Below are 144179 nucleotides of genomic sequence, written 5' to 3'. Positions count from 1 at the left end.
TATTTTGGGTTAGTTATGTATTTGTCATTTTCAGCTAATATAAAACATGTATTGCAGTTCATTGTTATAAGAACTTGCCTTTACTTTAAAATCATATCTTAATGTGTTTAGATGTACATGATATTGTTAATTTGCTCTAACAGTTTATATTATTATTAGTTTGCCTGTTGCCTTTGGCTTGCTCAGTTGGGGATATTTTGGGGATATTTAATTTAATTTTATCAATCAATAAATTCCTCTTGAAACAAACTTTGTTGTATTATTTTAATTTAATACTGTGAAGCTGCTTTGATACAATCTGTATTGTGAAAAGCGCTATACAAATATACTTGACTAGATTATTAATTAGATTATTAAATAATCCTGTTTTTTTTATTAAACATAAAAAAACATTACAACTCAAAATTATTTATTTCAAATAAAAAGGTTACAGTTTTCACCACTTTTTTCCCCAAAACTTTTCAAGTTTACTTTATAATCAATTTAAAGGTTTTACATATTTAAAAAAAAAAATTCTCTAGAATTGATAGAAGTGAACAATTATGCATATTTAATCCACAATCCATCTCTGAATGGTGGAGCTCTCCATAAATTGGCACTAGATACAGAAATGAATTGCTGTGAAATGTCTGTGAAAGTTATATTTGGTCCAGGGTTCGAAATGACTTAGGACTCTTGGGGGATCCCCTAAAATGTAATTATTAAATTATTAAAAATTCTGAAGACTACCTTGCTTCACTATATACTGTAGGCAAAATTATATGGACCAATGTTGAAGGTGGGATAATGGTCTTGGGATGTTTTTCATGGTTTGGGCTAGGCCCAGTATTGTAGTGGTGTCTGGAGAAGTGGCTATAATCTAACAGTTAACCCTCTAACTCTGGAGCAACAAAGTTACAGCACCTTATATAAATCTAATCCCTGACATGACAAAGTGAATAACAGGTCATTCTGTCCTTGAGCAAGGAAGTTAACTCTAAATCCACCAGGTGTACTCATTATGGCAGCACCATGCACCTTCAAGGGGTTTGATCAAATACAAATGGCATTTATCATCCCTTATGTTACATTACATGGAATTTGTAAAACAACTGGCCGCTGGATTGAATAATAATGATGTCTGAAAAGACCGTACCTACATTAGATGGTTTACTTTGTTTCAAAGTAGTCAATCCATAACCTGAACTAAAATCTTTAGGGACACGTTTAGTAACCAAAAGTCCAAATCATAGTCTCTGCTGCACCAATTCAACTGATATAAATACTAGTGTAGAACATTGCATAGAAACCGTGTCTATTCCTCGTTTAGTGAGATCAAATAATAAATCTACTGCAGGATCTAGGAAAAATCTAATTGTTATTAAAACAGAAAATGTTGCTCTTAGTAAACAAAAACTATTTCTAAAGCTAGGTCTTCTAAACATTAGATCACTCACACCTAAGGCAGTTATTGTAAATGAAATAGTCATAGATAATAGCTTCGATGTACTTTGCCTTACTGAAACCTGGCTTAAACCAAATGATTATTTCGGTATTAATGAGTCTACTCCTCCTGGATACTGTTATAAGCATGAGCCCCGTCTGATTGGTCGTGGCGGAGGTGTTGCAACCATTTATAAAGATTTTCTAAATGTTACTCAGAAAACGGGTTATAAGTTTATTTCATTTGAAGTACTTGTACTAAATGTTACGCTCTTAGATGTTAGAAAAACATCCCTATTATCTCTAGCCTTGGCTACCGTATATAGACCGCCAGGGCCTTACGCTGATTTCCTAAAAGAGTTTTCAGATTTTCTCTCAGACCTATTAGTCAATGTCGATAAAGCATTAATTGTTGGAGATTTTAACATACACGTAGATAATCCAAATGATGCGTTAGGAGCTGCGTTTACAGATTTATTAAATTCATTTGGGGTCAAGCAAAACATCACCGGACCAACACATCGTCTTAATCATACACTCGATTTAATTATATCACATGGAACCGATCCAACCGATATAGATATCATTCCACAAAGTGATGATGTCACTGATCACTACATGGTAACTTGCATATTACGTACTGCTGTAATATGTCATGCGGCGTCGCGTTATCAACCAGGCAGAACAATCCTCCCATCCACCATAGATAATTTCTCAAATTGCTTATCTAATCTGTCTCAGCTGCTGCCTGAACCCAAACAAACAGATGAACTAGAAGAACTAACTAGCACTATGAGCACCATTCTCTCTAGAACATTGGATGTGGTTGCACCTATTAAATTAAAAAAGGTCAGAGAGAAAAATAAAGCACCATGGTATAACAATACTACGCATGCTTTAAAGAGAGAAACCCGTATTTTAGAGCGTAAATGGAAACAAACAAATTTAGAGGTCTTTCGAATCGCTTGGAAAGACAGTATGTCACGTTATAAAAAGGCCCTAAAAGTGGCCAGGGCTGAGCACCTCCGCAAACTAATAGAAAACAACCAAAACAATCCAAGGTTTTTATTTAACACCGTGGCTAGATTAACAAATAAACAGACGTCACCCGAACAAAATATCCCGTTACAGTTCAGTAGTAATGATTTCATGAACTTCTTCACTGAGAAAATAGAAAGCATCAGAACCACAATTGTAAACGTTCAATCTTCAATCGCGCATTATAATTCAGCTTCAATTATCACCCCGCAAGAACAATTACAGTGCTTTACAACTATAGAACAAAAAGAGTTAAATAAACTTATCACTTCATCTAAAACAACAACATGTTTATTAGATCCTATACCAACTAAACTACTGAAAGAAGTGTTACCTGTAGTGGAAGAGCCTCTCCTCAATATTATTAACTCGTCTTTATCTTTAGGTCATGTTCCAAGAACATTTAAACTGGCAGTTATAAAACCTCTCATTAAGAAACCACAATTAGATCATAATAATCTAGCAAATTATAGACCCATTTCAAATCTTCCATTTATGTCTAAAATATTAGAAAAAGTGGTGTCCGCTCAACTGGGCTCTTTCTTGCAACAAAATTATATCTATGAAAAGTTTCAGTCTGGATTCAGACCGCATCATAGCACTGAAACTGCGCTCGTTAAAATCACAAATGATTTACTTTTAGCTTCTGACCAAGGCTGTATCTCAATACTAGTTTTACTTGATCTTAGTGCTGCGTTCGATACTATAGATCACACAATACTCTTAGATCGACTACAAAATTATACTGGTGTTCAAGGACAAGCACTAAGCTGGTTCAAATCATACCTATCTGACCGCTACTATTTTGTCTATTTAAATGGAGAAAAATCGATCATAACTCCAGTAAACTATGGAGTGCCGCAGGGATCTGTGTTAGGCCCTCTGTTATTTTCAATATATATGATGCCACTTGGAAATATTATAAGGAAACATGGAATTAGTTTCCATTGTTATGCTGATGACACTCAAATATATATTTCATCACGGCCGGATGAAAACGCTAAATTTTCCAAATTGACAGAGTGTGTTAAAGATATAAAAGATTGGATGACGCGTAATTTTTTTTTATTAAATCCAGACAAGACAGAGGTAATACTTATCGGTTCAAAAAACCGCCCACAAAACATCGCACAATACAACTTTAACATCATAGGATGTCCTGTTACTTTATCCTCTACAGTAAAAGACCTGGGTGTTATACTCGATTGCAACCTGTCTTTTGAAAATCATATTTCATATGTTACAAAAACAGCCTTTTTCCACCTTAGAAACATTGCTAAGCTACGTAATATGCTATCAGTTTCTGATGCAGAAAAGTTAGTTCATGCATTCATGACTGGATTACTGTAATGCTTTATTAGCTGGTTGTCCTGCATCCTCAATAAACAAGCTACAGTTAGTCCAAAATGCCGCCGCTAGAGTTCTTACGAGATCAAGAAAATATGATCATATAACACCGATTTTATCATCACTGCATTGGTTACCTTTAAAGCTCCGTATTAATTATAAGATATTGCTACTAACTTACAAAGCCCTAAACGGCTTAGCTCCAGTCTATTTAACGGATCTTCTATCACCCTATAATCCATCGCGCTCTTTAAGATCACTAAATTCAAGGCTTTTGGTCATACCTAGGATATCCAGAACCACCAAAGGAGGGAGAGCATTTTCACATTTGGCTCCAAAACTCTGGAATAGTCTTCCTGATACTGTTCGTTGCTCAGACTCGCTCTCCCAGTTTAAAACTAGATTAAAGTCGCATGTCTTCAGCCAGGCATTCATATAATCCTACAGTTCAAACTACAATCCGGCCTCTAGCTCATGAATGCCAGAGGAGAACTGGCCCCCGACTGAGCCTGGGTTCTCTCAAGGTTTTTTTTCTCCATTAGGTCACCTGATGGAGTTTTAGGACACCATTAGGTCACTTGATGGAGTTTTTCGGTTCCTTGCCACTGTTGCCTTTGGCTTGCTCAGTTGGGGATATTTTGGGGATATTTAATTTAATTTTATCAATCAATAAATTCCTCTTGAAAAAACTTTGTTGTATTATTTTAATTTAATACTGTGAAGCTGCTTTGATACAATATGTATTGTGAAAAGCGCTATACAAATAAACTTGACTTGACTTGACGTTTAAAAAAACGTAAGATATTCTAACATGACTAAAAGCCATTAAAATGACAATAATCCAATAGTAACCACATTATTCAAAATCAACATGTCCAGGCACATATTTTATTTATTTGCCATAACTAGTTCTCAAAATGAAAATGAATTTTTTTTTACTTAGGAATACAATTTATCATTATAGTATGAGTGTTAAAAACACCCCTTCAAGTTATCATCTTCAACACCAAACATGTTGTTTAAATCCTTTTGCAGCGTTTATACGCCCACGTATAAATCTAATTAATTATTATTCATAACGAATTATGATCAATAATTAATCATTTAATTATTTTTAATTATCTTCAGAATTTACTGTAGCAGAATCAATAGTATGATCATTTTATCAGTTCATCCAATGAACAGAAAGCATAAACAAGTATTAACTCTAGGAAATATAATATCTTCCTGGCCAAGAAAGAATTAATCCCCAGCTAACAATAAATTAAGAAATAATCACGGGTAAAAGCATATATAGGTAACTTAAATCGAAGTTCAAGACAATAAAATGTATAAGCAGATTAACACAAGTAATCTCTTTGTTCAAATGCAAACAATACTTTATTGATTATATACTAACACATACAACTAATATCTAACACAAACACACACACAAACATTCATACGAGTTGCAGAAGGAAAAAGAGTAAGGAAAGATTCAGTTTTAAGAGTGAGTTTAAGAGTGAGATGATGAAATCTCAAGTTTATGCACTTATAAGACATGACCTGGAACGAACCCTCAATCATTAATTTAACCCTTCTATCGTTTCTTAGACAGGTTATTCAATTTATATCCATACACCAGTTCAGCTCTTAGTCTGGAGATACTTGCTTGTCTTTGCTTTGGGGGATTCCCTTTTGTTGCGTGAAAGGGGTTTTCCCGGTCCGTTCGTTGGCTGGTGTCCTTGTGCCTGGGTCTGGGGCGGCCAGTCACGTGGTGTGCTGGCGGAATGAAAGTCTTTGTTTGAAGCTGGCTTTGCAGAAGAAACGTGGCTCGAAATCTTGTCGCAAAACTTAACTTAGAACCGAGACTCACAACGGAAAATAAAGGAAAACTTTAGAAAAGAAAAGACAACTTAGACGAGAGTAGTAAGATGGCTTGAATAAAGCTGTTGAACCCGTTCTTCTGATCTTAATTTGGGTTCTTTGTCTCTGCGTTTACATGGTTACTCGTCTGATTGAGATCTTCATCCTTTTTCTGCCCATCTCTCTTGAGAGTGGTAGCAGAGCGTTTCTTGGGGGTGAACCCAGAGAGCTAGAGTTAGAGAGCAGATCGAAGAGAGCCGAGAGAGCGCCTAGAGAGAGAGCTTTGTTTTGGGTCTAAGATTTTAAACTCAAAGTTGTCCAACCTCCAGGATGAGTTCTGGCCAATTAGACACTGGCTAAATTTAGGAGGTGGCATTCTTCTCAGTTCTGATCGTAAATTATCTTATCTGGGGGGGGGGGGGGGGGTTTCTTGCTAACAGAGAGAACAGATGCCACAGTTTAGACATGATCAGTATTATAAGAATACGAAACATTTTAAACAGATTTCAATCAAGCCATCTTTTGAATCAAGAGCATAGGATCATACTGATATGAAACACAACACACTTTCATTCAAACATCTAACAGTTATAACATTACATGAGTTATATGGTATCTAAGCATATTAAACACACATATAAGTTGCAGACACAAAATAGAGTTATGTAGTTGCATGATGTTTGATTGTAAGTCCATTGAAAATTGTTCTTGAATGAGTTTTATGTATACTGTAGAAAATATCTCAGTTTTCTGGTTTAGAGAGAAACGGACTCTGTTTGTTCGTTCAGAGGTCTTAAGGGGGAAGGGGTCAGGAATGTTGTGGGGGAAAACAACATCTGCTGGTATCGATCCGTCTTGCAAACTATCGAAGTTGACCAGTTCTGCCTTCAGTTAACCAATAAAAGTCTTTGGTTACAGACTCTCTGGAGCCTGGGTGAGTTATGGCTCTGGGATGTGAAGACACTTGTGTGATGCCTTGGTCTCTGTCTTTCTCTTAACCAATCAGTAATTTGGCAACAAAGCTAGTCATTGACCAGTTATGTGTTAGTGCTGGGGGCTCTTTTAAATAGCCCGACTGGTTGGCGCCTGGATCCTGTGACAAGATGGATGAGGATGGAGAAGTCCTGACCAAATCTTCCTCTTTGTTCGGCAGGAAGTGGAAAGTTTGAATTAATCTTCTGGAAGAAGATTAGTCTGCGTTTGGTTCATACCCATTGTCGCTACACTTTCTTGCACTCTTTTCAGTTCAGAACAGTATCTCTACAGTTTAATCAACACAACAGGCTAAAGTATGTACTAAAGTCCAGGTACTGTAGACCAGGTGTGCTCACTCCTGCTCCTGGAGAGCTCCATCCTATAGGTTTTCATTCCAACCCTAATGCACACCTGATTCTATTAATTAGTTGGATGAACAGCTTGATCAGGTTAGTGTCAACTGGGGTTTGAGAGAAGACCTACAGGACAGTAGCTCTCCAGGAGTAGGACTGGACACCCCTGCTCTAGACCTTTTCACACTCTCGTTCACACTCTGCTGAAGTTGCTAGATATGTTTGGCTTGCAACTATCAATCTTCTTAAGGTCTTCCCACTTTGATCCTCTTGCAGTTTCCAGGAACGGAAATCTTCAACAGCCTCTCTTGGTTGGTTCACCCAGATCCTTTGCAAGTTCATGTATCTCCTTCTCCCCATACAAGATCAGTTCATCCCTTGTTTTGGGCCAGTTGTGAGGGTCTAATGGTTTTAATGACTTTGTGAGTTCAGAATCTGGAAGACGACTTGACAGGTTGTCGATCACTGCCTGAAAGAACTGAAGCTGATTGACCTTCTCTGTGCTTTCCTTCAGAGCTAATCCCTTAAAGGTTCCCTCCATCAAAGATTCTTTTGCTTCTCTCATTGACATTTCCCCCATGTGTCTTCATGGCATCCAAAACCTCCATTGTCAGTTAGGGAGGTACTCCTCTTCTGAAATGTATATTAAAGGAGATTGTTAGATTTGTGTGACATGAAGTATCTATCTAACCATAAATGCACGCTACAATCTATAGCTTTGTTAAACCACCATAGAACCCATGTTATACTGTACACAATATGACTAGGTACTCACTTGCAGTTTCAGTGAAAGGCTTTGAAGTTCCTGAAGCACATCTCTCATGGTGGCTAGGTCCGAAACAAAGCCTGTGCTGGTTAGTCTGTTCAGCATCCCAGTGTACTTCTTTCGCTCAGCGTCAGTGTACGTGTGATCTTCGGATGATGCTCTCATCTGCTGTGCAAGAGCTGGGAAATCCTTCCAGACTGCCTGCAATGTGCTGTAACTGCTGGCAACCGAACCGATGGTAAATATATTCCCAAATTTTAGCAGGCTGATATGGACCGCAGAGGCAGCTTCAGACAGGAGCTGTGCATTCTTGGTAGATTGGTGATAGATTGTGTACAACTTTGATATAAAATGTTCAAAGTGGTTACATCCTGTCACACATGTTAGGGAATCGTGAACTGCCAGCTCTAGTTTATATGCAAGGCAATGCACACTCTTAAGTGAAGGGAAATCTTTCTTTAACCTTACAATGAGGCCACTGTCTTTTCCTGTCATTACTGCTGCCCCATCTGTGGCAATTCTGATGAGATGATTCTTTAAATAATCATCATCCAGTTTTGCCATCATCAGACTGTTCTTAAGTGCCTTATATACATTTTCTGCTGTTGTTCCCTCATCAAGTGCAACAAGGTCAAGGGATATGTTCTCCACATCCCCTCTACCTGTGACATCTGCTCTAATATAAACGACCAGATAACTAATGCCATATGTGCTGCTTTCATCTACTGTAATACCGAGGAGAGACCCGTTGTTCTTTATTTTAGATATCACCGTTTTTTTCATGTTAATGCATGCATGATCTGACCTGAGCAATTGGCCCATTTTTGCACCATTTGTTTCCGGCAAAGAAACCAAGCAGCTAAATTTTGTAAATGCCAGCCTCTCCTTCGCCACAAAATATGCAGTTCTTAAAGCATTGGCAGTTTCTTCAAATAGAGAAGCAGTAACTGTTGCAGCCATGTTCGGAAGGACTTCTTTCTCTCTCTGTTTCTCTATACCTAAAGCCTTTTGATGGGCTAAACTGTCTCTATGTTTAGAGATCTTCTTGCGCATAGCCCGAATATTAGATCCTCCCACACCACAACTAATCCATTCCTCTGCCACCTGAACACCCTTCTGTGTTGTAAATAGCCGATTTGCCTCCTTGCAGGATGTGCATCCTAATTTGTTATCTTTCACGAATAACCAAGGATACCAAGGATACTGATCCGTCCATTGTTTAAACTGGGCTGTGTTGGGCTGGGCTGTGCTTGACTTGGCTGGGCGATGCTGGGCTTTGTATTTTATACCATGTATTCTCCGTGTAAATTTATGTACCGAACCGTGACGGCCGTACCGTTTCAGTTCAATACGAATACATGTACCGTTCTACTTCATACACATACAGCTAGCAAGAAACGTTGACAAACGTACTCTTCTAATCATTACACTGGGTATCTAGTTAATGCAACTCGAACTCCTAATATTTTACTATAAGCAATTATAGAGATATAAACATAATCAAAGCACTTACGAGACACGCCTCTTCGTGTCTCGTCTGTGACGCTGTATAGGAACTCACTCGGCTAATAGCTGCCCTGATTGCTGCCTCGCGCTAGGAAATAAATTAATTACTGTTATAAATATAAAACGTCACTAAAGACCTATAATTTTCACAATCATTTTTAATGTTAAAATATATTTGTCTGGGACCCCCCAAAATCCAAAAATATAATTCTTACTAACAGATATGAAAACAATCGATCAATTTATCATATGTTGTGGACAACTGCAAATTTAGGAGTTCCCGCACTAAAAGTGTCTAAAAAGTAATTACAGTACCAACAAATGAACCTGTACCATTTCACTTAAAAATATCTTTACAAAGGTTTTTTAAATTAATAAAAAGTTACACTTACATTTGTAAAAGTTGCCGCCTCCAGTGTTGCCGTCCGCAATATTAATTTTTCCTTCGCGCTCTATCGCCTTACCGCGCTGGATCTTGTACATTGGATGTACACTCAAAATCAGAAAGGATTGTGGGTAAAAGTAGTGAACGAATGTAGGTGATGACCTCTACAAAATGGCCGACAAGGACTGATGGGACGTTGTCCTGCTCCTCTTCACAGACGATGAGTGGAAGGTGAATTTTAGAATGACACAACAGTCATTTATGCCACTTCATTCACCAATAACAGCTCGTTCCACACGTCATAGGCCTACGTCATTATGCCGTTTCTACATCATTTCACATTTCTAGTTTCGATGTTCAATCTCAAATGTTTGTATGCCCTCTCGATTGGATTAGAAAAGGTTAAATCACCCCTTACAATCCGGATTCAATTTTAATCGGATTTGGCCAATTTAATCTTACTGACGTGGTTACATGTGACTTTTTTTATTCCAACTGTGCAACTAGTCCGATTACAATTTGATTATTGGAGTCCATGTAAATGTCACCGGGTGACGAAGGCGGAACCAATCAAACAGTGTGTGTTTCCCTTGGGGAGCACTTCCGGGCAAACACCAGGCCGGTTCCGGTTCGCCCGTCATGGCCGACCGGGAAAGTAAACAAGGGAAATTAGCGGCAGCTGCATCGAATCAGAGTGGATGATGGTGGCGATGAGGACGGTAATTTTAGAGGGGATAAAAACAGAGATTTGAGGATCTGAAAGGAAGTGCGGGGGAGAGATAGGACGCGAAGGACAAGGCAGAAGAAAGAGCGCGAGTGAGTGCGAACCTCTGAGCTGGCTGGGAAGAAGATTTTCATTGTGAGTGTGAAGACCATTATCTGGGAAGAAGATAAGTACATGGTTTCTAATTGGTACAGAAGTACCGCGTCTGTGTTCATGGAGGCATTGGGATGTACTGGAGGGCTTGTATCTGTTTTTCTGCTTCTCTCTTTTGTGTATCTGAAGTTGGTGATCTGAAGGCACGTTCATTTTCCTGGATGAATTTCATGCAGTCAGAATAACGTCGCAAATTCCCCCTCGTCCTGTTTGAATACAAGCTGCTGACGGAGTGACCCAGGCTGAATGGAGTGAAGGCTTAAATCCACTGTGAGGTATTTGTGGAATTGCAGTGCTTACGAAGTGAAGTGTTCACGTGTGGAATTGTGGAGTGATTAATGTATGCACAAGTGTGAGGAAGTTTGATATACCCTGCCGCTCCAAATCCTTCCTGGGGACGTCCAGCCCACTGGGCTTGGGAAACGTTCTAAAATTTGACTGTGTATAGATGTGTGCAGGTGCCCATTCACCCCCACCCTGGAGAAGCAGAGAAAACCAGTCTCCCACGCCGCCTCGAGTTATTTGACCTAAACGACCGCTACCTCCTGAGCTCTACTGCTGTCCTGAGGGAATAAAGGAAGCCAGTCGTCCACGCTGTTCTGGGTTACTCACCTGAAGAGTCCTTGTATCCTGAGTATTCTGAGCTCCACGGCCGTCCTGAGGAAACAGATAAAGCCAGTCACTCATGCTGCTCTGAGTTATCGACTTGAAGACCCTCTTAGTTTGAGTATCCTGAGCTCTACTGCTGTCCTGAGGTAATAAAGGAAGCCAGTCGTCCATGCTGTTCTGGGTAATCACCTGAAGACCCTCCTAGTCCGAGTGTCCTGAGCTCTACTGCTGTCCTGAGGTAATAAAGGAAGCCAGTCGTCCACGCTGTTCAGAGTATTCTGTGTCTTACCGCTGTTCTGCAGAAACAGAGCAAGCCAGCTCCTCCCGCCTTTCTGGGTACTCACCTGAAGAGTCCTTGTATCCTGAGTATTCTGAGCTCCACTACCGTCCTGAGGAAACGGATAAAGCCAGTCACTCACGCTGCTCTGAGTTATCGACTTGAAGACCCTCTGAGCATCCTGAGCTCTACTGCTGTCCTGAGGGAATAAAGGAAGCCAGTCGTCCACGCTGTTCTGGGTACTCACCTGAAGACCCTCCTAGTCCGGGTGTCCTGAGCTCTACTGCTGTCCTGAGGTAATAAAGGAAGCCAGTCGTCCACGCTGTTCAGAGTATTCTGTGTCTTACCGCTGTTCTGCAGAAACAGAGCAAGCCAGCTCCTCCCGCCTTTCTGGGTACTCACCTGAAGAGTCCTTGTATCCTGCAGTATTCTGAGCTCCACTGCCATCCTGAGGAAACAGATAAAGCCAGTCACTCACGCTGCTCTGGGTTATCGACTTGAAGATCTTCATGTTCAGAGTATTCTGTGTCTTACCGCTGTTCTGAAGAAACAGAGCAAGCCAGCTCCTCTCGCTGTTCTGGGTACTCACCGGAAGACCCTCCTAGTCTGAGTATCCTGAGCTCTACTGTTGTCCTGAGGGAATAGAGAAAGCCAGTTGTCCACGCTGTTCTGGGTTACTCACCTGTAGAGTCCTTGGGTCCCGAGTGTTCTGAGTTCTACTGCTGTCCTGAGGGAACAGAGAAAGCCAGTCCCTCACGCTGCTTTGAGTTATCGACTTGAAGATCCTCATGTTCAGAGTACTCTGTGTCTTATCGCTGTTCTGAAGAAATAGAGCAAGCCTGCTCCTCCTGCTGTTCGGGGTTGCTCGTCTGAGGACCCTTGGGCGCCGAGTATCCTGAGTCCCCTGGTCGCTCTGAAGAAAAGAGAGTTTTAGTTCTCCATTCAGTTTTTCATGCTGATGCCATTTTAAGTATGTTTTAATATCCAATAAAGTCACTTGAGTTATCTCATCGATTGTCCTGTCTCGTGGTGTCCCCGTGGTGTAGCTCCTCAGAGTGGTAGTGGTGCGGGTGGTGGACCACCGGGCTCTGTCCCCACCCCGGCTTGTGACATAAACTTACTGTCAATCGGTGTAACAAGATGATAAATACGCACTAGGGACTTTTTAGTGACTACAATATAACTGACCCTATACGTTTTATATAGATTTTTTTACTTAACTGGCCCTATACTTCTGTAAAACATCAGAGAGAGAGAGACAGACAGAGAGAGAGAGAGAGAGAGAGAGAGACACAGAGAGAGACAGAGAGAGAGAGACAGAGAGAGACAGAGAGAGAGAGAGAGCGAGACAGACAGAGAGAGAGAGAGAGAGAGACAGAGAGAGAGACAGAGAGAGAGAGAGAGAGAGCGCGCTCTGGCGACGCTCGGAAAATACGATGAGTTTCACAATATGTTTGATCATTTCTTTTGCTACACACACAGGTGAGAGTAAATACGATAAGTGGGAGTGGTGTGTGTGTGTAACTGGCAGAGCAGCGAGACTGTCAGATCAGCACACACACACACACTCCTCACTGCAGCTTTACCGCCGAGGTGAGTGGCTTTACATTACTCTCATCACACCTGACGTTTACTAAGGCTTTAAAATGACTGCAGTGTTTTATTTTAGCCCGCAATGATCCAGCCTTTGAAAATGAATATGAAACTCTAATGGTCATAATAACAGCACTTACTGCAACTACGCAACTTACTATTACACTATTACTACAATTTGCAACAACAACTATGGTATAGAGTGATTAACTAGAGTGTGTGAAACAGTTTGAGCATCTCATAACAGCGCAGATAAAGGAAAACATGGCGAATATTTCCCTCTCCTGCACTTTTTAACTGTTTTCATGCCTCTGCGCGTTCACATATAGGAGTTTTTTTTTTTTTTAGTACAGCAAAATAAAATAAAAACTACTTGGTATGTCCTACTAACAACCAGTGCAACAAAAGGATCCAGTCAAATGATGTGTATATGTTTCTGCTGTTGCCCGGATATGGCATTACAGTGGACACACTGCCTCGTGTTATTGTTCTCATCAAATCACTGTCGTTAAGGAATGTCTGTTTCGTTTATGCTTTCTATGGGGTATACACTATAGATGAAACTTATTATATGCAATATGTCTATAGGGATACTGACTATAGTCCTGTAAATAGGTCTTCTAATGTGCTTCATGTGGTAACATCTAACATCTTTTATTTAAAATAGGATTGACTATGACTGAATCGATCTGAGTAAAAATTTGAATAAAATCAAAAATCAACGAGACACTACACAAGCTTTATGCAATTAATAATTGGACATATTAGCCACATTTTAAATCCATATTTACAACCCAGTTGTTGTATTAGTTTCCATTATATGAGCAAGAGTGTAAATGTTCTCCATGCTGTTGACATGAGTGACGAGAGAGCGAGGGAACGTGTTCCTGTGGTGTTTTGTGCCATACGACAAGGAACAATAAGTCACTGATAATTTAATATGGTCACACAAAAGCCTGATTTAACTAATATATCTAACATGACTGACAGATCTCATTCTCACGACAGCCCAGTTTCAGTACTTGACATTTATTTAATGAGATTCACTTGGAACGCAAGTGTGTCTCATTCATGTTTATCTTATTTCAAGTGATGAAAATGCTATCAATAATATCTGATTACAGTCCCAAAAATAAATAATGAAATGCACGTCACGACATCCGTTCGCGGAGACACGAATTCCTGTGGTGTAATTTGATAGGCTCTTTAAAGACACACACTAGCATTATCACGCATGATTTGATCTGTTGTTGTGCGCCTCACCCTGTTGTCTTCCCCCCTCAGCTCATAGCGAGGCTGTGTGGCCCTTCACATGGAAATGAAGAAGATGAGAGAGAATTTGGGCTGGTTGTACTACCAGTACCTGCTCATCACAGGCATCTATGTGCTGGAGCCGTGGGAACAGTCCGTCTTCAACACAGTCCTCTTTACGACGGTGGCCATGGTCATCTACACCTCTTATGTGTTTGTGCCCGTTCACGTGCGTCTGGCGCTGGAGTTCTTCTCTGAGCTGGTCCGAGAACAACCGGGGAGCACAGTGGCCCTCATGAACTAAAGATGAAGGAAAGACCCTTTTATTGATCTGCGGGCCACTCTTGTTTATTATTCTCCTCAGGAACAAACAAGCCCGATTCAGCCATGTTCAAGTCTTCCGTGTTCCCTGGATAGCTTGTATGCAAAAGTTTTGGATTGATCTCTGCGTGATTGCCAATCCTGAGGATTTGCATGACATCATCACAGACACTTTGGCCTATTGCTACTGAGCGATTAACGTCCTCTTCATCACTGGTTGATAATAAGGAAATCATTATTTTGACTCTATATTAGGAGTCCCTGATCGGACTGAGATATGATGATTATTTGCTCCAGTGCAAATTAAAACATTTAATTATTACAACATCCAAAAAAACATTTATTATTGCATATTTTATATTCTGTAAGTTTTGTAATCACCTTTGCAATGTGACTGGTCTAAATGAAGGTATGTGCAGGGTTATTTTTAAATGCACTTGATCACAAATCAGTGGCGGCCATTTTTACACTCTTGTGTTGATCGGACAGATGGTGGTGGGATCGTCTTCCATCGCTCCTGCAGTCTCTGCTGCGGATGCAAAAATGCATGATATGCACATAAATGTCTGGAATTATTGGCATCCACACATTTATAGGCACTTGAACATTCGTTTACTAAATTATTTTGGTTAATGGGTTACAGTTTATATTAGGTGTCACTGACTACTATGTACTGTTAGGAAGAATGTGCTTTTTGTGTTGATGTTGCATTGCAAAACCCTTGTGTTGCTGTTGAGGTGTGAGACAGGCACTGTAAGGTTAGGACAGGTTTGGTGGTAAGGGTAGGTTTAAGGGTGGGGTTTAGATGTAAGGGAAGAGCAATTAGTGCATTGTATCAAATAAAATCATTTAAATTTTAGTACATAGTAGTGAAAGACACTTAATATAAAGTGGGCCCGGGTAATGTTTTCAGTAACATAAGAATTCTCTCAGCTGTGTTGAAGACATGTTTACCATGTTTAAATTCATACCCTCAAATCTAGCACAGAAGAATCCTCTTTTGGCTAATCACGTCACTGAAATTCATTTTTACTTAATTTGTGTCTTGTTATTTTGATACTAACTACCTTTAAGTCACATTTCTGTATTTTTAACCGTATGTGTTAATGTCATGTCATAACATGTCTCTTGGAATAATGACTCAAATAAGTGTTGAGTGACACTTTTTATATCAGAATGTATTTTTCAGAAATAAACTAATTTGACAAAATATTTGTCCCATTTCCTGTAACACTTTTAGGATGTAAAACTTGCATGCCCTCAAAGGATATTTTGAAAATGATGTAAGACTTGAAAGCTGATTTCAACTAGGAAACGTTTTATTTTTAAAAATGTTTTGTCAGTGACGCGCTGACGCAAAAAAATAAGGCATATTTGTTTCCATTAAAAAATATATAAGCATCCTAAAATATATGTTTACATTATGGGCAAAATTGCATACATTTGATTTGTTTAAAGTAATTAAATACAATTAAATACTAATACACTACTATTTGGCCAGTGGAAAAGACTGAGAATAACTCTTCCCTGAAATGTTATAAAATTTGTATTTATTCTAAAACAAGGCAAGAATACTGAATGATTTTTTAGCAATGTAATGTGAGGGAAAATAATCCTTATCTCATATTTTCCTAATGTCTTGTGTTAAACGTGGTATCAAGTGGATGGGAATATGCATGGAAATTATATATTTCAGGATGGAGATGCATGATCGCATCTTTTGCACAGGCTCTGGCGTATACATGGTTTTATAAATCTGAAAACTTTTGTGCGTACGCAAAATCTAGCTTTTGTGTATACGCACACTTTTAGGATAAAAACTATTGAAAGTTTTATACATCAGGCCCCAGGTCTGGATGGGCTGTGAGTATGTAAGTGCCTGTTCATAACCTGTGGTGTGGGGTTGTTTGATGCGCTTTGGTCTTTTCTTGTGTTTCGCAGGAATGGGCTCATATCAGGTGCACTTGGACTTGAACACCTCTACCATCATGAGATCCACGTTTGTTTCGTCTACCTCGTGGCCATGGTTGGACTAGTTGGCGTTTGAATGTGTTCTTTATTTTTTCATTTCATTATGTTTTCCCCTAGAGCCTTGTAATAAATATATATTTTGTAATCCTATCTATTTTGCGATCGCCCTAATAAAAATTAAAAATAAAAATGGCCACAGAGTTAGAGAGTTTTTAAAACATCCTATGGTGGAGGAGTTGGACAAAATGTCCAAAGATCAGTTATTAGAGGTAGCAGCACACTTTGACATTGGGATCACAGCTAAAGAAAAACATCTAAAAAAGAGTATAGGACTTATTGTAAAATAAGCCTTGGCAGATTTAGGTGTGTTTACAACTAGGCCTGAGAGATCTGCTGTGTCTGAAGTTCAAGACCCTAAAAAGCAAGTTAATCCTCAAAAGAGTTTTCCTTGCTTAACTTATGAGCAACAGAGATACTTGATGCTCTTAGAAAGGGAAAATAGAAAAAGAATGGGTAACTCATCTTTGCAGGGTTTGGATGTTGCAAGAAGTCTTAATCTTATGCCCAAGTTTAATGAAGATGAGTTGAACACTTTCTTTAGTTTATTTGAGCATTTAGCAAATTTGATGGGATGGAAAGATAGTGAACTAACAATATTGTTGCAGTGTGTGTTCCAAGGTAAAGCGCAGAAAGGCCTATTCTACACTTAGGGCCCACATCATACACTCGGCGCAACGCGGCGCCAGGCGTGACACAAGTGTGTTTTGCCAGTTTCAGCCCGACGCAGTTCTCATTTTCACATCCTGCGCCACGTTGTTTAAATAGCAAATGCATTTGGGCCCGTCTGTGCGCTCATGGGCGTGCAGGTCTGAAAATGAGGTGTGTTCAGGCACATTGTTGGCGCGCTGCTATTTTGAGACAACTAAAATAGACTGAGCCATTGACTTTAGACCAGGTTTCAGTTGGTCAATTGTGTAGTCTATTATAGTATAGAATAGACTGCGCAATATTTTTTTTGTTATTTAAAGATAATAATAATGTTAGTAATGTGCGCCTATAGGCGGGTCCACAACTCGTGTACACTTTGCTTAACACACACACAGGGACGCGCAGCAGCACACAAGCATTTTTAAATATGAAAAAATAAAGGATTAAAATGTAAAAGATTATTATTGTGTACATAAATCTAAAAATGTTTACATGTCATAATGGATAGTCATTGCATGTATCAGAATTAGCCTACCTATTTGTTGTAATGGCGAATTAAATTGCCTAATTATTTGACCAATCATGCCAATACACACATGATTTTAAACTGACTCGTTAGGTTGAGGGTGTCAACAACCAGTAACAACCAGTCAGCCAAATCAAAGCCTGGATCCAACGCGGACGACTGACTGAATACTGGACATGTAATTTGAGTAAAACTTCACTCATTGAACTCCTCCTTTAATGTCCGTGTATTTGATCAGAATGTATGTATTTTTGAATTGTTCAGCCAAATGGAGAACCTGATGGGCCAAAGAATTGGGAGACAAAGAGGGTCCACCGGCCAAGGTACACATATCTGTTTCTGTCTGAGGTGGAGTGTCGCCAGAGGCTATGCCTATCCCGCAAGGCAGTAACAGACCTCTGTCATCTCCTGGCAGACCTAGAGACAAATGCATACTGCCCATATGCACTCCCCATTGCTGTTAAAGTGACTGCTGCACTCGATTTTTTTGCGATTGGGTCATTCCAACATCCACTGAGTTTAATTAGAGGCATATCCCAACCTGCTGTAAGTTCGCTATGCATACAGTAACATCAAGCCTAGTCCGACATGCGCACAAATTCATTAAATTCCCAATGACGGAGGCAAAGAAACAATGTATCAAAGACGAGTTGTACCAGAAGCTTGTCCAAGCAGGTATTCTGCAGCAGATTCTAAAGTGGGCGGGGAATCTTCGTCAGAAGAATCAATTTCTGTTCCTTGTAAAGGAGGCGATTCGAGTTCTGATCCTTTGAGTGTGCTTCGTCTAAAAGCAAGGCCTCCAGAAGGTTACAACCTTAAGCAGGTGCATGCTGTCAAACGTAGTCGGCAGGATTCGAACTCCAATGGATTTCTAGTCCATCGCCTTAACCACTCCAAGAAGGAGGAAAGAAGGGGAAGAAGGGGGAAGGAGAAGAGAAAAAAAGAGAGGAAAAATGAGAAAATCGCCGGTTCGAATCCCGATTGGAACATGCATCAATTAATTCAAACTCTTACAAAGTGCTATGAATCTATCAAATATAGCTTAAAAACTGATACAAATAGAATTGGTAATTGTTGCAATAACAATAATAAAAATAAGAATATGATACTACTACTACTGCTTATAATAATAATAATAATAATAAACCTTTATATCAAAGAAATGTTTCTGACAATCACTTATCACATCCTGTGGACCTGTCTGCTATACAATTCTGTCCATTTCTTGTAATTTTAATGCTTTGTTGCAATACAAATAATTAAAATAAGAATATGATACTACTACTGCTTATAATAAATAATAATAAACCTTTATATCAAAGAAATGTTTCTGACAATCACTTCTCACACACTGTGGATTTGTCTGCAATACCATTCTGTCCCTTTCTTGTAATTTTAATGCTTTGTTGCAATAAGAATAATAAAAATAAGAATGTGATACTACTACTACTACTGCTTATAATAATAATAAACCTTTATATCAAAGAAATGTTTCTGACAATCACTTCTCCAGCTTACTTCTCACACCCTGTGGATCTGTCTGGAATACCATTATGTCCCTTTCTTGTAATTTTAATATCTGTGTGAGTTTGTAAAAAGTTTTCCAGATAGGTTTGATAGAAAAAAAGCCAAAGGATACTGTTGTAGAAATAAAGTTCTTTTTATTTTTTATTTACAAACACCTTCTCCTTCTCTCTCACATGAACACACCCTCACAAGCATACTCACACGCACGCACGCACGCACACACACACACACACACACACACACACACAGTATATAACAGGTTGTGGACTATTTACAAACAAAAAAGCTTTAAGCTTACATAGTCTCATATGGGGTAAATGAACAAATTTAAAAAGCAAATGAACAAATTAGCTTCATGGAGGGTGAACAAATGACCCTAACGGAGGCATACATGCACACACACACACATAATTTTTTTTTTTTATATATGCCCTCTTCTTCTTCATCTCCTCCATCCACTGGTCAAGTGGCATAACAGCAGTCTGGGGACAGTAAATGTGGCCATAATACTGGCTGTGGCCAGTATCTTTGTTGCGGGGCTGGTGGCACAGACTGCACTTGTTTTTGTCCACAGTGCGGACGTAGGGCCTCTGAGCAGGTGGTGGGCAGGGAATGGGGCCAGCAGGAGCAATCTGCCGGACGGCAGGAACTGGAGCTGGACATAAAAACACAAACGGGCCAAAGGCAGGACTGGGGTTGGGGATGACAGGTGAAGGAGCAGAAACAGGTGTTTGGACAATGGGGGCAAATGCAGGACTGGGGTTGGGGACAACAGGTAAAGGGGCAGAATCAGCAGGGAACAACTGCCTTGGCCGGAAAACTTTTGGAGGAGGGGGGTGTGGAGCTGGAACTGCAGACTTTCGTTTGTCCACTGCCTTTCCCACTGTGCTTTCAGGCAAGTGGTAGCGGTGTTGGGGACCAGGCTGTAGGGGTGCTGCAGTGGGGCGAATCTGTCCAGGGGGGAGAGGCCTAGCAGCAATAGGAATGGGGGCTGGCAAGTTCACACCCTGAAGCAGGATGGCACATTCTTGCCTCTTCAGCCGCTTGTTGTGCCACTGAATTAAGGTTGTTTGATTCACCTCAAACAATTGCAGGGTGGTATTCTCCATCACAGTCCCATTGCCCAGGACCAACTGCCGGATCTTGCTGTAGTCCCTCAGAATTAGAATCCATCTTGTTACGGCATGATTTCCCAATTTTTTGGGGCTCCTGTGAATATCACACAGTTTAACAAAGATAGACTCTACCAGGCGGCAACAGTCTGGCCACTGGGCAGGGGATCCTGTTGACCCAAGGACGCAACGGGTCATGCTGTCCACACCAGGCGTGAATTCAGGCTTGGTTTTTGAGCACCTGAAGCGTCCTGTTGTAAGACGCACCTGGTGCCGGGCAGCGTACGCCACTCTCTGCTGGTCATATGGAAGCAGGCTTTGCCATAGGGCAATGATGGTACTGGCCTGCTGGTGGCTCAGAGTTTGCCCAGTTTCCACCCTAAGCCCCACCAAGTAGCCTGCCAGGTTGTCCACTCTCTCTATCCCTGGTACACTGCGCTCATCCACAGCCTGGTAAAATATAAGAGTAAATCAATGTTAAAAAGATACAATATCACAGGCAGAAGAACAACACAACCATCACAATGTACTTGTCACAAAAAGTCTTACCAGCGGTTGCTCAGGCATTGGTTGCACTGCTGGAGGAGCAGTAGCTGCAGTGACAGAGACAGTGAGAGTGGTCGGGAGAGTAAGGATGGAGGCGTAGGTGGTTGTGGCGGATGGACCAGAGGCAGCGTGGGTGGTCATGGCAGATGGACCAGAGGCGGCGTAGGTGGTCGTGGAGGATGGACCAGTCATGGCAGATGGACCAGAGGCGGCGTAGGTGGTCATTGCAGAGGATGGACCAGAGGCGGCGTGGGTGGTCATGGTGGATGGACCAGAGGCGGCGTAGGTGGTTGTGGCAGAGGATGGACCAGAGGCGGCGTGGGTGGTCATGGTGGATGGACCAGAGGCGGCGTAGGTGGTTGTGGCAGAGGATGGACCAGAGGCGGCGTGGGTGGTCATGGTGGATGGACCAGAGGGCACCCTGGTCATCCAATTGAAAGACTGAAAAAAAGGGGGGAAAAAAATGTTCTTTTTTACTTAGCTGGTTCCAGCATAATGGCTAAGGGTGGTGGTAGCGCAATGGATAAGACACATGCCTTTGGTGTGAGAGACCCGGGTTCGAATCCACTGTGAGACACCAATGTGTCCCTGAGCAAGACACTTAACCCCTAGTTGCTCCAGAGGCGTGCGACCTCTGACATATATAGCAATTGTAAGTCGCTTTGTATAAAAGCGTCAGCTAAATGAATAAATGTAAAAATGTAAATGTAAATGTAAAAGCAGACTCTCCTTGCTTTGAGTGAACCCTTGGTATTTCTAGCTGATGTGATCCTAATGATCTGTTAGGTTTATATCAGTAAGCATATCTGAAATGTATCGAGGCCCTAGGCCATGGAGTGATTTATATACCATTAATGATACTTTAAAATCAATCCAAAATGTAACTGGGAGCCAGTGTAAAGACCTGAGGACTGGTGTGATGTGTTCTGGGTCTGCTCAGAAGCATTGGCTCAGAGGGAGCATATGCAGGTTGAATAGGAGTGGCACAGGAATGCTGGTGCAGGGTTCTTTTTCTCTGTTTTTTCTCTTACTGCACGCACTGCAACAGACTTTTAAAAATGGTGGTTGAAATAAAATGCTGCGTGGAGTCAACCAATCAAAATGCTGTGTGAACTCAACCAATCAGCATGTTCAGCGCCCAAGTCCCACTCCTGACAGTTCCTGAACTTTGAAAAAGTACTACCTCACGAGCAGGGATTTTCTGAGGGGAAAATTTTTACCCGGAACTTCATTTAAACCCTGGTTCCTGCGGTGGAAACACCGGTACACAGAGTACCAGATTACCTCTGGTATGTTTCAGGACGTGTTAAGACAGCTTGGGGTGAGGCATAATCGACCTACTGCCTACCATGCACAGAGTCAATAGGTTCTGGAACGCTTCCACCAGACCTTAAAATCTCTGCTGTGGGCTTACTGTGTGGAGGTAAATCATGATTAGGAGGAGGGTTTGCCGTAACCAGATCCGATGAAGGACCTGCGCCTTGGACATGATGACAACGCAGTCCTGAAGTGTCAACCAGTCTCTCCCTGTTTACTGGTCTTTGGATCATCATATCAGATGATGTCTGCCTTCTTTGATTTGAATGACCATCTCAAGCATTTCCACACTGATGAGCAGGTCTTGACCATCGAGCATTCTTAAGTATTTTAACCTTGATATCATGCATCATAATGCAAACAGGCTAGGAAAATAACCAGGGCTTGGGGCAAAAATGGCACCAAAAATAACAGAAATGCCCCTCAAATTTCAGATTAGGGGAAAAAATGCCCCTGCACAATCAAACATGGTAAGTTTTAATATGCAGAGGTGCAAACGAGATTGCCAATATATCCTATTTTGCCCGTATACATAAATCAAAATATGCTAATAACAAATCGTCATCAAATGTAATACTATTCTATCACCCAGCTCCAAACTGCTCAATGTTTGGCGTTGAGATATTATATACATTAACAATATACATTTCTGTAAAGCTGCTTTGAAACAGTGGGTGTTGTGAAAAGTGTGCAAATAAATGTACCTGAACTTACTTAGCTCTATCAGTCAAATCCTAAATGCACTCAAACAAGACTGAAAGACTATTTTAGAGAACTGTTAACTGAAGACTTCAGCCCGCAACAGAAGACCAGCAACCAGAACATTGCATGTGTTGCTAATGACTCTGACTGGATCTATACAGTTATGCTGGCTGGCATTTTTTCAGGCAATTTATACAGTGGCTGATGAATCAGATGGAGTCTGTGGGCGCTGCCATATCTCTCAGCAGTGAAATATTAACAGCCGTTATCCTGTATTGTTATCCATGATAATAGTGTTTGTTCTGGGCTTCACATAAACTTGTTAAATGACTAACGAAATAATAAAACAGAGAATAGTCTGAATAAAATTATTTCTCACTGAAGCTGTGCTTGGACAAACAGTGCATTCAGACCGCTTTTAATTAAAATAATTTCCATACTTTGTTATGTTGTAGCCATATGCTAAAATCTACACTTTAAAACCCAAAATGACAAAAGCAAAACAAGATTTGTGATAACTTGCAAATGTATTTTTTTTTTGTGCCTCCCATTTCTCTGGATCATTTCTGAGACGTTACTATCCTTTGAGTCCACCTGTGGCAAATTCAAGTGATTAGACCAATCTGCGATCCCCTGGCTAGACAGAACCCTCTCCTCAGTGCATGACACACAAAAGCTTGCTAGGACTTGCACCTAAATGACTCTCAGTGCCCTATTTTAACGATCTGAAACGCAAGTATCAAGCGTGAAACGCAAGTAACTTTGTGGGCGGATCTCGGGCGCTGTTGCTATTATACCGGCGGGATAAATGCCTCTTGCACCCGACGCAAATCTAAAATGTGTTCATATTCATAGGTGTGGTTTGGGTGTAACGTGAAATAAACCAATCAGAGCGACATCTCACATTCCCTTTAAGAGCAGGCGCGCTTGTTCCATGGCGGCTTGCTATTATAACGGCGGATTTGCCAGACGCACGCCAGGAGCGCTTCACAGCCGAGGAGACCCACGTTCTCGTCAGGGCCGTAAAACACAGAGAAGTGACATTGGGGATGGAGAAACACACCCAAATTAGCTTCGGTTAAACAGGCGTATAATAATGTGGGTAAATGTGTAAGATAGATTTATGCCTATTTTTCCACATCTCCATGGACACAACAATGATTTCCCTCATGTGGAATATTTTTCCTTGTAATAATGTATGGTTTTCTAAAAATCAGAACTGCTGCATCTGTGTAGATGAGAGAAGCAAAGTGTATGCGCGTTGTGCACACGCTACATTGATTATGGCCAAGTATGCGCCCTTAAAATAGCATCTGAATAATGCTCCACTGACTTTAGACTAGGTTTCTCCTGGTCAGTGGCGGAATTGTTTTCTGAAACTGCAAAATAGCACCAGGGAACGTTTGCGCCGGAACACGCCTCCTCTTTTCGATGAACCGCCCCCGGGAGCGCAAGTTCATTTCCTAACTTAACGACGTGCGTCTGTGGAGGGAAAAGTCCGCTTTGCGCGGGTGCAAAATAGGAATGATACATGCGTCGCTGTACAAAGTCAATTGCGCTGGGTGCATGATAGGGCGCTCAGACTGAGAAAAGCAAGTTTTGCATCAGCTGCACCTTCTTTAAGCGGGGTTCACACTGTACAATTTTGTCCGTCTGAGACAAATTTAGCAAATCCTAAAATATTCCTAGGCTAAAATCTGAAATCTTTAGTTATATTCACCATCAGTCGATTAATGACTGTTGTGATCAGATTTGACCTCAGCTGAAATTCTGGCGGTGCCAGAAGATTTGACTCACAGTCCTGCAGTGTGACTTCTCCTACGACGACCGTCCCTTTCTTCCATGTCCCTTCCACCCACTCCTCTCCCGGGTTTACTACTGAACTTCATGCTTTAAAAACCACTGGACATTGTACAAAACCGGCGTACTCAGCCGACACCAACTGCCAACTCCAAGAAGAGGGCTTATAGGAGCCCATGCATTGGACCATTCCCTTGAGATCCTGGATCACATGCTGTGTCTGGCCGTTGGTCCTGATGGCAGACTAGCGGTGGCACCTACTGACCTTTAATGCTCCAGTTCAACCATACGAATAAGCAAACACATTTGTGTTTATCTGTTGTTGTTTTTTTTGTTTTTTTATTGCTGAAGTAAAAATGTTGAACCTTTTTTCTGCTGTGTCCTATTCTTCTGCAATCCAGAATGGCAGCACAGCTGAAAGGTTTGTTTGAGCGGCGCCCTCTACTGTACAGGAGGGAATTCACATTTCCTTCAGCCTGAGGCTTATTCATTTCACTTTTGCTCTTTTCTTTTTTTGTTATTTAAAAACAAACCCAGCTCAGGTGAGAAAAAGTAACACGAAAGTAACATAATGCATTTCCTTCCATAAAATGTAACTAATTGACGCAATTAGTTACTTTTTAAGAGAGTAACACAATATTGTAACATGTTACTTTTAATGGTAACTTTCTCCAACTCTGTTCATGACACTGTCTGTCTACCTCAAATTTTAATTACAGTACTTTCCAGATGTCAAAACTGCCTTATCACTACACATTTCCAACAAACCAGAAGTCATTCATTTCCAACGGAGAGTTGGGAGTTCCAATCATATGTGTATGCAGGACTTTCTGATCCGATCTGAGCTTCACATGCAATGTTTTAGTGCAATATTTTTGCTGTAAAACAATAATCTTTACTCTTTATTTCTGTAAAATGGGCAGATATAAATAATTATGGCACAGGTAAGTTCTTGGCCCATGTCGGTTCTCCAACACCCAGAGGAAAGGTGGTTTAGAGCTGGAAAAATCAGTTCCACTCCGACCCTTAAAGCTTGCTGGAACCAGGAAACATTGCAGAGAAATGTTGATGACAATCTCATTATAATAACATTGCATTTCATTACTATTTATCATGAGAGAGTTAATCTGTTTCAGTCTCTCTCCAGAAACTGCTGGTAGTTTATGGACATTCAGCTTAAATCTCTCTCGGGCAATGAAGGGAGTACTGGCAGTTTATGCAGGTTCAGTTTCAACAAAGAACAGGCTACGCCATTTTCATCTGAACAATTATAAACAAATATAAGCCCTACTTGGTCAAACACACCCAAACACTCATGTTGTAATATTCTGTTCTTTCCTGTTGTTAATGAAATTACAATGAGCTGAATTCAGACGTGGCCTGAGCTCCGTCTATTCATCTGACCGTCTGCAGGGAATAAAAACACAGCATTCCCACCCTCTCTTTGTTCCTTTTTCAGTGTTGACTCAAGGCAAACCTTTGAAGGAATGTTTTTAATGAGTAAAACACTGAAGGGTATGGAGCAGACCAGAATAACAAAAAGGTGCTTTAAGGCCATCAGGAAGATTTATCTGTATATAACTGAATTTAATTTTCCAATTGATTAATGAAGTTTTGGACTCATCATTCTACTTTCATTCATACATTAATCTATGCAGATGTTAAAATAATGAAAATAAACTTAATGACTGAAACATTTATATACAGTACAGGCCAAAAGTTTGGACACATTACTATTTTTAATGTTTTTGAAAGAAGTTTCTTCTGCTCGTCAAGCCTGCATTTATTTGATCAAAAATACAGAAAAAAATGTAATATTGTGATATATTATTACAATTAAAAAAACATTAAAAATAGTAATGTGTCCAAACTTTTGACCTGTATTGTACAAACCTTCAGACTGAAGTGGCCAGGTGAATTGGTAATAGCTCTCAATTACATGTTCTAAATGTAATTAATAATGTTGTAGTAAAAGCCATTAAACAAAGCAATTCAATTCTAAAATGTAGGGAGTGAAAAATAAATATACTAAAATGTATTTGAAATACATTTGCTAAGAATACTTCAAATACATTTACATATTCATGTACTTAACATAAATACCCTGCTATTGACCTGTTAATAGCATAATAAATAAATTAGTATACTTAAAATCTGCTAAATTGGAACAACTAATTTTGTGCTTAATGCACTTTAGTCATCTAGAAATAGTGCTGAGGTCCAACTAAAGATATAATTAAGTATATTTGATTGTGCTGAAGTGGACTATTGCAAGTATACTTTAGGTACACTTTAAACATCTTCCATTTAAAGACTGATAGTATACAGAAATATTTATATCCTTACTAATAGTGATATAAAACACTTGATATTACTTTATATTAAGAAATGTGCATTGTGCAATAAAGAGGTACTCCAAATAAATGTTCATTATAATATTTATATCAGTAAGTCTCAAGCGATATTTCAGGAAATATGTTAATTTACTTGTAGTATACTTGGTATGAAATACATGTATTTTAAATGCCTTATGGTATAGTTTTTTTTTTTTTCACATGCATCATTGAAAAAAATCAACTAGCGAGTCACGACTGTTTCCCGAAATTGAATTGTCGTAAATTTGTCATTGTTGGAGTAATATTTCCAGATTCAATCATAGGCTCGTTCTAGTACAAGATCTGGTGTACCAGAGCACGTACATGCACACTCTTCAAAAACAATGCTTTAAATCTCTTGACTAACTAAAAGATGGAAATGACATTTGTTTATATTTTAAATAAAATACATAGATTGTGCTGAATGTCAGCTTGCTTATTTTGCACATGATAAGGATTTATTAAGTCCACATGTCATACAAACAAGAAACTCTGCTTCTAACCACAGCTCGAGAGCTGTCGTTCCACACACACAACTTTGTGATGCCGTTTGTGAGTGTTTGTTGGAACCTAAATGGTTTCTGGAAACATCGACTCGTTGAACTATCCTGACAACGACAGAACTTGCGACCATAGTTGGCTAACAGTGCTTTTGGGAAACACATTCATGGTTAATAAAAATCCATATATGACATGAGAACAAGCCTCACTGCCAGCTAGTTGCATGTCAATGTTTTCAGCAAACAGACGTCACAGAAGTCACATAAAACACTGTCACACACATCCCAGTACAAAGACGTGTAATCTGTTCCCTGAATTACCAAAAACAAAGGTCATCAATTATTCCTATCCTGGAAATGGAAAATAACTTAAGTACTATCAGTATTAGAGGCTCGGACTGTCTAAATGACTTTGTCTGTAAGCAGTGAGCACAGATTAAAATGCAGGTGAATGTACACAAAAGTTTGTTTAACATCAACAGAACGCTCAATAGCTAATCTACATACGTACACACATACATTCGTTGATATTTACACAAAGGAAATACAAAATGAAAGTGGATGAATGAAACTGGAAAAGAAGCAGAGGGAAGAAGCTATGGCATTATGGAAGTAGGTTAACCACCTGAGCAGAACCGTCAGTTTCTTAAATTACAGCACCTTGGTAACATGGGGTCAGTAAAGTGCCCCTATTGCACTATTTTAAAGGTTTCTTTTTTTTTTTTGTGGAGGCCTCATCATCGGCTAATTTCTCACAGTGTCCAGCCTCTGGTCCTGGTCCCACCCATACACAAAAGAAATATATTTGAAATATATTTTCAGAATATATTTTGAAATATATATTTGGAATATATGCAAATATTCGAAATTGGCCCAATAAATATATTTTAGTTAAATATATGTAAATATATATATATATTTTTGAAAATATATTTTAGTTAAATATGTGAATATATTTATATGTCAATATATTTACTAACAACATATATGTTCATATATGTTTTAACTTTTGCAAATTGTTTCATTTGAAATAGTATATTTTGAATATACATAAAAAGTTAACATTTTCACAAACAAACAACACATTTTCAATTTATTTTTTACATTTTTATTTATTTCATTTTAATTAGCATATTTTCAATATTTAAATGACTTCAGGAAAGATGTCAATAAAACACAACAATAAATCTAATAATTGCACTTAGTGTTAGGTACGTGCCACCTAATATGGCCTAATAGTCCTAGGAAAGCAACTATCTGTCATTTTACATTGCAGTCATTTAAATGTAAGTACAGTATTTATTATAGCTGTGTGTCATAATACAGTAGTGAAATATGGTAGCCTACTGTTGTGTATAGGGGAAAAGGTAAAGGAATTACTATGATCAAAATACATTTTCGACCCTTCTTTAGCAAGCTAAACATTTTATGACCATATATTTTGTCATATATTTTAAATTACATGTTATAAATGTAAATATATTTCACACGTAACATCATATATTTTTGTTATATTTCAGAATATATTTCAAAATGATAAATATAAGTGAACAACAATGCAAATATATTTCAATGTATTTTGGAATATATGCCACATATATTTTTGACACTTTCAAATATATTTCAATATTTTTTTTTTCTGTATGGGCAGGCACACCGGTCCCTGTCTGTGATATTGAAAAAAGTAAGTTGCATCTTAAATATAGTATTTAATATAGTATCTCACGCTCCTGCATCCAGTGGTTCACAGCTGGAACTTCCAAAGGCTCACCTGGGGTGGTTGGTAACTGGGTATGCACTGGACCGGTGCTTCATATGAAATAGTTGATCATGTACTGAAGAGAGTGTTAGCAGGGGCATCTGGTGCTGATGGCATGGTCGAATCTGTGACAGTTCTGAACCAAGGTAACTTATTGTTATTAATGTAATTTATCCCTTACATCATTTTCGCAGGCATCAATGCAATTTGGTCTGGTAAAAATGTTTGTGTTCTGATGGCCAAAATTGGGCCATACACATTTTTTTCCATGGACATATCAAACCTTGCACCTGGCAGGGAAGTGGAGAGCGAGGTACAGTATTCAGCATTTTCAGTCTAAAGAATACTCATCATGTGCTATTGGTGTTTTAGGGTTTAGATGTATTAAAAATGTAAATTATATATATATATATATATATATATATTATATATATATATACTGTATATATATATAGCCTGTAAATTCAAAACATGTTAAAATTCAAGACTATGTTACCAATGTAACACCAATATGTTTGTTTCTCTGAAGGTTATTAATGCACACATTTTTATGTTGGTGAGGAAGTATAACCAGGATAACGAGGACCAGGCATATATGATAGACTCCTACGCAATGACCAAAATATGGGAAGGGTCATATCTCACCTTAAGCAGGGTAACTTTATCTAGGACTGATACTAATAAATATTTTACAAAACAATGTCCTTATCTAATTTAACAATCTTTTCTAATGATTAATAATTTTCTTTATTGGTTCTATTCTGTATTGCTTTATTAATTTGATTCAGTAATCTGTTTTTATTATTATTGTTATTTTAATAGTGTGATCCGCGCCAGTATAAAGTTCTTCTGGGTGTGATAAATGAGCATAATCACTGGACTATTGCTGTGAGTATCCATGAATACACCTCAAAATTAAGTCCATGGAAAGTTGCAATTAAATCTGATTAAACCTGTATCAAATGTAAGTCTTGCAAATATGTGTAACGTTTAATGCCAATGATGATGAAGGTAAACAAGGTACTAAACAACAAAGCAGTTTAGTCAATAAAGCAAAACAGATAATCCAACGGTAGCAAACAGAGACTATTTTGTCAATCATTTATGAAATAAAAGCAACAGTTTTGAAAGTTATTTTCAATATGTAGCAACTAATATACAGGTTGTGATTTGTTACATTTTTAGGCCATTTATCCATCGCAAAAGAGAACCCCTTTTTTTTGGATCCCATGGGAGAATCATCACGCAAACTACATAAGTGCCTGGAAACCACTAGGTAACAAATTCAAAAGAATATTTAGTATCTTTGTTATGGGTACAATGGGACTGTTACATGAATATTTATTCATTCTCTTTGTAGGGCCTTTATGAGGAGTAAAGGCTGCAAAGTGTCAAGGTGGACGTGTGACACAGTTCTATTTCATTTCTTTTCACGCCACAGTATGGGTCAGCCTCGCTAAGGATGAGCTGTCAGGAGACGGTATATCAAATTAACCACGCCCCGCTTGCAATCACCTCCTATAAATACAGGTGTTAATCAGCCGGCCCTTTCTCTTTTTTTGCCTCCTGGCTAACGATTGAGTTGGTAATGACGGTAAGATTTGCTTCCTTTATTACTTAAAGTAGCTGGCTGACGGGAGCCTCTTTGCCTGTGAGGGTGAAAGTTACTGCGTTGCCGCGTGATGTTTGTGAAGCAGCCTCTTTAATCCCGAGAGGATTAAAGCTACCGTGTTAATTCTGTTTGAAAAGGTGAGTATTTAACACAGATTGTTTGGCAAGGGGGCCTCTTCACCTGTAAAGTTGAAAGCTACCAAGTTGAAGTAAGCTGTTTAAAAACACAGCGGGGAGAGATTTTCATTTGTCATTTCAGCCAAAGAAACCTCTTTGTCTGTGAAGACAAAAGCTAGCTGAGCTATTTTTCACTTCCCTATTAAGATGTAAGAGGAAGACAACATTGGTTTTCCAGCAGAGATCCCTGAAGGACAAGTACATCGGCCTGAGCAGGATCTTCAAGAAGAAGGTGTCAGGCGTAAGCAATCTCGCAAACGCAAACATGTAGAAGGGGACGTGGATCATCTTCAGAGGCAAATGCAAGGAATGCAAGAGACTCTGAATAATTTGTTACAGGCACAACAGTGGCCGGTGGGGCCTCCAGGCCCTGGGGAGCTGGTGCAAAAACAGCCATGCCGCCCGCCACCCAGATGAGATATCTGTGATAGCATTTGGAGTGTTTGGAAGGGAAGGCAATTCTATGCCATCAGATCAAGAGGACATCTCTGATTCAGAAATGGAGGATTATTCTTCTCAGGCCTCGGATCCTGTTCCTTTAGATCCATCAGATAAGGCAGTGATTGCTAGAGCAGCAGAGCGGGCGAACCTGACTTCACAACCTGCCTCAACGTCAACTTCAGTGTTTGATAGAGGCTCTCAGCGCCCTAACAAGCATTGTAGGTTAGTTGACAGTCAGCTAAAAAGAACCTATCATGCCTCTGCCTTGTCTGCAAGACTGGCATGCACCAATTCCCTCCTGTTGGTTTATTTAGAGGGTATACTGCAGGATTTGTCCTCTACCTTGACGAGTGAAGACATTCCAGAAGCATTGCGGGTGGTTGACATGCTGATCCGAGGAACAAGTGCACATGCCCAAGCTCTGGAACAATCGATGGCCAGTGTGGTTCAAGCGCGTTGTCAAGTATGGCTGTCCCAGGCCAATCTTTTGGACCAAGACTGCATGGCAGTCGTAGCAGCTCCATTGATCCCTGGCGAGGTCTTTGGGCCCCCTTCAGAGGCAGCATTGGAGCAGTCCCGTAAGACAAGGGAGTTGACACGCTCTGTGCGTCGGGCACCAGTTATTCGTGGGCCTCGGACATCAGCAGGGAGCAGTAGCTGGACTATATAAACCATCAAGGCGGGTTACGTTCAACGTCCCTTTACAGGAGAGCTCGGGACCTTCTGTAATGGGCACATGCTCAGGGGGTGTCCCTGAGGGCCTTACACCTCCCGGGAGAGGACAATGTAGCAGCCGACCTTTTGTCCAGGGGAGGCCCCAGACCAGGGGAATGGCGACTACATCCGGCAGTGGTGCAGGAGATCTGGTCTCGGTTCGGGGTGGCTCAGGTAGATCTCTTTGCCTCACTGGAAACCATACATTGTCCCCTGTGGTATTCAGTAGTGGCCCCCAAGGGGTCACTAGGGGTGGATGCTCTGGCGAACAAATGGCCTCCAATGCTCCTGTATGCATTTCCTCCATTCCCTCTTCTGCCAGTGGTCCTAGCCAAAGTAAGGATCTTGAAGGCCAAAGTCCTGCTGGTGGCTCCAGATTGGCCCCAGCAGGCATGGATGCCAGATTTGGTAGCATTACAGAGGGGATCGCCATGGCGTCTCCCAGTCAGGAAGAATATGCTGTCTCAGGCCCAGGGGAAGCTCTGGCACCCGAATCCAGGGAGGTACAGTCTGCATGTCTGGCCACTAGATGGGAGTCTTTCAGAGCTCTGGGAGAGGCGGTTCTAACAACATTGCATGCAGCAAAAGCCCCATCTACAAGGAGACTGTATGCTGCTCGATGGGAAAGGTTCTCTCGATGGTGTCAGTCCAAGGGAATGGACCCAGTTTCATGCGGGGTGGAGTTAGTTTTGTCATTCCTCCAGTCCCTGTTGGAGACGGGTCTGACGGAGTCAACCTTGAGGGGATATGTAGCGGCTATATCAGATCACCATATGGACTACGGAGGCAGCACAATTGGTGTCCATCCTCTTGTGAAATGTTTTCTGAAAGGAGCTCGTAGATTAGGCCCATTTCAAGCTCGGTTGGTTCCCTCATGGGACTTGGGCATTGTCCTGAAAGCTCTGACAGGACATCCCTTTGAGCCATTAGAAAAATTGGAGTTAGAACTTCTTACGTTGAAGACAGCCTTTCTCTTGTCTATTGCTTCAATTAGGAGGGTAAGCGAATTGCATGCCTTATCGGTACACCCTGCATGCTTGAGACTGGGGGAAGAAGATTCATCCATTTCTCTCCTTCCGAACCCATCATTCCTGCCAAAAGTTTTGCCTCGTTCTTATGTCTCCAGACCTTTGGTACTAGAACCCTTTTATCCCGCTCCTCATGATTCAGCAGAAGCAGCCAGATTACATCTAATCTGCCCAGTCAGAGCACTGAAGAGATACATTGCTTGCACTCAACAGATCAGACAGACTAATCAGCTGTTTGTCTGTTTCGGGGACACAGTGCGAGGCCAGGCGGTGTCCAAGCAGCGGCTCGCAAGATGGGTGGTCAGGCTGATAGAACTATCCTACCACAGCATAGGAAGGCCTCCTCCCAAGGGGGTGGTGGCCCACTCTACCAGAGGAGTGGGGGCCTCTTGGGCATTATTTAAAGGGGCCTCTCTGGAAGAAGTGTGCGTAGCAGCAGGTTGGTCGTCCTCTTTGACATTTGCCAAGTTCTATCGTCTGGATCTTGCAAAGACAGTTTCATCTTCTATTCTGCAAACAGCGGAACAGGTATAAACTGCTTTATGTTAAGTTATGTCAAGGTATTATTACCTGGTGGTTTTGTTGTAAGTTATATGAAGAACTAATAAAGGTTCTGTTGCATTAATCATGTCCTGGTTATTGCCCAGCTAATTTCCCCTCATGACCTTATCTGGTACACAGTTGACCCATACTGTGGCGTGTTGACTGAAATGAAATAGAACGAAGGGTTACACAGGTAACCTAGGTTCTGTGAATGAAGCCAACACGCCACGAAGCGTGGTCACTCGGGGACTGCTTCGAGCCAGTCGGAAAAAGAGAAAGGGCCGGCTGATTAACACCTGTATTTATAGGAGGTGATTGCAAGCGGGGCGTGGTTAATTTGATATACCGTCTCCTGACAGCTCATCCTTAGCGAGGCTGACCCATTCTGTGGCGTGTTGACTTCATTCACAGAACCTAGGTTACCTGTGTAACCCTTCGTTCATCACCCTGTGCAACGTGACGACACATCTTGTGCGGTTTTTGTATGTAAGGTAAGCATAAAATAGATTGTTAGATTGTAATAAGTGTGTTTAGTTATGTTTATTTGAAATACTACTTTTTAGTTTGCAGAAAAAATCCTGACAGGCCAGCCAATTTCCTTCACAGAAAAGGCAGTAAACCTGTGAAGAAAAAATTTGGCAGTGAACCTTATGCAGGAATCAGGTAAATGACATTGTAAATGAGAAAGTGTTCTCAATGTGCTCACCTGGTTAAATAAAGGTTAAATGAAAAAAAATTTAAATTACATTAACAAAATGCAAAAAGGTTCAGTTTATTTAAGTTAAGGTTCAGAGTATTTAAACAGTGCATTACATATTGACAAGTACAAATATTCTTGTTCTTTATGTTTAAGCACATTTTGTTTTTAGTATTATTATGATTTAATTAAAGAGGGCATGGGCAACTAATGCACTATATATTTAAATGAGCAGAAATTGGTGAACAAAAGCGTATTTGATGTGGCAGTAGTCTATTTTACAGTAAAAACGTTATAATCCGTCCAAAACTAGTCAACGAAATGTTTTCTTTTATATTTCGTCTGTAACATATCATTTTTGTGATATATTAGGGCATATAAATGTTAATTTGCAGTTTAATACGTTGCTTATACAAAGACATTTTATTTCAACATATTTCAGTCGATTTTTACTCATCTCAGTATAGCAATATAGTTTGGTAAAAGCTGTTCATTCATTTACACACAGACACGCGAGTCTTTTTGCGGTTTACAGACACTATTCCATATTGTGATTAGAACAAAGCACTTAAGAATAAATAACTTACTATTCACAATCCTCAGCTGGATCCGTTGCTCCTCGAAGTGAAACTAAACCAGCACTTCTGAGGTACATTTTCCAAGAGTATTATTCCTCACAGCATCCCAACGTAAAGTAGGCTACATTAATCTGATCAAATTATGTGTTTTATCGAGCTGATGTGGACGTTGATAGGTTTGCATGGATCGCCTCAGATCATTTGCCTTTGAATAGCACTATTTTAAGTCTATTTTGCTGCTATGTGAAAAAATCGAGCCGACCCCAGAGGGTTAATGCTATTATAATGAATAAGTATACTTTTGAAAATAATGTTAGCATTGTGATCCTTACTTCACAATGGAAACTCATTCTTTTCTGCTTCCAACACATCAACATAGAGAACTGACTGTTCACCTGCTTACTTGTATATACTTGCCTGTGATGGATGTGACAGGTGGTACTGCCAGTCATGTGTTGGCAACCCACCAGCAGAGGCAGATTATTATTGCCCAGTTTGTACTACATAGACCAAGGTGAATTATAGACCAAGATTTTTCCTTATCTTGTTTAGGCTCTCTATCCTGCACATGCTCTCTGGCACAGCTGTAAACTATTGCAATCAGTGTTCATGCTCTGCACTTGCACTTATGAAAATTACACATGTTGCTCCTTTGCTATGATCTCTCTGCTATTTAAAGGGTTAGTTCACCCAAAAATGATTAAATCTGAGAGCTGGCTCACTTCTCCATAGGCTTCTAAGGCATTATAACTTGCTGGCCCAGAAAAGTTATTAAAGAGATCGTTAAAATAGTCCAAGTGACTACAGTGGCTCAATCTTAAGTTTATAAAGTGACGAGAATACTTTTTGTGCGCAAAACCCCCCAAAAATAACTACTTTATTCCACTATTCATTTCCTTCTCTCTGGGCCTCGAGTTTTTTCACGTAGTATAACTGCGCAGCGCATCTGTGTTATACGTCACACGTAGGCTCACTATTGGCCGACGCTGGTCATGTGTGTGATGCGTGTGACGTACAACACAAAAGATTTAATACATTTTCTGGGCCAGTAAGTTATAATGCCTTAGAAGCCTATGGAGGAGTGATCCAGCTCTCAGATTTAATCAAAAATATCTTAATTTGTGTTCCGAAGATGAACGAAGGTCTTACGGGGTTGGAACAACATGAGGGTGAGTAATTACTGACAGAATTTTCTTTTTTGGGTCAACTAACCCTTTAAGTGTCTGTTTTTTTTACCTCTTTGTCAGTTTATTGTTTTATTGCATGCTAGTTACAGACGCTCTACTTTGTGATTTAGAGCTCCACTTTTTCTGGGCCTCCTGGTAAAACGGTTCCCCCTGTGTTCTCAGAGGAAGAGACTGATCTGTGGATGATAAAAGATGAGACTTAAATACATCATCAGCATCGCTGCAGTGTGTTATAAATCCTCAAAAGGTAATATACAGGGGTCATTATACATTATACATATACATTTCTGGGATATAGATGTGCAACATTTTGATGATGATGGCTGGTACCTCAATTTCAGGATGCCAAAAACAGCATTTAATTAACTTTGCAATGACCTCGCCCCTGCCATTCACCCCCAAATAACTACGATGAAAAATCCTGTACCCCTGGAAAAGAGAGTTGCCATCACTCTCTATAAATTGGCAAGCAATATGGAGGTCCATAATGTGGCCAATTTATTTGGAGTTGGTATCAGCACAGCATGTGACATATTTTGGTAGGTGTGCAAGGCACTTCGCTAAATTATGGAGAAGTATGTGACAAGGCCAAAAAATTAGGCAGACATGCAAGCTATCATTGGTGTCTTTGAAAGCAAGACTGGATTCCCAATGACGGCACACACATCCCCATCAGTGCACCTTCAGCATACCACAACCGTAAAGGTTGGTACAGTGTGCTCATTCAAGGCCTTGTAGGACTGCAAGTACAAGTTCCTTGACTTCGATGTTGGCTGGCCGGGGAAATGCCACGATGCTTTCGTGTTTGAATGTTCTCTCCTCTTCCAAAAGCTTGAGAATGGATAATTCTTTCCGAAAATAACGAGGAAAATTAACAGGGTTGATATACCTGTTTTGATTGTGGCCGACTCTGCACACAGTCTAAGCAAGAATGTTATGAAGCCTTTCCCTGAAGGCAGAGCAACTGCTTCGCAGCACAGCTTCAATGAGCACCCAAGTCGGGCACGCATCCATGTGTGTATGCATATGTGGACGCCTGAAGGGCAGATGGCGGACTCTGATGAAAAGGAATGACTCGAGGACAAGCAACATAAAATACATAGTCACAGCATGCATTGTGCTGCACAACTTCTGTGAGAACTTCAATCTGCAACCTTTTGTGAGCTCATTTTTTGCCAGTGCAACAGTTTGTTAGCGCTCCCAAATGCCAGAGGGGCCGGACCATTTTATATATATATATATATATATATATATAGTTTTTACAGGCCGGCAGCATATAGGACGGGTTTTTATCGCTTGCACGATTTCACTATGGCTATAAAAATACTAATATTCGGCAATGGCTGACCTGGTCCCGAGATGGGCCGACCTGATCTACTCAAATTGGATGTTCAGTTAAAATCAAATACATCATCAAAGCGAGTGCAACACAAGCTAATTATCAGTAAAAGCTAGATAATGGAGCGTTACAAAAAGGAGGCTGAGGAGCGGCGTGCGAGAGAGATCAGAGAATTGATTATGCACTTTTTTCAGTGCTTTAGGGCGACGGCCTTCCCTCCCACCACACCATTCAGTTATGGCCAGTACCCTAGCTATCTTGCTCCTTCTGAGGTTCAATTTGGCCCCGCTGCTCCAAGTGCCACACCTGTGTCTTTATAAAATATTTGCACAAAACAAACTTTGTTTGAGTTTTTACCTGAAAGATCATGGAAGTGTAATTACAGCTGCCCAGTAACATAACTTTTGTCTTAAGAAGTTCACAATATACTCATTTCATTGTGTATTATTATTTGTAGTACATCTTGTACAAAAAAGTCTATTTAACAAAGGTACAATGTAAGTTATTTTTTTTCTTTTCCTGGAAGAACTTGATAGAACTGCTCTGTTTTTAATATGACTGAGTAGCAAAAGTGTAGCAGAAGTTTTGGAGAATGTTGTCAGGAGGTATTCATGAATCTTTGTTCATTTTGGCATTTTGTTGTGCTGGATTTCTTGTCAGTGTTTTTATGACAACTGAGTAATAAAGATTTCTAAAGCCTTGCGGATGTGTTCTCCCTCGTTGACTTCACGGAGTTGAGTGTGAATGGCATCATCATTGATCTGTTCCTGTGGCTGCTCAAGTATAACAATCTAAACATTACTTTCACCTTGTTTTAGTTTGAGCCAGAAACTTAGCAATGCTGATCAATTTTGGCTGGTAGCAACTGCCAAATAACTTGCCAATGCAAACTAACATTATTACTTCGATGGTGGGAAAATGCTAGTCTAAAAACAAAATTTAATTTGATCATTATCAGCCGTAGTAGCAGACTGCTGTTAATTACTAGGAGAACGTAAAAACCCATTGGTCTTACCCTGTAACTTGTGAGCCTGTTGGCAGAGGGGTTTACTGTTTTTCTTTTTCTTTTTTTGGCGGACTCGACAGGGCACACAGTGATGACAACATAAACGTTGATTGGCTGAGTCATCATAAAAGATATTGGTCTCAGGACAGCTCCCACTTGGCAAAATCAGGACGTTCATCCTCCTGCCTACACTTTCTGCTTTATCGCCAGTCGTTCCATTGTCAGAGCTTTGACACATTTTTGGATCTGTGTTTGAGATTCCTAAGGTAATTCAGAGTGACCAAGAATCTAATTTCACATCTCATAGGTCCTGTTTCAGCTTGGTGACAACCATTATATTGCTTATCAGCTTTGGATCGCTTCCTCCAGACGTTACAGTCTTTCCTGCAGGCTTACTGTGTGGAGTTAAAACATGATTGATAGGAGAGTTTACCCTGGTTACTGTTAGCGGCTCCTGAGGTGATACAGGACAATTAAGGTTTAATAATAATGAGTTGGGCTGGATTTTCTGAAACCTTCTTAACGCCACGTCGTTCTTAAGTTATACCTTAAGCTGTACCTTATCGTTAATATGTGTTTCCCGAAACGTTCCTAGTTAAGTACACCTTCTGTAAGTCATACGCTCGGAGGGTTGGTCTGGACCACTCTTACCTTTACCTCATCCCTGTTGACAGTTTACTCCGCTAGTGGCCACTACTGCAAAAAGCTTCTTTACATTTCAGTCCATACGAATATAATTCTGACGTAGTAATACACCCAGTGTTCAATTAGGCTAATTCAAGTGTTTTCATACAAAGAATACAATTTTCATTAAACTGATTGCTTTTTAATTATATGATCAAAAGGTGCATCAGCTGGCAAACCATTAGGCAGTAAAGGCTTAGAAAGGGAATGATTGTGGTGGCGAGTTTGCTCAAACTATGTTTAGATATGTATAGTTGTGCAGAAGAAGAGTTTTTACTATTGTATGATGTAAATAAGTCTAAAAACCTAGATTTACAGTGTAAGCAATACTTACCTTTTAACCTTGATTACATGGAGGAAGACGAATGCTTAAATGAATTTCGTGTCAGAAAATGTGACCTACCAATTCTGGGAGATGTTCTCGTGATTCTCGATGAGTTTGTGATCAGAGAAGTGTTGTGGAGGAGTCGAGGCGCTGTGTGTACGCTCCGTAAGAGGCTGGCATACCCTTACCGGTACAGTGATATGATGCAAAGGTTTGGTCAGTGACAAGTCCCAGTCCTGTGCATGACCAAAACTCTGTGCTGGACTATATAATCTGCACATCATCACAGGATAACTCAGTGGAATTAAACATCCTGAACCCTGTAGCATGGAGAACATATGCTGACTGCATCCGGCTAATGGGAGTCCCTCTGGATAATTGCTTTGGGTTCATTGATGGCACTGTATGACCCATTGCCAGACCAGGAGTAACACAGAGGATCCTATATAATGGTCACAAACGCATCCACAGTCTAAAATACCAGGCAGTGACCATTCCTAATGGTTTGATTGCCCATCTGTACGACCCTGTGTCTGAATAATTTACCATCTATGGAAACATTGCCAACCGTTCAGGTCGGTCAAAGCCATATTTTTTATTATGGTTCTGTCATTTAAGTATCCTGAAATCCTGTCGATCCTGAAATATCGATACTGGTGTTGTATCTATTCTAAAGGATCTATCCACTCATAAAAAATGTCGATCCTAAGGTGTTTTTTTTAAACCAGTAATTTTATTTATTTAGCATGAATTTATTTTATTCATAAAGTATGCATTAAATTGATTGAACGTGACAGTAAAAGCTTTTACATTGTTACAAAAATATATATATTTCATGTAACGTTAAATGCTGTTCTAATCATTATGATGCTGAAAGCTTTGATCACAGGAATAAATTACATTTTAACATATTCAAATAGAAATCAGATCGCCTGTTTTAAATTGCAATAATATTTCACAATATTAGTTTTTTCAAAGATTTACTGTATTTTTGATCAAATAAGTGCAGCCTTGGCAGATTAGACTTCTTAACGACCCCCAACTTTTGAAAAGTAGCGCACATGTAACATTTACTATAATTATGCTAGCTTGTGCAATTACATTTATTTTGATTGATCGTTAAAGCTCAAATGGATTGTGTTAATAAATCTGTCAGAAGAAAATGTGCAAAAGGTTTACCTATTGGGGTACAGTACAACAACACTGGCAGCCCTTTAAAAAAAAAATTAACAATGGTTTTACTACGGTAACCATACACACGGCTAATTACAGGCGCACTGAGAGCACAAATTATTTTAGAGGTCATGAAAATGTATTCAGATTTAGCATATAAGTGATGCATTCACCTCATATATCACGACACACTGCTTTCCCCTAAAGGAAAGTACATTTAAAAAGTAAATTAAAAAGTAAAAAGTATCGGTATCGGTGTTATTGAACCCTGTATTTACTTGGTATTGGATCAATACCAATTTGTGCAGTATCCAGTGTACTTTCTGTTCTGTTCTGTGGTGTGGTGTGGTGTGGTATGCAATCTCCACTATCGTTAATAACATTGTCACATTGTCTTCCTCTCTTCCAGAAGCCTGGTGTCTTCAAGTAAGTATTGCTTTTTTAAATTTAAATCTCATCCTGTTTTGTTTGTGTGAAAGAAGTACTTCTCAAAATCTTTTTGTGTCTCTGTCACTCTCTCCCGCTTACTCTATCTATGATAGAAATGCCAGGCCAAGGGTCAACAAGGCGAAATTGTATGGTTTGCCATACAGAAATGAATGTGGCCTGCAAAACTTGCAACACATGCAAGGAAGAACAGCCACATAAGCTGAGGCAAAAAAAAAAAAAAAAAACTTTGATCAGAAGAGGGAGAGCTGGGTGTATATTAGGGCTGAAACGATTCCTCGAATAACTCGAGTAACTCGATTACGAAAAATTTTCGAGGCAAATTCCTCTGCCTCGAAGCCTCTTTTAAATCATTTTAAAGTTCACGTCACGTTATTTCTCAATTATTATTTTTAGTGTGACAACGCGCTTACGTCACCCACAAATCGGAAGGAGACGCAAGGAGTTAGCTGTGACAAAAAAAAAAGAAAAAAAAAAGTTAGCTGTGTTTTGATTTGAAGGCGCGGGCGCATGCGAGCTGCAAAATGGAAGAAGGGAGCGGTAACAATGGCAATGAGCAAAGAGAAGTAACAAACAAGAGACAACGACAGAAAATGTCCAAGGTTTGGGATCATTTCAAATTGAAAAGTAAAGAGAACGCCGTGGTGTGTGTCCATTGCAAGATCGAGCTAGCATACCACAACAGCACGTCGTCCATGCTGCAGCATCTGTTCTGCTTGGGGCAGTCATGGCCTAGTGGTTAGGGAGTTGAACTGGTAACCCAAAGGTTGCTGGTTCGATTCCAGAACCGGTGGGAAATGACTGAGGTGCCCTTGAGCAAGGCACCTAACCCCTAATTGCTCCCCGGGCGCCACACAAAGGCTGCCCGCTGCTCTGGGTGTGTGTATCCACGTTTGCAGTGTATGTGTGTGTTAACTACTCACTACTCTGCTCCTAATGTGTGTGCATTAACTTGGATGGGTTAAATGCAGAGGTCAAATTCCAAGTATGGGTTACCATACTTGGCCGTCACGTGTCACTGTCATCTCAACAGAAAACATCCACTCTACTCAGAGACTGGAGGACCGTCACCCGAAACAAGGTAAATTCAGTGTAGCGTTAAATCAATGTGATTGCTAGTCGAGAGGAAGGCTGTTAAATAATGTACGTTCATTTTGAAAGTGATAAACCACGACGGCCAGTACATTTCAATGAAAATATACAGCACGACGTGTGACGCGGTCCCGATGCGCAGCGGAGGTGCGGTACATTTTTCATAGAATTGCACTGGTCCGTCGTGGTTTATCCCTTACATAATTAATGTAACTTACATTATTTTACAGCTTATAAAACGTCTACTTACTAAAGGAATTAATTTACTGTCAAAAATAGTTGTGAATGGCTTTTACGATGAAACTAGATACTTACTTTATACCATGGCTTGGATGAATACGGTTGATACATTCGTTTGAATACTGAATGTTGAATAACTTACATTATTGCAATCATATCCCTATGTTGGAGCCTTATGTGCTCCAACAAAGCAGGTGTGTTAATTTTAGTTTGATTGCAATGAATAGGATTTATAAATGCACAGCCATGAACTTAATGTATGTTAATGATATTTTGCCTTAGTAATATCATCAATAATTTTTTTTTACCTCTTAGTAAATCATCACAACTTCGTATGGACAGATATGTGCGGACAGCTACATCATGTTCCACTGAGCAAGCAGCTGAGTTTTCAGACAGCATTTTAAACATGATTGTCACAGACATGCGCCCACTGTCCATGGTGGAGGATGAAGGCTTTAAAGCGATGATTTCCACTTTCAATCCCAAGTACGAGCTTCCTTCAAGACCCTTCTTCATGAAAAAGATGGAGAAAAAGTATGAAGGCATCAAAGGCAAGTTGAAGAAAGCCCTGCAGGAGACTGACAGCATTGCACTCACAACTGATATTTGGACGAGTGTTGCAACAGAGGCTTATCTAGGGGTGACGTGTCACTATCTTGGGGAGGATTGGGAAATGTTGTCCCACTGCCTGACAACGATGCCCCTTGAAGAGAGACACACCGCTGCAAATATTGCAGAGTGGATTGAGGATGTTATTGTCAAATTTGACATTCCACCAGAGAAAATAAATGCTGTTGTTCATGACAACGGTGCTAATGTCGTAGCAGCAGCAAAGATTTTGCGAGAAAGGCATGGATGGGCATCAGTGCGATGTGCAGGGCACACCCTCAACTTGGTTGTACAAAGTTCTCTAAAAATCCACCAAGCTATCTCCAAGTGTGTGGCTGCTGTGAGATGCCTTGTTGAACATTTTAAGAAGAGTGAACTGGCATGCACCAAGTTGAAGGAGAAGCAGAAGCAAATGGGCACCGAGACAAACATGTTGGTGCAAGATGTATGTACACGCTGGAACAGCACCTATCAGATGTTGTCCAGGCTGCTAGAACAAAGATGGCCGGTGACTGCTACACTCTCTGACCCAGCAGTGACACAGAGAGGGAAACACTACCTTGATCTCAAGCCTGAACAGTGGATTCTGATTGAGGAGCTGAGCCAGGTCCTTGAGCCCTTTGAAGCAGCTACAGTGTTTCTGAGTGGACAGCAATATGTTACACTCTCTGCACTTCCACAGCTAGTGCAAAAACTTAAGAACAACATACAGAGTCCAGATCTTGAGACTGCACCAGGGAGGTCATTCCAGGCTCATGCGACAGAACAGATCACAGCAAGATGGCAAGGACTGACGGAGTTTACACCTGAATCTACAAACATCACCCTGCTTGCTGCTGCTCTGGATCCCAGGTTTCGAAAACTGAAGTTCTTGCCTGCTGACCAAGTATTCAAGGTCCAAAGCACAGTACAAACCATGGCACTTGCTGTTGCTGCCAAAAAGCAAGCGAGGCAGCCCACTGCAAGTGAAGATAGAGCATCCAGCACAGCACACAACTCCCCAAAAGCGCATGTCAAGAGGGTCACATCGTTCCTTGACATACTGGGATCAGACTCCAGCACCAGTGAAGAAGAAGATGAGGAGCAGCAGCTAAACCAAGCTGTGCAGAGGGAGGTAGGCATTTTTTTTTTTTTTGTCCTTTTAAAAAATTTCCACTATAACGCTTTACACATAATAGAAAAAAATGTAATACAGAAACAGAAAATGACTGGCAAAAGAAAAAAAACAAAAAAAAAAAGCATTTTTAATTATTTCGTTGTCACAACTATTCCACAGATCTTGATGTATTTCGGAGAACATCCCCTGTCCAAGAAGGAGAATCCACTGTCATGGTGGAAAATGAATGCAGCACGCTATCCAACACTGGCAAAGCTGGCAAAGACCTTGCTGTGTATTCCGGCCACATCCACGCCATCAGAGCGTCTGTTTTCAGCAGCAGGAAACATTGCTTCAAAGCGCAGGGCAAGCCTCAGTTCTGAGCATGTTGATATGCTTACCTTTCTTCATTGCAATCACGTGCTCCTTTAAAGACTTTCACAAACAATCATAGAGAGAGAGATTTAAAGAGGTTTAGCCTATTCTCATGAATGTATTGGCTTAAAGCACTCAGAAAAAAAAATAGTGAAAAGTGTGAAACTATGCATGCATGGACTCTTGTTCCTGTCCATGTGTTTTTGCCTTCTGAATGCCACAAAGCATCCCAAGAAGAAGACCGTAAAGGCTTATGTTATGCCTGAGCTGTACATTTTGAAACTTTTTGTTCTGAAAGTTAAGTTGCACGATTTAAAGGCAGTGTTTTTGTATTATTATTATTTATTGTAATGTATGCTTTAGTTTTGATACAAAAAAAAAAAAAGAGTAATTTGAAAGTAATTTCTTTTTATTTGTTTTTGCATCTCAGAAAATGCTTTCTTTAAAACCCAGAATGTATGGCACCTAAATGCATTCAATTAAACTCAACTTTGTCATTGTTCACAGTACAAGTACAGACAGAGAAACAATGGGTAATAACTCAAATATTGTTGTATGCATACACATACTATGCATTTAAAAAATAAAACTTGATTTTTCTATAAAAGGATACCTATTAGTTGTTCATTTTTTATTTATTTACTATTGCTCATTAATTAAGCAAAATGACATTTTATCCGATTACTCGATTACTAAAATATTCGATTGCTACAGCCCTAGTGTATATGCAGAAACAACATCGCACCACCCCTCATATCCAGGGTGAAGCTGTGTTGTTGGTATGCGATTGCTTTCATTGTTTGTATGCAGGTTATTTTCCAAATGTTGCTATATATATTTAAAATAATATTATGTTACTTTGTATGTGTGTGTCCTTGTATTTTTAGCTTGAAAAATGGCAGGCACTGGGATTAAGGGGGTTTTACTTTTGTCCAAGCCTGGAAAACAGCCGAATGCTCGGGTGTCTGTCAGCTGAATGAGACATCACATACATGCCTCCAAAGAATTAAGGGCCTGTATGATATTGTTATTCAAGGTAAGAATATTCTGTTATTTATTTGTTTAAATGTCCTGTATTTGATGCTGTCACAGGCTGTGTTTGCCTTCTCTTGACATTGATGGTTTTCACTTACAGCTAAAACTGGTCCTAGCAGAGTAACTTCACGATAGATAGCCTATATTTTATTATTTGTTTGTTCATAGCGAACTATGACATTGAATTGGAAGACAAGGTAATTAGCCATGCTATTATTTTAATTATAAAATTCCAGTAGAAAAAAAATGGCACAATTGGTCAACCACCAGACTAACTCAAACATCCATCACATGTCTTGAGAACATTCACCTGTTAAATCAATACTGCTTGGTAGAAGTAGTTTGGTAGAACAGCACTTGTTAGGTCTATACACATCTCTTTTTGCTACTACGGCTGCAACCAACGATTATTTCTACTGTCGGTTTTTTTTCTTTTCTTAAATTAATCGATTAGATGTTTGTTCTATAAAATGACGTAAATTTGTGAAAAAGGTCGATCAATGTTTTCTAAATAATTCTGTACTTCTACAATGTAGGCTGGACCCCATAAGTTGCTGCAGAACAACTTAATGAACCTTCATCAGCCCCAGTTGAACCCCCAACAGGACCACCAATGGTCACACCAGATCAACAGGAAACAGTGGCCCTGCTTAATCCCCCAACAGCTCCAACGGGACCCCCAGCAGCACTTACTGGACCACCGAAGTCCCCAATTGGACAGTCAGTGTCCCTTTTAGCACCCTCAGTACAACCACAGCATCTATCCCAGAACCTGGGGGAAAGACCCCACTCCCCAGAAGACCTTCAGCAGCCTCCCCAGTTCCTCTTGAAGAAGGTAAGCATAAAAGGAGCTATATGAAGAGTATTGAAAACAAGTTGTAAGCCCCACAAAACCATACTCTTACTTTGTGCAATGTGAAACTCTAAACAAATTCAGAGTCCAGAAACATTTATTATTATTATAATCCTAAAAAAAATTACACAACTGTTTTCAACATTGATAATAATAATAAATTACACAGTGTGTCCGTGAGCAAGGCAGTGAAGGCACTTTACTCCAGGGGGATCGTCCCTGTTAGGGCACTGTGAGTAGCTTCGGATAAAAGCTTCTGCCAAATGCATATATAAATGTTTCTTGATCATCAAATCATCATATTAGAGTGATTTGCGAAGGATCATGTGACACTGAAGACTGGAATAATGATGCTGAAAATTCAGCTTTGATCACAGAAATAAATTACATTTAAAAATATAATAAAGTAGAAAACACAATATTACTGTTTTTGCTGTATTTTGGATCAAATAAAGCATTGGAGCCTTGGAGACCGGAAGTCTTCTTTTAAAACATAAAAAAATCGAACTGTTCTACTGATTTTGGCCATCACTGTATATACATTTTAAAACGATTATATGATTAGAAGAACCTCTCATCAAATTCCATGAACTGCTGCTGTTTCATTACTTCATTACTTCAATAATGCCTGTGTTTGCCCATATCTAGGACATGGTTTGGGTGTTTCGGTGTCTTTCTATTCGTTCACACTGGTACTGGCAGAATGTGTATTCCATGAAGCTTCATGTATTTTCCCAGCCTGTACATTCGATTAGTAATGAGTAAAATGAAATATAGCTACACTAATATTCTCTCATCTCTACTTTGATCTACACTGATCTTACCCTTCCAGAGAGACAGGTCCTCCTCTCCAACATCCACAGAAAACCTTGTCTCGATAAACCTGGTGAAGACATCTACGTGTGTCAGCATTCACAGATGCTGGACAATACACACTGCTTATTAGCTCATGTCAGGTGTCCAATGTGCCAGACATAACCTGCACCGCAAGTCTGGCAAGTGCAAATCATACCGACCTCAAATCAAAAAGTAGAACATAGTTACACACAAACGGACAAGAATAAATTAAAATATAAACCATAATTCATACCATTTATGCAAACTAAAATGATTGCTCTGCCAGCGGATTCTGTGACGTTTGAAGGGTCGCACGTGCATAACTGGACAGGTCTCACTGTAGGCGATAAACACACTGAAAAGAGTATCACGCTTTAGCGTTAGCGTTAGCTTTAGACCCCCTGTCTATGGTGATACTGGGTTGGTTAATCAGACATCGCAGTTTTTAAACTTAGATCCTCCACACATTCGTGACTATTTTTCATGAGGTAACGCATACATGCACAACTACACTGTGCTATGTAGGCCTATGTATAAATAAATAAATAAATAAATATAAATATAACATAGTATACAAACACACAATATAAAAACTAAATTGTATTTAAAAAGAACGAAACATTTTATAATAACAACAATATACATAAAGTATAGGCTAACAAAATGTTATTAGAAATATGCTATTTAATGTTGACAGATTTATATTTCAATATTAATAGAAGGATTTATACATTGAAATGTTTTATGAATGAAATCACAAAGAAATGTTTTTAATGTGCAAAATAATCAAATAATAATTTCTTTGAAAAACTTTCAATGAGGCTCAGTAACGCTTGCCCTGTTGCTGAAGTAGCAGAGTCTGCATCATGTCACTCGTCTGCTTTTGAGTCTGTTGTGCTGCCTTTTCTTGCTCTTCCTTTTCCCAGAACCCTCTCAGTCTGGCTTCTCTCCCTCAAAAACTCAGCGGTGTCATTCCCACTCCTCCTCCTCCCAGTGCTCTCCCTCTTCACTGAGCCGCCCCATATGAAAAAAACCTGCATGGTTCATATATGGCAACCATATATCTTCCTTACTTAAATCAGCCAGAATTACCTTCTGTGTTTCATATAAGGCCAATATATGTCATATACAAAATCAGACCGATTATGGCCCATTTCATACTAAATAGCACACATAAAACTTATAGGGGATTTTTGCGTCATATATGAATACTGTTAAAAGACTTATAGGAGTTTTACATGAAAAAAGTATGCAAATGTGTATGGTATTAGTAGAAATATATAAAATTCATATATAAATCATTTAAAGTTCTTATATTGAATCATATGCTATTCAAATTAAAGTCATATAGAATTTATACACATTTTGTGTCATTTGCTTATGTGTTTCATACAGATTTCATGTTTTGATGACCAACATCTGATTCACTTATATGCAGTTGGCACATTTTTAAAGGGATACTCCACTTTAAAATGAAAATTCTGTCATCATATACTCACCCTCATGTTGTTTCAATCCTGTATGAATTTCTTTCTTCTGCTGAACAGAAAGGAAGATATTTAGAAGAATATCAGTAACCAGACAGTTTCTGGTCTCATTGACTTCCATACAGAAACTGTCTGGTTACTGACATTCTTCTAAATATCTTCCTTTCTGTTCAGCAGAAGAAAGAAATTCATACAGGTTTGAAACAACATGAGGGTGAATATATGATGACAAACCTTTATGAAGACTGTTCATTTTCCTACAGGATTTGAAAGAGCAGTTATAAAGCAATGACATTGTAAGACCGTATTTACATTATTTGTGAACTGTCTGGGCCTGTTGTTTGTGAACAAATCATAACATATTATTGCAAATGAACAAAGTTGAGTCAAATATGTTTCTAGAACAGTGATTAAAATGTTGAAAATTGGCTGGAATATGTTTTTGTATATGTGACATGAACTCTGGTGGTGATGCACTCTAAAAACTTTTAATATGATTTACTCAATTTTTTGGTTAAACATTTTAACACTTAGAATTGATTAGATTTGTAAGCAGTGAAATCAATTACATACACTGTATTAACTGAGTAAATGTAAGTGAAACAAATTAAATAGATCTGAGTAACTGCATTTGGTACATTAACAAATAAAATTGAATAGAAATAATTGGGGGGGGAAACATTTAAAAACATATTTATGAGTAATATTAACTGTGTTTATATGCCAGTAATATTAACTTTTTTTATTTCCTCTAAACCTTTGTAAAAATATTCCATACAACCACCGGTATAACTACATGACAAAGGCCTTTATTGTCGATGAGTACGTTAGCCTACAGCAATACAGCATATGTTATACTATTTTTAACACATATACAATATTGCCTACATTTAAACTCATGTAAGAAACATTTTCTAAGTAAAAATTAAACATTTAGGCCTAAACATTTAAGTGTAATCAACCGGTCTGTTATCCAGTATCCACCGGATCAGCGCTGGTTCCTATGCCGGAGATGGGCTCGCCTCTGCGGGGTATCCTCTAACTTTACACCGCCGTCCTGCGTCACTCACGGCCGAGAGATGCTGCGACGCGACTGACTCAATCACCTGCCAATAAACACACAGTGCACAGTTCTGAGGACATTTTATCATCCAAATTAGTTATATTCATTATCTTTAGGAATGTAGTCGTGTGTTTTTTATGCAAGGCGTTACAATCATGCGAAAAGGCAGACGCGAGTCGACACTCGTTTAACTCGTGAGTAACATTGTGTCTCTGTATGTTCTTTCGCATTAAATAAAATGATTTGAAGCACATTAATGATTATACAGATAAAATAAAACATACACACACCTGAATTTCACAGAGGAAATGCACCAATTCTGCGCCGCTGAGAAGAGGACTCGGAGAACTGTGCTGGACTGGAGAGAGTTCATACAGCGCGCGCTCACGAGTCACTCAACCGTTGAGCTGTCGTCGTCACGTCAGAGGGTGGGGGAGGGGTCCATTGTTTTAATTGAGTAAACTTAATCAATTTCTTATGCGTGTTAAATATTAATAATATTGATTTTATTTAAGTAATATTTGTGGTTCTTGAAACAGATCAGTTTAATTATCCATTCTCAAATATGGTGATGGAAATTTCACAAATATATTAGCTCAGTGTATTTTAAATAAATAATTGGTTAGTCAAATACTAAATTATTTTAGTGAAAAACTTCTTTTTATTAACTGTAAATTTCAGACAAAATTAATTGTTGGAGTTTTAGTCAATTATTTCGGTATGTTCAACTCAAACTATCAAGTAAATGATATTCAGAGATTTTATTAAGTGAATAAAGTTAATTATTTCTGTGATATTTACTAAGCCACTGAATTATTTTTTTTAGACTTTTTAGAATTTATTTTTTATTTTACCCATAAGAATCACTTCGACATTTAGGAAAGTTTTATGTTTGTAGGTTAAGAATATGCATATTGCCCATATGGTAGATCCGGGCCAGCTAGTGGTACAATCATACACTGATGCAATTACAATGTCATATGCCATAAAACATTACCTAACCTCTCACGTTGTAGCGACTACGGCAAATCAGCTGTTCTCCCGTAGTAGGCGGTTACAGGAGAACGTCCTGAAGTAGCAGTTAAAGTCGCGCATGTGCGATAGAGCGCCAGAATGCCGTTGCTGCCCTAGTCCCTAATGGCCAGTGAAAGCATATACTGCCAGTTAGAGTCGCGGGTAGACACATGATACATGTGGGCATCAGGTTGGGCGTTTGCGCACTCATTCCGAAATTGTATAAAATACCCAGGGTTGGATTTAGTTTGCAATTTGGATTATTTTTTATAAGATCTCATTAATCCTAATAAATGCAATTTCCACTATTTCTGAAGTGCTTCTTTTATAAAGAACACCGCTTTCTCACATAAGGCAGTGAAGCAGCCCCTGCATGAGTGAATGATTCTCGAGCCGTCGAGATCAGCAGATTCAGCATCGGGTAACGTCGGACGTAAGAAGGTATTTAAGCAACCTCCTAAGGTATAGTTTGGGGAACATGCCTAGACATGCTATACCTTTAGTTAAGTTATACCTTTAGAGTTTTCGCAGCGCGCCAAGAGACAACGTTATCGGGAAACCCAGCCTTGGTCTTTGGCCACAACCATAGTTCGAATTACAGGGGGTACTGGGGGGTACCCCCCAAAGGGACAGAAATATCAGTTTTGGAGGGGGTCAGCTAATTTTTCTGATATTGTGAAAAAATATAATTACAGTTACAATACAAGTCAACAACTATTTTCACTGTAGGAACATTTTAATGTAAAGCGATTTCAGACACCCCTATTGTGGACCGTACCATTTTTAACCACCGCGTCTAGAGGAGATAGAGAACGACTTCAACTTCTCAAGCAAGTGTCAACGTTGAATGACAAAACGCTAGTTTCATAAATGATCATTCTTTTCAACATTCCTTATTTGTATATTCAAAAATATTTAAAATAATCTAATTTAATACAGTTATAATTTTTCAATGTAAATTATTTAATTTTATTGGTAACAGCCTAGTGTCTTATTATTTTAATTGAATATATTTATCAAATTTAAGAATTTGAAATGAAAGATGGAACATACATTTAATAAAATTAGGGGAAAATGCCCTTTATAAAGGTACAAAAAAATATTGTGTTTTCAAACAGTGATGTAATGAAACATTGGCAATTTAAGCTTGAAGGGAGTAAAGCCTCTGTTTAGGCTATTAAGGAAATGTAATTTTGCCAAAAGAAGAACTTTTATTTTAAATAAAATAAGAATTTGAATAATTGTAATGTGATGATCAGATGCAGATATCTAAATATAGGCGGTTTGCGGGTGGATTATTTATTTTTAATAGTGGATTCGGGTGACTCAAAGTGCACCAGATTAATGCATTTATCTTTAAAATGTACAAACTTTTCTTCCGGGGGACACCCCCCCGGACACCCCTAGAGATACCGAGCTCCACCAACAAATAAATGTGGGAAACACATTAGGCTATATGATGATCTACAAAAATATACACATTTAATTATCTTATTATTAAAATACATTATTATGATTTTACCACCTCCGCCTCATTTTGAGCCAAGAAAACCCTGAAATAGGCAATAGGCTTCTTGTAAAGGTACTTTTACTAGTAATTAGAATGGTATTTCAGTGCACTTAACTTCTAACTTTTGGGAGTTGATCAAAACAGTTCTCTTTTGGATATATAATGAGATATTCTGTAGCCTACTGATGATCAGTCTGTCACATGTTTAGACCTTGTATGTGTAACACATGTTGCTCTTGGCGATCACGGTGGGGATTGATATGGTAGTGGACCATGATGGTCATAGAAGAAGTGAAGGAGCAGTACCCCCCAATTATGGTGGGGTAATTTGCACTCTGGCCACAACGTATGTGGACCACTATCTGTTCTCCATGATGGTCTCCATGATGAGGCTGATTCACCTCAGAGTTTATGTTAATAGTTCAGATGTCTATTCTTAGCTGTTCAAATGGTTAAAGAAAATATCTGAACAAAGGAAAATGTTTGATTGAAACAGGTTCTTCATTTTTGCCCAGGTGATCAGATTTGGCTCTGTTGACTCTTCTCACTTCTCCTTTCTGTGCAAAATCTCCAGGTCCATATACTGTAGTACGCCAGTTTTCTGACCACAATGACCTGATTTCAACTCGTGAGCGGAAAACACTCACCCAGCATGTGAATGCTTTATAGAGTCCAAATATAACTGCACACTTAATTCATCATGAAATGTGCCGTTTATTATGCCTCTAAAATACACACTGAGCAATATTACGCTATCTGGCCGTTTCACAGCGTGATTTATTGACTACCACAAATGCTGCTCTAACAAAATAAGGATTTGTGCACTTTTTACTGTACCTGTTTTTTTTAAATTTAGCTTTAATTGTGTGGTTAAAAAAACACGTTACCTTGCCAAAGCATTGACCGAGCTCTGTGATCTAATGGTGTTGTTGAGCGCTCCAAATGCAAACTTCACATGTAACAGTCAGACAGTAATTGACAGTTCTCTGATCCAATGGCGCATAGGAATCGTCAGATTGACAGGACTCTAGCCCAATAGTGCTGGGAGAACCAGTGGGGGGTCGCAATCATATTTCAGGGTGGCTGTGACACCCTTTACACACACCCCTGCTAAAGTGCCAGACATTGGTGCCCTTCCAGCTGATGGCGCCCTAGTTTGCCTATGCTTAAAAACGGCCCTGGCTGTGGCTTCTTCTGTGCTGAAGATGTTAAAGCACTCGCTACTGCATTTTGCAGCCCTGTTTTAGGTCTGAAACACACACACATATTTGGAAAACTCTGTACGGCCTAACCCTTACTCAAGTTGAACAGCTATATTTAATTTCATTCAACCTATTGTAAGTCGATGTACCATCACAAGGGTCTTGGAAATATATTATGAAGGTTGAAAAACTACATAGTGTTGCTTTAATGTTAATTTCAACATTTACTAATACTTTATTAATCTTGTTAACATTAGTTAATGCACTGTGAATAACACGAACAGCTTTATTTTGATTTTAACAAATACAGTAACACATGTATTGTGCATGTTATTTAATACATTAACTAATGTTCACTAATGAACCAAATTAACATTATTGTAAAGTGTTACCAGTTTTGAATGACTATCATTTTTGGGTCAACTATCCCTCTTATTTGTCAAGCACTGGTCATAGACACAGACACTGGGTTAAGATATTTTATTAACTGTGGAACTTCATGACTGCGCCGGTTTATTAGGAAATGCAATTCTCTCTAAGACACTGAGAACTGCTCCTTCACAGCCGTCTGACGTGTGGTGTTCATGCTAGCTCATGAGTTCATGAATCTGTCATCATGTCGGCGCCTTCTCCACCAGTGGCGTCACTCAGGCTCAGCTCCTCCAACATCTCGGCCAGAGAGATCCTGGGAGCGCCGTCATCCTCCGTGTCGCTTTCCACAGGGATCTTTGAAGCATCTGTACAGGGAACATGACTGATATGAGTACAGTGAGAACATGACTTCAGGAGATGTACGGTCAGGGCTGACGGGGTTCATCACCTCTGAAGATGTTGACGTTCTTCCTCAGAATCTCGTCCTCCTCCAGGTCCTCCAGGAATTCATTGTATTGTCTATGAGAAACAATCATCATCATCAGACGGGCAACAAAAGATGATTTGGAAAGAATAATGATTGATTTCCATGTTTTTGTTATAGCTCAGATGTATTTCTATACACTTGATAATTTCAACACCACAGGAAAAACTAATTTGCTACTGAACAAACTCCTTTATTCTACTGAATTATATCAAAGGTTTAATTAAAATATTACTAAAGAATATTATTCAATACTTTAAAGGGGTGGTGGATTATGATTTGACTTTTCTAACTTTAGTAAGTGTGTAATGTTGCTGTTTGATCATAAACAACATCTGCAAAGTTACGACGCTCAAAGTTCACAGCAAAGGGAGATATTTGCTTTTACAGAAATACATTTTTTAAGAACTACAACAAACGACTGGTAGAGACTACACCACATTCCTCCCGGGTTAGTGACATCACCAACACTAGAATTTACGTAAACCCCGCCCCCTGAACACGATTTATAGATTATCAGTAGAGAATATGCTAATCAATGACTAGAAGATAACTACACATCAGCTACATAAATTCATCAACTAACCATTCAGAAATGTTGTCTACATGTCACTTCTTGAGTCTCTCCATCTTTGTTTGAACATAATAGGCTAAAAGTTCTTGAAATTTTCAGTGTGTGTCTGCGTGAGGCAATCGAAGCTGCTAAGAATGAGCTCTTGAAGCTCCGCCCCCTGTGCCGGGAGCAGCAGCTCATTTGCATTTAAAGGAACAGACACAAAAACTGTGTGTTTTTGCTCACCCTTAAAAAGTGACAACTTTAACATGCTATATAAAAATATCTGTGTGGTATTTTGAGCTAAAACTTCACATACACACTCTGGGGACATCAGAGACTTATTTTACATCTTGTGAAAAGGGCATTATACCACCCCTTTAAGGCTACATGCCAGTAAATAATTAAGTAAACTAAATGAATTAAATGAAAAACAAAGCAACAGAAGAAAGAGCGCTTCCCGTTTGTCAGTATCTTTAGGCAATTTTTAGGCAGTAAGGTGTCATTTGGTAATATAAGTTAATGCATCATCTATCATGAACTAACAGTGAGCGCTCTTAGCCTGATTGTGCGTGTGTTCCTGTAAATGTGTTAACCCGTGTGCCTGTGTCTGACCTCTCGTCGTCAGTGTCTGCGGCGTCTCTCTCGCGCTCCAGCTCCCTCAGCTTCCACACTCGGTTCCTCGCTCTCCTCATGCGGTCGTAGCTCTTCTTTATCAGCACCTGAACACCGGCAGCACATGTTCAACAGCTCAGCAAACACACGAGTTCATGTAGAGCTTCAATGCAACACAACTCACTTTGGGTAAAAGCATGATGAAGTGACTGAAATCATACATGTTCAGATTTCAAGTGTGAGTTTTTTTTTAATATTTTACGGCACATAGTGGAGGTTTCGCTTCTGCTCACCAAAGCTGCATTCATTTGATCAAAAATACAGTAAATCAGCTGTTGAATATATAGTAAAGTGTAATTTATTCCTGTGATCAAAGCTGAATTTCCAGCATCATTACTCCAGTCTTCAGTGTCACATGATCCTTCAGAAATCACTCTATGATGATTTGATGCTCAAGAAACATTTATGATTATTAGGGCTGGGTAAAAAATATCGATTCTCATTTTTACTAACCGATATCGATTGTTAAATCCCAAGAATCGATTAGTCATCCTGTTTTCAGTTGATGAATGAATGTAACACTGTAGCGCATCCCATCCTATAAATCACAATAATCTTTGTGCTTTGTTACTATTGATATGAAACAAAGTCTCAGATTTCAAATTACGTCCGTTTTCTTACGAAATTCAAAAACATAAATACAGTTTTGTGGCTGTGGCGTGAGATCACACTGTGGTGTGAGATCGCTCTGGCTCAGCTCGAGAGAAGCACATGATCTTCTCTTACGCCTTAATAACACCAGTTACAGCGCGAAATAAACATGAATGAGCTTCTGAAAGTGTGTTAAAGGTCCCATTCCATGGATTATTTTAGAATGTTTCCTGGGGTGCCCTTATAATTTTAGTATGTTTTTTAGATCAAAAGTTGTTACAATTTATAAATAAAAAGCATTTTTCCGAGCCTGATTTAAGCCTCTGATATGAATGCTCTGTTTGAAGGGGCGTGTTTGTGTGAGACTTCAGTGTAAACGCCCACTGCTGTGATTGGCTGCTGTGAGACTTCAGTGTAAACGCCCACTGCTGTGATTGGCTGACATGCTTGCATATGAAATAGCTAGCATTACATGTGGAACTCTCTCGAATACTTTTACTATTACAACTATTATCCGTTTTTACTATTACAGCTATCGGGATTAACGAATCGTGAGAAGTTTAAGTATTTAGATCTATTCCCATCACATAAAAGGTTGCAGTGATGAGCATTGAGCAGATGACAGTCTGTTGATCGCGTGAATGAAGATCTTATCATTGCAAGTTTCTGCACTCTCACTAATGATTTCACCAATGCAAACATGAGGCAAGTACAGTAAGAGCTTCGTTGTGCAGTGTAACAGCGTCATTGATAATGGGAGTTTTGGCAAGTGTTCAGATAAACTCGCGCTGTGTGATTGACAGCTTGGGCGATTGGAAAGGGATTGTTCTTTGATCGCTTTCTGTATATATATTTATCACCGTTTAAATAAGATTATTTTCATCCTACTAAGAGAAACGATGTGAAGTTGATATTTTAGTCACTGGCTTGATTTACTGATGCATAAACAGTGTTGAACGACTTTGAGAGAAAGATTATCTGTCTGAACTTGAACAATTACACATCAGACATTCACATAACCCACTGGTTCTTCAGAGGCTCGGATGAAGGAACTAAAAAAATACTTTTGTGTTCATTTGTACATCCAAACACTGAGCAACTGCCATGCTTCGCTCGTTTGCAAGCCATGATGTCTCTCGAGAAAAAAACAATATCGCGCTCGCGCAGCTCATTTTCTCATGGACGGGCCAGAAGAGAAAGGGGAGGTGACCTTTCCCCTTATGACAACATGAGGGGAAGATTTCTGGATTTTTAAAAAAAAACCCAGGGCTTGGTTTACACCCATCAAAACGTCTAGCCACTGGGGGACCATAGGCAGGCTAAGGGAACTCATATTAAGGTTAAAAAAACTCAAAGTGACATTTTCATGCAATGGGACCTTTAAAAGGTAGAGTACAACTTATCGAAGTCCGTATCATGTGACATGGAACCGCTCAGTGTTTCAACCGTGGAAAGACGTCAGTAAAACAGCTTGTAAACAATGTCATGTAACGTCACATTTACCTCAGAAAAATCATATCCAGTGACCAAACCCTAACCTCTAACCCTAACCCTGACCATACACTCGTCAGTCAGCGAGAAATATGAACTCTAGAGAGGAGCATTCTGCTAAATATATGCAACATATTACATATTCATTATAATTTTTTATGTTCTTCAATATTTAATGCATGTTTGAATAAATCTGGAAAGTTTATGACAGCCACCATTTAAATGTTTACATTTCATATAACTTTATTATTATAAAAATAAATAAGTGTAATTTAAGTGTTTGTATACAAATCAATAAATTTTTACCTTCAATATTACAGTAGGCTAATGAAGCCTATAGGCTTCCACTGACTCCCATAGCTTACAGCATTAGTTGAGAGATTTGTCCTTGAGAAGATTTGCCATGTATTGTCCCTGATATCCAAAATAATCAATATTGAATCGAATCAGAATCGATATCGAATCGAATGGCAAGCTTGGCAATCGAATTGTGAAATGTGTGTCAGTACCCAGCCCTAATGATTATTATCAGTGTTGAAAACGGTTGAGCTGCTTCATATGTTTGTGGAAACCGTCATTCATTTAATTTTTCGGGATTCTTTTATGAACAGAACGTTCAATAGAACAGCATTTATTTGAAATAGAATCTTTTGTACTAACATTGTAAATGTCTTTACTGTCACTTGATGAATAAAAGTGTTAATGTCTTTCTTTTCACATTCTGAGTTGTGATGAAGAGCTGTGATGAAGAGCTGTGATGAAGAGCTGTGATGAAGAGTTGTGATGAAGAGTTGTGAAGACTGTCTTACCACATCAGGAACATGGTGAGGGTTCATTTTGTTGAGGAACTCATCGTTGATATTAGCATTGGCAAAATCAAAGCTGAGGTATAAAAACAAAAGCGTGTTACGATCAACGCACTGGATGTTGTGTGTGTGAAATCAGTGCAGTGTGTACACGGACCCCATGACCAGGTCTCCGATGTTCAGCAGGTGACCCAGGAAAGTCCTGCAGTGATACTGCTGACCCGAGTCCATCTCTGACGTCTTCTGGACCCAGACCTCAGCCAGCGTGTGCTGTAAACACACACACACACACACACACACACATATCACTGCATCTTCAAGCATTTTTGATTCTATTTACTAACCCAAGTCTCTAAATCGAAGTCGTTTTTATATGTGAAATACTTAGTTCACTTCAGTAGAACCGATAACAGAACCTTCTCAACAGAGGTGTGTATGGGAGATCTCACCTTATTGGAGGTGAGGCCAGCGCCAGCTCCTAGCCTCTGGTCTCTGATGATGTCAATGTCCATGACGAGGAACTCCTCGAGCTGACGAGGGCTGCACAGACTGTTGAACGGGTGACGCCAGTACGTGCTTCCGTCCACCTCAGCCACTGAAAACCACACGTTACACACTGATAAACACAGCGCATGTGACTCCATCCTCAACAGAACTGGCCATCATGTGACTCCATCCTCAACAGAACTGGCCATCATGTGACTCCATCCTCAACAGAACTGGCCATCATGTGACTCCATCCTCAACAGAACTGGCCATCATGTGACTCCATCCTCAACAGAACTGGCCATCATGTGACTCCATCCTCAACAGAACTGGCCATCATGTGACTCCATCCTCAACAGAACTGGCCATCATGCTTCACAGTTTGATTACAACCATATTTCTGTCATGATCATATATCCATTAACATGCTAAAACTATGCTAATGCCTTTGGTGACGATTAGACCTGCTACACACGCTGCTGCCGCAGAGACTCTTCATACACGTAATGTTTCTTATACTGTACAAACTGTATATTCTCTCTCGTACACTAACCCTACCCATCACACACAACTTTCTGCAGTTTTACATTTAAAAAAAAAAAAAAGTTTAGTACGTTGTCATTTAATTATTATTTTTTTAATTTAAGCAATTTCAAACTTTCAAAAACTGAATTTCAAAAATACAGTAAACACAGTGAAATATTATCAGAGTGTAAATCAGCTGTTTTATGTGAATATATTATAAAGTGTAATTTATTCCTGTGATCAAAGCTGAATTTCCAGCATCATTACTCCAGTCTTCAGTGTCACATGATCCTTCACAAATCAGCATAATATGATGATTTCGAGAAACATTTCTGATTATCATATTCATATTAATGCCTCCTTGCTAAATAAAACTTAACTATTCAAAAGAAGAAAATGTTATTGACCCCAAACTGTTGACCGATACTGTACAGATGCATTTCTGCTGCACAAATATGGATACGTTCATATTTTTAACATAAATACTATAATGGGTCAAACTGAATCAAAATGTTGCCATCTAAAGTATAACTTATTTACTTTACAGATTTGTCAAGTTCACACACAAAAAAATCCCATATAATTCATTTTCAAATTATTTATTTCCAAATGAGTAAAATAAATATAAATTTAATTTCAGCAATTTTTAGGAAGGTGATTTATTATCGCAAAGAAAAAGAAAAATTAAATAGTGTGATACACACAATCTGCTTTATATCGGCCGTTCTGTTTTCTTAGATATTGGCATTGGCTATCAAAAAAATTATAATAATATATATATATATATATATGAGTCGACCTCGTTGATGATTGAACGAGTGTATTGTCTAACTCTGAGCATTGCTTATGTGCTCATTACTGGTGAAGTCATGAACAGGGAAGACTGGAGTGACTCGCAATACGACCAACAGCTGATTCATTTACATCTGCATTTCCTGTACGACGAGCATTATAATGAGACAAATGTTATAATATTGGCAACTATAATTCATATATATTTGGATTATTTGTAAATGACAGTAACACTGTTATTAGTAGCATCTGTCGTTCCAGCACACTACACGAGGAGTGCTGGTGAGGTGAACGGGGCTGTATCCGGGCAGGAACTCACCCTGCAGCGTGTTGGGGTCCATCAGGTGTATGGAGCTGGAGACCCGGATACACACACACACCTGACCCATGTTACCCAGACTCTGGGCGAGCCGTGGAGACAGACACACCACACTGTCCTGCAACACACACCACACATACTCAAGTTATGCACAACATGTGAAATCAACCAGTGTGTGTGCGTGTGTGAGAGTGAGTGTGTGAGTGTGTGTGTGAGAGTGAGTGTGTGAGCGAGCGAGCGAGCGTGTGTGTGTGAGCGAGTGTGTGTGTGAGTGTGACTGTGAGTGAGTGCGTGTGAGTGTGAGAGTGACTGTGAGTGAGTGTGTGTGAGCGAGCGAGTGTGTGAGTGAGTGTGTGTGTGTGTGTGAGACTGTGAGTGAGTGCGTGTGAGTGTGAGACTGACTGTGAGTGAGTGTGTGTGAGCGAGCGTGTGTGAGTGAGTGAGTGAGTGTGAGTGTGTGTGTGAGTGTGTGAGCGAGTGAGTGTGTGACTGTGAGTGAGTGCGTGTGAGCGAGCGAGTGTGTGAGTGAGTGTGTGTGTGTGTGTGAGACTGTGAGTGAGTGCGTGTGAGTGTGAGACTGACTGTGAGTGAGTGTGTGTGAGCGAGCGTGTGTGAGTGAGTGAGTGAGTGAGTGTGAGTGTGTGTGTGAGTGTGTGAGCGAGTGAGTGTGTGTCTGTGAGTGAGTGCGTGTGAGCGAGCGAGTGACTGTGTGCGTGTGAGTGTGTGTGTGTGTGTGAGTGTGTGAGCGAGTGTGTGTGAGCGAGTGTGTGTGAGTGTGTGACTGTGAGTGAGTGCGTGTGAGTGAGTGTATATTTTACATACATGTAATTAATATATAAAAATACACAGTATACTCACAAATATTTCTTAAATATATACATGCATGTGTGTGTATTTATACGTAACAAAATAATTATACACAGTACACACACATATATTATGCAAACGAACTGTTTGGATGCGATTGGTCGTTCCACAGCCGTAGATTAGACTGCACTACGTTAAAGACTTCATATTTACGAGAGATGTGAACTCATTAATTATGAATGAGAGAAAGAAACTGCGCAATATGGTGGAATAAGTCCCGCCTTCTAAATAAAACAGCCAATTGCTGATTGGTAAAGTCATCACGCATGTTCACAGGCCAGAGGACAGAGTTTCCTTGAGAGCGACTTCGGCTTCACGCATACAGTCTCTTCAAACAACACATTATTCCAGGTCTGGTTGAAATGTTTCAAAGGCTATAGTGTTGTAGGACTCTGCTAGCCAACAGCTCATTCCACTGAGAACATCCTCATTCAGCTCCTCTCTGACCCAAACTACTGCAGGAACCACATAAACCCAGCACCTCCACATGTGTGCAGTGACGTACACCGCTTTCTCAACGTTACTCTGATAACTGGACAGGAAGTCCTGTCACAGTGACAGAGAGCTTTAGTTACTGTATAGTCTGTGTGTTAATGTCCTCCTCCTTCCTCCAGGACACCAGTCACACAGTAAATCACATCCCCACTCTGACATTAAACCCCCGTCCTGATCCCGGGAATGAATTTCCCAGCATTCTGGCTCTGGCTTGTGTTCACACAGAAGGCTCTCCGACATGTATTCAGGAATTAAGGTCCAGTTTGAGTGCATCTTATGATTACTGGAAGCACATTTTCCTAAAATACGCAGACAAACATTCTTAAATACCGATATGAACTGTAAGCGACCCGTGAACTTCCTCAAAACTATAGAGGGTGTATAAAAACTGGCAAAGTATAAAACTGAAGTGCAATATGTTTGTGTAGACGTCAGACTCATTGAACCGAGTCCCACCTTGCACACGGGAACGATCTCCACGGAGAAGGTGCTCTTGTAGTTGTAGGTGTTGGAGTGAACATCATGAGAGATCAAGCGCTGAGACGTCTTCGCCCTGCAGAAACAACATTCACGGTCACATCTCAACAAGAACCTCACAATAACGGTTTGATACAAGCCATCAGCTCGCTCTCAACTCCCATAATGCTTCACTTCTATCCTGACACACTGAATCTGAGTCAACCGCTCATTTGGAATTTAAATCACTGTGCATTTAAAGGATCGGTTCACTTGAGAGTTAAAATGTCCTGATAATTTACTCTCCTCCACGTCATCCAAGATGTTCATGTCTTTCTGTCTTCAGTGGAAAAGAAATGAAGGTTTTTGAGGAAAACACTCCAGGATGTTCCTCCATATAGTGTCTTCAATGGTGTCCAACGGGTCGAAGGTCCAGATGTGAGTTTCAGTGCAGCTTCAAAGTCTCGACATGATCCCATTCTCATTTTCTAAATAAAATAAACATTTATACACTTTTAAGCACAAGTCCTTGTCTTGCACAAGCTGTGATGCGCCACACATTACATAATCACACTGAAAGCTCATGTGTGTTTCGGTTCAAAAACGTAGGGTGGAAAACTCCATCTCATTTTCTCCTCCAACTTCAAAATGTTGTTTTACCTTTTTTCGTAAATGGTGTTTGACTCAGTCTTTGCTCGTTCTCTTTGTAAACACTAGAGCCCCTTTCAGTGTGAAAATGATGAAATTGCCAGAACGCCTTTCTGTGTGAACACAAACACCACCCGGGATCGATGCCGGGTCGGGACCTAGTAACATTGCCGTGTTCAGTCCCGGAACGCGCGCTGTGTGAACAAAAGCCGTAATAATGCCGTGTCGTAGTGATGACGCTGAAGCCGGGCTCGTTCTCCAGCTGTGAAACGGTACGTAATGCACAAGTTTATGATCGAATCATAGAAATAAATGCACAAGCGTGGTTTCTCGAGAGAGAGATCGCAGCTCATAAGCAAACTGAAGACGCTGATGAGACATTACAAGTCACATCAATGTCACGTGTCTTTACGGGATTGTTACGGGTTGTGTGTGAACGCACTCTCTGATTCCGGAAAATCACTGGCAGTGTGAATGAACCAAAATCAAACGAACCCGGGTCAAATCCCGGGTCACTTTATCCGTGTATTTTCCGGAATCTCTGTGTGAAAGGGGCTTAGGTCTGTTCTTCCTCCTACGTCAAGCGTGACCTTTCAGTGTGATTATGTAATGTGTGTCGCATCACAGCGAGTGGAAGACCAGCATTTGTGGTTAAAAGTATATAAATGTTTATTTTGTTATAAAATGTCCGCTGGTTTGTCTAGATAAGACTCTTATTCCTCGGCTGGATCGTGTCGAGACTTTGAAGCTGCACTGAAACTCACATCTGGACCTTCAACCCGTTGGACCCCATTGAAGACACTATATGGAGAACAATCCTGGAGTGTTTTCCTCAAAAACCTTCATTTCTTTTCCACTGAAGAAAGAAAGACATGAACATCTTGGATGACGTGGAGGAGAGTAAATGATCAGGAAATGTTAATTCTGAAGTGAACTACTCCTTTAAACCACTACAGTGACATGAAATGATGTGTATCGTGTTTAGACTCAAATGCTTAGGAAACAGAAAAATCAGCCCTGATACTGAGTGAGTGAATGTGACTGAACTCTGTGTGTGTGTGTGTGTGTGTGTGTGTGTGTGTGTGTGTGTGTGTGTGTGTGTGAGAGACCTGCAGGGAACGGTGCACTGAAGGAAGTCCACCATCTTCTGGCCGTGCTGCTTGGAGCCGTAGTAGAAGTCAATGCCCTCTGAAACATGAAGAAGAGATGAACACAGAGCGGCCCAGTCACTCACCACACGCAGCACTGAGGATGATGGGAAACGCACCGTGAATCTCTTTGATGCGTACGGTGTTCTGGTGCAGCTTGTGCTTCAGGATCAGCTGCTCCAGGTAGTAGAACGTCTTCTTGTGGACCGTCTGAAGGGAACATTACAGGTTAAACTATTTAATCCACAATTCCTGCTACCAATTTTAATACTAGCGATGGGCATTTTTCTAAAATAATGTATTTGAATATTCAGGCTCTTAAAAATCTAATATTCGTTTATTTAAATGACGTTTAACAAGAAAGACGTTATTTTGTCACCTTTTCTGCGCAAGCTCACGGTTAGGCAACACACACAACAAGCGTACGATATATCTTAAGGTTTTCTTTTAGTTGAAAACATTAAACAATGCGCTAACAAAAAATATAAAGAACAAAAGCATTTAAGCTAACGGAAAAAAAAAATGCTAATAAAGCAGATTATGACAGTTATGGCACAGAACGTACACTTGAGTCAGCTTCCAGTCATGATTATCGTGTTTATGTTGTTTCACGTTCATGTTGAGAAAAACAGTAATATCCACACGCTGGAGTGAGGAAGCGCTGCGCTGACAGACTCAAAGACTCAAAGACAGCGGTGTGTGAAGCGAAGTTTCTAACCAGTGGTCGACCGATATATCCCCAAGGCCGATATTAGCCATTTTTTAAATATTGGCATCGGCCGATAAGTTTTTCTGATTGGCCGATGTGTTGGAAGCGGGACTTTTATTTTGACGTGCGGCGCTGAGAACACCAGCGCCTGAGAAGAGAACAGTAGCGCCTCAGAAGAGAACACCAGCGCCTGAGAAGAGAACACCAGCGCCTCAGAAGAGAACAGTAGCGCCTGAGAAGAGAACACCAGCGCCTGAGAAGAGAACACCAGCGCCTGAGAAGAGAACACCAGCGCCTCAGAAGAGAACACCAGCGCCTCAGAAGAGAACACCAGCGCCTCAGAAGAGAACACCAGCGCCTCAGAAGAGAACACCAGCGCCTGAGAAGAGAACACCAGCGCCTCAGAAGAGAACACCAGCGCCTGAGAAGAGAACACCAGCGCCGCAGAAGAGAACACCAGCGCCTGAGAAGAGAACACCAGCGCCTCAGAAGAGAACACCAGCGCCTCAGAAGAGAACACCAGCGCCTCAGAAGAGAACACCAGCGCCCCAGAAGAGAACACCAGCGCCTGAGAAGAGAACACCAGCGCCTGAGAAGAGAACACCAGCGCCTCAGAAGAGAACACCAGCGCCTCAGAAGAGAACACCAGCGCCTCAGAAGAGAACACCAGCGCCCGAGAAGAGAACACCAGCGCCTGAGAAGAGAACACCAGCGCCTGAGAAGAGAACACCAGCGCCTGAGAAGAGAACACCAGCGCCTCAGAAGAGAACACCAGCGCCTCAGAAGAGAACACCAGCGCCTGAGAAGAGAACACCAGCGCCTGAGAAGAGAACACCAGCGCCTCAGAAGAGAACACCAGCGCCTCAGAAGAGAACACCAGCGCCTCAGAAGAGAACACCAGCGCCTCAGAAGAGAACACCAGCGCCTCAGAAGAGAACACCAGCGCCTGAGAAGAGAACACCAGCGCCTCAGAAGAGAACACCAGCGCCTGAGAAGAGAACACCAGCGCCTGAGAAGAGAACACCAGCGCCTGAGAAGAGAACACCAGCGCCTGAGAAGAGAACACCAGCGCCTGAGAAGAGAACACCAGCGCCTGAGAAGAGAACACCAGCGCCTCAGAAGAGAACACCAGCGCCTCAGAAGAGAACACCAGCGCCTCAGAAGAGAACACCAGCGCCTCAGAAGAGAACACCAGCGCCTCAGAAGAGAACACCAGCGCCTCAGAAGAGAACACCAGCGCCTCAGAAGAGAACACCAGCGCCTCAGAAGAGAACACCAGCGCCTCAGAAGAGAACACCAGCGCCGCAGAAGAGAACACCAGCGCCTGAGAAGAGAACACCAGCGCCTCAGAAGAGAACACCAGCGCCTGAGAAGAGAACACCAGCGCCTGAGAAGAGAACACCAGCGCCTGAGAAGAGAACACCAGCGCCTGAGAAGAGAACACCAGCGCCTGAGAAGAGAACACCAGCGCCTGAGAAGAGAACACCAGCGCCTCAGAAGAGAACACCAGCGCCTCAGAAGAGAACACCAGCGCCTCAGAAGAGAACACCAGCGCCTGAGAAGAGAACACCAGCGCCTCAGAAGAGAACACCAGCGCCTCAGAAGAGAACACCAGCGCCGCAGAAGAGAACACCAGCGCCTGAGAAGAGAACACCAGCGCCTCAGAAGAGAACACCAGCGCCTCAGAAGAGAACACCAGCGCCTCAGAAGAGAACACCAGCGCCGCAGAAGAGAACACCAGCGCCTCAGAAGAGAACACCAGCGCCTGAACACACAGCGCTCACTCACATTCTCCGTCTTCATTAGTTTACGATCTCTGTCAGTCATATCTAATACTTTGTTAGACAGAACTGGTAAACAAAGAAAGTAAATGGTAACTTATGCGAAGTAAGTAAAGCGTTTGCTTTTATATTATTTGTAACAGAAAAGGCAAACAATCAGGCCAAAATACTTTCTCATTTACCGTCAACATTCAGCAAATGCGCATCTACGTCATTTAAAGAAGATCAGCTTCACAGGAGACGCGATCGAAACACTTTAAATCCTTCATTTTAAAATATGCTGTGCCATATCCAGTTGCCCACTGTGTCATATTCATATCGTTTCCACTGTGTTCTGTATGTAATATTAGCGTTCCCTTGTCTTTATTTGAAAAAATATGATTACCAGTGCGCATAATATTACCAGATTACTGAGTGCAATATCACAGTGTTTACTTCCTTTTTATTCACATCTTTTTAAACAATTACTTTATTTGTGAAAAATACTGTAACAGGATTGCAGATTCAAGAAGTTGCCATCTAAAGTATAAGCGTGTTTATTTTAAAGATTTGTTTCCTAATTTATTTATATTTGATTAAATATTGATTAAAATATGCTTTATATCGGCCCCCCCGCCCTCTAAGATATCGGCATCGGCCATCAAAAAACCACTATCGGTCGATCACTATTTCTAACAGCACTGTGTGTTTTCTGATGTTAAACCGCTCTCCCTCAACGAAACTTAAAGCTGCCGTCGGCAACATTTTTTTTATCATATTCAGTGAAATTGACACTATAATCCGACAGAACAACATAAATAAGGTGGTTTTAGAAAAAAACCCGAGCTTCTAACTCCACCTGGAGCGTGTTATTTGTTTTGCAAATATCCAGCGCTCCCGCTTCATCAGGTCCAATCAGCGCAGGGGGGTGTGAGATCTGACTGTCAATCACAGGTCGTGCACACGCCACAGATCCCCCCTCACTCGCGCACGTTAATATCACATGCACACGCCACGCCTGAAGTTCGCCTGGAGATTGCATGAAGCGTGATGGCGGAGAGAAAATCTACTAACAAGCTTCCAATTCCTCGGTTATTGCTATCTATGGATAGATTAGCCAGGGCAGCCTACCTCCGAGTCCATGGTGTTGATAGATGCTGAAGAGACGGACGCGTTCACAGAAAATCAGGTACACACGCACAGTGACGCACTGACGAGCACGACCTCGATGGGAGGGTGCTCGCTGGTAGTGGGGAGGGGCATGAGAGTTGTAAACATTCAACATTTTGGCTAATCGACCCAATCTGCCAGACTTGCCGACGGCAGCTTTAAAGGAAGCATGTCTCAAAATCATCCTGCTATCAGAAGTTATCATCTCTTCACAGTAATACCATTTTTTAATATCATTATTTATAAGATCAGTCATCTAATAATTACTCTGGGAGGCGGAGTTAAACACGCTCCACAGCGCCATGGCTATAACTGCGAGTTAGTGCTGGGGTTTATCCATAGACTGTAAAGGGTTTATCATGGATCCACTGCATTAACGGCCAGCAAAGCAACATAGTAAAATTCTAATAGTATTTTATTTGTCAAAAAATAATTCCAATTTGAATATTCGTGCACAGCCCTATTTACCACAGCAAACCTTAGTTAGGCTAGCATTGCTTTAAGTATAGTTCATATCTTACTCACGTCTGTTTCTGTTCATGTGTAGTCACAGGACAGTGTGTTTATATCACATTCAGAAGGAATGATCACTTCCTCCACAGACACGACCTGAGGAGCTTTAGCACTCTCTCCAGTGACGGTCCCGATACAGGGATATCTTCAGTCAGAGAAACAGAGGACGCTCCCGGAGAACCAGAGCTGCTTTATTTTATGACATATGCGGAGCTAAATCAGGATATCAGACGAGACGCACCGACAGATCAAATAAACACATGATCATGATAGCCTATATGATGTGTCTGATGTCTTCAAGCTGTCATGTTTACCAGGTTTACTACGGTAATGGATATTTCAAAGATTCGCTGCGGTCTGATGGTGAGCTAAAAGGATTGTATAAGTCTGTAATGCTGATGTCAGCTGGTATATGAAATCATCCGGACCGACAGTGGAAACACGGCATGAGACACAGAGTTTGGACAGTTGGTGGAGATCCTCCTGATATTAGAAGCTAGAGTCATCCTGGAACGGCCTAGTCTGATATATTAACAGCCCGGTCCCCTCGGCTCGAGTCTCGATGTAAAGCTCACACACCTTCTGCCGGACTTGCACCACTGCTTTCCAGAAGTCCTTGGCCTCGACTCGGTGGCAGTCATCACACATCTGATGCAGGATGACGAACTCCACCACGAACACCTGCTGCAGGATGGCCCCGTTCAGCACCTGTGGGACACACTCTCACTGAAACACAGATCTGACTGCGATATCACCTCAGACTCACTCTCACACACACACTGTACCTCTTTCTGGATGGTCAGCTTCACCTTGATTCGTTTAGAGTGGGGTTCTGTCCACAAGAAGCCAGCATCTATGAGCCTCACCTGGGTGGGGATGAAGCATAACGTGAACTCGGGATCAGCTTCAGCGGTTCCTGACGGGATGAATGTGGAAGTCACCAACCTTAGTCATGGAGGCCTTCAGTTTCTTGAGGCACAGAGTCAGAAGCTCCCTGGACTCCAGAGCGCACTGAATCCAGGTGCCCGGAGGCTGCAGGTACCTGACCACACAAGAGAACACTACTTACACACACACACACACACACTGGGCCTAAAACTAACTTTCTGCCACACCTGCCAATGACCATAAATATTTATTACAGGCCATGAAACCAACATTTTCAGATTCCAAAATTTCAATGTTCTACACCACAGCTAAAACCTCTAGCCTAACTAATATACATCTAAAACATTATTAAAGACTAGCAAATAATCAGTATTGAAATAAGAACAAATAATCAAATTACAAGCAAAAGCACAATAAATACAACATAACAAAGACACAGGAAGGTCTTCAGGTACAGAAATGTAATAAAGTAAGCAAGTGTAAAATAACACTGCATAGTCCTCACTGTACAAGTCAAACATCCTTATTAATTCATCCTTATTAAAGTTAAAAAAAAGAAAAAAAAAAGGTTTTCAGTCGACAGCAGTGATTGTGTCCTTTGTTGTTTAATTAACATTGAAAACACAGACATTAGCAGGAATATGAGGATGCTGTCACTTTAAGAGTGAATGCACTGATCCACTATACTGACACACATGCGTGTGTGTTCACTTAAGACATAACCTACTGTGTTTACTGGGATACTCACTATTTTTTGATAATTTTATGTGAATTTGTCCACTCAAGTGCAAGACGACGTGAAAGAGAGCTCAGTTTAGTATACGCACGTAAGTATGCATTTAGTATATACATGTATATATATTTCTGATGATGATTTATTTTTAGATTTAAGTGTGTGTAACATTTTGTCTTAACACGTTTAAAAGGAAATAGAGCCCAGAGAATAAAAGGAATAGTTCACCCAGAAACTAAAATTCTGCCATCATTTACACCTAATGTCATCCCAAACTGTGGCATTTATCCGATGTGTGTGTGTGTGTGTGTGTGTGTGTGTGTGTGTGTGTGTGTGTGTGTGTGTGTGTGTGTGTGTGTGTGTGTGTTTCTCAGCTGTGAAGGTAAACACTGGTGGGGTTGTCCTACCGTTCACACTGCCTGCAGAAGTGGACTGACACCTGTTTGGGAATGCCTTCGGAGATGTCCACTTGAGTCCTCAGGCAGGACACACACATGTTGGCAGGGTTTGGAGGAATGGGAACACCACATGTACAGCAGAGACTGTAGAGAACACACACACACACACACAGAGAGAAGTTACCCAGACTTCTCTAACAGGCTCTAACAGGTCGACATTCGTCTAAAGTTACATACATTTGTATACACTCGCTATATAAACACTGTTATATGTGATCACTGTTATCACAGCACTGTGTTCATGAGATGTGAAGAATGACACGTGTAATACTCACATATTGCCGTGGCTGCTCGATGGCGGGGCCTGCATGTACTCCATGACTACAATAACAGTGAAATCACTTTAATAGACCAAACTCTGTTCGGCTCTGCTGTCATTCATAAAGCTTCAAATATAGATGACAATAATATTATCTTCCTTATTGCGTCTGAGTCCGTCACTGTGCCGTGGTACTGCCACAGTGCTGTTTAGAAGAGTGACTCTCAGTATAACTAGCACACACACACACTAAATCAATACTCACTGTGTTGGAGAATCAGCGCTAAACAACTCAATAAATTATATCAATATTTCCTCGCGAACATCACATGAATGTACACATGTGTCTGCGACTGCTGATGACGTCACCACGCGTGGCCACTCAGAATGACAGGACCCAGAAAGCTGCCCGTCATAGGCCTGAATGTAAATGCGAGTAACAATGTGGAACATTTCATTAGAAGGAATACAAATCTGCAACTCGATGAAATGAACACACCAAACCCCAGTAAAGCAGAAACAAAAGTAATTATCGGGAAATGTAATTAAATCAAGCTTGGACCCTGGAGATAAAGAGATGAAGGGGATGCATTTAAATACAGAGAAAACAACAATAGGAATTAATCTTTAGAGCGACAGGATTCAGTAATGACAAGATTTCTAATAGGTTATTTAGGGTTGACTGGGAACCTAAAGCAAAATAGAAAAGCATCCGAATGCATTGTTGTACACATAGATGTCACACGTCATGGTACGATGAATAAAGTATGGAAGCTTGTTTCCGCCACAGAATAAAACATTTTAAAAGATAATTGCGACTTTTTATCTCACAATTGCGAGTTTACATCTCGCAATTCTGACTTTATTTCTCAGAATTGCGAGATATAAAGTCAGAATTGCGTGAAATAAAGTCGCAATTGCATGTTATAAAGTCAGAATTCTGACTTTTTTTCTCGCAATTGCGACTTTATATCACGCAATTCGGACTTTATAATACGCAATTGGGAGATATAAAGTCGCAATTGCGAGTTATAAAGTCAGACTTGTGAGATATAAATTCAAAGTTAAGTTTCATAACATTTAACTGAAACCTGTAGGCTACTATAACTAGCGCTGCTTTTATACTTTTGACTGAACTGTTTGTTTGTGTTTATTTCATGTTGTACAAACCTCCCCAGATAGCAAAAATCATCTGGCCCAGATCTGGCCCAGACACTTCGTAAGTTCTGGGCCAGATCCGCGCAACGGACCCGGGCCGGTCTCTTTTGGCACAACGGGCCAATACCGGCACGGATCCGTTTTTTCCTCATCTGGACCAGAACTGGGCCAGCTCCGGATTCCTTTATGGCGATTTGGCCCAGATGTGGGCCAGATCTGGTCCAGCTCTGTTTTGAATCTGCTCCAGAACCATGCCGGATCAGGGCCAGCTCATTTTGTAGACCGTACACACACACGCTAGTAATATACATATCTAGAATTTTCAAGAATCTTCTCATATACATGATATAATAATATCTTATGGTCTTATGCCACTGATATTTTTTCTGTTAGGTTTTAACATGAAATGCTTGAAAGTTGAAAGTACTGATTTAGATGTAAAGACAATTAATGTATTGAACACTTTTGTACACTAAAATATCACTTGATAAACGAGTTAGCACTAACTCATAGCCACAACTTTACAATAATCATGCATTCAAAAAAATGAATGCATGTAAATTTGTAAATAGTCAAGGGCCAGCTCATTTTGTAGACCGTACACACACACACACACACACTCGCTCTCTCTCTAAAAAGTATAAGAGGTATACATATCTAGAATTTCAAGAATCTTCTCACATGATCTAATATCTTATAGTCTTATACCACTGATATTTTTTCTGTTAGGTTTTAACATGAAATGCTTAGGCAACAAAAAGTTGAAAGTAGGCTTTAGAAGTTTACATGAAAATTTACACTTTACACTAAAATACCACCTGTGTTAGCACTAATTCCCAGCTGCCCACTACTTCACAATAATCATGCATTCGGAAAAAAACAAATTTGACATTCAAGGGCTTTTATTTTGATCCATCTTCCATTTATTTGAATAAACAAATTGCAAAAACAGTGCCACTGTGCATCTTTTCTTTTGATATTTTTTTCACAAGAGCTAAAATCAAAGTTCATACTCAGGAAGAAAGGTGGTTTATTAGTGGCTTGTTGGTTTATGAAAGCAATACATTCCTTGCAATTAGTGTAGTAGAAGTAGTTTCACATGAAAAATATAATAATTTACATTTGATGCAGTAAGTTTTCTAATTTAACAAGACAAAACAGACTGTAACTGATTCTCTGATTCTTCAGATAAGTTGCAAAAACAAGCTTTAGATGTTAGTTCATAAACCACTTAAGTACTTGCTGGGCTTACAAAGTTTCAAACAGTGGTACACAAATAGTTAATCTCAGAACTTCTCAATTTATATTATAAAGAATACATTAACATGCTTGTGCTGTGTACTAACACACTTTATTTGTCCCAAAAACACAAGGTGGTCTTGAGTAGCAAAGAGGCCGCAAAAAGCTGAATCCCAAAAATGTTCATCATACAACAAGAACCAAACAGAACGGGTGGGAAAGCCATGGAACTACAAACCCCTTCAGACCTGCCGTTTAATTCCCATGAGGCATCTGCAAACAAAAGACAAAGAAAAAAGCCGTTAGTTTTGTTGAGATCTATTGAAGCAGAGTTCAGAGACAGACTATTGATTGACTATAAATGGACCTATTTTAAGTTGAGTTGTATTGTCTGTATTTGGGCTAATAATATAATATTATGACACTGCTGTTTTTTTATTTGTAAACTAGTCTTTAAAGTCCCTGTAAAGTCAAAATTAAGTAGCCTATGTGTTCTGAGTTTGTCACGCCACAGAAAAATGTGTTATTAGCCACCCAGCCCAATTTGAATGATTAAAAAAGCCGCCAAGTAAATAAAATAAGCTATCAAAATCTCGAAAGAATGAGCAGTGGTCTCTGGGCGTGTCCTCTGGCTGCGCTGAAACCACGCCCACTCGCGGGAAAGATGACTCGCGCAGTCTCGCGGGCACGCCCTGCCAATGATGGCACCAGTTGTCGGCGCGACGGGAGGATGAAGGCCGAGGTGGGAGATAGTCGGTTCGGCCCCATTCACCACCAGTAACAACGGATTATCATTGAATTCCAGTTGTCTCCGACGAAAGTTTATAAACTATCCTGGGGTGCGTTTCCCAAAACCATCGTTGCTAACAAGTTGACTTACCCCTGATCTCTACAGAGGCAGGTGTTGGTGGTGATCATCAGTTCTCCATCAAGGTAACGTTAGCTCTTCACAAGATTAATCAACCTCTTCTTGATATGATAATTTTTCGGAAATTTAAATAAGGACACCGATCTGTTTTGGAAGTGATCGCATTCAGGTTATATGCATTTATGTGACGAAGGCATAGCCAGAGCCGTGGGCATAGTAGCTAGTAAACTGTAGGCTGATTGTATCTCGCGATTGAGCTGCGATAGGCTCAGTGACTCTAGTGCGTCATCAGGTAGGGGCGTGTCCAAGAGCTCGGTGGTTTCAGTGCGTCATCAATCCCCCGTTTTAGCCCCGCCCAAAAAATCCAGATCACAGCAATGGTGAAAAACTGTTTAATGGTCTAACTCCACAATTCAGTACTTCACAGTTCGCAGTCTTTGTAATATGTTTTAGCAATACATTTCTAGCATTTATAATGTGTTTAGAATTTTTTTATAGAATTGCCTTTACAGGGACTTTAACGAAAACAGTAGATGTAATTACCATTAAATGAGAAATCTGACTGCTGAGGGGCTCAACATGTCTCTGATTGGCCATTGTGTCCATGTGCTCAACATATATAATGTCTGTGATTGGCTACAATGATCAACGTTTCAAAAACATGTTGTCTTCACCGACCGCTTACCACCGATAGATGGATCCGCTGATAGACGCCTGCTTTCAAACGCTGTGTAAGCGCTGGATGAAGACATGTTTTTGAAACGTTGATCATTGTAGCCAATCACAGACATTATATATGTTGAGCACATGGACACAATGGCCAATCAGAGACATGTTGAGCCCCTCAGCAGTCAGATTTCTCATGCAAATGCAACCAGGAAAACGTTCCTAAGGGATTATAGATTAACCATGCATCTGAATTAGACTGAGAAATCTTTCCATTAGTTCTTGGGGAACCACCCTGATGGCTTGTAAAATGTGAACCCCCCCCTTATGCTGCTTCTATCTGAAATTTACCTCAGTTAATGCCTCTTTGGCTCTTGCACGCTCTTTCCGGCCGCCGCCACGGTCAGAGGCAAGATTGAACCAACGGATGGCATAAGAATCTATATCAGTGTCTGCTGCAGCGGTAGAGGACTGGTTACTCCTTACAGCTCCTGTTGAAAACAAAACAAAAAAGTGCAATAAACATCTCCAACTTCCCCAGACTAATAAGCTCCTAATAGTTCTTCAGTAATGTAGATCATTTAAGGGATAAACAGGTATTTCAATGATTTAAATATTAATTTAAAGGGAAACATACACCAGCAAAATAAACTCAATACCTGTGGCACCTGACGATACATTGAGGTTTTATTGTTTTGCTGGTATACAGTATGTTTTTATGACTCTCAAAGTGACGGTAGCATTGACTTCCATTATAGGAATCACAGAGGACTACGGTTTCAGCTAAACATCTTTACTGGTCAGCTTAAGAAGATAAAAAGACACCTACATCTTGAATGGACTGAGAGTGAGTTTAAAAAAAATTGGGTGAACTATCCCTTTAAATTTATCAGAATCAGATATCACAAAAGGAGTTTGATGGGACTGAATTACTAAAGTAAGAAATTCATTTTAAGAAATAGTTATATTTTAGCCATAAATATTATTTGTGGAGATGGTTTACTACAGCCATATCACCCTGTAGCCCAAGACTGGTTGCCCACTGAAGCTAAGCAGGGCTGAAGCCCTCATTATGCTTCTGCGTCAACTCCACGGCGTAGCTACGCCGTCACTCCAACGGCGTCGTGACCGTTTTATGGTTCTGCGTCGGGTTGCGTTGCATCGCGGTGCATTTCACCGCCAGAACGCTAGGGGGGTGGTGTGGTTCGCGAATCTCTTTCCTTGTTTGTTTTGGTTCCATGCGCCGGTTCCGCTTTTTCATTTCCGACAATGGCGAGCGAAAGAGAGAGAGTGTTGTCGCAGCTGGAGCTAATCAACGTTGAACAACAAATGATTTTATTGCAAATGTTTAATCGTAGAAGAAAAAGAAGACGTCAGCGAAGGTGGTCTGTACGACCAGTGCACGAAGACAGGGGAAGGATTGGCGAATTTGTTACGGTTGTTCGACCGCTGAGGGACTTGGACGAAGAAATGCACTTTAAGTATTTTCGGATGTCGAAAGGTCGATTTGACGATCTTGTTCATCGCTTAAAGCCGTTAATACAGCATCAGACTACACACAGTATGCCTATTGACCTCGCTCAGAGACTGGCAGTGACTTTAAAGATTTTATCTTCGGGTGCAAACCAACAGATCACCGGGTTGGGCTACAAAATGGGTGCGACCACGGTGTCCCGCATAGTATCGGAGGTCTGCAAAGCGCTGTGGACTGCGCTGCAGCCCGAATTTTTGCCCTGCCCTTCAACCAGCCAGTGGGAAGCTATTGCTTCAGATTTCTGGCGACTTTGGAACTTCCCAAACTGCGTTGGAAGCCTCGACGGGAAACATGTTAACTTGGTTAATTACTTGATATCCATGATGTACCCGTGAACATTGTATTGTAAATAAACAACAAACTTTTTTTCAAAACAAACATTGATTTGATTGATTGAAGTTTATTTCTAGCAACAACAAAAAAAAGAAAAGAATATATATAAATATATACATATACACTACCGGTCAAAAGTTTTAGATCGGTAAGATTTTTAATGTTTTTAAAAGAAGTCTCTTCTGCTCACCAAGGCTGTGTTTATTTGATTAAAAATACAAAGCAAAAACAGTATAATTGTGAAATATTATTACAATTTAAAACAGCTGTTTTCTATGTGACTATACAGTAAAGTGTAATTTATTCCTGTGATCAAAACTGAATTTTCAGAATCATTTCTCCAGTCTTCAGTGTCACAATGATGTATAATCTGACCAATCACAGCCCCTGCGGTCTGCGTCACCGCGACGCGTAGTTACAATTTTTTGGAGGTGCACGTCAAGCTACGGCGGAGGGGTCGCGTCGAGGTTCGCGTCGACGCAGAGGGGTCCGCGGGGGTACGCCGTCGATTCGACGCAGAAGCATAAAACAGGCTTGAGTCTGGTTAGTACCTGGATGGGAGACCTCCTGAGACAACCAGGTTGCTGCTGGATGAGGTGTTAGTGAGGCCAGCAGGGGGCGCTCACCCTGTGGTCTATGTGGGTCCTAACGCCCCAGTGTAGTGACGGGGACACTATACTGCCAAAAAAGCACCGTCCTTCGGATGAGACGTTAAACCGAGGTCTTGACTCTCTGTGGTCATTAAAAATCCCAGGATGTCCTTAGAAAAAGAGTAGTGGTGTAACCCCGGCATCCTGGCCAAATTTGCCCCTTGGCCTCTGTCCATCATGGCCTCCTAATCATCCTCATATACTGATTGGCTTCATCACTGTCTCCTCTCCACCAGTAAGCTGGTGTGTGGTGGGCGTTCTGGCGCAGTAAGGCTGCCGTCGCATCATCCAAGTGGATGCTGCACATTGGTGGTGGTTGAGGAGATTCCCCGCTCTATGTAGGGCGCTTTGAGAGCCTAGAAAAGTGCTATATAAATGTAATGAATTATTATTATTATTATTATTACTTAAAGGTATTATATCATACTTACTGATCAACAAACTTCTTGTGTGCATTTCTTTAAAAGACTTCTTCCCATTGACTCCTTTCCAGTTTATTTGTTTAGCTACGGAGTCTGAGAACAGCCTGTGCAGTTCCATGTGATGTTTTTGATGTTTTGTCCTCCCACAGCACCCAGAGCAGACATCTGTAAAGACAAAAATACATGATATAAAACAGTATAATTCTATTTTCTGTTTTGATTAATGATCTGAAAATATAGATGAGAGCAGTGAATACTATTATAGGCACAGAGTAAATTTGCACAGCAGTCGTGAAGTAGCTTTATGTAATTAGGGTCCACTGGAGGCAAGCACGTCCTAGAACCCAAATGCAGTTTATTGAAACAAAATTAAACACCAAATCGTGACACTTTAGATAATAAAAATAAACACACCATGTTTTGTTTAGCCCGTGCGTTTTTTGAATCTTTCAGCCACTCCTCCAACTGCTCAACTTCAGGCATAGTGTCCAGTGGAACACTAATACCGTGAGGCATTTCAGCCACAGGAGTTTCTGTCCCCAGTCGTGCAGCAAGAAGATTATTGACAGCAGAGGCGAGCTGCGTTTGCTGTTCCTTAACATTTTCTAACAATGTTAGAATGTGCAGCTGAGCAGCTATAAAAAGAGTTAAGGAAGCATTTAAAGACCAAAAAGTTTTCTTAATCTATATAATTGGAAAAATTGTATTTACAGAATGTTTTAAATTTAAAGGATTTTACCAGAGCAAGGAATAGGTCCAGTGCCCGTCTTCCCCAGTCTAAACGTGGGCCTGAAGGAATGCTCGTGTGACGTTTGAGGCGTGGCAGAGATGTGGCCCATAGAGCGTGATGGCAGTTGAGAGGTAGGCATAGCAACTGGAGGCACTGAGACCAGGGAGAGGCAAGATTAATTCATTGTTTTTGCCCATAAGTTATCATTTTGATGAGCAAAGCTTGCAAGCAAAAAAAGTTTAGCTGTATAATATCCATCTTCAGGATGCATCAGATCTGGGTCATATCCAACAGAGCAGTGGCGCAGAGGACTGGAAGGCATTGCAGCTGTATTAAAGGGTGGTGGTGCTGCTGCTGTGAAACATGGAAATGACAGTAATTAGGTTTTTTAAGTGAATAACACATTAACTAATAATTCAGTATCATACTAATAAATCCTTCAAGTATGACCACCTAAAACCTGTTAGATTCACTGAGCACATTAAGTTACATTAACTGCATCAGTCCCATAGAAGTAACTTGGCCTAATACTGTTATGTTAAAGGTGCCCTAGAATTTGAAATTGAATTTATTTCGGCATAGTTACATAACAAGAGTTCAGTACATGGACATGACATACAGTGAGTCTCAAATACCATTGTTTTCTCCTTCTTTTTTAAATCTCGTTTTTGAAAAATACCCCTGAAAAATAGGCGAATCTCCACATAACACAGACTGTGACACAACAGTCGGGATCATTAATATGTACGCCTCCAAAAATGTGCATATGCCAGCCCAAAGCCAAGCGGAACTGCAGCCGAATTAGATTAGATTAGATTCAACTTTATTGTCATTACACAAGTACAGGTACAAGGCAACGAAATGCAGTTTAGGTCTAACCAGAAGTGCAATAGCAGCAAGTGCAGGATATACAGTGGTTCCATAAGTGCAGAACATGGATATGTACTGAATAAATATAGAGTTGAATACTATTATAAGCAAAAATTTACAGATAGATTTGTCCTATGAATATAATATACAGATAACTATTACTGTGAACAGAATTTACAGCTAGATATGTACTGAATATAATATACAGATGTATATACAGATGGCTAATATACAGATGGCTATTACTATAAAACAGTATTTTTACAGATAGATATGTACTGAATATATATACAGATGGGTGTTACTATAAACAGAATGTGAGCATAATATACAGATGGCTATTACTATAAACAGAATTTTACAGATAGATATGTACTATGAATATATATATACAGATGGGTGTTACTATAAACAGAATGTGAGCATAATATACAGATGGCTATTACTATAAACAGAATTTTACAAATAGATATATGTATAAGTTAGGCTAAAATGAGCAGTATAACAATGGATTTAAAGTAGTGCAAATAAAGTTTGGACAGAAGCTATCCGAGTGAAAGTGCAGTGGAAGTAATTGCATATTACAGTTAAAGTACGGTATTGCAAATGTATATGTAAACAGTCGGTACTGTAAATAAACAGTCGGCAGTGCAAATTGAGCATATTCCAGTCAAGGTAGTAGTGCAAGATGCATATGTAAACAGTTGTTTCTGTAATAACAGTCAGCAGTGCAAATGAACATTATAGTATTGCAAATAACAAAATGGAGGCAGGTGTGAGGAGGGAGAGGAGAGTCAATCAGTATATGAGGGGAGTGGGATCAATGAGGGTTAGAGTTTAATAAAGAGACAGCTCTGGGGAAAAAACTGTTCTTTAGTCTGCTGGTCCTGGTCCGGAGGCACCTGAAACGCCTGCCGGAGGGCAGGAGAGAAAACAGTCTGTGGGCTGGGTGAGAGGAGTCCTTAAGGATGCTGCGAGCTCGATGCAGACAGCGTTTCCTCTGGATGTGCTCGATGGCAGGTAGTGGAGTCCCAGTGATGCGCTGGGCGGTTTTCACCACCCGCTGCAGTGCCTTGCGCTCTGCAACAGAACAGCTCCCATACCACACTGTAGCACAGTTGGTCAGGATGCTTTCTATTGCACAGCGATAGAAGTTCACCAGGATAGTGGAGGAAAGCTGATTCTTCCTCAGTGTCCTCAGGAAGAAAAGGCGCTGGTGAGCCTTCTTGACCAGGCTGGAGGTGTTGGTTGTCCAGGTCATGTCCGCCGAGATGTGGGTCCCCAGGAACTTGAAACTGGAGACACGCTCAACAGCCATTCCATTGATGTGGATGGTGTCGTGTGTGCCTCTTGACACTTTCCTGAAGTCCACGATGAGCTCCTTCGTTTTGGTGGTGTTGAGGAGCTGGTTATTTTCAGTGCACCATGTGGCCAGGTGCTTGATCTCCTCCCTATAGGCAGTCTCATCGTTGTTGCTGATGAGACCAATCACCGTAGTGTCGTCCGCAAACTTGACGATGGAATTAGATCCGTACACAGGCTTGCAGTCGGAGGTGAAGAGGGAGTAGAGAAACGGGCTTAGCACACAGCCCTGTGGTACACCAGTGTTGAGTGTGATGGACGTGGAGCAGTTGGAGCCTGATCGAACATTCTGGGGTCTGTTGGTCAAAAAGTCCAAAATCCAGTTGCACATGGAGGAGTTGATGCCCAGGTCTCCAAGTTTGGCTATTAACTTAGTTGGGATGACAGTGTTGAATGCTGAGCTGAAGTCAACAAACAGCATGCGTGCATAAGTGTTCTTATTGTCCAGATGTGTGAGCACAGAGTGCAGTGCCATGGAAACTGCATCCTCTGTGCTCCTATTGCTACGGTAGGCAAACTGGTGTGAGTCCAATGTGGATGGAAGAGAGTCTTTTAGGTGTGCCAGGACCAGCCGCTCAAAGCACTTCATTACGATGGGTGTGAGTGCTACAGGGCGGTAGTCGTTAAGGCACTTCGGGCTGGAGTGTTTTGGCACTGGCACAATGGAAGTGCATTTAAAGCATGTTGGTACAGCTGCTTGGGCAAGAGACAGGTTGAAAATGTCTGTAAAAACCCCAGCGAGCTGCTCCGCACATGCCCTGAGTACGCGTCCAGGGATGTTGTCTGGTCCAGCAGCCTTGTGCGCGCTGATCCTGCTCAGTGCATTGCAGACATCTGTGGAGGAGAGTGTGATCGGCGGGTGGTCAGCTGAGGATTTGAGCTTGGTGGCAGTTTCTCTGTTGTCTCTTTCAAAGCGAGCATAAAAGTCATTTAGCTCGTTCAGGAAGTTGACATCAGTGGCTGCGGGGGTGGAGTGAGTGGGTTTGTAGTCACTGATGGCCTGAATGCCCTGCCACATGCGCCGAGGGTCAGCGTTGGAAAAGTGTCCCTCTATCTTAAGCTTGTAGCAGTGCTTGGCCTCTTTGATGCCCCTTTTCAGATTTGCTCTGGATGTGCTATAGGCTTGTGCATCTCCTGATCTGAAGGCAGTGTTGCGTGTCTTCAATAGGAGTCGCACTTCCCTGTTCATCCATGGCTTCTGATTTGGGTATGTGGTGATCTGCTTCTGGGTTGTAACACTGTCAATGGTGGTATTGATATAATCCAGTACAGAGGAGGTGTAGCAGTCAATGTCCGTGTGAGAGCCACTGGTGGCTTGAGAAGCAAACATACTCCAGTCTGTGTGTAGAAACCTTTCCTGGAGTGAGGAATCTGCCCCCACAGGCCACACCTTGATGGTCTTCACTGATGGCTTCACGCGATTGATGAGAGGTGCATATTTGGGGGTGAGGAACAAAGAAAGGTGATCTGACTGTCCCAGGTGGGGGAGGGGTGTCGCGACGTAAGCTCCAGCCATGTTTGTGTAAACATGGTCTAAGGTTTTGTTTCCTCTGGTGTGACAGGAAACATGCTGGTGAAATTTCGGTAGCACTGACTTTAAGTTTGAATGATTAAAATCACCCGCAACAATAAACGCAGCTTCCGGGTGAACGGTCTGTTGTTTACTGATGGCTGCGTGAAGTTCTTTCATAGCAAACTTGGCATCAGCATCCGGGGGAATATAGGCTGCAGTTATAATAGTGGAAGTGAACTCCCGCGGTAGATAAAACGGTCTACATTTAACCATGAGAAACTCAAGGTTAGCTGAACAATGTCTCCCAACAATAGCAGAGTTTGTGCACCAAGCTTTGTTAATGTAAATGCACAATCCACCACCTCTGGTCTTACCGGAGCCATCTAATGTTCTATCCGCCCGGAATGTATGGCGTCCCGCTAGCTCAATAGCGTTGTCCGGTATTCCGCTGTTTAACCATGTTTCCGTGAAAATTAGAACATTACAGTTCAAAAGTCTCTTGCTGTATGTGATGTTGAGTCGAATCTCCTCCATTTTGTTCAACAGCGACCGTACATTGGCAAGGAAAATGCTGGGTAAAGAGAGCCGGTGTGGTGTTAGCTTTAGCTTAGCTCTTAGTCCTCCGCGCTTCCCCCGCCTTTGTTTACGATCTCGACGCCGCCTGCGAGCACTTCCGCCCGGCCGGGCAGAGTGCATAGCCCCGGGTGTTTTGGCGATCTCAGGAAGGAGTCGAAGGTTGTCCATAAAACTGTCGGAAATTCGCAAACCAATATCCAAAAGCTCACCTTGGGTGTACGATGTTAAGGCACAACTGTTCTGCACGAACAGACCCGAAATGAGCAAGAAAAATACTACTAAATTGCAGAATCTGGAGAGACCGCGAGCCTCGCGATGTACTCGCGCCGCCATCTTGGTTTTTTTCGTCCGAATCATCGTCCGAATAATTTTTCTTCGAGAGACATCATGGCTAACGAGCGAAGCATGGCAGTTGCTCAGTGTTTGGATGTACAAATGAACACAAAGGTATTGTTTTAGTTCCTTCATCCGAGCCTCTGAAGAACCAGTGGGTTATGTGAATGTCTGATGTGTAATTGTTCAAGTTCAGACAGATAATGTTTCTCTCAAAGTCGTTCAATACTGTTTATGCATCAGTAAATCAAGCCAGTGACTAAACGATCAACTTCACGTCGTTTCCTTAGTAGGATGAAAATAATCTTACTTTAACTGTGATTAATATACAGATAGCGATCAAAGAACAATCCCTTTCCAATCGCCCAAGCTGTCAATCACACAGCGCGAGTTTATCTGACACTTGCCAAAACTCGTTATGAAATCAATGACGCTGTTACGCTGCACAACGAAGCTCTTACTGTACTTACCTCATTTTTGCACTGGTGAAATCATTAGTGAGAGTGCAGAAACTGCGTTGCAATGATAAGATCTTCATTCACGCGATCAACAGGTTTACACTGAAGTCTCACAGCAGCCAATCACAGCAGTGGGCGTTTACACTGAAGTCTCACAGCAGTGGGCGTTTACACTGAAGTCTCACAGCAGTGGGCGTTTACACTGAAGTCTCACAGCAGCCAATCACAGCAGTGGGCGTTTACACTGAAGTCTCACAGCAGCCAATCACAGCAGTGGGCGTTTACACTGAAGTCTCACAGCAGTGGGCGTTTACACTGAAGTCTCACAGCAGCCAATCACAGCAGTGGGCGTTTACACTGAAGTCTCACAGCAGCCAATCACAGCAGTGGGCGTTTACACTGAAGAATCACAGCAGCCAATCACAGCAGTGGGCGTTTACACTGAAGTCTCACAGCAGTGGGCGTTTACACTGAAGTCTCACAGCAGCCAATCACAGCAGTGGGCGTTTACACTGAAGCGTTTACACTGAAGTTACACTGAAGTCTCACAGCAGCCAATCACAGCAGTGGGCGTTTACACTGAAGCGTTTACACTGAAGTTACACTGAAGTCTCACAGCAGTGGGCGTTTACACTGAAGTCTCACAGCAGCCAATCACAGCAGTGGGCGTTTACACTGAAGCGTTTACACTGAAGTTACACTGAAGTCTCACAGCAGCCAATCACAGCAGTGGGCGTTTACACTGAAGCGTTTACACTGAAGTTACACTGAAGTCTCACAGCAGTGGGCGTTTACACTGAAGTCTCACAGCAGCCAATCACAGCAGTGGGCGTTTACACTGAAGTCTCACAGCAGCCAACCACAGCAGTGGGCGTTTACACTGAAGTCTCACAGCAGCCAATCACAGCAGTGGGCGTTTACACTGAAGTCTCACAGCAGCCAATCACAGCAGTGGGCGTTTACACTGAAGTCTCACAGCAGCCAACCACAGGAGTGGGCGTTTACACTGAAGTCTCACAGCCAATCACAGCAGTGGGCGTTTACACTGAAGTCTCACAGCAGACACGCCCCTTCAAACAGAGTGTTCAAATCAGAGGCTAAAATCAGGCTAGGAATAATGCCTTTTATTTCTAAATTATAACAGATTTTGATCTAAAAGACATACTAACATTATAAGGGCACCCCAGGAACATTCTAAAATAATAAAATAATCCATGCAAGGGCACCTTTAATGTGACAACTAAACAGCTAGATATTAACAAAAACATTGGTTACAAAATGATTCAACGGAAATACAGGAATATACCAGAAGAAGAAGATTCACTTGATGGTATGTCAGGAGTAGGTGGAGGAATAAGTGGCAGTAGACAAGTTGAGAGATTGTGGTATCTCCTCTTTATACCACCCTCTGGCTCACTGTCAGAATCTGTATCACCAAAGATTTTCCTAACAAACAAATTACAACGGACCATATTGATATTTTGGGCATGGTTACAAACATCAACAAATTTATTTAAAACTTTAATAACTGCGTATACTAGGCACACTAAATATTAAATTAGCCTACCAAGTCTGTACTACGAATCTTTGTTTCACCTGAGCTCTGTAGTACTGTAAGAAACAATATTCACTCTACAAAGAATACATTGCTTGCTTTGATAATTAAAGCTAATTACACCATAGCAAAAAATATGTTTGCACAACCTAATATGTGAGCTCTATAGTACTGTTGTCAAAACAAGTTCCGACTTTGGTACCAAGTCGGTACTGAAAATTAAAAAATATGACGATAACAGCCTTTCCCTATAGCATTTTGAGGGTTGTTGATCAGATTCTTTAAAATTTCAATACCGACTTGGTATCAAAGTCTGTACTTATGACAACACTACTCTATAATTAACAAATATATTTCTAAATTATTTCTATATGTGTCAGTCTCGGAATATGAAACCTTGGCTTAATTTTTCTCTTCCTAATGACTTCTTCCTCTTCTTCATCTGTTTGTAACCCAGAGGTATTACAGGTTAGTGAGGCCCTCAGTTTGTCTCTTGCTTTAAGGTAATCACCTGATCAGGATTAACAAAAAAAAGAAAAGAAAAAAAAATCTGTTAAATTGGTTTACAAAGTTGGTGTATTTCATAACATAATTTTGTTTCTAAAGCAGATCCTTACCAGATCTTGAGAGGACTGGAACATCAAACTTTTTCCAGCCTGCTCCTGGCTGTTCACATTTTTGGATAGCTCTATTTACACGTTCATCACTTTTATAATTTGGCCACCAAGTGACACCATCCTTGAACCATGACTCGGATATGATGTTGACAGTCTTTGTTTCCATAAATTCGATGAGAAGAAACATCTAAAAAAAGAAATTGTTGCACAAATTGTTACATATTTGAAAAGATTGTCCAAAAGACACACAATATTTGAAACACTCCTTTTGACATTTTCTTTCAATAAATATATTAGCATTTTTGTATAAATCCATATTACTAGATTAACAGTTAGCTACTCTGTGAAGTTTAATTGGGAACAAACAAGTTTACATGTGTACATTCATTCTCAAGGTCTCACAAATACGTCGAAAGCATTTCCTTCCCCATTAATGGTAGGTATAAGTATTATCAGTAATCTATTCATTGGTACAGATAGTTGATTGGAACTATTGTTATTGGCAAAAATCCACACCGATAGTTTTCCCGGATTGCGTCTGTTGCTGGAGCAGGTGAGAAGTGCGCACAGTCATTGAACAGTACGAGCGCACTGAGAGGAGACTGCGCAGCTCTAGAGGCGGAATAACAAACTATCTCTGGCTGAGTTGCCTACGTTAAAGTAGTCATAACCTAGTATTACATTGGATACCCACGCTCTATTATAGTCTTTCAGGCCCTTCTAAAAAAGAAAAGTGGAAAAAAAATAAACACAGAGTTCCTCTGACCCTTATTTCTGAAGGCATTATTGTCTCGTGAGATCTGATGTGATATTTTGGCTGTCGTGGACGGTCATTGTAATAATGCAAATGAGGGGCGCGTTGATTGGTGGCAGGAAGGAGGGGGGTTGACACCGCAGGTAACTTCAGCATATCATTCCAAAATGACATCATGGCGCAAGTTGTGAATGAACCCGACCTGGCCGCGACCTACGGAATTCAACCTTATATGCACGAGCCAGACTCTGAACCTGAGCTTGAAAAAAGGGAAGATGTAGAGTCGATGGAAGGACGTCTACAGCAAGATGCCTTAAAAATGAATTTAATCCACTGGTCCCTGATAGCTTGGTCCGTTCTTGGGAGAGAAAAAACATTTCCATGTTGATTCTGGCAGTCAACAACAGAGCAACTCACGTGTGCACCACGTTTCTGCATCTTTCACGGTCGAGTGCGTACTTCGAATCGGAATTCAGTAATGGCGGCGCTCGACTGAATATGAAGGGGAGAGGGGCAGGGCGGGCTTCCTGCAGCATAGGTCTGCGGTGTCCATATATGGTATATCCTGCGCCGACTTGACGTCAAGTCGGCGCAGAAATTAACATCACGTATTTGAGTGCGCGTGCACGTGGGCTGGTTGACGAACCCAGGGGTAAACAAACGCTTCACTTTTAAATATCGGCTTCCCGGCCAGTGTATAATCGTTAGGCAATCATAACATAAATTTTTTCTCGTGGAAAAGTGAAAATTACAGGTCATGACTCCTTTAAAGCCCGACTCCGACAAGTCGAAAATAAATGTGCGTTTCCAACAAATTAATAATGTAAACGACGATCTCATGAGTCACGAGAAAAAATATATATCTCAGAAAGTGTACTATCGCAACTTCCCATATCAGCTCCGCTTATGAAGCCGCAGTCTAATCCTGTTAACATGAAATAAGCTGCTCACGAGCAGGTTTAAGATTGCGCACCTGTTGCTATGACAGTAAGTCTAGGATGAGCGTCGAAGAACCAAACAATCCAAGATCATGCCAAATCACCAACAATCAAATCCAGTTAACTGAGTTAGCGACGTACGAAGAACGGGCCCCAGGTGTAAAACTTAATTAGTAATCATGGTAACAAACAAAGAACAAAAACTCAGGCAACAGTGACAGGGATCAACAGAACTAAACAGGACATAATAGTTAACCCTCTGAGGTCGGCAAACGCGCCCCCGCGTTTTGCTGGATTTTCTTCACATTGTAGTACAATAAACTTAAATTACTCCGTCATTTATGGTCATACAGAAAAAAGAAATATAAAAAAAGAATCTGTGATATTTCTACTTTTGTATGTGTCCACTTACAATCAAATCAAAACATTGTGCTTTTGTAAAATAAAGAAAATAAACAGGGTGTGCGTTCTGCCTCTCCGTCGCGGTGAACTTTTTTTTCTTGAGCACGTCTATAAACTGAAACAAAACTCAGCGAATCCTTCTCACACATTTATGAGCCATATACCTTTATACACATTTAAGTGTGTACTTTTAAATGATCGGATTCAAACTGTAAACAAATATTCTCTGTTTAAGTAATTTGTATAAAACCAACAGGATGTCCAGTATCTCAAACGCTTGCTAATTACTTTTAATTCGACCACGCCCACTCGCGCAAAAGAGATTCACATGCAAATCTCCACATGGAACGCGAACGCCCTCGTTACCTCAAACACAAAACACCAAAACACTTCACAAGTCTCTGCTTTTCGTCGAGTTTGGAAGACACGTCTGAGCTTACATTGGATTTACCTCAGAAGAAGAAGAACGCGATTTGAAGACAAGAAAGATGTAAGGTAAGAAATTATTACTTATTAGTTTATGGTATTGTTGCATAAACTTCACATTGCAGTTGAACTGTTGCTAGATATATGGTGAATATTATACTATTTAGACCCGTGTTTACTGTTTAATACTGTTTGTGGATATCTGCTCAAACATAGATATGTATAACCATAATGTTTAATATTTTGGAGCGCGCGCAATCACGTTTGAATGTATCATATTTTGGAGCGCGCGCGATCGCGTTTGAATGTATCATATTTTGGAGCGCGCTGTGGGTTTGAATGTATCATATTTTGGAGCGGGATCGCGTTTGAATGTATCATATTTTGGAGCGTGCTGTGGGTTTGAATGTATCATATTTTGGAGCGGGATCGCGTTTGAATGTATCATATTTTGGAGCGCGCTGTGGGTTTGAATGTATCATATTTTGGAGCGCGCTGTGGGTTTGAATGTATCATATTTTGGAGCGGGATCGCGTTTGAATGTATCATATTTTGGAGCGCGCTGTGGGTTTGAATGTATCATATTTTGGAGCGCGATCACGTTTGAAAGGAAAAATGCACCAAACATTAGGCTTTATGTTTTTACTATTATCTCATTTCATATCATCATAACGAATGGAAACATTTGAAGTAACATAAGATAATCAATATATTTTTCTCTAGCATTGTTACTGAAATCTTTTGGAAGATTTATAGGCTGCTATTATATAGGTTATTTTTATAATTATTTTATGCAGTACTGCACATAGCTTATGCCTACAAGGCACAACAAACATGGTGTTCATTATATTATATATTGTTGGAAACATTTGTGTGTGTGTGTGTGTGTATTCTGTGAATTTTAAAAAGCAAATTTAACCAGAAAAATCTTAAATGTATTCCCAAAATCGTGCAGGCCTAGTTTCTCTTGATACCAGTATGTTCACTTTTTTTCTTTTCTTTCAGGGACCAGATGCCACTGAGTCCTGCTGACTTCAACATTCACATGAGTCTCTGTATATGAACATGGTAAAGTGAAAATCAAACACCTTGGAAATGAAAGGTATGTACAATGTTTTTAGGAATGGCACAAAGGTCTCTGTCTTTGGATCATTGTTTTCAATGTGCTCTTTTGTCATTTGTTGTGTATTTTTGGATTATGTTGTGTTGTAAATAAATCCAAACAATCTAAAAGCCATTCTTTTTTAAATCTCCTCATTCTTTGTGCAAGGTTGCTCTGAATGACAGGGCCTGATCGCTCCGAATAGGGCAGTTAGGGGAGTGTCTTTGTCTTTCTCAGGTGTTGAAGGCTTACATATTCATGAGATGATCACGCCTCTTCGCATAAGGCTTTTTCACACAAAACACGTCTTAGAAATTTTAAATCAATATATTGTCTTATCTGAATGAGCAGTCAGGGTGATTTTCACATAGTTTTGGAGCAAATATTCTAGGCTACGTGATACAATTTTCAAAAGTCTTGTGAAGAAATAATCAGTATGGGTTTCATGGCCTTATTTCAGTGACAATTTGTTTGGGTATTTTCACAAACCACGCATAAATGTCATTATCTCAAAACTACAAACTTTTACATACATGCTGCTGATATATTATTGTAGCAGAGTTTGTGCTAAATACAGTGTAATAAGACTTTAGCCATGACAATGTCACAAGTAACAGAAATAAGCACAAATGTCAGAGCATGTCAGAACACCTCCAGGGCCCAGAAAACAGCTCAGACCTCAGAGGGTTAAACCATGCCAATCACTGGAGATAGGCCGGAGGGACAAGGTGGGGTCCAGCTCTCGGTGGCCCGAAGTGGAGCCAGGGGATCGTCAAGCCAAGGTGAATCTGGAAAACGGGAAGCCCAATGTGGATCCAAGCAGCTGGCCGGAGTCACTGAAGGAGATCCCAGGGCTTGAAGGGAGCCAGTGGAGGCAGGGCAGAGGAACTGGACAGAGGGTGAGGGAATGTGAGGCTGGGCGGGACCATCAGTGAAAAAGGAGACTTGTGGTTGGGTGGAACCAGAGGCGATAAAGGCGACTTTGGGCTGGGCGGGACAATCAGCGACGAAGGAGACATCAAACAATTCTGTGGGGACCGAGCTCAGTAAACACACCTCAGCTGGAAGAGTATAGGCGGGACTCCACTCCATGCCTTCAAACTACAGCAGGAATATACATTGCTTTATTTAATTCTTTCTTGGGTTTCGGTGCTCTGTCACGTAACGCTGTGTAGTATAATCCCAATGCAAGAATCAAGACGCGTGACACAGAATAAATTGATACAAGGAGACTTTAATGAACACAGAGAAACTTATTGCATACACACTACACATTAACATTAATGACAACGAACCAAGAACAATGAGAAATTAAGCATACCGTTAGTTCTGCCAGGTCATGTTAGTCAAGCTCGCATCAGCTGACTCTCAGCTGATCCACGTCTACCTATAGGAATATGACGCCTATCACTGTATTCATATATAAGCTCCTTCAGTATTATCAGCAGCTATCGCGTTTCTCAGGAGCTAATCAGATGGAAAAATTCGGCAGGCAGAACCGCATCATCTCACTAGGAATCGTGCAACCGGGAATTTAGCGAGAGGAATTCTAATTCGTGAATTCGCTGCATTGATCATAAGCTCCCTGATTTGGAAAGTGACCTGAGTTAGCATTGCTTCTCGCATCACTGCATTATTGACATAAGTCTTGCTGAAGTTATACTAATGTGACTGACTCAAGAAAAAGTTCAAATGAGATCTGCACTCCCCGCATGAAGAAGGAAATCAGGAGAAGATCAAGCATCCACGCCACAGCTGGCCGTAATTCACTCTCCATTCATCTCTGAATATCTTCATGAAGCTAAGCTAAGTTCCTTTTTTAATGCTCATTGCTAAAAGCTATCAGGGTATTGGCAACATGCTGTTGCTAATATTATCTGTGTTGCTTAGGCTTATCTAGTCGTTTTCATTAAAATGCTTGTGCTTGGCTTAAATGCGATCAAATTGGCAATGTGCGTTGCTTATCTGTTGTCATTGGCAACTGCTGTACATGCTGTACTTAAACCTATCAAGTCAGGTCGCTTTATTTTTATAGCATGCAGCACAGTTTCAAGCAGCTTGCGGTGATAGATAGGAAATAACGATTCATGGTGCAAACGGAATCATTTCTGCTGTGGCGTAGCTCTTAAAAGATATAGTAAACAGTGGCTTTTCAGCTGAATCAGTTCAGAGTTGATTCTGTCGGGTATCGGACACGCTTGGTCTATCTAATTGTTCTTGGAAACATGCCGTTCTTAAAGCTATAATGTATTGAAAACATGCTTGCTCTAATGGCTATCTAACCTAGATGATATTGAAACATGCTTGTTCTAAAGGCTAGTTACTGAAAACATGCTTGTTCTCAAGGCTATCTGGTTGTTATTGGAAACATGCTTGTTCTCAGTGGTGTAATGTAACAACTTAATAATACTTCGTTACAGTACTTAAGTATTTTTTTGGGAAATCTGTACTTTACTTACTTGAGTATTTATATTTTTTGTCAACTTTCACTTTTACTCCACTACATTTCCTAAATAAAATGTATACTTTTACTCCGATACATTTCCCGGAAGCATATTCGTTACTTACTACAAAAAAAGTCAGAAGAACACAGACTGCAAGCAAGCGCAGGTTTGACGAATCAGTGGTCTGGTGCTTGCAAGTTAGATCATCTGTGAAATGAATGAAATTAATGAAATTAACTTTCCACTCAAGCAAGACCAAGCATGTCATGCTAGCAAGCAACCGATTTCACGATGAAAGAAGAAATAGTGGCGGCGGCACCTGATACTACTTGTTGTGACGAAGACGAACAATCGTGGCCTTATTTGCGGGAAATGTTCTTGTCCGTTGGACCGGATGAAGTGCCTCTTGTGCTTACCAAAAGACACTGAAATATTGGCGTTCAAAAACTCACCGTCTAACCTCAAGAAACACATTGAGGTAAGTTACTCCAGTGAATCCGCAGCATTAGTGTTGTTGTTAACATTAAGCCAGTTCATATATGTAAACAGCATCGTGAGCTAATTGTTTCTGTATTCAAATATTGGAAATATTAGGAGATATTTGTGGTAGTAAAAAATTACAGAAGAGTGTTCAGCTTTATGCACGTTTTCAAAAGTGCTATATGTCTTTGAGTTTTGCTTTAAAATAATTTCGTCAAAATTCAGTGATTATAGGTTCTTTGGCTTTATGGTGGCTCAGACGTAGGTTTATGTTATTAATCAAAATTAATGAACTTGTTTAATATGAAACAATGACATCAGTAACAAACTAGGGCTAGGTGATGCAAACCTTACTTTATTATTGAGTGTTGTTCCTGTTGGGTAGCTCTTAAATTATGTTGCTAAAGTTGTTATGCTTATAAAATGATCGTCTCTCACTGTTTCAGAGAAAGCATGTACACTAGCTCAAAAAATATGGAGAGCTCACATCAACAAAAAGGAAAAGAACTTCTGAGACTCCATCCACCAGCAAACAGACCACATTAGTGAGCAACTGGACTGTCACAAACGGTCATAAACAAAGCAGTTGTAAAGTATGTGGTCCAAGGGCTCCAGCCTTTCTGTGTGGTTGAACAAGAACCTTTCAGAAATTTTGTGAAGGAACTACAGCCAAATACAAAAATAATGTCATGGCTGACCCTGCGCACTATGATCGATAATGCCTTCAAAGAAATGAAAAAGGCAGTGACTGAGGTCATGAGGGCAGTTGATCACATTGCCACCACCACTGACTGCTGGTCTGTGAGAAGACAGAGCTTTATAGGCGTTTCTGCACACTGTATCGACCCTGACAGTCTCACCAGATGCTCAGCAGCCCTAGCCTGTAGACGGTTGAGAGGTTCACACACATTCAATGTGTTGGCAAGTGCCCTGAATGATATCAGGAACTCCTTGTTCATGGCTGTGGAAAGACCGCCGAGGATCATCAAAGACTGCTGAGGATCATCAAAGACTGCCGAGGATCATCAAAGACTGCCGAGGATAATCAAAGACATCATCAAAGACTGCTGAGGATCATCAAAGACTGCCGATCATCAAAGACTGCCGAGGACATTAACTGTATCTGAACTTCCACTTATTATTGGTCCATTTTAATTGTTGTTCGATAGATGAATGGTTTATATAGTGTTATAAAACAGTGTTGTTTTACAGGTTTAATCCAGCTGAACTTGCATTCCTCATTGAGCATGCTACTGCTATGAGCCCAGTCACCCAGTCAACCAACATCGTGCAAGCAGAACCAAATGCCCAGATGGGGTGGATACCTCCAACAATCAACTGTTGACCATCAAGCTTGAACGAGCCAAGTTGCCATTGAAGAACTGCAGGCCTCTGGTGGATGCTTTACTGGTGGGAATAAAGAATCGTTCTGGCTACATGTTAGGAGACTCTGAGTTGATCGTAGCTGCAATTCTCCTTCCAAAATTTTAAACAAATTGGACTAAGGATGTTGTTATCAGAATAGGTAAAACAGCTTGAAAATTGTGAGAATTTGTTTTTTTTTTTGTATAGGTGTACATTTTGATACTGTAATTTTGGCAAAATCACAAAACAATTAGGCACTTATACATAACACGTTTAGACCTTATTAAAACAAACTAGTTAGGTTTAAGCAGTGTTGGGAGTAACGCGTTACAAAAGTAATGTATTACAGTAACTTATTACTTTTTGTTGTAACGCAGTAGTGTAAGGCATTACTAATAAATTTTCAGTAATATTTTACTCGGTACATGTTCAGTAACGCTTGCGTTACAACACACTTTTAGCCCAAAATGTAATTGTTCACAAAAAAAAAAGAAACGGGGGAAAAAAACAGCCAGACCGCGAGACATTAACGAATGAAAAATGCAAGTAAGTTATTACCTGTCCGTGGTCAGTCAATAGCCGCGTGTGGTGTCCAAGTTTGTAAATAACGACTAAATGTCAGTTCTGATATATTTGTATGGCGATTTATTTCATTCATCTCCCTCTTGCTGGTGTACATTTGTATTGTGTGACATAGTCCAGTAAAGGCGAGTTTAGGGCAGGTTTTACAGGAGTGCCGCGAGGCATGATTTCGGTCTCTGTGCTCGCGCTGGCCAGTGGAAAAGCGGCTAATGTACATTCGCGGGATGGACGTATGCGCATTACTCTGTTTGTTCTGTGTTTTCTTTCTAACCAGAGAGCAGTCTGTTTTCTTTCGTTTTGAATTGTTCTGTTTAAAAGTAGACATGTCTGACTGTGAGGCAAGTAGACGCTGAGTTTCGGTTCATTTATGAGACGCCAGCGCCTCCGTGTCCTGGTTATCTCTTGTCTACTATATTTACTTCTTACTTATTAAATACAGGCAATTGGTAGATGAAACATTGATTAAAATTAAGATACAATTAATACAAAACGAAATTCACTTTAAAGAAAGGCTTTGTAGTTTCTGTTTGAGGTCTCTGTGAAAGCATTAGCAGTCTTTTAGTGCCGCTTTCAGAGCGGTCGCGTCCGTTACGGAGAACTGACACGACCGTAACATCGTTTTTTCCTCATAAATGCAAACACGAAAAATAAAATAAAATGAATATATTATGTTCTGTGGAGAGGCGACCCTTCTTCATCCGGTGGGTAGCCTAGTATTAGGCCAACTTTTGGTTTGCTTAGTGTAATTCACATAATTACAAAAAAATATTTTGCTACCTAAAAGTTAAAGATTTTTTGTGTCACGCATGCATGCATGTCTATTTCCCTCATATTAAATATAAAACGCATGTGTGTAGACTGATATTTTTCTAATGTCTGGACTCCTTTATTAAGGGAGTAGCCTATGGATATAAACAGACATTTTTAATATATTGGTATTAAATAGCCTAGAAATCTAGACGCACCCTAGCGGCAGCAAAATGTATTTTGCAGCCAGGGCAGTCTAGCAACTCTCCGTTGACTTTCGAGCTGCAAAAACCTAAATTGGGTCAGGCCAATCACGTCGTGTATAGAGTAGGCGGGGCGGGCTTAACATATGACGACAGAGTGAACTTGCGACGGTTACCTGCCACTTGAAAACAAAGAATGACGGCTGCTGCTGGCGAACATCTTTCGAATCGGCTTTGTCCGCGACTCTGGAGGACTTTTCTTTGAGAAAAGAGCATAGAACAGCACTTAAGTCATTCTTTAAAAAAAGGAAGATGTGTTCGTAGTTTTGCCGGCCAGATATGGCAAAAGTTGAATCTATCAACTAGCTCCGCTGTTGGGAAAATGCTCTGGTTGGTTGAAGCGCTGTCCTATTGCGTGCAGAGGGAATTTGAAAGACAGCCGTTTATTCCGCCCCTCGGATTGAGCTGTGTCTATGGTGAGTTGCCAGACCCAACATCTTGATGTAGGTCTGGCTTGCCAGGCTAGGTATTAAATGCATTTTCTGAGAATTTATATTTCAAGTTTTGACTGCAAATGTCACGTCCATAACGCTGGAATTGCCCAATTTTAAAGAATTTATTCTCAACTAGTTTTGTGGTGTAGGTACGAATTTTATAATGTTAATTTCAAATAATACTAATAGTAATTTAAAGATGTGTTAGCTTTGGATCTGGACCTGTGGGGTGTGTCGTGATTCTGCCTTCTCACACCGCGCACCGTGACACAGGTTCATGAATCTGAGTGTCGTGGTTTCATATCGCATATCTTTACAGCCCTAGTCATTTTAGAATGTTAAGTTCTACTTCTGTAGTTATTTTGGTTAAAGTAACTCAAAAGTAATACAGGAGTAATGTAACGCATTACAATTCTGAGACAGTAATATTGTAAGGTAAAGAATTACTTTTAAATAACAGTAACAAGTAATGTATAATGTATTACAGTTTGGAAGTAACTTGCACAACACTGGGTTTAAGTCATGACATATTAGAAAGTTGTATTAATCCTATAATTTATATTTTCATCCTCACTATTTCAGGAATGGACTACATCAAACAGCACATGGATGCAGCGATCTGATGCAAGGTCCAGTTCGTCTGATGAGGATGACTTCTTCTCTGCCCTGCAGTCGGCTAAAGCTCACGACAGCTCCAAACAAATGGATGGATACCTGGCCTGTTCAGCAGATCACATGGACTTGTTGAAATCCTTCCCAGCTGTGTGCAAGCTGTCCGTGAAGCCGAACACCCCTCTACCTGCCAGCATGTGAAAGGCTATTTAGCATTGCAGGACTAGTCTTCAGCCCAAGAAGAACAAGACTGATTTCTTGCAATTTTGAAAAGCAACTTCTGTTGAAGATGAACAGCCAATATTTCAGTTTCAAGTAATGACTGGGTTTTACTGTAAGGAAAGGTGGGAGGGACAGACAGATAACTTAAGGAATGGGAGGGAAGGAAAAATAGTTTTTTGTTCTTTAAATTCTTTAAGTTGTGAAGAGATGTTTTCTTAATCTACATTTAATATTTTTATTTTATTGCTGTTGTAAATTTCAGTCAAAGCTCTGTCATGTTGACATGTTAGAGAAAATGATCAGCCCATGGTGCAGATTCAGCTGTCAAAGATGTTCAACATCAGTTCAGTGTGCTTTCCATTAAGCAGAGATTTTTGGAAGGCAAATGTTTACTGTTTACTGTTTAAAGTTATATGTCATTGTGTTTAGATGTCTTTAGATGAACAATTTTGCTTGGAGTCTCTCCACATTCAAATGAAACAGTTATTTTTTTTTATTTTTTTTTCAAATTTGGAAACTACATTATTTCTTTTACTTAACTTGCAATAAACATTTAGCCATTGTTTTATTCAAAGAAAACAAAACTGGACACAATCCTGCTGCTCAAAATGTGTATAGAACTATTTTAATTTATTTACTCCTTTTGTATTTTTTGTTTACTTGTACTTTTACTTTCAATACTTAAATATGTTTAATATCAAAAAATACTTTTCATACTTAAGTACAATAAATATCACATACTTTAAAACTTTTACTCAAGTAATATTCTAAACAGTAACTTTAACTTTTACCAAAGTAATTTTCTGGTAAGATATCTATACTTTTACTCAAGTTTCGGGTCCTTTATCCACCACTGTTTGTTCTTAAGGCTACCCAGCCTAGTCGTTATTGGAACGTGCCTGTGTTTTAGGCTTATCTGGGGCACGTTCAAGTTCAAAACGGTGCGCAACGTTTTGCTACGGTTTCCGGGTTGAACGTCATGTTTCCTGGAAGCGGCGTGCACCGGTGTGCAACGGGGTTTGAGATACGTTTTCTCTTGTTTGGTGGGTGTATGAAGGTAAAATAGTAGCAAAACTCGAGAACACGTAGATGTGAATTTGAGAACTTGTACAATAAATATTCGTACTTGTACATGAACATTTACACTCACAGCTCCAATGTGAAAACCTGTAAAATAAAAATCTGAAGTTGAATGTTGAAATTTGCACTCGCATACAATAGTCACAAACCTGTATTCTGAATCTGAAAATGCAGACAAGTAGACGCAAATGTGTAAAATGCCATTCACAGAAATACAACGACAGACACAAACTTGTAATATATATTGTGCGTTTAATCTTACGCAGTACAACCTCAATTAGGCACTTGCAACTTCTCAAATCTGTCACTGCAATTTCAAATTTCGCGCCGTGACTTTTGCTACTCTTTTCACGATATATCAGGTGCAAAACTAACTTATGCACTTGAAACTCAGAGGCGGCGAGAGAGAAAGGGGGGCGGGAGCGGGGGCGGGAGGTTCAAAGGAGCCGTTTTATTGGTTGGCACCTAACCAATGAAATGGGACTTCGATGATGTCACGAAACCCACGTGCACTGAAACGCTAACATGGCTTAATGCATTAGACTGATATAAAAAGAAATAAACGATATTATCAAACTCAGTAAACGCAATGCTAATAATGCATACTACAGAAAAGCAGATGAGCACAGAATATGACGTAAGACATATGACACATATATATATATACACACACACACACACACACACACACACACACACACACACGTGCGTGTATATATATCTTTTTTTTTTTGTGTGTCCAACAGTTAGGCTAGGTGAATATTTAAAACATTTACATTTACATTTATGCATTTGGCAGACGTTTTTTTCCAAAGCGACTTACATTGCATTTCAAGGTATACATTTTACATTCTTATCAGTTCATTTAGGTGCATTTTCATATTGGAAAAAAAAATAGCCTATATATATATATATATATATATATATATATATATATATATATATAAGCAAATGTGTGTTCAGTGCAAATAAACTTGCTGCCTGTGTTTTATTTAATAATGTAACGAATTATGTGGGATTTTTTTTTATTTTAATTTTATTGTATAACTGTTGGTCCATTAAGCCTCATTAAGCGTTTTCTAGGTTTTCTATGGGAGGAAAACGTACAATTAAACGCGTTGCATTCATATTCTGTGCTCAATTGCTTTTCTGTATGCTTTATTTGTATGGTGTTTCCTGAGTTTGGTCTTTTAATACCACTGTCTCAATTAAACGCGTTGCGTTCATATTCTGTGCTCATCTGCTTTTCTGTAGTATGCATTATTAGCATTGTGTTTACTGAGTTTGATAATATCGTTTATTTCTTTTAATATCAGTAATGCATTAAGACCAGAGCCATTGAAAGCCATGTTAGCGTTTCAGTGCACGCGGGTTTCGTGACATCATCGAAGTCCCATTTCATTGGCTAGTGCCAACCAATAAAACGGCTCCTTTGAACCCCCCGCTCCCGCCCCCGGCCCCGCCCCCCTTTCTCTCTCGCCGCCTCTGAGTTTCAAGTGCATAAGTTAGTTTTGCACCTGATATATCGTGAAAAGAGTAGCAAAAGTCACGGCGCGAAATTTGAAATTGCAGTGACAGATTTGAGAAGTTGCAAGTGCCTAATTGAGGTTGTACTGCGTAAGATTAAATGCAAAATATATATTACAAGTTTGTGTCTGTCGTTGTATTTCTGTGAATGGCATTTTACACATTTGCGTCTACTTGTCTGCATTTTCAGATTCAGAATACAGGTTTGTGACTATTGTATGTGCAAATTTCAACATTCAACTTCAGATTTTTATTTTACAGGTTTTCACATTGGAGCTGTGAGTGTAAATGTTCATGTACAAGTACGAATATTTATTGTACAAGTTCTCAAATTCACATCTACGTGTTCTCGAGTTTTGCTACTATTTTACCTTCATATGGGTGTGTCAGAACTGCAGTCCAATCAGCAGCAACATGTATATAAAGCACGCGGTATTAAAGTGAACTCGCACAATGGGTTCAAGGAAAGTAATTTACAAATGTGTTCGATGCAGCTCGGTATACGCAACAACTGAGGATATTAGAAGACATGTTTGTCGTAAGTTTTATTGTAAAAATATAGGATATCAACATAACTGATGTAGTTGTTTATATTTTTAGCTTCATTGCAAGTGTATGACATTTGGTATAGAAATAAACATGCTAATTAAGTGCTTTTCCTAAAAATGAGAAAGAAAATACAGGGTATTAAAACAGTATGAACTACAAATAAAGTCAGTATGTGAGGCTAAATAGATGTTTTTTAGTCTGAATTAGGTAAGATGTGTGCTTCCATTTCAGTTTCAGCAATCCCTTTGGGACAGGCTAGTGCATCAAATGGGTCTAGTCAACTTCCACTGGGCCTACACATTCCCGCTGCACCACAGATGATGGCTCCTGCACCACAGATGATGGATCCTGCACCACAGATGATGGCTCCTGCACCACAGATGATGGCTCCTGCACCACAGAAGTTGGTTCCTGCACCACAGATGATGGCTCCTGCACCACAGAAGTTGGTTCCTGCACCACAGATGATGGCTCCTGCACCACAGATGATGGCTCCTGCACCACAGATGATGGCTCCTGCACCACAGAAGTTAGCTCCTGCACCACAGATGATGGCTCCTGCACCACAGAAGTTGGTTCCTGCACCACAGATGATGGCTCCTGCCCCACAGAAGTTGGCTCCTGCACCACAGATGATGGCTCCTGCACCACAGATGATGGCTCCTGCACCACAGATGATGGCTCCTGCACCACAGATGATGGCTCCTGCACCACAGATGATGGCTCCTGCACCACAGATGATGGCTCCTGCACCACAGAAGTTGGCTCCTGCACCACAGAAGTTAGCTCCTGCACCACAGAAGTTGGCTCCTGCACCACAGATGATGGCTCCTGCACCACAGATGATGGCTCCTGCACCACAGAAGTTGGCTCCTGCACCACAGAAGTTGGCTCCTGCACCACAGATGATGGCTCCTGCACCACAGAAGTTGGCTCCTGCACCACAGAAGTTGGCTCCTGCACCACAGATGATGGCTCCTGCACCACAGAAGTTGGCTCCTGCACCACAGAAGTTGGCTCCTGCACCACAGATGATGGCTCCTGCACCACAGATGATGGCTCCTGCACCACAGCATTTGCCTCCAGATCCTACACCACTTAATTTGTCTGTTGCTGGACCATCACCTGCCTGTGCTCCAAAGTGGGCATCAGTGTCAGACCCCCAACACGTGCCAAAAGGTACATTAAGTTCATTCCTTGCACAACTTTTCCAATGATATATTTTCTGTGACTTATCTATTTAAATGTGTGCTTTAGATTCAAAGCCATGGATGCACAATGCAACATTGCTTTTAATTTCTCTGGCAAAGCAAATGGCTGAAGATTTTCAATCTCCTGTATTAAAGAAAGTAGAAGTGTGGAAAAAGATAGCTGCACAAATGCAGGCAAAAGGATATGACTTTGGAGCAGAGGCATGTGACAATAAGTTCAGGCAGTTAAAACACAGGTTTGTTTTGATACTGGCATTTGTATTATTTTGGGAGTATGACCACTTGAAGACATTTGCTATGTCTGGGTTTCTCTTAATAGATACAAAACAATAGTGGACAGTAAGAAGAAGACTGGGAGTGGTGCCAGCAGCTGGGTCTTTTTCTCATCAATGGAGGACCTCCTGGCTGATGATCCTAATGTGGAGCCAGTCCTGGGGCCCGTTCTTCGTACGTCGCTAACTCAGTTAGCTGGATTTGATTGTTGGCGATTTGGCATGATCTTGGATTGTTTGGTTCTTCGACGCTCATCCTGGACTTGCTGTCATAGCAACTGGTGCGCAAACTTAAACCTGCTCGGGAGCAGCTTATTTCATGTTAACAGGATTAGACTGCATAAGCGGAGCTGATACGGGAAGTCGCGATAGTACACTTTCTGAGATATATATTTTTTCTCGTGACTCATGAGATCGTCGTTTACATTATTAATTTGTTGGAAACGCACATTTATTTTCGACTTGTCGGAGTCGGGCTTTAACTACAGCACAAACTGTTTGCATTGCCCTAATATTGTTTGCACTATTGGAAATATCTTTCCTATATCTATCTTTCCTTTACACTATTGGAGATGCGGAGAACTTGATGGAAAGTGCTGTCTGTCGTGTCATTCGGAGTTTACCTGGCAGTTTTAGTTTTTTTTGTGGCATTTCCAAGTCACTTAAGACCCAATGTTGTAAAGCAGTTTTTTTTAAAGCAGTTTTTTTTTAGGCTATCATAATTTTTTATGAAGATCATGCAATCATGACCATGCCGATTACAGTATGTCACTCAGGCTTAGACTGCCATCAAGGCTTCAATGAAGGGGATTATGTGAACAGAAAGGGGGTTCACAATGTAAATGTGCAGCCCAGTTACTATTGTGATTCTTAATATTCCAGATTAGTAATATTATATCAAATTAAAAAAAGGCAGTTGACTAAAATCTTCCATATCACAAATGTGAAAGCAAAATGGCCAGGATCTGTGCATGACTTAAGAATGTTCAGAGATTCACATTTATGCACATTATTTGAAAGTGGTAAGGAAAGTTCCACAATTAAACATCAAGCTCACTGTATTACATACACTTATGCTGATCCTAACAGAACTGCATTTTTTCATAGGTGATTATGACATGTTCCTGCCTGCAGACCCCATTCCCTGACCCAAACCAGTTACAATGCAGCTCTAGCCAGGACAAGGGCACACAATGAAATGAACTTTGGCTAACTAAAGGGAAGATTTCAGTGTCGGAAAAGTCTGAGGGTTGCACACCTGACAGTGCCTGTGACATTGTTGCATGTGCCATATTACACAACATTGCCAAAAAAAAAAAACCTTTTCATTAAATGTTTAATAAGTAGATTTACACAAACTGAGAAAGTCAAAAAGCGTTAGGTTGTGCCCTGCTCTCCCCTATAAGTTTTTTTTTAGGCTATCATAATTTTTTTTTATGAAGATCATGCAATCATGACCATGCCGATTACAGTATATGTCACTCAGGCTTCACTAACGTGATTGGTACCATAGACTAGACCATAGACTGCCATCAAGGCCTCAATGAAGGGGATTATGTGAACAAAAAGGGGGTTCACAATGTAAATGTGCAGCCCAGTTACTATTGTGATTCTTAATATTCCAGATTAGTAATATTATATCAAATTAAAAAAAAGGCAGTTGACTAAAATCTTCCATATCACAAATGTGAAAGCAAAATGGCCAGGATCTGTGCATGACTTAAGAATTTTCAGAGATTTACATTTATGCACATTATTTGAAAGTGGTAAGGAAAGTTCCACAATTAAATATCAAGCTCACTGTATTACATACACTTATGCTGATCCTAACAGAACTGCATTTTTTCATAGGTGATTATGACATGTTCCTGCCTGCAGACCCCATTCCCTGACCCAAACCAGTTACAATGCAGCTCTAGCCAGGACAAGGGCACACAATGAAATGAACTTGCACACCTGACAGGGCCTGTGACATTGTTGCATGTGCCATATTACACAACATAAAAAAAAAATATATATATAAAAAAAACACTTTTCATTAAATGTTTAATAAAAGACAAATATGCTTAGTTCCTTGAGTTTAATTTAAATTGTTCTTTGTAAAGAAAAGCCAGTGGTCAAGTGCCTGCAACAAGAGATATTAGACACATGCCTCATGCAACAAATAAAAAGGAAAAGTTGGCTCTACACTGCCCACCTGTAGGCCTATGTCTCCTCTGTCTGTGCAGACTCTTCTGTAGGCCTTTCTGTAGATGTGGAATCCTGCAACTTATATTGCAGCCATAAAGCATACAAGTATCATCATCATCATCATTGGGCGGGCTTTTTAGGCGCGACGATATTTCTCCACAGTCCTCTTTCTTTTGACATGCTGGTCAGCTCTTCGTGCAGTCGTTCCTTATCTAGGTCTAGATGTTCGTAGTACCGATAAACATAGTCCCTGTATGATATTCTTGGTCTACCCCGCCGGTTCGATGCGACTTCCGACTTGTAAAGAACATATATCTGCGCTGGTTCATTGTTTCCCATGATTCGCATCCGTAAAGAAGCACTGATATGCACGATGCATTGAATAGGCGCATCTTGAACTTTCCATGCGGCTTGGGTGATCTCAAGATGGTCTTGAGTTTCGTAAATGCGACCCAAGCTAAAGCTATATGGTTGTTAACATCTTTTTTGGTCGACACTATGTATGATCCCAAGTATTTAAACTCGTCCGCGATTGCAATCGGCTTTCCATCAATTGACAGATTGGTCTTTACTTGGGATTTATCATTTAATTAGACTTGAACGGTTTTTCAATGCTTATCTCAAGGCCGACGGTAGAGGCATTTTGCTGCATTACTATTAGCTGCTGTTGTGCTCGGGTTGAATCGTTCTCGAGAAGCACTATGTCGTCTGCGAATGCGAGGTCATTGAGTTTTCGTTCGGTTGTTATCTCTTTTCTCTTTTTGGCACAAGATCGTTGTGGCCGTGCGTTTTCCGATCGTGCTCGGGTACCCTTGTGTGTTAGGTAACCGAAATAGTCGATGACAATTATGAATAGGTACGGTGCGAGGACGTCTCCCTGTAGGACTCCTGTTGTGATTGCAAAGGACTTCGAACGCTCTCCTCCAACATATACTTGGCTTGTCGACTTGTCATACATGATTCTGATTGCGTTTACAATTTCCGATGGAATTCCGTAATGACGTAGGATGGCAAACATCATCTCTCGGTCAATTGAGTCAAACGCTTTCTTGAAGTCGATAAAGGTAGTATACATTGGGATGTCTTGTGTGCGCGCTCCATCCATGATCCTACGGAGGATGTGGATCTGTTGAGCACATCCCTGGCCTGTTCTGAAACCTGCTTGGTTGCTTCTGAGCAGTTTGTCGACCGGGCCTCTTATGCGATTGAGAATTACTCTGTTGTAGACTTTGGCTGCTATGGACATTAGGCTGATTCCTCAATAGTTGGTCATGAGCTGTGGGTTACCTTTCTTCGGTATTGGTTTTATCAAGCTTGATGTCCATTGTGTTGGTGCTGTGAGATGTTCGTAGACCAACTGACAGATGTTGTGAAGTTGATTTACCACGAATTCACCTCCGTCTTTTAGTACTTCAGCTGTCATGGCATAATCTGGACCGGGTGCTTTGTTACGGTTGAGTGTAGTGATGGCGTCGTCAATTTCTGCTCTTGTTATTTTACTCAATTTTATACCTGGGATGTCCGGTGTTGGAAGTGGGCGGTTATTCGGATTGATTTTGGAACTCTTGTTGTTCAGGAGTGTTGAGAAGTAGTTGGCCCATTCTTTTAAAAAATCTTCACTTGAACTTGGGATGTCGCCATTGAGCATTCTGATTTTGCTAGAGGAGGCATCTTTGGGCTTTTCACTGATGTCATGGATAAATTTCCAAACTTTGTGATGTTCGTGTTTGTTGACTGCTCGCTCTAGGGCATCGAGTTTAGAGTTGATATGTGCCTCGTTGTCCATATCGAATGCTTTTGAAACCTCTTTTTGCTTTTCACGCCATTCTTCTTTGTCTTTTAAATTGTGTGTGCGCTTGTATCTTGCCTTGAGATCTCCTTCTTCGTTGATTAGCTTGATGGTGTTGGGGCTAATCCAGCTTGGTTGTTTGGATTTCGGCCTTTTCTCCAGAATTTTCTCACAGGCTCCGATAAGAGCAGAGTCTAATGCGTTGGTTCGTTGTTTTATGGATTCCGTTGGGTCTAAGCATGCTATTTCATCGAAGAGTACTTCAAATCGATTCCGAACCTCCACATTGAATGTGTTTTTCAATTCTGGGTCTTTCAGTTTTTCAACATTGAAAGCACATCTCTTGTCCGGTTTAATTTTCGATTTTGGTAAGGAGAGCTCGAACTTGACGCACACAATTTTATGGTCAGAACCGACGTTGCAGGTATTGTATGCACGACAGTTTTTGACAGAAGTCCAGCACTTTGTGCTGAATTAAATGTGGTCTAGCTGGAAAAAATCGCTTTTTGGACTTTTGTAAGTACGTAGTCTGGTCGGTCTGTTTGGAAACCAAGAAACATTTCACACAATCCATTGTCATTTGATTCTGAATGATAGCAGTGGTTGCCGACAACTCTTGGATTTGAGATATGACTGTCTCTCCCGATTCTTGCATTAAAGTCACCTGCAAGGACGGTTATGGTGTGTGGGGGAATAGTCTCGATGAGTTCAGTGAGATCGTTGTAAAATGCATCTTTCCCGTCGTCGTTGGCATCATCTGTTGGGGCGTATACTGAGACTAAGCATGCCTTTGGGTTCCCTTTAAGATGTATCGCTAACAAACGTTCTGATTTAACTGTGATTGAGCCAATTAGTTGAGCTATTGAGTTGTTGTACAAAATCGCGACTCCATGACATTTATCAGATGAATTTGAATGTGCCAGGGTCCAGCTATGATTTAGCTTGTAGTGAATGTAGCCCACCGTGTCAGATGTTTTGAGACAGTGCTCTTGGATGGCAACAATATCGATGTTTCGCCTCTCGCAGTGTGCTATCATTCTTTCTACTTTGTGCATAATCCATACGTCGGTTTCTTTTGTTGTAGCGTTCAGCGTTCTCACGTTGTGGGTGGCTACGGAGAAATATTTGTTCTTCTTGGATTTTCCAGTCTTAGCATACTTGTCAGTGGCTGGCAGATTGGTTGACCAACCACCGCGGTCCTTGATTACCTGGGCGACGGCCGAGCCAGTATAGTTTTGATTTGGTTGTGGATTCATATAATTTACTATGTGGGTTTTCCTTTTTCCAGGTTTGACTGCGTAGGGACACGACACCTCATGCGCAGAAAAGCAGTGGGTTCGCCTTTCCAAGGTCTCCTTGTAATTGCCTTACCCTTTCCTCAAAAGCCTTTCTGCGGTTAAACCCCTTACTTGCCTTTTGAGGTCAAAGTGTTATTGCTGCGTCCCAATAACACTTCGATAGTTACACTAGTTCAGTCCCCATAACCATATTGATCTAAGATCTTCTGGTAGGCTATCCATCTAGTCCCCATCGGGTCAGTTTAACGTCTTGACCAGGACAATACAAGTATAAATTAAGTATAGTTATTTATGCACTTGCAGGTAGGCTAGTTCCTCCATATGACAGTTATCTGAGAGGGTTTATTCACTGTCCAGTGCAATGGAAACAAATGGACATTACAAAGTCTTATACTTTCTTTCCTTTGGAAAGTTAGAAAATGTCCACTTACTGCACATATTTCAGACACCACTTTCTTGGGAACAGAACAAGTGTTGGTGTATTATGTAAAAGTGCACAAAAGTGGAAAACACAATGTCATTACAATGAACTACACTCGGGAAAAATGTGATCAATAACTCATGGCAAAATATTTTTTACATTAACATAAGTTTATCAGTTTTCACTTTCACAAGTCAAAGCAATTCATCATTACTCAAGATTTACCAGTTGAAATGACTATACGGCCTTAATTTAATGCAGCAAAAATTATTTTACAGTGTCGGCTACTAAGATCTTTTTTATTATTTTTTTGCTTTTATAAACAGACAACCATTTATTTAACAGTGCCTTTATAAAAGAGACTATAATATAATAAAAAAATTACCATTATGTAGAATATTTTTGTACGTTACTTTTATTTGTTCCCATGTTCTAGTGTGGTGACTCTGACATTACAATGAACAAAGTAATTATGCAATTATTAAAATACAAATATATAGGCTTATAAGTGATAAAAACATCTAACATGGCCACTTCTAACGGATTTAAATTGTCTGCTACTTTTTGCCAGCCCTCTCTCCTGGCTTTTGCAGACTTTGAGGTGTTCCCTGGCGTTTTGATTAAACATTAAAATTCCGAATAAACTTTGACTATTAGTTCTTGCTCTGCTGAGGAGAAAAACTGAGCGCGCTCTTTGGCCACGCTGAGCAGCCAATAGCAGCGTTGCTGATCAATGTTTCTACTATCGATACATATCCCCTTTTAACCCAGCGCATGAACGCGCAATTATCTCAGATAACTCAATCCAGCTATACTAATCATATCCGGCAGGTGTGTTCGAAGAACCTAGTTAGCCAGATCATGATTAGCACGATGATATCATCTTGGATGTGTAATTTGATCTCGGATGTTTTAAGCAACGTACGAAGAACGGGCCCCTGGTCATGTCATCTTTTGCTGGTGATTATCTATAAATTTTTTTGTGCCACATCAACCTGAATTAGCACACCAGATTCAAAGAAAATGTTATTCATGATTTACAAAAAATATTATTATGTAAACATTATTGGATGTTAATTGTAGGTTTTAATTAAATCACTCTGTGATGGTCTCACATTAAGTCAAGTCAAGTCAAGTTTATTTGTATAGCGCTTTTCACAATACAGATTGTATCAAAGCAGCTTCACAGTATTAAATTAAAATAATACAACAAAGTTTGTTTCAAGAGGAATTTATTGATTGATAAAATTAAATTAAATATCCCCAAAATATCCCCAACTGAGCAAGCCAAAGGCAACAGTGGCAAGGAACCGAAAAACTTCATCAAGTGACCTAATGGTGTCCTAAAACTCCATCAGGTGACCTAATGGAGAAAAAAAAAAACCTTGGGAGAACCCAGGCTCAGTCGGGGGCCAGTTCTCCTCTGGCATTTATGAGCTAGAGGCCGGATTGTAGTTTGAACTGTAGGATTATATGAATGCCTGGCTGAAGAGATGCGACTTTAATCTAGTTTTAAACTGGGAGAGCGAGTCTGAGCAACGAACAGTATCAGGAAGACTATTCCAGAGTTTTGGAGCCAAATGTGAGAATGCTCTCCCTCCTTTGGTGGTTCTGGATATCCTAGGTATGACCAAAAGCCTTGAATTTAGTGATCTTAAAGAGCGCGATGGATTATAGGGTGATAAAAGATCCGTTAAATAGACTGGAGCTAAGCCGTTTAGGGCTTTATAAGTCAGTAGCAATACCTTATAATTAATACGGAACTTTATAGGTAACCAATGCAGTGATGATAAAATCGGTGTTATATGAACATATTTTCTTGATCTAGTAAGAACTCTAGCGGCGGCATTTTGGACTAACTGTAGCTTGTTTATTGAGGATGCAGGACAACCAGCTAGTAAAGCATTACAGTAATCTAGTCTCGAGGTCATGAATGCATGAACTAACTTTTCTGCATCAGAAACTGATAGCATATTACGTAGCTTAGCAATGTTTCTAAGGTGGAAAAATGCTGTTTTTGTAACATATGAAATATGATTTTCAAAAGACAGGTTGCAATCGAGTATAACACCCAGGTCTTTTACTGTAGAGGATAAAGTAACAGGACATCCTATGATGTTAAAGTTGTATTGTGCGAGGTTTTGTGGGCGGTTTTTTGAACCGATAAGTATTACCTCTGTCTTGTCTGGATTTAATAAAAGAAAATTACGGGTCATCCAATCTTTTATATCTTTAACACACTCTGTCAATTTGGAAAATTTTGCGTTTTCATCCGGCCGTGATGAAATATATATTTGAGTGTCATCAGCATAACAATGGAAACTAATTCCATGTTTCCTTATAATATTTCCAAGTGGCATCATATATATTGAAAATAACAGAGGGCCTAATACAGATCCCTGCGGCACTCCATAGTTTACTGGAGTTATGATTGATTTTTCTCCATTTAAATAGACAAAATGGTAGCGGTCAGATAGGTATGATTTGAACCAGCTTAGTGCTTGTCCTTGAACACCAGTATAATTTTGTAGTCGATCTAAGAGTATTGTGTGATCTATAGTATCGAACGCAGCACTAAGATCAAGTAAAACTAGTATTGAGATACAGCCTTGGTCAGAAGCTAAAAGTAAATCATTTGTGATTTTAACGAGCGCAGTTTCAGTGCTATGATGCGGTCTGAATCCAGACTGAAACTTTTCATAGATCTCATTTTGTTGCAAGAAAGAGCCCAGTTGAGCGGACACCACTTTTTCTAATATTTTAGACATAAATGGAAGATTTGAAATGGGTCTATAATTTGCTAGATTATTATGATCTAATTGTGGTTTCTTAATGAGAGGTTTTATAACTGCCAGTTTAAATGTTCTTGGAACATGACCTAGAGATAAAGACGAGTTAATAATATTGAGGAGAGGATCTTCCACTACAGGTAACACTTCTTTCAGTAGTTTAGTTGGTATAGGATCTAATAAACATGTTGTTGTTTTCTAATCAAAACTATGAGCGCGAAGCTAGAATTACCAATATTTTAATACTTTAATGTAAACCCTATTCCTGCAAAATGACGGTTATTAATAATTATGGCTGAAAAAAATATTTGTATCATATTAAATCAATATTTATATTGATTAGCTCTATAAAATCGACTGTTTTTAATATATAAGATGTATTGAGGGTCATTTGTTTTGTGTTTACCATTGTGAATAGCCGAGGGTAACGGTTGCATCACGACCAATTTCAAATTTCCGTGCGACTGACACCAGGGGGCGAAATGCGACAATCGAATGCGAATGTCGTGCGCAGTGGAAAGGCGGCTTTAGAGTGAACTCGCACAATGGGTTCAAGGAAAGTAATTTACAAATGTGTTCGATGCAGCTCGGTATACGCAACAACTGAGGAGATTAGAAGACATGTTTGTCGTAAGTTTTATTGTAAAATAGGATATCAACATAATGATGTAGTAGTTTATATTTTTAGCTTCATTGCAAGTGTATGACAGGTATAGAAATAAACAATGGTAATTAAGTGCTTTTCCTAAAAATGAGAAAGAAAATACAGGGTATTAAAACAGTATGACCTACAAATAAAGTCAGTATGTGAGGCTAAATAGATGTGTTTTAGTCTGAATTAGGTAAGATGTGTGCTTCCATTTCAGTTTCAGCAATCCCTTCACTCGATTGGGATGTTCTCTTTTGTTCTGGGCGGCAAGTGCAGTAACTGTAACATCAAGCATATTTTGTAGTATTAAACACATATTTATACCGACTTCATCAGGCTCAGAAAATTCTTCACAAAGAACACAAAGAATGAGCCTTCTCAGCTGCCATAGTTGCAACTCTTGCGTCATCAGAACAGTGTGTTCAACGCATCACTGTTTCTGTTTAAAAAACGTTGTGCAACGTTTTGCCGGGGCTGAACGCAGCCCTGATTTCAAGCGCGAAAACAGATAGACAGACGAAGCATTCGAGCAACGACAGAGTGATTTCTAGAGGTAAGTTAATCTTAAATCTCTAATCTTTCATTCTCATTTTTATTTATCTGTATTTATTACAACTTGTTTGCTTTTCCTGGGTGAGTCGGAATGAACTGCTATGTTAAATTTAGTAACATGAACATAAACCAACGGCCGGGATTTTCCCTAATAATTTATTTAATTTCAATTGGTCTTTTACCAAACGTAATCGTGGTTAAAACCAACAGTGGGTAAATTGTTAATTTTCATTCTAGGGCGAACTGACCCTTAAGTCAAAAAAGGCGCAAAGAAGCGGGAGTTCATGTCACGCAAATGGGAGACGATGGCTAATATCATTTTTTGTATTCCAATAATAGCTAACGGTAGCTATTTATTTATTTTATCCATGATGATATAGCGTTTCCACGACTTCCTAAAAGGGGTAAAAATATAGAGGAATAACAGCTGTAATAGGGTCAAAGACGAGACGTCCGTATATTTTGGTAAAATATAATTTACAAAATGAATTGTAAAAAAGATGGACGGCGCCAAGCCGCCATCGATTGACATCTTCTGACTTGAGTCTGCCCAGTGAGCAGGAATTAAAGGCACAATATGGGATTTTTTCTCCACTAGGGGTCGCTAACCTATTTACAATAACAAAGGCGTAGATTGATGACGCAACATTTGCTATGAATTATGGATTTTGTCGTCAACGTCAAGCCGACCGATCTAATAATGTATATGGATTACTGAATACATCGATGCTTTTATCATGACTGTGATATGAAGCAGTTCGTGATTGCTAAGAGACAGCTATCAGCTCCAAACGCGATGCGAGTCCCGCGGATATAAAAGGAATATGGACATCTCATTCTACCGAACTACACGCAGAATTACTACTCACAGGTCAGTTTATTAGACAAATTAAACTTGAGAGGTAACGCAGCGCTGTTTCACTTGCTCTAACATTACACTATCACTCTAAACTGCATTTGAATGTGTTGAAATGTATGTGTTAACGTTAGTTTGTCTGTATGGGACTAGCAGTAAGCTAGCTAGATCAACATTAGAATAACATACAGATCATATTCTAACATTTTATCATTGTTGAACTATATAACCTTGATTAGTTTTATGTAAATGTGCTCACCTGTTTAATAAAGTACATGCAGGAGTTGTCGAAGTCTCGGACGTGGAGCTCTCGTTTATATAGTGTCTATGGGAGCTCTCGACATCTCGAAAACACCGCGCTGATATTGATTCTCGGTTTAGTTCTCCTTTTTTATCCAAAGTCTGCTTGCCATGGTCCATAATGTTTGAACGAAACAACAACAGCGTGCAAATAGACATTGCGAACTACACAGTTGTCCGCGTCAGTTTGGTTACTATCAGAGGGCTCTGGTTCATAGCTCTGGTTGCCATGGCAGTACGAGCGGAAACCAGAGACAACACGGATATGACGGCATTGACGGCGACAAAACGGAAATAAAGACACGGTCCGTGTCTTCGAATTAAAATATTAATTTCTCTGGATTTAGAAGTTAATTGGAACTGTCGGGATAATGTAAATACACAACTTTAAAAAATATATAACATAGATATAGTGATTTTTTATATTTTTAAATAAAAAAAAATACATATTGTGCCTTTAAAGCCGCAAAATCAATCCCCGCCCTCATGGCGCTGACGGCGATCCACTTGTCCGTGCGACACTTCTGCCCGTCCTCTCTCCCTGCACTTTTTTTAAGTGGCCTCTGCTCAGTTCCTCCATTCTGCTCCAATTTTTTGATGTCTGTTGATTGCAGTATGACAAGAGGCTTGTTAAAATAAAATAAATACAATCAGCTCAGTCCTCCAAAGATCCTGAAAAAAAAGTCCGTTGTGCTTCAGTGACTATTTCGCTCAGAGAACCTGTCAATCACAGGTGTCAATCATGACGTTACTGAATTTCAATTTGTCTTTTGCCAAACGTCATCGTGGGTAAAACCAACAGTGGGTAAATTGTTAATTTTCATTCTAGAGCGAACTAACCCTTAAATCCCAAAAAAAAAAAAAAAAAACCCACCGTTTCACAACTTTCCTGCGAGTCTTATTGGGCGTCGCCATGACACTCAATACTTCCTGTTGACGGTATCTCAGTTCCGGTTTAGCCTAACGCTTAATGAAGCTAGCACACAAGGGATACTCGCGTCGCGAACTGATTACTGACAAGTAGTAGCCTAATGCTGACAGATTAAGCAATGGCTCCTTGTGGCTCAACGTGTACCGTTGTCGGGTGCACAAACAACACGCGAAAACTGCAGGATTTTATGAATGGGAGCTGTTTCCAACATAAACAGACCCTCTACGCAGAAAGAGTGCTTCTTGTTTAGGGAAAACTGCAGTACAACTGTATATATTTTTTGCAAGTGGTATGTTTATTGTTTTCAATAATTTGAAAATTAATTCGAGAATTAACTTTGTACAAATTTGTAAAATTTAAACAATTTATTTATTTAAATAGAGAGTATGTAGGCCTATATTTGTTGTAGCCATTAAATAAGAGCATTTAGTGTCATATTTGTTCAAATATTATAATGTTATGTTTTCCATCTATGTTGATTATGAAAAGTGAACACCATGATAGGATGCATCGGGAGACATAGAGTGAGTCAGACATTCGGCACATACATATGTGCCAGCTAACATGATTCCAGCTGGCCAGTGGCGGCCCACTGGCGTTTTGCTCATGGTTATTCTAGCGGACCTCCAGCGGCAGCCTCTGCTTTCCCGACGGTGGTCCAATATCTTGCCTCTGGTTTATAATAAGTGCTTTCTGGCGGACCACGGTCGGTCCACAGTTTATAATAAGGTAATCATGCTAACAAAAATTCACTATAATGGATAAAAAATAAGCAATGTTCACCAGTCTCAATAGCAGTTGCAAATGTATTTTTTATTAAATACATTTTCAGTGAACAGATGAAATGGATACATTTGCATTACATTTATCAGATTATTTTATCCAATGTGACTATTAGTCAAGTACATTATAGGATAATTTGCACCCTTATGAAAATTAACCATGGTTTTACCACAGCATTTGCAGTAAAACCATAGTTGCTAACAAAATGAACCATGGTTTCACAACAACCAAGGTTTAAAAACATGGTTATAGTCATGATTACCATAATTTTACAGCAATATTACTAGTTGAACCTTGGTTTGAAAAAAATAAAATGTTAATGGTACAGTTGTACCATAGTAAAACCATATAGTGCTTTTCACAATACAAATCGTTTCATAGCAGCTTTACAAAAAATGCATGTTCAAGGTTATACAATCGCAAAATATCCTTTAATCAGCCAGAGGCGACAGCTACTCACTGGAGAGCATCTTCTGGCAACAAAGTAATGTCCATAAAATAATCCAAGTCATGAGTTTAAAGTCCTAATTGCTATGCTTCAACATTTTTAAAGGGTAAGTTTGCAAATTTTCAACCCACTATTCTTACAATGTTTACTCTTTTTCTGAGTTACGTGTACTGAGATATTCCTGTTTATTTGTCAGCAAAACTGTCATGCAAACCTTCCCTTACCTTCCCCGGTTTCACAGAAAAGGCTTAAGATAGTCCCAGACTAAAATGCATGTTTGAACTGTCTTAACTGGAAGCAACTTGCACTGACATATCTTAAAATATTTCAGTGCCATTGTTTTGTCTCAAGATTCACACCAGTAATGTTTTTTTTTTTTACTTTTTTTTTCTAAAGTACATTTTAAAAAGCTACTTAAATATCCTAATTTAACTAAGGCCTAATCCTGGCTTAATCTAAGCCCTGTGTGTGAAACCAGGCCAATGCAATATAAGGATAATATCTGGCAGTAGTTGCCATCATCTGAAGTCTTCGTGAGTGTTGGTGTCATTAGAAGTCTTCACAAGTTAGGCTGGATCCACACTAGAGCTGCTGTAATCTCTAGTGAACTTGCTGAGCATCCTGAGATAGAAACAGGGAAGCAACAGGAGAAAGATTAGCATTGCTGCTGTCATATTATTTCAGGCGAAAGATGATCATGTGCACTTTTTATTATTTCATCACATATTAACTGTAGAACAAGATTATGAGATGTGTAAATTGAATGCTTGGCTACAGAGATGTGTCTTTAATCTAGATTTAAATTAGGATCATGTTTCTGGGCCCCAAACATCAGGAAGGTTATTCTAGAGTTATTCCCTTACATTATATTGAATTAATAGGAAATCGTCTGATTTTAATGAGAAAACATGACCTAACAAGTCAGCATTTTTATATTTGAATACTATACATTCTCACAATGCGTCACGCCCAATGAGCGCGAGCAGCGCGCCTACGCGTCACGGCCCGAGGCGGGCCCCAGGGAAGCCCGGGGAACACGAGAGTGTGAGCCAGGCGGCCAATGATATGGCTAGCGCAAGTACATAAGCACATAGTAGGGGGAACAGAACGGCGCGGCCGGTCTGACTAACCAACCCTTATATTGTACAGCTCAACCAGGAGGGCTAAATCAAACAGCAGTAGCCCGCGCACAGAAGTGGGCCGGCCTACGCGAGATTTAGACTGATAAAAGTTTAGCCTGCAGGGCGGGAACTTCTAGATTGTAAAATCTAACAAATGTAGACGGGGAGGCCCAGCCCGCCGCCGTACAAATGTCATGAATAGAAATTCCGCTAGACCAAGCCCATGACGAGGCCATGCCTCTAGTAGAGTGGGCTCTGATGCCCAAAGGGCATTGCAGGTCTTTAGACGCATAAGCAGCTGCAATAGCGTCCACTATCCATCTGGACAGAGTGTGTTTCGAGGCGGCGAGACCCTTGGTGCGCCCACCAAACGAAACGAAAAGCTGCTCCGAGCGCCTCATGGCGGCGGAGCGCGTAATGTAATTTCTCAGCGCTCTGACAGGGCAAAGGAGATTACTGTCAACTTCGCTGCCGGTAGCCGGCAAAGCTGAGAGAGAAATGACCTGTGCTCTGAAGGGTGTGCCCAACACTTTGGGGACATAACCGTGTCTCGGTTTGAGAATGACTTTAGAGTCATTAGGTCCGAACTCGAGACATGCCGCGTTAACTGATAACGCATGCAGGTCACCCACACGTTTGACTGAAGACAGGGCTATCAGAAAAACGGTTTTGAGCGTGAGGTATTTCATATCCACAGTTTCCATGGGTTCAAAGGGATGCGCTTTCATGGCCTCTAAGACCAGGGAAAGATCCCAAATAGGAACCGAGGGGGGTCGCGGGGGGTTCATCCTCCTAGCTCCTCTAAGGAAGCGGATAATGAACTCATTCCTCCCTAATGCGCGGCCCAGCGCCGAGTCGGAAAAAGCTGATATGGCCGCAACATATACTTTGAGCGTGGAGGGGGACCTGCCCATGTCCAACAGCTCTTGGAGGAAACAAAGCACACGCGACACCTCACATGTTTGTGGATCCAGCCCTTGGGCGGTGCACCATTTATTAAACACAGACCATTTAGATGTGTAGAGCCGTCTTGTAGAGGGAGCTCTAGACTGTGTGATCGTGTTCACAACCCCTATTGGCAAGTCAACGGGTATCCGTTGACTATCCATACATGCAGAGACCAGCGCTCCGGATGAGGATGCCAGATCGAGCCGCGGGCTTGAGAGAGAAGGTCTCTTCTCACCGGTATCGGCCAGGGGGGTGTGTCCGCCAGCCGTATTAGATCTGGGAACCACGTTTGATTCTCCCAATACGGGGCTATGAGGAGCACCGTGTGGCGCGCTTCCCTGATTCTCCCGATGACTTGTGGCAGCAGAGAGACAGGGGGAAAAGCGTAAAGCGGGCCGCTGGGCCAGGTTTGGGCCAGCGCGTCCTCGCTCTTGGAAAAGAACCGTGGGCAGTGCGCGTTGTCTTTTGACGCAAAGAGGTCGACTTCCGCTCTGCCGAAACGGCGCCACAGTGACTGGACTGTTTGGGGATGCAAAGACCACTCCCCCAGGGGAACATTGTCCCTGGACAGTCTGTCTGGACCCTCGTTCAGGAGACCCGGCACATGCGCGGCTCTCAGCGAGCGCAGTGAGTGCTGAGCCCACACAAGGAGGCGTTCCGCCAGGGCGCAGAGTGTTTTGGATCTGACACCGCCCTGACGGTTCACATAGGCTACCACTGACATGTTGTCCGTGCGGACTAGTACATGGTGGCCCTGTAGGTATGGGAGGAAGTGCTTGAGCGCTTTCTCGACCGCCAGCATCTCTAGACAGTTTATATGAAGGTGACTCTCCTGGTCTGACCAAGGGCCATAGACCGGTCTGCCCTCTAATAGCGCTCCCCAACCTAGGTTGGACGCATCTGTCGAGACAACTTTCCGGTGCGAGACAACTCCCATCGTCACTCCCGTGCGATACCATTCGGCTGCTAGCCAGGGCTGCAGGGCTGAAACACAGCCATGATCCACTCTGACTCGTAAGCGGCCGGCCGTCCAGGCTCGGTGAGGCACTCGCGCTTTCAGCCAGCGTTGAAGCGGGCGCATGCGCAGTAAGTCCAGCTGGAGCACTGCTGCAGCTGAGGCCATATGCCCCAGGACTCGCTGAAATGTCCTCAGCGGAACCTGACTGCCCGTCTGGAAAGACGCGGCGAGATGTCGAATGCGGCGCGCGCGCTGCTCTGACAATCTGGACGTCATAGCCACCGAGTCCAGTTCTATTCCGAGAAAGGAAGTCGACTGGCGGGGCAGTAATGAGCTCTTGGTCCAGTTGACCGAGAGACCCAAGCATTCCAGATGGCTGAGAAGCGCTGTTCTGTGAGACAAAAGCTCTGCCTCTGACTGCGCGAGGACTAGCCAGTCGTCCAGATAATTCAGTATCCGCATTCCTTGTCTCCTCAGGGGAGAGAGAGCCGCGTCCATGCACTTCGTAAATGTACGGGGTGCTAAAGATAGACCGAACGGCAGGACGGTGTACTGATATACCCGACCGTCGAAGGCGAATCTCAAGAATGGCCTGTGACGGGGTATTATCTGAATCTGAAAATATGCGTCCTTTAGATCGAGAGAGATAAACCAGTCTCCCGGGCGAATTTGCGCGAGGATTTGTCTGGTTGTGATCATTTTGAACGGCCGTCTCATGAGAGCTTTGTTCAAATGTCTCAGATCTAAAATAGGTCTCAGCGCTCCGTCCTTCTTGGGTACGAGGAAATAACGGCTGTAAAAGCCCGACTCGCTCTGAGAAGGATGCACCTGTTCTATAGCCCCTTTGTGCAGCAGCTTTGCTATTTCTGCCTGAAGCAGATGCGCTACTTCTGTATTCACTCTCGTCTCTGTCCGTGCTAAAAAGCGCGGTGGACGGCGAGCGAATTGAAGCGAATAGCCGTGCATTATAGTATTCAGCACCCATTCTGACACGCCCTGGATAGCTTGCCATGCTTTCGCACACGTTGCTAGGGGTCGAATGATCTCTGGGTTCGGATCGCCGCGCTGGGCGGGATGGGGAACCTCTATCAGAGAGGACGGGGTGGCGCGCGCGCTGCCGGTGCTCGAATACGGGGGCTCGCGAACAATGGTGACTGGCTGTACAGCACATAACGGCTCGGTCACTGGGGACGGGGCACATTTTGATGCTAGAAACCCGTGGCGCGAGAGCGGCATTAGGTTTAACGTGTTTGTTAGTAAGTGCGCGCGCTCGTGAGCGGGCACAGGGCTTACATATGCAACACGGCCAGTGTAAGGGAGCTTTAGAGGATCTGCATCCCGGGATAACTGTGTGACAGAGCGGGCAGTGGGTAGGTGTGGGCACGGAAGAGTGGGCACATTCTCTACCTTTAGCACTCGAGTGGCGCGTGCCCGCTTTATGAGAGTGCGCTCTGTGAGCGTTACCGGGGAGATCGTGTTTGCGTGTAGTGGTGAGCACTGGGGCGTGGGCACATATTCTACACTCATGACACCTTCGGCGTGAGCCGGAAAACCCGAAACCATACTCTTTATGAGATTTCTCTGGGTCGCCGTGAAAACGGCGTTTGTGTGCAGGCGAGAGAGTTGTATTACTGGCTCGTTGGCTGCGATGTAAGCCTTTTCTAAGGGGACTGACAGAGCTGGGCGCTTTGATGGCGGTCCGGCCGCAGCGGGACTCAGCCATCTTTTCCTCCTTGCAGCCGCTAGGAGGACTTCGCGGGCTCAGGCTTGAGCGTCACCTTGGGCCGGGGTCCCCGGGGGGGAGGTGGTCTGTGACGGCTGGTTGAGCGCGATCTAGGGCGGCCGCCCTGTCGTCGCTGCGAAGACGGAGGCTGGGCAGAGCGCTGAGACGAGCTCCGTGCAGGAGGCTGATTCTGAGAGCGGCCTGCAGAAGAGCTCGAGCGGCGGGGCAGGAAGAGATTCATCGCCTGCGACGCCTTCTGCACCTTCGAGAAGCGATCGACGATCCCGGCGACCGCTGGGCCGAACAGGCCGGTGGGAGAGAGCGGTGCGTTGAGAAACACGGAACGCTCGGATTCGCTCATATCCGCCAGCGTCAACCAAAGGTGCCTTTCGGTGACGGTGAGCGAGGCCATAGATCTACCGATGGCTTGTGCAGCGGACTTTGTGGCGCGAAGGGAGAGGTCCGTCGCGCTACGCAGGTCCGTGAGAACGGCGTGATCCGGGCCTTTCTCGTCCAGCTCGCGGAGGAGATCGGCCTGGAGGATCTGGAGCACAGCCATAGAATGCAGGGCGGAAGCAGCCTGGCCGGCGGCGGAGAAGGCGCGGCCTACGAGTGCCGATGTGGTCCTGCAGGCCTTGGACGGCAGGGCAGACTTTGAGCGCCATCTCGCGGATGGCGGGCAAAGGTGCGTTGCCACAGCATCTTCCACCGGGGGAATTTGTGTATATCCCTTCTCGACGGCCCCGTCCACTTGGGAGAGGGTCGAGGAGACCGGTGAGCGGAGTCTAGCGGAGAATGGGGCGTTCCACGACTTAGAGAGCTCAGCGTGGAGCTCAGGCAGGAAGGGTGCTGACCTAGAGGCAGGCGCTGGGCGGCGGCTAGGCAGAAAACACCCGTCGAGTCGGTTAGGCGCGGGCGCCCTCGGTGGGGACCAGTCGAGTCCCAATTGTTCAACCGCTTTGGTGAGGAGGCGGAGAAGTTCCGCGTCGACACTGGCGCGGGACCGGCTAGACTCCTGTGCAGAGGAGGTGGAGCGGAGAGATCCAGACCACTCCTCGCTGTCCGAGGCCAGGAAAGAGCAGCTGTCCGTTAAAACAGCGTCGTCCGCTTCATCCCCCGAGGCGACGGCAGTGTGGGCGAAGGCCGGCCGCGGTGCCTCGGGAAGGGGGGGAGGAGATGGAGATAGCGAGGCTCGCGGGAGGGGCTCCGGCGAGCGCTCAGCTGCTGCTGCGGGTTCCGGTGGCCTCTGAGAGCGGCGCTTCTTCTTGCGCGGCCCGGTGGAGGCAGACGGAGAGACAGCTGGAGCGTCGAACAAGGCGAGTCGAGCCCGCAGGGTCGACATCGGCAGTTCTTCGCACAGTTCACAGCCGCCCGCCGCGAGGGCGAGGGCGGCGTGGTCCGGTCCCAGGCAGAGAGTGCAGATAACATGGCGGTCTCTGTCGCTGAGCGGAGCTTTACATGAAATACAATGCATAGTGAAAAGGATATATTCGCCGGATAGCGAAGCAGGCAGGGATAGCTGAAGGCGGCGAAGGCGGCCGGCTTCCTCAGGCAGAATCCTCGGCTTGCAAGGCGCTGGTTTCAACGGCGGCTTCCTCAGAGATCAGCGATGCCTAGAGCTTCGCTGAAAAGACAAAAATCAGTGAAAGCAGCCTCTCAGCCCATATTTATACCCTCTGCCACGCCCCGCCTCGGGCCGTGACGCGTAGGCGCGCTGCTCGCGCTCATTGGGCGTGACGTCACGCCAAGGGCTCAGTGATAGGCTGCTGCAGTTGCCGCAGAGCAGCCTATGAGCACGCTAGATTGCCTGCTCTAGGTCTGCTTGCTGCCGCACTGCGTTGACAAGATATAAAAATTAAGGATAATTTTTTTGCTTCATATCTCGAGAAAAGATGACTTTACCCGTAGCGTAAGCTAAACTTACGCAATACGAGAGAACCTCTCGTAAGAGAACTGTGCTTTGAGCGCGCGCAGAATCCCATGTACATCTCATCCCATCATCCATCTCTGCTGCTCGCGAAACTTTAACCTGCTCGCTCACTCGCGGTTGTGTATCTTGTAAAGTGTATTTGGACCATGCATTCAATTGTTTTTTTGAGGTATTATTATCTGGGCAGTTTATTTTTATAGCAAGGGGGAAAACTCATTTTTTAAAAATACCCGTGAAACAGTTCAAATTACGTCTGGACGTGATAAATAGTCACATGACCTGAAAATAACTCATTTGAGTCGATATTCATGAAATTCAATCGAATTTTACTGTTTCCATAAGGCATTTTTCATTCGATATCACTAAATGCGGATAAAAACGTGTGGATGGAAACATAGCTAGTGTGAAACCATTATATCTGATGATTCTGGTTTAAGAAGACTGCTGCATTGATGTGTATGTTGCATTTTACTGCTGTAGATGTTTGAGCTCATACTGTTGGGTAGTTTAATCTACAGCAATGCATCATATTGGTAAAGATCTTGTTCTTAATATCACTGTCCTTTGAGAAGCATGTATCTCTACAAAGCCAACTTTTCATGAGCTTGGGGAACATGTTGTTTATCTGAGAGTGCGTAATTTTTTTTAAGTAGGAGTAAGAATTTTCTCAAACCATAAAGTGAACACTTCATCCTTCAGTCACAAACATTCAAAATCAACATCTGAAGATATGTTGTGTATACATGATTATTATAAGATGCAGTGGAGTGTATTGATATAATTGCATAAAAGGGAAATACTAAAGCTTCTCAAGTTTGTCAGAAAGTGTCTTTTCTTTATGGTTTACTATTCAACATATTAGAATAAGAAACTGACATTGTGGAGATTTCATTTCTTTTTATTTCCATTTCTCACTTTGAGCACCGGAGTATTCTAATCTTGAAAACACAGGAATGATGCACATGTGATGTAGTGCACTCCACAATGATGGTCAAATTCAATTTGAAGCATAAATCCATCTCCCTGTTGAGGTGATGGGCCTGTCCAGTAGGCAAATGACAGTCCTCTCCTGTTTCTCAATCTCTCTCAAGCTCGTCCGCTGTTTGCATCTGTCTCCCTGGTCCATCCTGAAGTCTTTTCCACATTTGAATAGGCCTGGGAGACTGAGAAGTTAACGGAAATGTGTAAGAAAAACAGGGTATTTAAGAAGCGCTTAAATAACATTAATTTTTGGATCTTAGGATCCAATTCATGAAGACCCTGAAGTTAACTGAAGTGTTTTTACAATGACCATCAGGTCTTCTGTGTTTCATCTTGTAAAGTGTATTTGGACCATGCATTCAATTGTTTTTGTTTTTTTTAGGTATTATTATGTGGGCAGTTCATTTTTATAGCAAGTGGGAAAACTCAGTTTAAAAAATTACCCGTGAAACAGTTAAAATTACGTCTGGACATGATAAATAGTCACATGACCTGAAAATAATAAGGTTTGTAAAGGTTTCAGTGGTCACGTTGATATTATGTTTTGTTGTTATTTACTGTGCAGCCATTATAAACAATAAAACGGTATCTTAAGTAATGACACACAGCTAAATAATCTTAAACAATGTTAACAGCACACTTACGGTTTTGTGAAGATGGTTCAGCTTCATTATCCAGGGCACTCCTTAACAAGGCTACCACCCGCCTGGCAGCGTTTTGTAACTGTGCCTGTTATACAGACATAAACAACAAAAAAAGCTAACGTTAGCTTACGTCAAGTCTACAACATGCTGCCGGCAGATAGCGGCGGCAATGTAAGGTAAGCTAGTAAAATATTTAACTGAATGTCAAGCTAAGGAAATGATAAGCTGTGTTATACCCAATATGCACAGAATATTGTGCACTGTAAGACATAACGTTACGTAACTTACCTCCTGATGGTCAGCCATGCCCCTGTCCTGGCTCTACTTCTACTGCGCCGCCGCTCTTCTTCATGGGATTTTATTGGCGGTTGGCACACAGCGAAATGGTACAGCCAATCACAGAGGACAGGAACTGTAACCAATCATGTGTAGTGAAATGATGCCGACTGGATCCGCCCACCTACTGCCAAAAAGATTAACCGCGAGCGAGCGAGCAGGTTAAAGTTTCGCGAGCAGCAGAGATGGATGATGGGATGAGATGTACATGGGATTCTGCGCGCGCTCAAAGCACAGTTTTCTCCTCGCGGGTTACAATCCTGCTCGCGCGAGCAGAAAAATTCTGCGCGCAAAAGTAATGTGCGCGCGTGCGGCTTTCGCTTGTGCGCGCGCGGATCTCATTTCCTCTCGCGATTATTGACATTATAATGCCGCCATAAGAGACGAGTTTTGCTGACAGTTGCAGTAGTGCGGTGCTGCGCCGTTTCCATGGCAACTCATCTCCGCTCCCGTGTTTTAATGTGCGTGAACGCGAGGACGCGTTGTTCTACGTTGCCATAGCGATCATGGGAAAGGTCAGAGTTCGGGAAAGTTGTGAATAGGATCACTAACTAAAAACAAAAGTATTTAAAAAAAAACAGACACTTGAACTTACATCCGCGCATGAAAGAAAACGACAGTAAAATTACAGAAACCACCTTTGGAAAAAAGATATTTGAAGAGTAATTTAATTGTTTAGTTGCATTGTTTTGTAGGATACAGAACATGATAAATGCAAGTAACGTTAAACTGTCTAATGTTACTTTAATATTTCAAATAACATTTGTGAAAATAAAATGTCACAATATTCTTGGGTTTCATCAGGTCCCTTTCCACAGGTGTATGAAATCAAGCACCTAGATTATGAATGCAGACTGCATTGTGCTTGATTAATACACCTGTGGAAAGGGACCTGATGAAACCCATGAATAGGAGAAATAATGTTCCAAAGTGTAAAATTGTCATTCATTACTTTGATTTTAGATATGATGTTAGATACATCTTTAAATAAACAAATAAAATACCAAGTTAAAAATATTTGTTTGTATGAAATTTTCAAGTAAGTGCTAAATAAAAGGATTAGTTCACTTTAAAATAAAAAAATTGTATGTATTTTTTTAATGATCCTTTTTTTTTTCTCTTACAGTGTTCCAAAGCTGATTTCTCTTCCAGACAAAAAGTCTCTTTGTAGTAAGCCTGCCATTTTTTTTACTAGACAACGCACCATTTGCAGAATGTCCTCTCGTTGGTCTAAGAGGCGACACTTGAGAAGAATAGTACAGTCAGCAGAGTCTGACATTTTGCGGGAGTTTCAGGAGACTGTCAGACAGAAACAAGATGTTATTGAAGATCCTATTGCGAGCGAGCATTCTGTTTTGGCTGCCGAGGAGTCTGGTTATGTATGTGATAACTCAGAGTTTGCAGGTCCCGTTTCAGATGAGTTTGCTGAAATGCCAGGATCCCAGATCATTAATTGCACGGGTTTAGATTCATTTCTAGTTGACAGTCCTCACAATTCAGTAGCTAGTGAGTCAGATGATGATTGCGAAAGTGAAGGCAATGATACTCCAACAGATGAGTTTCTCTTACGGAGTTTGAGATATTGGGCCACAACTTTCTCTGTCACTTGTTTCATTAACAGCACTTCTGAGTATTCTGAGGGTTTTTCACCCCCAACTCCCAAAAGATGCAAGGACAGTCCTTAGGAGTCAAGTTGATGTTCCTACTACCAAAATGGAGGGAGGAGAATACTACCACTTTGGCTTGGCAAAGGGACTGCTGTCCCGTCTGAAATGTTTGACCTTGCCAGCAAATTTGCATTCACTAAAGCTTCAATTCAATATTGACGGGCTTCCTCTTTTTAGAAGCTCCAAGGTTCAGTTTTGGCCAATTCTAGCTTTAATCAATTGTGATTACAGTATGTCCCCGTTTATTGTTGGTCTGTTTTGTGGAATTAGCAAGCCAAAAAGTGTGTTTGAATACTTAAGCATTTTTGTTAAAGATTTGACACACTTGCTGACTAATGGCATAATTTACAATGGTAGAAAGTTTCAAGTCATTGTCTCTTCATTTGTGTGTGATGCACCTGCTCGTGCATTTGTTAAGAATACTAAGGCTCACAATGGTTATGCTGGGTGTGACAAATGCTGCCAAGTAGGGGAGTGGAAAAACAAGATGACATACCCTGAAACAAATTCAAAACCACGAACTGATGAAGACTTTGATGCAATGCTTGATGATGAACATCACTTAAGACAGAAGCTTTCTCCTTTAAGTGGCATTGTAAAAATGGTCTCAATGTTTCCATTAGACTATATGCACCTTTGCTGTTTAGGTGTCACTAGGAAGCTACTGTATATATGGACAAGAGGACCTTCACTGGCCACACGATTATCTACTCAAACCATAAATGAAATTTCATCAAAACTTATGATGCTCCGTCCCTACACACCTGTTGAATTTAACCGTAAGCCCAGGTCACTGACCGAGATTGATAGATGGAAAGCCACTGAGCTTCGCTCATTCATGTTGTACACAGGGCCCATTGTACTCAAAAACAGCATTCCAAGTGAGCTGTATGATAATTTCATGTTGTTTTCCATTGGGATGTGTTTTCTTCTCTCTCCTGGCACCTCTGATGCCATGGTTGACTTGTCTCATAAAATGCTTGTCTCCTTTGTGAACCATTTTGGAGAGCTTTATGGCAGGAATGAAATTGTGTTCACCATACACCAAGTAATACACCTTGCAGATGAGTACAGGCGTTTTGGGCCTCTGGATAATGTGTCTGGTTTTCCTTTTGAGAACTATCTAGGACAGGTCAAGCACATGTTACGTAAGCCACATTTACCATTGCAGCAGGTAGTAAAAAGAATATCTGAAATCCCATGTGTGCACATCCCAGTCCCATTCAAAGAGTGCACTTTACATAGCCCCCATTTTGATGGCCCATTGCCTCCTCAGTTTAGCTTAGCTGAACAATACAAAAAAGTTACTACAAAATTTACATTATCCACACAGGAAGGAGATAACTGCATACAGGTCGGAGATGCAGTTGCTCTTGTTAAGAATATAGTTAAGGTGGAAGAACAGATATTTGTACTATATCAAAATTTCAAACATCAGGAGTCATACTTTTCATATCCCTGCATGTCTTCATTCATAGGGTGTTACAAGGTCTGGCAGATGCATGACAATCTTGGTGTAAGCAGACTGGCATACATCCAAAATAAATGTGTCCTCTATCCTGATAAAAATGGCTTCATTGCAATGCCTATGCTTCATATGAAGTGAGGTAGAGGTTTATTGTTGCTTTCCTGTTGGTAATACCCTGTTATTTTGTCATTTGTGATTATTGGTCTTTTATGGTGTTAATATGGTCAATTAACAATCGTGGGCATTTTTATTTTAATAAACCATATTTTCCAGAATTGTTGTTGAACACTAATGGAAAATATGTAGGGGGTGGTGGTGGCGCAATGGATAAGACACATGCCTTTGGTGTGAGAGACCCGGGTTCGAATCCACTGTGAGACACCAATGTGTCCCTGAGCAAGACACTTTACCCCTAGTTGCTCCAGAGGCGTGCGACCTCTGACATATATAGCAATTGTAAGTCGCTTCGGATATAAGCGTCAGCTAAATGAATAAATGTAAATGTATGGTTTATGGTGTGGATGAGTTGGACAGTTAGAGTAGGCTAAATTGAGTGCAGAACATTCTTGGATTTTATCTTCTATCTTTTCATTTGCCATCTTTGCTTTCTTTTCTCAAGGTATCAAAATGGAAAACAAGCAGCAATGGTGCATTGTTCAATTTAAAAATGGTGGCACTGAAATAGTCCCCCAAAACTGGCTTCATGGTGACAAATTATCATGGCCACCATTCTCCACTAAAGAGAGATCCAAAAATTCATGCTGCAGTAAAAAATGACCTCCAGCCAGGTGACGGATGGACTTTTTATGAGCCAGTGAGACGTTTAATTAGTCGTGGTAAGTAAAAAACCTGTTGATGCAGAATTTCAGCAGGATAGTTCACCCAAAATTGTCATTAATTGCTCACCCGCATGTCGTTCCAAACCCATACGATTTTTGTTCATCTTCGTTCTCATTCAACTTTTACACAAGTTGACAGTTCCCTAGCACTACAGAATTATCCCAATATAACAATAGGCCTATATACATTCAACAAGCCAACATAAACACCAACAAACACACATAGATAATAAAAAAAATATATAGTAGTAAAGTAGTAAAAATACAACTTTTAGTAGTAGTAGAAGCAGTAGCAGGAGTTAAAGAGAGGTACAGTTTGAAGGCCCCCCTCCCAACTTTATCTTAAGGGTGTCTTTTGAATGCTTTCAGATACTTATGACGAAGCCCAAAGAAGCCTGCAGAGATATTTAAAAGAGAACTGTGACACAACTGATATTCAGTCAGATGAGGAGTTCGATGGTCGACAAAGACGAAAGTCGAAGTAATGTTATTTAAATGGACAAATAATAAAGAAGGTGATCAAATTGTATTTACGATTCTGCCCATCATGCTGTCTGATTCTTTGTTTCAGACCAAACCCTATATATAGTCAGGATGTTGACTCAGAGGAGGAAGGCACTGAGGTTAAAAGGAAGAAATTTGCTCACGCTCCAAGAATTGAGATACCAGGTATCCTGTTTGTTTATTTATTTATTGTTTGTTTGTTTGTTTGTTATTGTAGTCTGTATATTCAGATCCACTTACCCTGCAATATAGGAATATAGGAAATTTGAAAATGCTGGTGTAACATGATTGATTGAAAATTCTGGGTGTCTCGTGTATTTATAAAATCAGTAGAGCTGCAGTAGAGACATTTTTTTTTAGTCAACTAGTAGTTGTTCATTTAAGCTATAGGCCTCTAATTGCATGTTTATATTTTTATTTATATTTATTTGAGGTATGGGTGATCGAATTTCTTGCCCCGAAACACTGTCATTACCACAAAGAACCGTCATTATCGATATGTCACTCACGGACTTCGTGACTTTGCCACAAGGGTGTTTTTTTTCTGCAACTAACCAACTAATAGTTCACTAATTAACTCCTTCCTTCCAATAATGAACTCCTTCCTCTACAACAGGACATGGAATTGTTGGTGCGAGCAGTGGAATGGGGAAATCCTTAAGAAACAGTAGGCTAACTATTGTAACTTCAGGATGAGATTGTTTCATACTAATGTGTCCTGTGTACATTAAAATAACACTTCCATTTGTGCTTGTTTATTTTGAGGCAAAACAAGTAAATAGTCAAGCAAAAATCTTGACTGCCTTGACTAAATTAATCAACTCTTCTAATTATCGCATTTTGTGTTTTTTCACTGTGATGACTCTCAAGTTCAGGGACTCTCTGCTGTTGGTGCCCAATGTGGCCCTCTTCATTCTGAGGTGAAAGCTGCCCTCAGCCTGGAGAAAGATGTGCATCACCATGAGCCCAGTGTTCATCAACTTTTACCCACTGGTACCTTACTGATATCTAAAACGATGAACTTGACTTAAAATGAGTACTACTACTAAAGTGGATATAGTACTACTTAGTGTTGTCACAGTACCAAAATTTCAGTATTTGGTACCAATACCAGTGAAAATCCACGGTTCTCTGTACCAATTTCAGTACAAAAGCTTAATTTAGATTAAATTTACATATATTAAAGTGTATATCACTGTTAAAAAATGGTAGTATTAAAATCGCTTTATAATAAGATTCTGTTTGTTAGATAACATTAGATAAAAAGTGCATATGGTCTTTATGTAAAACATTATAGATCACCATCTATTCAGTTACTCATTTTGGGCTCCTTTACCAAGATGTGGAGTGCTACATTATATGTAAGCATCCTGAAATGTTTAGCAAATGGCTAGCTACTGACTTTGTTGTATGTGAATAAGGGGTGCAACTACTAGGGGTGTAACGATACAATCAGCTCACAATCCCAAGTCTCAACCCAATCGCATGCTTGATATGGTTTCTGCTATTTTGCTTGTACAGCACTGTTGTTTTAAAGGACAAGTTCGGTATTTTACACTTAAAGCCCTGTTTTCAGATCGTTTCTGATGAAATACAATGGTTAAGATTGAAATTTGGACAAATGCTGCTGTCCCGAGAATTTTAGGTTTTTGTGGTAGCACCCCCCCACCTATACAATGGTTGCATAGGTGCACTGGAAAAATCGTTCGTTTACAAAGACGTGAAACTCACCAAGTGGTCAGGGGTGTTCACTGATATGCTCACACACAAATCGCTGCAAAAGATGCTTTCAAACAGGTGTTTTACCATTCGTTGTAAAACTGTGGACCTATTTTTCCAAACGCGTCACACCCGTACATTCTTCCGTTGAGAGCTTGAATAATAGACACTCCAGCCCAGTTGGTGGTGATAATGCACCTTTGCCAATTGCAAGCAAACCACGGCATTTCATTGAATACACAGAAGAAGCAGAAGAAGAAGCGGCGGAGTAATACCGTAAAGGTGCTGCGGTCTCACAGCACGTCCTATAGAAGTCAATGGAGTTGGACAAAAACTACGATAAAACCTGTTGGAAAGCATCTTTTGCAGCGATTTTTGTGTGAGCATATCAGTGAACACCCCTGACCACTCGGTGAGTTTCACGTCTTTGTAAACGAAAGTTAATGCGTTTTAGGAAGGATTATTCCAGTGCACCTATGCAGCCATTGTGGAGGTGGGGGGGTGCTACCACAAAAACCTAAAATTCTCGGGCCAGCAGCATTTGTCCAAAGTTCAATCTTAACCATTGTATTTCATCAGAAACGATCTGAAAACAGGGCTTTAAGTGTAAAATACCGAACTTGTCCTTTAAATGTGCTTTACTGCTTTTATATATAAATTTGTCTTGACTAAACAAATATTAAGCAATATTGCTAATAAATACCTGACCTTGTGTCACTTAACATGTCTCCTTTCAGCAGATGAGCAAGTTGATTGTTGGCCCTTCAATGAGATGCAACAAAATGGAAGAAATTGTATGTATAGCTGTGTAGTCAACTCACCTTTATTAATATTGAGCTTTATAAAATACAGATTGTAGCTTTACAGGGATAAACAAGAAATGTCATTGTTCAGCTTTTACAAAAGTAGGCTACTGGTATTCTCATTTTGATCAACTCTGTGTGCTTTTCAGCAGCACCTTCACACAGCATGGGAGATTACTATAGTATGTATAATGTTAACTATTTGCAAAAACAATGTTGAATGCACATACATAAGCAGCATATTGTAGAACCATTATTTGTTGTTGTATTTAGACCCACTGTATGAAAACCAGAGTGCCTTTGGTAAGTTAAAAAGAACATCTACGGACTTTTTGAGATAATTTTGCCTGTATCTGTCTATTATAGATTTACTTTTATATTACTGTTTTTATTACTTTTGTATTACCAAAAGTACAATGTTTGGTTCAACCTAATGGCTATGTTTTTCCCTCATAATTTTTCCCTTATTATAGGCCCATCAGAGGGACATTTTCCAAGTCCGCTCACATATGGTAAGAATTAATTTCTGCCAATTGGTGTTTCAAATTGTGAAATTGGTGTTGCCAATTCTGCGACAGGTGTTGAATGTTCTTATTCATTTTATTTTTTGTTTGTTTTTTAATTATAGGTCAGAGAATGGAATCTCCTGATCCAAGGCAGATAATTAAAGGCAAGTAATTAAGGAATTTACTAAATGTATATCTTAAAGTTAATACAATCTTAGATTTTGTAAATGGATCCTGTTGAAAAAGATGGCATATGCTGGTTAGGTATGTTGTGAAGCATGGCAGCTGGTTTCAGGACCAGCTCAAAGCAGCTGCCAGCTGACTGTACTAAGAGTTATGAAAAATTAAGGTTGTGTATCATAGCAGTTGTTGACATATTGTGGTTTTTTTTGTTGTTTTTTTCAAGACATTACAAATTCTAAAATGGCAGAAACACTGGCAGAGCTAGTTTCTGAAGTTAAAGCCCTCCGTCTAGAGGTCCAGGGTTTCCTGAGACGTCAACTGCCAATATCTTCTCCACTACCTCTTTCACTCCCTCTTAAAGACTTGACTGAGTTAGAAGCAGCTGAGCAGATTCTTCAAAGTGAAGATGCCAGACATGCAATGGTAAGCAAGTGTGTTTCATTCAACACAAAATGCACATAAAAAAAAAAAAAAAATTCTAACAGGAGATTTTGTTTTTGTAACCTATCCATGTTCTATGCAAATATTTTCCTGACTTAATAGGTTGGCCGTTTTGCTGTAGTGGGAGGAGCATCAGTGGATGCACGCATCAGGAGGATGCTGGCCTGTAGTGTAACTAATGAGCTGGCCTCTCAGATGAACTGGGCTGGAAAGAAAATAAAAAATGAGCAAAAATATTTATAAAATCACCTGGAGATATTTCATAGAATATTTTTTTTATTCATTCCAATGTATTAGTTTATTCATATAACGATTGCCTGAGGCGCCCATTGACTTATTTGATTGCAGTTTCAAGATAGTAAAAATAAAAAATAAATGTGGTTAATGTTTATTCTTCCTGTCAGTTTAAAAAAACAAAATGCACCATTCAATGATCATCATAATTTAATGATTGTGTACCAAAATGCATGACAAACCAAAATAATAAATTGTATTATTTAATACATAAGCCTGGTTTCTCCTAAGGTTTCTTTTTCTCTCCATTCTGTCACCTGATGGAGTGTGGGTTCCTTGCCACTGTTGTCTCTGGCTTGCTTAGTTAGGGGCACTTAATATTCAACAATATTATTGATTTGATTGCACAGACCATATCAGATGAGAACGTACTCGGTTACTAACGTAACCTCGGTTCTCTCTAGAAGAGGGAACGAGTACTGCGTAAGATATCTTACGCTAGGGGAAAATCCTTTTCCGCAAGATATTGAAGCCAAAAATTATCCTTAATTTTGTAATAATGCAAAACGCGTTGCAGCAGCAATGCAGACATAGGCGAGGCAGCTCGCGCGCCTATTGGCTGCTCTGCGGCAACTGCAGCAGCCTATCGAGCGAGGCCTGGCGTGACGTCAGACCCAATCAGGGCACTTCGCGCCCGCTGCGTCACGTCCCGCCGAAATGGGCGTGGTCTAGGCCTATAAATATCGCTCGCAGGCAGCTATTATCTGGTTTTTCATCATCGAAGCAACCAGAGCGTGTGCATGCACGGCAAGATACGCAGTACTCGTTCCCTCTTCTAGAGAGAACCGAGGTTACGTTAGTAACCGAGTACGTTCTCTTACGAGAGGTCTCTCGTACTGCGTAAGATATCTTACGCTAGGGGACCCAATGTAAAACGCCGTGCATGCTGAGATCTGACACCAAAGAGCCAAGGGCGAAAGCCCGGGGTACATATAGTGCACAATCACTCAGGGAACTCACAGGGAGTCCGGGAAGAGGGAGGGGTGCAGCCTCACTCTTCCACATATAGCAGCGTCGATGGGACGCGAATTTCATCATACAGACAGGGCGGGGTACGGCCTGAACTGATGGGGAAATGTGGGTCTTACACAGTTTGCCCAGCTTTATACTGTCGAACATTGAGCTGTGCTCAGCAGACGCAGCATTCTGAGCTGATCGCATCAGGTCAGATAATACTGGTAAATTTAGACCGACAGCAGCCTGGCCTGCAGGGCGGGAACCTCTAGGTTATAAAACCTTATAAATGTAGACGGGGAGGCCCAGCCTGCCGCCATACAAATATCTTGCAAGGCAATCCCACTTGACCAGGCCCACGAAGAGGCCATGCCTCTCGTGGAGTGCGCTCTGACACCCAATGGGCACTGCATGCCCTTGGAGGCGTATGCCAGCGCTATAGCATCAACTATCCATCTGGATAGGCTCTGTTTCGACGCGGCTAGTCCCTTAGAACGTCCGCTAAACGAAACAAAAAGCTGCTCCGTCTGTCTGAAAACAGACGAGCGAGACACATAAGCTCGTAATGCCCTGACTGGGCAAAGGAGGCTCGCGTCTTTTTCCTCATCAGGGACCGGTAGGGCTGACAGGGAGATAACCTGCGCCCTAAACGGTGTGTTGAGGGATTTTGGAACATAACCGTGCTTAGGTTTGAGTATAACTTTTGAGTCATTGGGACCAAACTCCATGCACGCCGCGCTCACAGAGAGCGCGTGCAGATCCCCTATGCGCTTCTCTGAAGCGAGAGCCAGCAAAAACACCGTCTTGAAAGACAGGTGTTTCAAATCGATTGACTGTAAAGGCTCAAATGGCGCACCTTTCATGGCTTCCAGAACCGTAGAAAGGTCCCATACGGGGATTGAGGGAGGTCTGGGAGGATTCAGTCTCTTAGCCCCTCTAAGGAAGCGGATGACTAAATCGTTCCTTCCTATTGACTGACCAAGCGTTGTTTCTGAGAACGCTGCTATAGCCGCCACATAAACTTTGAGCGTGGAGGGGGCCCTGCCCCCATCCAACAGCTCTTGTAGGAAGGAAAGCACCTCCGTCATACCACAGTTTGTGGGTGACACACCACCGGCTGTGCACCAGCCCGAAAACACCGACCATTTCGAAGAATAGAGTCGTCTTGTAGACGGAGCTCTAGCCTGCGTGATCGTGTTTAATACTCCTTTAGGGAGTCCAACATGTACCCGTTGATGGCCCAGACATGAAGGGACCATAGTTCCGGGTGAGGATGCCAGATCGAGCCGCGGGCCTGTGAGAGGAGATCTCTCCTCATTGGTACTGGCCACGGGGCAGTACTTGCTAACTGCATCACGACTGGGAACCAAGGTTGGTTTTTCCAGAACGTTGCTACCAGCAGTACTGAGCATCCTTCTTCCCTGATCCGTTCTATCACCTGAGGCAGGAGAGAGACGGGGGGAAAAGCATAGAGCGGGCGGCGGGGCCACACATGGGCCAGCGCGCTCCTGCTCTTGGAGAAAATTTTTTGACAGTGAGCGTTCTCTTGAGACGCAAACAGGTCCACTTCCGCTCTGCCAAATTTCTTCCACAGCAGATGGACTGTCTGTGGGTGTAGAGACCACTCGCCTGCCGGAACATTGTTCCTGGACAGTCTGTCCGGTCCTATATTCAAGATCCCTGGCACGTGCGCTGCTCTGAGCGAGCGCAGGTTGCACTGAGCCCATACCAGGAGGCGTTCTGCCAGCCTGTACAGTTTCTCGGATCTGATGCCGCCCTGGCGATTTATGTAGGACACCACAGACATGTTGTCCGAACGGACCAAGGCGTGGTGTCCTTTTATTTGGGGACAAAAAACGCGTCAGCGCGTTGTCTACTGCCAGCATTTCGAGGCAGTTTATGTGCAGGAGCTTCTCCCGTTCTGACCATTGGCCGAAGAACGGTCTGCCCTCGAGCAGCGCTCCCCATCCTGAGGTGGACGCGTCCGTGGACACCACTTTTACCCTCGAGGAAGTCCCCAGGCTTGCACCTGATTGGTACCAGTCGTTCGCTTTCCAGGGTTTCAGAGCTGTGACGCACTTCTGATTGACCCTGAGGCGAAGCAAACCGGGTGCCCACGCTTCGCGTGGGACTCGCGCTTTCAGCCAAAACTGCAGCGGGCGCATGCGGAGCAGGCCCAGCTGGAGCACTGACGATGCTGAGGCCATGAGACCTAGCATCTTCTGAAATCTCTTGAGCGGGACAGACGCGCCGCAGCGAAAAGAGTTCGCTGTGCGTCGAATGTCTACCGCGCGCTGTTGTGATAGTCGCGCTATCATGGATAGTGAGTCCAGTTCTGTGCCCAGGAAAGATATTTTCTGACTGGGTGACAGGGAGCTCTTCGCCCAATTGACACTCAGACCCAAATCCTCGAGGTGATCGAGTAAAATGGTCGTGTGTTCTATGAGCACTGCGCGAGATTGCGCTAGAATCAGCCAATCGTCCAAATAGTTTAGCACTCGCATGCCTCTCATTCTGAGGGGTGCGAGCGCCGCATCCATGCACTTCGTAAATGTACGGGGTGCCAGGGACAAGCCGAACGGCAGGACTGTGTACTGATATGCCTGGCCCTCGAAGGCGAATCTCAAATATCGCCTGTGACGTGACGCTATCTGTATTTGAAAATATGCGTCTTTCAGATCTATTGACACAAACCAATCTCCTTGGCGAATCTGCACAAGGATTTGCCTGGTCGTGAGCATCCTGAACTGTCGCTTCACAAGCACTTTGTTCAGTTGCCTTAGATCTAGTATGGGTCTGAGACCCCCGTCTTTTTTCGGTACCAGGAAGTATCTGCTGTATAGCCCTCCTTCGCTCTGAACTTGAGAGAGAGAGGCTCTATGGCCCCTTTGCTCAATAGTTTCGTCACTTCGGCTCGAAGTAAATGTGCTACTTCTGTTTTTACCGTGGTCTCGACGCGCGCCACATAGCGGCGAGGGCGTCGGCGAAACTGCAGCGAATAGCCTCTTTCTATAATGTTCAGCACCCACTTCGAAACCCCGGGTAGCTTTGCCCATGCGTCTGCATGGATAGCTAGGGGTTGAATACGAAGCGCGCTCCGCTCGCTCAGCGATGGAGAAGCTTCGGCGTGCTGTAACACAAGCATGGCGCTCGTGACATTTGAGGCATGGGGCGCGCTGATAACAGCGGGCAGATTGCCCGCGCTCGACTCCTCTGCGGTGGTCAACCGCGAGGGGGAGGGCTGGGCGGTTCCCGTAGGAACTGTCATGTCTATGTGTGGATGTGGGCGCGGGACAGCGGGCACATATCACACTGAAAGCATTGTTCGCTTGAGTGAAGCGAATGCACGTTGGTTTCGTTTTTACAGAAACCGTGAGACATGCATAACGTGGTGTTAGTGGGCACATTCACCATGTTTGAAGCGCAATCGATCTGAGTCGATTCATGTGCGCAAGCCCTGTGTGACGGGCTGTGCTTGTGTGTAGAGATGGGCACTGGGCAGTGGGCATTCTTTCTACACATAAAACACCATCGGCCGTGGCCGGGACACCAGAAAAATTCACGCTTATGGGATTTATCTGGGTAGCCGTAAAAACGGCGTTTGTGTGCAGGCAAGCGGGTGACAGAACCGACTTGTTTACTGCAGGATACACTGGAACAGTCACATTTACTGGTACTGAACGAGCGAGAAGTTGCCATAGAAACAGAGAGCGTCAACATGCTGGCGTTTATTGCAGGCCTGCGTGCATTACAACAGGCTTGATCACTGCAATATTGACATTTCCAGTCACCTGAGTTCCAGAGGGGAATGGGAAATGTATAGGAAAAAGGAGGTTGGTCCGTCCGCAGCGGGACCAGAAAAACTCCCTTTTTTTTTCTTACGCCAGTGACGCACGGAACACCATAGAAACGGTGTTTGGGTGCAGGCGAGCGGGTTGTACAACGCGCTCGTTGGCTGCAAAATACACATCTGCAGTCGCCTTTTCAGGGAACTGACAGAGCGAGCATAGACGGCATAATTTTATCTGCCGGTAGACCCGGGGATCGAACGCGGGTCTCTCGCGTGCAAAACCTGGGTGTCTGCCACTGGGCCACAGGGGGAGACACATTATAACTCAGTTAGCGCGAGTATTATAAGAGAGCGTCAACGTGCTGGCGTTTGTTTGCAGGCATGCGTGTATTACAACAGGCTTGCTCACTGCAATACTGACATTTCCAGTCGCCCGAACTTCAGAGGGGAATGAGAAATGTACGAGAAAGAGGAGGTCGGTCCGTCCGCGGGGGGACCAGAAACGCTCTTTTCTCCTTTCGCCAGTGACGCACGGAAACCATAGAAACGGTGTTTGGGTGCAGGCGAGCGGGTTGTGCAACGCGCTCGTTGGCTGCAAAATGCACATCTGCAGTCGCTTTTCAGGGAACTGACAGAGCGAAGCATTGGCGGCATAATTTTAACTGCCGCTAGACCGGGATTCGAACTCCGGTCTCTCGTGAGGAAAACCAATGATTCCGCCACTGAGCCACAGGGGGGGAACACAAAGGCTTTCGGATGCACGAGCATATAACAGCGTCACATGCTTTCTTCGGCGTATGCTTGCAGGCGCGCTTGTATTAAAACAGGCTCGCCTGCTGCAATATTGACATTTCCAGTCGCATGATCAGGGAACTGGGAAATGTATGAGAAATTGAAGGTTAGTCCATCCTCGGAGGGACTAAAAACACACCTTTCTCCTTTCGCCGGTGAGTGACGCATGAATGGGGCGCAGAGGCAGGGTAGCTTTCTTATAACGTAAAGAAAAACTAACCCCGACCGTCCGCTTCCAGCCTCCCTTGTGAGCGGCGCAGTTTGCGCGGCTTGAACAGAGGGAGAGAGAAAGCTAGCCACGTGACCGCCCGCTCCTGACATCCTCTGTGAGCGGCGCGGTGTGCGCGGCTCGAACAGAGGGAGAACAGGTATCGTCCCCCAAGCCGGCAAGGCAAGCGGGCGAACCGGCAAGCTTTGCGGGTTGGGGGTGGGGGGGGCGGAGGAGCAGTCTCGGAGAAGGATGCCAGGTGAGTCCTCAGAGTCACCATAGGCAGTAACCAGCTCGCAGTGAGGGCAGTCGCCGTCAGCGAGCGCGAGAGCTGCGTGATCAGGAAAAGGGGCGTCTTGAAAAAGACGCCCAGCTCTTTTAGTGCAATGGGAGTGTGTGTCGCGGCGGCGAGCACACACACATACATAAACACAGTAGCAGAGAAAGGATATAACGCCGGAAAGCGCAGCAGGAAGGCAAGGAAGGCGGCGCGGCCAGCGACTTCAGTGACTCGTCCCGCTGAAGGTGCTCTCTCTCAGACGGCGCGGCTTCTAATCCAGCTCCAGCGATGCGTGTGCTTCGCTTGAAGGATGAAAAATCAGATAATAGCTGCCTGCGAGCGATATTTATAGGCCTAGACCACGCCCATTTCGGCGGGACGTGACGCAGCGGGCGCGAAGTGCCCTGATTGGGTCTGACGTCACGCCAGGCCTCGCTCGATAGGCTGCTGCAGTTGCCGCAGAGCAGCCAATAGGCGCGCGAGCTGTCTCGCCTATGTCTGCATTGCTGCTGCAACGCGTTTTGCATTATTACAAAATTAAGGATAATTTTTGGCTTCAATATCTCGCGGAAAAGGATTTTCCCCTAGCGTAAGATATCTTACGCAGTACGAGAGACCTCTCGTAAGAGAACTGAACTGAATGACTTTTTTTCAGAGCCGCCTTAAGACCAAATTGAACTACAGTTACTACTTCATAATTGAGCATCTTTACACAGTTTTTGAACGGAAATGAAGCAACACTGAACTGACTTCAGCTTAACAATGACCGTTTTTGATGAAAATTGTACAAGCTGGACGATGACTTTCTACAGAGCTGCTTTATAGCCAAATTTAACTAAGGCCCACACACCCACATCTCTCTCTCTCCCTAAGGTGGGAATTCCTCTTGGTGCAAAAGACCATTAGTTGTGTAGTTGGTCATGGTTTCTGAATCTGAGAACAGCTTATGATTTATTGAGATTGTAAAAAAAAAACACTGTGTGGATTTTTATCATTCTAGGGTGGTTTTGCTCACACACTGCCAACACACATTTATGTTCAAACACCATGTAAAAGTGAATTTTAAATAATAGGTGCCCTTTAATTATATTAATGATAGAAAAGAGAGAATACAGGACAGTCTCTGACTCGATATGAAACACTTCTATAAAGACACAACAATATTACAAATAACTCTCTTCTGATTTCCATGCAAGCTCTGGTTAATATGTGTATATAAACTTAGTACTCTTCTAATATATTCTGTGCACTTTAAATCAAGTCTTTTTAGGGATAGTTCACCCGAAACTGTCCACTGACTTCTAATGTATGGACAAAGAAATCTCTAAATATTGTCTTTTATGTTCCACAGAAGAAAGAAAGTTATCCAGCTTTTGGTCGACATGAGGGCATATGTACATTATGTCAGTTTTCATTTTTGAGTGAACCATCTTTTTAATACATTTACATTGAATCATTTAGCAGACGCTTTAATCCAAAGCGATTTACAAATGAGGAGAACAATAGAAGTTAAACTAACAATATTCAAGTGCTGTGAATAATAGTGTGAATAGTAGTTATTTGGTAAAAGAGTATAATGTACATGCATTAGGAACACAAGCAAGACTATGACATTAAACTACTTGATGTTGTTGATCTGTCAGTCTATCGGGGGAATTAATGAGAATAAACCGTGCTTTATACAACCCTCCTCTCCATCGTATGATAAAGTCCTGCTGATACAGAACGTCAGCAGAAGCATCAACGGCACATCAATACATCTTTAATAAAACTCTGTTTACCGTATGTGTTTAATGGAGCGCAAACAGAGCAATTGAGTTATGAGTTTTATGAGTCAAGAGTCATCTCTAATAAACCTATATGTCACAGAAAGGAAGGGTGTGTGCAGTGAGAAGAAGGACATTGACTTCATTTATTGAGTGCAGATGTTTAAACTGAACTGCAGGCGGTCTGTGAATGAGACGCAGGCTTTTGCATTGAAACACAGCAGGCAAACGCTGCACTACTGTCTGGAGAGTGTTCGTCCCGGCTGTGTGTCGAACTCTGATGTGTGTCAGTTCTACAACAGCAGTGAACAGACTTCATTAACCCTCCAACATCAGTTCTACAACAGCAGTGAACAGACTTCATTAACCCTCCAACATCAGTTCTACAACAGCAGTGAACAGACTTCATTAACCCTCCAACATCAGTTCTACAACAGCAGTGAACAGACTTCATTAACCCTCCAACATCAGTTCTACAACAGCAGTGAACAGACTTCATTAACCCTCCAACATCAGTTCTACAACAGCAGTGAACAGACTTCATTAACCCTCCAACATCAGGCCTCAAGAACATGTACAATACACAGTCAGCCAGTGGGTTCAGAAACACGAGATATCTAGAACACCACCAAATTATATACAACAATGCACTGTTGTAGATGTAAAAATTATATCCAATAATAATCATGATTATGAAGGGGAGAATGAGAAAAGTGTAAGTCAGAAGCACCAGGAACAAACTGCCCAAAATTCTCTTGCGCTTTAGAGAAGTAAGTGATATTGCGCGTGAAAGACCGCGACAAGTGCCAACAAAACACAGAATGATTATCGGGTAGGGGATTAAACAGGCGATCGATCGGGACAGACGGCTAAAGAGTATGACTGTAAAGATCAGAGGAACAAACCAGATGATCACAGAAACGACACAGCAGACTTTCAGTGAATGATGAGATCTGTACCAGATAGGATGAGAAACCAGAAGATATCGTTCAAAAGCAACACATGCCATAAAATACACACCCGCAATCAAACTATACAAATATGCAATATAGGCATCCCTTGACCCTGACCATGTGAATGTGTCCATTAATCTACAAATGATCTGAATGAGATCTGAAAGAATCAAATGAATAACAAACACTGGAGTGGAGCGATTAGATTTGATAAGAGCAAACAACGCAAACAGAGTTAAGATCATGATTAGAATCTCAATGGCTGAAATGATCCTGATAATTAATGGGTGTGCAGAATCAAGTTTCCAGAGAAATTCCCACATCTGACGTCTCCATTCATCATCATCATAATGTACTCCACTTGATCCGTTGCTGGCGTTGATATAATAATCTCCACTTGATCCGGTGATACTGGCGTTTTGTTCTGCCATTGTTTCATGAAATCTTGACAGGCAACACTAAATAACAAACCAGTCATTAGTTTAAAAACATGCATTCATTTACTATTTACTACTTTATTAAAAACATTAGGGAAAGATATATGACATAACTTGTTTTCTGTGTGATTGTTGAAATAAAGTTTCCTCAGTTTGCTCTCCATGTTCTTTAGAGGAGATGTGTGTCATGTTAGAAAGCTAAGATTAAAGTTTGGAAATCCTCCATTTGAACAATATCACAGAAGCAAGAATGCTGTTGTTCTGAATATTCAGTCCAGCACAGCTGCAAGTGTACAATGGTTTATTAAACTAGGAATAAATCTTGAAGAACTTACGTTACTGACAGGATTGTGTGTTTCGTCTGCAGGTCAAAGCAGAAGTTTGTGGAGCAACACACAGACTGACAGATGTTTCACAAGTTTCCACTGCCGTGTTTAAAGAGCTCTTCATTCACTGCACACACTGTACAAACACACATCTTAAAGCTTGTGGATCTAATGTAGGAAATGCCTGAGATTACAGACAAACGTGTGCAACTGTAATTATCATGCATGAATTATGATACCCTCAGTCAGGATTTTTTTCCTATGTGTTTTTATTGCTCTTAGGGCATGAAAAACAAGAATTGATTTTTATTTTATTTTTTTACAAATTTTTCAAAGAGATCTTCAGATGTCCACTTGAGTGGACAGCATGCAGTTATGGTTTAAACTGAAGATATACTGTATTAAATATAAGACAATAATCAAACAGATAAAGTATGTGAATTTAACAAACTAATCAATGCAATTATATCAAATAATGTGAAAACTATAAAATATATACAAAAAATATAAATGCAGAATATTGCAAAGGCTTCATACAACTTCATACAAGTTGCACTTCGCGTATCTTTGATATCAGAACATGAGGACGTGATTCCATCAGAATTTTCTACAGCCTGTCAAGGTACAACTGTGGAAACCACTCAGATGCTCCCTCCAGTGCACCAGAGTATGGAGATTTACCCTTATTAGCTGATAATTCTGATTATGTTCAAGATGGACATGCACATTTCTATCATAGCCCTCCTCTGAGAAAACCTAGCGATACGTTTTTTCAATCTCATCTGAAATGATCAGTGTTGGGGGTAACGCATTACAAGTAACATGCATAACGCATTCAGATTACTTTTTTGATGTTACAAGTAAAGTAATGTGTTACAAGTAACATGCATTACCTAATCAGATTACTTTTTGATGTTATGAGTAAAAAAACGCATTACAAGTAACATGCATTACGTAATCAGATTACTTTTTGATGTTATGAGTAAAAAAACACATTACAATAACGCACATTACATAATCAGATTACTTTTTGATGTTATGAGAAAGGAAACGCATTACAAGTAACATGCATTATGTAATCAGATTACTTTTTGATGTTATGAGTAAAAAATGCATTACAATAACATGCATTATAAAATCAGATTACTTTTTGATGTTATGAGTAAAAAATGCATTACAATAACATGCATTATAAAATCAGATTACTTTTTGATCTAACAAGTAAAGTAATGCATTACAAGTGTCATACATTATGTAATCACATGACTTTTTTCGATGTCAATGAAAATTACATTCTAATAATACAAATACATTTATTTACAGTAGAAAAAGTCAATGCATATTAAGTTTTTAAGTTTTAAATTTCAAAAACAATATTCACATTATAATTATGAATTGTATCTGAAATATAGCCATTGCATGCATGACGTCCACTACAGTGGACATGTGATTAATCAGAGTTTTCTCTCAATCTAAAATCAAAACTTGGAAAATTTTACTGTGATATGACTCATTAGATATTGCTTTATGCTGCAATATTTTTTTTACCTACAAGAGTCTCCTAGGATAGAAGGAATGGGTGGATATTCTGGAGCAACTTGGCATGTCTGACTGACCCTTGGCCATCTTGGTTTGGAGGGGGAAAAAATCGAAACACAAAGGCTTGCCACTTGATTGCAATTTATAGGATGATGCACCAGGGTCCAATGAAGAGATTGATGTGCAACTTTGCCATAAAAACCCGTGCAAATTCAAGAAAATGCTTTTTTAATAGCTGTCCACTGTAGTGACCACTATGCGTGAAAGGGTTAAAGACACAATTAACTAACAATGGTGGTTTGAGTGAAAAACCAGTCTAACTTCCCCAGACGCTTCGGCTCAACTACGACGACTGGAGTAATCTGAGAACGCTTTATATCTTCATTTATAAAGTTCACTCAGTGTTTATAACTCTTTCCTGCAAGTGTCTTTGCTCATTTTCACTAAAGCTTCACGGCCCACAGAATATTTTGTTGTATGAATATCTGAACATGTAATATATCAAAAGAAAGAATCGACACTCTGCTTTAAAAAAAGAAAACATGCATACAACACTTGAAAGTGGGAAAGTTTAATAAAAAATAAAACATTAAGAGCAAAAAGCTGAGAAAATCATGTTTATGTCAAAGACTTCATCCAGATCATATTCAGAATGATGATCAAACTCAGATGGATTATTTATTGAGTGATGTAATATTCATAGTGTACTCTTCAGTAATACAGGTATAACAGAAGCTCTACAGAAGTGTATAATATAGCTCTGCCATAGCATTTCACTGATCTTTATTATAATGTATTTTGTTCCAGAGATTATATCTGCTGCTGTACTTTAATGTACTCTAGGTATTTATTTTGCAATGTACAAGATACTATATTAAAGTTTTCTTGATTTCAAAGTGTATGTCTTCACATTTATATTTAATTACCTTTGCACTTTTAATATATCATTTTGAATACTGATTAAAACAGCTTTATAATAAAATATTAGTGTAATGCTAATATATTTCTAATGAGCTGAAATGCTATTAAAATGTTCTTGAAGTACATTCAAATTAAGCCTCACATATATGATCACTGTAGTTTAAGAAATATGAAAGTATATTTTAAATGAACTGTAAAGAAATACACTTTATGCACTAAATGTACTTGAATTTAATATATTAAAATATATTGCAAAAACTTAAAATTGATCTTAAGCATATCTTGAAATACACTTAATATGTTTAATACGCACTTAGTACAGTATAATTTAAATATATTAAGTATGCCCAAAAAAGCATAATTTCCTTTCACCTGGGAAACAGATGATGAAGTTTATGAGCTGATCACATCATCATCAAATCAATATCAAGAACCTGAAATGGAAACTGGTTCCTACAGGACCTTAAAGAAAACTTCCAAACCTGCTTTAAACAATTCCATCTTCATTTCTTTAATTTCTTCTACACATAATCAAGCACACTAGAGAGTCAACAAGCTGAACAACATGTGCTAACGTTTGAATAAAGGCTGAAACACAACGACACAATAATATGATCTTACCTGGAATCAGACTGAAGACTGAAGACGCTGTTCATCAGGAGATGATGGTGTTTATGAGCTGCTCAGCGTTCTTTTATAGCCTGAATTAACTCCAGAAACACCAAACAAAGATGCATTAAACATCATTAACAGTTAATGCACATGCAACCGCATCAGCAATCAGCAAACCAGACCAAACTCCACAATATAAAACCATTAAAAAAAGACAACAGAATGTGAACATCCAGAAATACAGTGATATAATACTAAGATTTT

At 41.2% G+C, this 144179-nt stretch overlaps 5 protein-coding genes and 5 long non-coding RNA genes across 18 annotated transcripts in view; 3 read left to right on the top strand and 7 right to left on the bottom strand.

The window, feature by feature from the left end:
- Positions 1-12901: 12901 nt before the first annotated feature.
- sptssb (serine palmitoyltransferase, small subunit B) lies at positions 12902-15914 on the top strand. Its single transcript, XM_082178735.1, has 2 exons — positions 12902-12993; positions 14278-15914. The coding sequence occupies exon 2, from the start codon at positions 14306-14308 to the stop codon at positions 14546-14548; it is 243 nt and encodes an 80-aa protein (XP_082034861.1). The 5' UTR covers positions 12902-12993; positions 14278-14305; the 3' UTR covers positions 14549-15914.
- Positions 15915-42483: 26569 nt separating this feature from the next.
- Positions 42484-44858, top strand: LOC309505713 (E3 SUMO-protein ligase ZBED1-like). Its single transcript, XM_082179173.1, has 2 exons — positions 42484-44416; positions 44579-44858. The coding sequence occupies exons 1-2, from the start codon at positions 42950-42952 to the stop codon at positions 44828-44830; spliced, it is 1719 nt and encodes a 572-aa protein (XP_082035299.1). The 5' UTR covers positions 42484-42949; the 3' UTR covers positions 44831-44858.
- Positions 44859-49774: 4916 nt separating this feature from the next.
- On the bottom strand, positions 49775-50926 carry LOC309505761. Its single transcript, XR_014208581.1, has 2 exons — positions 50339-50926; positions 49775-50091 (listed from the first exon to the last, which is right to left on the bottom strand). It is a non-coding gene; the product is annotated as an uncharacterized lncRNA (long non-coding RNA).
- Positions 50927-54239: 3313 nt separating this feature from the next.
- On the bottom strand, positions 54240-71397 carry nmd3 (NMD3 ribosome export adaptor). Of its 2 annotated transcripts, XM_082179176.1 has the most exons (16): positions 71238-71397; positions 70989-71034; positions 70663-70797; positions 69580-69676; positions 69420-69500; positions 69214-69342; positions 64602-64692; positions 64444-64522; positions 62687-62783; positions 60869-60986; positions 59196-59341; positions 58904-59016; positions 58750-58822; positions 55799-55905; positions 54595-54665; positions 54240-54511 (listed from the first exon to the last, which is right to left on the bottom strand). In XM_082179176.1, the coding sequence occupies exons 2-16, from the start codon at positions 71030-71032 to the stop codon at positions 54375-54377; spliced, it is 1518 nt and encodes a 505-aa protein (XP_082035302.1). In that variant the 5' UTR covers positions 71033-71034; positions 71238-71397; the 3' UTR covers positions 54240-54374. The 2 variants fall into 2 exon arrangements, with proteins under 2 accessions (XP_082035302.1, XP_082035303.1); XM_082179177.1 differs by having other exon boundaries at positions 70989-71359.
- Positions 71398-73036: 1639 nt separating this feature from the next.
- LOC309505757 lies at positions 73037-115213 on the bottom strand. Its single transcript, XR_014208577.1, has 3 exons — positions 114151-115213; positions 75255-75781; positions 73037-73642 (listed from the first exon to the last, which is right to left on the bottom strand). It is a non-coding gene; the product is annotated as an uncharacterized lncRNA (long non-coding RNA).
- On the bottom strand, positions 78822-86280 carry LOC309505760. The gene is made up of 3 exons (XR_014208580.1): positions 85857-86280; positions 84991-85750; positions 78822-78926 (listed from the first exon to the last, which is right to left on the bottom strand). It is a non-coding gene; the product is annotated as an uncharacterized lncRNA (long non-coding RNA).
- LOC309505728 (uncharacterized protein) lies at positions 110893-131277 on the top strand. 8 transcript variants are annotated; one of them, XM_082179194.1, is made up of 12 exons: positions 110893-110955; positions 124040-124083; positions 126668-126884; positions 127257-127368; positions 127459-127556; positions 128008-128058; positions 128262-128384; positions 129848-129904; positions 130063-130095; positions 130187-130216; positions 130387-130425; positions 130542-131271. In XM_082179194.1, the coding sequence occupies exons 3-12, from the start codon at positions 126752-126754 to the stop codon at positions 130589-130591; spliced, it is 726 nt and encodes a 241-aa protein (XP_082035320.1). In that variant the 5' UTR covers positions 110893-110955; positions 124040-124083; positions 126668-126751; the 3' UTR covers positions 130592-131271. The 8 variants fall into 8 exon arrangements, 4 of the variants coding, with proteins under 4 accessions (XP_082035320.1, XP_082035323.1, XP_082035322.1 ...); XR_014208562.1 differs by lacking the exons at positions 110893-110955; positions 124040-124083 and having other exon boundaries at positions 126559-126884; positions 130542-131025; positions 131146-131277; XM_082179197.1 differs by lacking the exons at positions 110893-110955; positions 124040-124083 and having other exon boundaries at positions 126559-126884; positions 129851-129904; positions 130066-130095.
- LOC309506582 (uncharacterized protein) lies at positions 117308-120364 on the bottom strand (the record flags this gene model as incomplete). Its single annotated transcript, XM_082180424.1, has 3 exons — positions 117308-117394; positions 117718-118382; positions 119116-120364. 3 exons carry the CDS (start codon positions 120362-120364, stop codon positions 117308-117310), a joined length of 2001 nt encoding a protein of 666 aa, XP_082036550.1.
- LOC309505754 lies at positions 121118-123092 on the bottom strand. The gene is made up of 3 exons (XR_014208574.1): positions 122866-123092; positions 122578-122662; positions 121118-122115 (listed from the first exon to the last, which is right to left on the bottom strand). It is a non-coding gene; the product is annotated as an uncharacterized lncRNA (long non-coding RNA).
- Positions 131278-140003: 8726 nt separating the features above from the next.
- Positions 140004-144179, bottom strand: part of LOC309505951 — a 4361-nt gene continuing 185 nt past the window's right edge. Inside the window, exons 1-3 of the long non-coding RNA XR_014208602.1 lie at positions 143925-144179; positions 140853-140979; positions 140004-140538 (exon numbers count right to left, since the gene is read on the bottom strand). The exon at positions 143925-144179 is cut by the window's right edge and continues 185 nt beyond it. This is a non-coding gene — a long non-coding RNA (uncharacterized lncRNA). The remainder of the gene's footprint in view (positions 140539-140852; positions 140980-143924) is intronic.

This window comes from Leuciscus leuciscus, assembly GCF_965113295.1.
Source record: "Leuciscus leuciscus genome assembly, chromosome: 9".
Classification (NCBI taxonomy): domain Eukaryota; kingdom Metazoa; phylum Chordata; class Actinopteri; order Cypriniformes; family Leuciscidae; genus Leuciscus; species Leuciscus leuciscus.
Note: the sequence above shows the minus strand (reverse complement) of the source record. Positions and strands in the feature narration are given on the sequence as shown.

Coding starts and splice junctions, on each gene's coding strand:
- sptssb (XM_082178735.1), top strand. CDS start 14,306: ATGGAAATGAAGAAGATGAGAGAGAATTTGGGCTGGTTGTACTACCAG.
- LOC309505713 (XM_082179173.1), top strand. CDS start 42,950: ATGTTAATGATATTTTGCCTTAGTAATATCATCAATAATTTTTTTTTA. Junction 44,417..44,578: donor ACCAAGCTGTGCAGAGGGAG/GTAGGCATTTTT, acceptor ACTATTCCACAG/ATCTTGATGTATTTCGGAGA.
- nmd3 (XM_082179176.1), bottom strand. CDS start 71,032: ATGGAGTACATGCAGGCCCCGCCATCGAGCAGCCACGGCAATAT. Junction 70,798..70,988: donor TCGAGCAGCCACGGCAATAT/GTGAGTATTACA, acceptor TGTTCTCTACAG/TCTCTGCTGTACATGTGGTG. Junction 64,523..64,601: donor ACGCATCAAAGAGATTCACG/GTGCGTTTCCCA, acceptor TTCATGTTTCAG/AGGGCATTGACTTCTACTAC.
- LOC309505728 (XM_082179194.1), top strand. CDS start 126,752: ATGGTGACAAATTATCATGGCCACCATTCTCCACTAAAGAGAGATCCA. Junction 130,096..130,186: donor CAGCATGGGAGATTACTATA/GTATGTATAATG, acceptor TGTTGTATTTAG/ACCCACTGTATGAAAACCAG. Junction 130,426..130,541: donor TCCAAGTCCGCTCACATATG/GTAAGAATTAAT, acceptor TTTTAATTATAG/GTCAGAGAATGGAATCTCCT.